We start from the raw sequence: 112,020 nt of genomic DNA, 5'->3' as shown, positions 1-112,020 counted from the left end.
GGTATATGCCTGTCAAAGTCGGCGAGTTGATGATGTTTTATGCAGCTTTGCTGCAGGTGTGAATTATTTCTGCAACGTGATCTTTGCGGGCGCTTTTCCAGGCGGTGTAAGTAGCCTGGCTGCGTGCTGCTGTGTCTTGTTTCCGAATCACTCCTTGGCGATGAGGTGATGACACACAGTACGTAAACCTCAAGATTATCAAGCTCAATTTATTTTATTTTGTTTTCCTTTTTAAGACTATTTGTTGTCATGAAGAACTGGTAAGTTTCACGGCTTCCCTGATAAAAGTTTTTTTCGAGTTTGGTATAGATGGGTAGGAAGGAGGAGAAGCATTATAGGACTTGCCGCTGTTTTGAAATTGACACAACTGCAAGCTTCGACTGTGACTTTCATAAGTCTTGTGTAGGTTTAGGTGTCTTTGCAAAACTATTTTAGCAGTTCCTTTTTTGGAAAGCTTCAGGCAAAGCACAGGTTTGTTTATCCATGTTGTGTTGCCTTCTTCCTTATTAATTTCCATTTTACTGCTGCCAAAGTTTCACCTAATTATTCATAGCAAGTTATACGTTTCCATGTGTTGAATGTATTTGCTTGTAATACCACCCTTAGATTAGCATGGAGGGTTCCCATCTACAAGATGCTTATCTTTACATGTGAAGGTTTCCCAGCCAGCCCACACCCTATGTTCCTGTTCCACCTTGGCTTGGGGGCAGTGACCAAGAAGACCTGTTTCTTGTATAGAAGTTGGTACCTCAGCTTCTCAACTGCTAAACTGCCGTTCTTGCACAATGTTCTTGCAGTTACTTAACCAGAGGCTCTGGCTTACTTTGGGGCAGATTCAAAGAACTTTGTGAAATCTTTTTTTTCATGTGTTCTGTTTGTCTTTTGAAAAATAAAATATGGGGTCTTTGGGGATTTGTTTTTTAAATGTTGCTTCCTCTGTATATTTTGGCACCCCTGCAAACTTCCCACCAGGAGCATTAGTTTGTCTCTGCCTGGCCTTCACTCTGTTTTGAATTTCACTTCTGGTAACTCCTGAAAATATTTCTTTTCCTATTGAGTCTTTTTTGAGTACAGAAACCTTGAAACCCTGGGGATGCATTTCAGTTAACAGAAGATAAACACTGTATAGTGTCCCTGTCTAAACAGTTTTCTGTTAGCATGCAGAAGTAACTGCAGACTTGGATTCTCAGTGAACATTTGCAAGGGAAAGTTTGATCTTTTATTTGCATCTTTATTCGTGTGGATCAAATAGTGCTTTTCATGTTGGAGGACCTATCTGCATGGGAAGGGTTTTTTCTTGTTATGGTATATATGATGTGAACTTATACCAGGCTGTTTTAATTTCAGTTTATAATTGTAACTGATAACTGATCAGAAAGAGGCTATGGATCAGGAGTTTTAGCCTCTGTTCCCTGCACAGGAGCTCCCTGATTATCTTGCTTTCCTCTTCTAGTCCCCACCTCATTTCAAGTCTCATCAAGCTCTTGGGTAGTGCACACACCAAGCACACCCAGTTTCTTTCATCTCTCCGTACTCTTGCCAGTATAAGCAGGTCAGGCTGAGCTCTGATTCCCTCCTGCTGCCCTGTACAAGTCATAGTGTGCCCCTGTTTCCAGCGATTTACTTTGGCTCAGTGTCAGCCCAGGAGTTCCTGGATGTAGGTTAGATCCTGCAAGAATTCCCATTACCAGCTCAGACTGTAACAACTTTTTCTGGTTAAATTAATGTAGAAGAAGGTCTGTTAGTTAGAATAGAGACATCTATGTTTATCTTTTTCTACTGTTTGTATGAGATAATACAAGCTGATGTGCACACAGTTATACTGAATTTTGGAAAGGATTGTTTCAAAGAATGGAAAGTACATTTTAGCTGAAAAAATGATAAAATGTAAATGGTCCCTAAAAAATGAGCTCTGTTTTGAACATAAATTTTGGGTTTTTTTTCTTCAACCTGTATGTCATCCATTAAGGACAGAAGTGATGGCAGGAGTCATAAGCACTTAGGTAAATTAGCGACTTTTGAAAGTATGATTACAAAGTGAGTGGAAAAGGGAGATTATGGTTTTTTTCCTGACAATTACAAATCTTCATCTTTTAACTGTGAAATAGGTTTTAAAGTGTCAGTCTTCAACTGACTGGAGAATCAAAATGCAGTGCATAACTGGAATTCCTGAGTATCATCTCAAGTTGTCACAGTTCAGCGTAAGGACCTTTCTGATGCATAAGTCATATAAATAATGTATATATAATACCTGTTAAAATATACTCAGCTTGCTCTGTATTAGGAGGAGGCTTCAGTGTCTTGTTCCCTCCAGTCTTTTGGTTTAATAGAATCAGGACCCTATTTCACAGACAGCATAAACATGCAGGGCCACACAAGTACTTTCATCACATTTTGCAACTACATCTCAAAAGTTTGGAAAAAACCAGAACACCCCTGAAATCAAGCAGGGGTAGGAGCTACTTGAAGCATCATGTTACCACATCAATCTGCATTGTGTAATATCTGCCACCTTAAAACTTCCACATAGTAGTGAAGAAATAGCCATTATTTCCTATCGTGAGTCTTCATTTGTGCTGACATTCAGAGGTATTACTATGAGTAGCATACCTCTTTGCTGAAAAGAAATGTACTCATGGGAGGAGTATTCAGTACCGCTGAGTACTGTACTCTACTGCTGTATAAGCAAAGACCAAGAAAACCACTCTCTACTTGGATACTTGGGTCTGTACTGTGTATTCAGTAGATCTGTTTTGTATTTTTGAGGCAATCCTCTTAAAAACTCTTAAACTGACTGTAGTCTTCATAACTAGTGTTTGTCTCTCTCGGCACACAAACCAGCTGTGGATGCGTGCAGCCTGTCAGTGTGTGAGAGATGGACAAGGATTCGTGTAGTTGGCAAGTCACGAGAATTCCAACTTGGAAAAGTAATAGGATAAATAGATGCTAAACTACAAACAATGGATATTTGCTGAAGATATAAGTCTGACAGTGGTCATGATGAGAGAAGCCAGGAAGTACTAACTTCAACGCAAAGCTCCACATGCGTGCTGAGGAAAAGGTGGGATTTCTCACAGGAGCCAGCGCCCACGGACAAGGTCTCTTGAATCAGTTCCTGGTTATTGGAAGTTTGATGTTTGAGGCTGTTGTCAGACTTTGCTCTTGCAAGTACAGTTTTTATACAGGGTCTAAAGTAAGCAGAGGATGATTTTGGGGGGATTTTGAATAATGTCAGGGAAAGTGATGTGTCCTTGGCTAGACTTAAGTAGATTCCTGTTCTCCTTGGATGTGGGGAGTTGCAGGGCTCAGGAGCTTCTAGCCATCCCATCACTTGGGATCATTCTGCCACAACAGGAGTCTACAGTTGCCAAGTTGTCAGGGTGGAAGCATATTTGCATTGTTGCAGTCACATGTTGTGATAGGAGGTGGATATCATTAACTAGAAAACACATAGTAAAAATGCACCTTTTGTACAAATGTGACATAAATTTGTGCAAGTCAGTCTGCCATACCAGATACATTTTGAGACCAGCAAGCTCCATACCTCTGATGCAGAAATTACCTGGTGATACTATAATATTTTTTTTGTGACCACAGGAACCTGCATCCTACTTTGATTTGTATGCCAGTTATCTACCAGGTGAGGAATAAAATGGCTCTCTTTGCTTAAATCTGGTAGAATTGTAACAGGGTGATGATGGTTTGTTAGGCAGCAGTGATGAAATGAGCTGTGGTTCAAGCATCTCTGTGTTTCAGGGCAGTAGTGTAGGAAGGCCTAATACAAAATTAATTTTTCACCCGGAGACGTAATTTTTTTCGGAGTTTTCGTTTTTATTTTTTACTTTTAATTTATTTTTCCAAACTGGTAAATTTTACCCGAATAGTTTCTGTGATATATCCTGTTCTGTGGTAACTCTGTCTAAGCAGAAATGCACTAATGGAATAGACCTGAAAAATCTGTAGCATGAGATCTGTTGTGATGGTAGCAGTGCTCTCCATTTCAGTATCTTGTGCACTGTGGAAGTCGATGAGTTTTATTAATTGGTAGGAAGCCTTGGAGGCTGTTCAGTTGTCTTACCTGCTGCAGACTGAAGCTAGGGGTGCCTTTGTAGAAGGCACTCTGTTATAAGTATTTCAGCTGCTATTTTCAAGGTCTGTACTTGAAAACAGTTTCATTATCAGCTGGGTTTTGAAAATGAGGAAGGAGAAAGATCTTTGGTCTCAGTAGTTGGGTTTTGGTGTTTTTGAATTTTCAAGTATTAAAGCAGAACTCTTCTGCTCTGGGAGGATCTCATAATGGGCTATGCTAAGATGCAGAATGGAATATTTCAAGTAAAACCAGTTTTAATGATGTATTTTAAGGTATCTCTCAAGTGAAACATTGAGTAGAATGCCCTTTACCTGAAATGTAAATAGATCATAGCTGGAGATAATTGTATAGTCAGCTATTAGTATAATTAGTTTGTCATAGATTTACTGACTGCTGTAGAATTTTTGAAGGAGAGCACATATATATTAAAAAAAACCCAAACCCACAACAAAGATTAAAATTTACTAAATAGCTTAAGAAAAAGCAAACAAAAAAAGACGTTGACAGACACCCCTGCAGAAGTCATTTAACTAAATTAGTTATCTCTGATAATGAAATGAAACTTCTGACTTGTATGATCAATGGGGTTTTGCATTTGCATGGACTGAGTGTGTGTCCAGATACTTGCTTTTTGACATGTAGAAACTTGCAAGCTGCAGTAGTTTGATCACGTGTTTAGTTTTTTTCATGCAACCTCTTGAGCTGTCAGACTAAAAGGCATTTTAGGCCAACTTTACATTGCGTGCAGTGTTGTATATCAGGACAGAAAAGTCCTTTTAAGGGAGAAGATGGTGTAATGCTAGTTGGTTTTGGTGTGTGTGTTCGTGTTTTAATTTGCACAGGGGAAATGCTGAGGCAGTGACATTTCTAAATGGAACCATTGGTCTCTGCTTTTTGTTGTTCTCAGCTGCTTATGCAGATACCCACTTACTCATTTTTTGGTTGCAAAGGAACTTATGGAATCAGATACTTTATTTAGTTACAGCTTACAGAAATATGTCCTCTTTGAAAGTTTGAGAGAGATAATAGGTAGGTTCTCTTAGTGTGAAAAATGTGTTGAAAGACTGGGGAACCATGTGGATGGACAATCAAAAGGGCCTAGATGAAAATGAAAATGGAAGCAAGTTGTGAGAGGTTATCTGGTGATAACTTTTCCCTCTGTGATCCTTAAGCCTTCTTCCTGCGATGGGCTGGACAGCTGTGAACTTGTCACAATTAAAACATATCAAGCAAAGCTGCTCTTTGTGTATGTGTAAATGGTTGAGTAAGTTCCTCTGTCACAGTATGTGACATGTCACAGTGAACAAAGAGCTGAGGTAATGAATGGAAGGTGGTGATGTGGCTGTGAAACTCTGCTAAAATATGGGATGGTTTAGGATTGGGCACTGATGAACTCACAGGAGATCTGGGGAGGTCTTGGTACTGTGTCCTCTTAGCCAGGAGGTTTCAATTTTAAAATGGGTTTAGTATCTCTGGGGGGCCTGTGAGGCTTAATTTATTAAAGATTGGGAAGTGTATAAGCTGAACATGGTTGAAGCGTGCTGTTGTGTTATGAAATAGTTTGTTTCAATAAGGTCAAAAATACAGTTTTTCAGGTTTTAGTGCTATTTCTTTTCCTTTAGTAGGGATCCTGATTAGTTTTTTTCTTTTACATTAAAGAAAATCCCTAAGTGTCACACCTTGCAACGGACCCTTGGTGTTGTGTTGTTACCTTTCATCTGCTTAGACAGATTCCAGTTGGCTCCCAGGGAATGTAATGAGGGAGATTCCTGATTCAGGGTTCTCTTATTGAAGATTTCAGATGGATTTTAGATGGAAACCAAGTACATCAGATGAGGTGGCATATGTTGGTCTATTTTGAAACAGCTGGGTTTGTTGGATGAAAAGTTCGATTTTAAGTAACGTTTTCCTATGAGGATTTATCTCTGATAAAATGCAGTAATGTTACTGCAGCAAGTAGGTTGAGGTTCCATTAAAAATTAAGATGTGAATTCTGGCTACTAAGTATCACTTTGTGCTCAGATTCCTTAATTCCTTGGAGTCCTTTCTCTTGCTTTATATATTTTGGATGAATTTATTACTTCAGTTGTTAACGAGTCAGATGATGCTTATGGCTCCAGACAGAACACAGTTGCCAGCCATATATATGTGTCAGCTGAAGACTTGTATTCTTCTGGGCAGAGCTGTTCAGAGTCTTAGTGCTGCAGGACCTACTCCAGGTTGTATTACTGAACAACAGTATGACTTTGGGCAAGATTTCTTTCTTTCCTCAGTGTACTCACTTCCCTTTTACTTGTTTAAGCAATTTTTTGGACACAAACTCTATTCCCATCTTGCTTTGATGCTGTTAGTGCTACCCTAGTTTTAGTCTAGAGCTATATGCTACAAATACGAGGCATATCTTTTTACATTTTAAAACATTGCACTTAGCCTTTATAGGCTCCTCGCCTTGCCTGGTATGGATTTGATGTGAGATAAGTAGATTTTTCTTGATATGATGATTTTTACTCAAGTATTCTTGGTTTTCCTTTCTTTTTGTTGTTGTTAGTGTAAAGTCATTAAGATTCCTCAGAGGAGTTTTAGGTTTACAAAGATGTGAAGCATGATCAAGACACACAAATTGATATTATTGTGAAAATTCATGTATTTGTCAATTTGCACTTTCTCTCCCTTTTTTAAGGCAGGGCAAGAGTTGGCAACTTGTAGTACTGCTGCTTGTGCTGAAGTGCATGTATTTAGTCTTGAGGAGAACGGCTGAGGAGAACCAGGGGAATTTGAGGCTCTGATGCTGATCTTGGATGGGTAATCTTTGGGATGCCGAACGAAATCTGCCATGATCTGATCAACAGTAAGAAACATGTATTTTCAAGGCCTTAGCATCATGGAAAACCTGAACATCTTGGTTTTTTCAGATAACTGGAAAGGCACAGTGCAGATCCTGAGATCGAGGTGCACTCAGGCTGGCAGAAAGCAGACTGCACTTGGGAAATGCTGAAGTCTGGAAAAACTGTGCTTACTGCTCAATTACTTTTAAAACACTAAGTCATTAAATTAATTAGGCATAATTAAGAATTGGCTAGCGAGGAACAACAGTGTGTTTGTGGTGATTGCTGTCTTTCAAACTCAAAAAAGGCTTCTTTTAGCTTTCTGCAAGTTTTTGAAAGGTGGAAAGAAGGCAGAGAGGGAGGAAAACAATCCATGTGGCTCATGTTAGTCACGTCTTAATAAAGTGCTAGCTGAATTTCGATACCTGATTGTGAGTGAAATGAAAGCATGAATGGAGTTACAGGTAGAATTGTAAAAAAAAAAAAAACCACCACACTGTGAACTTGTAAAGGATCAGATTATTCACTTCACAAGGTAACCAGGGTTCTGCAGGTTAAACTTACTCTTCATTAAATTAAATCCTGTTGGAATTCTGATTTACATTCTCTAAGAAATGTTTGTTTGGTAGTCCTTTCTTTAAAAGGTGAGATCTACCTCCACTTGCTAAGCATTTTCAATCTTGTGGATATGCTGGCTGAATATCAGCAAGGGTGAAGGTAAGAGAATAGTGAATCCTTGTAATATTTCAGCTTATGTGTTCTCAGTCAAACCACAAACATCTGTCCTTTTGCAGTCGGATGGAGGACCTCCCTCTGTTATCTGCAAGCAGTAAGTTTCAGGAACCAATTCTTTTTTCCTCCTTTGAAAAAAGAGCTATGATGTGCGATGAACAAATCAGGAGTGTACTTCTGACCAAGGTTCTAAGTGATCTATCTGGAACATTAACAGAGTACAGAGAAGGTAAAGAGGACGATGATTTATAAACAATACAAATTGGCAGTACCAGTTGTACCCTGAAAGTCTTCTATGAGGAGTGTTGTCTTCTAAATTGCAAGCTTGAGGTAGGTAGTGTTCAGGGGGTTTTTTGCCTTTAAAGATTGGTTACAGCATCACATTTTTTTGAAAATTTTTTTTCATGGCAACATTTCTTTTTCAAAAAAGAGCCAAAACAGCTTCAATGACCTTATTTCATACTTGAATTATATGTCCATTAAGGTTTAGAGCACAATAGCCATTTTTCTTCCTCCTTCAGGTTTTCATAAAATGAGAAACAAAATGTTTTACGGTGTAATTTCCTATTTGCACTGCAATTTCAAGTGATTGAAATGCCTGTCCTTTTCAACAGTTTAGGTATTAGTAGACATTTCATGAAGTATTTCTGATTCAGAGGTCCTGGATGTAGGCTCTTTTGAGGTAGCATATAAAAGTGTGTCTTAGTTACATCAACAGAGTTCACCCAAAAGTAGTGGATACTCGCTGACACTGGTTTGCACAGCTATACCTTTTCATTAGTCTCCCTTCTCAATACACTATAGAAAGCTTTTGTCATTCTTAGGCAAAACTGTAAGTGGTCAATAAAACTACACCATCCCAGGTTGGGGGTAGAAACTGGAATATTTATTGAACTCGTGAAATGCAATATAAGGGTCTTGGGGGCAGGACATGTTAATGAAGAGGACAGGTTATGCTAACTAGGGGATGGATCGTGCTAACTAGAGGATTACACAATTTTCTGCTGCAGTTACAAAAGTGGTTAATATTTTCCCTTAGCTAGGACCACATGGAGGGAAGAGAACAAAGGGGTTTCTACGTGGTCTGATAACATCATCACAAAGTCTTTCCATATCTTGCTGGAAGAGACAGGACAATCAAACCTAGTTGAATGTTAACAAGTCTTGCAATGAGGCTCCTCAGAGTAAGGAGTTTCTCCCAGCTCCTGCTGTCCATGGCCTGCTACATAATCTCATCAGCTCCTTCTCTGCTGATAACAAAGTTTCGGATTCCAACACAAAACTGTGCATATTAGTTATAGGGTAAATGCCCAGTTCCTCTTCCTGCTGCAGCTTTGGTAACTTTCAGGCTTTCAAAGTTAAAGGCTCTTTACTTATTTATGACTTCTGCATGAGTTAGATTTCGGTGTCTAATCAGATTGAACATCCTTAAAATTTCTAATGGGATTCTTGAAAATCTGCCAATGGACTATATAGGTTTTCTGATGAATTGTTTTAATTGAGCTCTGCCTCGCTGTTTGGTTAACAGTCTTCAGGGTAGCCTCAGGCTGCTTACTTTCCAATTTCCTTGTGTTATCTGTAGATAAATGTCCACTGTATTGAAGCTTAATGGCCAATTAGCTGAGTCAAATAAAACCTGAAAACTCAAAAAGCAGTTCTGATCATTGGCAGGATATTCTTGTCCTAACTGAGGTTGAATCCAGAGTTTCTGACCTGCTGACTGCCACTGCTCCTTGTGAGTAGTCTCACGGGCAAACTGTTCAGCCTGTAAAGCATGGTTTAGCTAATTTTTCCCTGCAGCGTTGGCGCCTCATTTGTTTGCTCATCGGTAGTTGCAAAATTAGGCAGACCTCTGTTGTGAACAAACTTTCCAATTGAAGAAGTGAACAACATAACTTCCTTTAGGCCTGTGTCCCAGCGACCTGTGTAAGGCCTGTCACATCCTGTTAAAATTAAACCGACGTGGAATCGTCGAATCATCAAAGTTGAGGAAGGTCTGCAAGATCTAGTCCAACCTTTGACTGAACAGCACCATGTCAATTAAACCATAGCACTGTCACGTGCAGTTGTTTCTTGAGTACTTCCAGGGATGGTGACTCTACCACCTCCATGGACAGCCTGTTCCAATGCTCAACCACCCTTTCACTTAAAAAATTCTTCCTGGCATCCAACCTGAACCTCTTCTGGCACAGCTTGAGGCTGTGTCCTCTCCTGTCACCAGTTGCATTGGAGAAGAGAATGACCCCCACCTTGCTACAATCTCTTTTCAGGTAGTTGTGGAGAACAGTAAGGTTCTCCCCCTCAGCCTCCTTTTCTCCAGACCAAACAACCCCAGCTTCCTCAGGACCCTCACATAATTAGCTTTGGTCCATGGATCCAGCCTGTCCAGATCTCTCTGCAGAGCCCTTCTACCCTCCAGCAGATCAACACTCCTGCCCAACTCGGTGTTGTCTGCAAACTGAATAAGGGGACATTTGATTCCCTCATCAAGATCATTAATAAAGATGGCCTCAGAACTGAACCATGGAGAACACCACTTGGGACCATCTGCCAGCTGGATGTATCTCCATTCCCCCCTGGGCCAGCCATCCAGCCACTTTTTTTTACCCAATGAAGAATCTATGATTTAGACTTCTAAATGATCTTGACTTCTAAAGAAATGTCTGGTGCTTATCTCTGTTTTGGACGGGAAGTGTGTCTGATATGGGATATCTCAAAGGAGCAGTGACCTTGAGGAAATAGAGCAGTCTTTGCACCTTTGCTAATCTGGCCCTTGAAAGCGGGTGTTTGCAAACACAAGCCTTCCAAGCTACTGCACATCCCTACAAGAAAACGAACTTGGCATAGATTTAGTAACTGTTCCAGTGTTGTTTACTTCAGTTTGGAAGGACTATGTTGGCCTCTTGTGTTGGAAAAAATGTGTTATTGGAATGTTGTTGTAAATGTTTTGGTTAGAGAACAGTTTGAGTGAACGTCAAAATTAAATCCTAGGTGTAGGCAGGTGTACCAAGAGCTAGTCATTGCATGTTTCCAGGGCATGGTAATTTTTGGATACTTTGTAGTGTACAGATTCATAACCTGTTTTTAAACAAGCTTCCCAAGTTGTTTCCTTCTCCTCCCACAAATCTCACCCCAGCATTAAACTAAAGGATAGGTGCAAAAGGAAAACAGAAATGAACACCGTACCAGGTGTTCTTATTGAGACTCTCTGAGTGTAAATAAGAGGGCAGTTAATTCTGTATCTAAAATGACTAAGTCCAGGGGATCAGATAGTCACTGTGAGTGAACTGAGTCTAGCTGGTAGTTGAGCAGACAGGAGTTTGGTAAACTGGAGTTTCATCTGTTACAGGGTGGGTCTACCTATATTTTAATTGGAATCCCTGAACTGTATTAGCTGCATACCTGCTCAAAGATTTTTGGTTATAACTTTGCCTTTATACTGTTGAGGAGTAATTTAAGTTTGCAGATGACACCAAGTCAGATGGGAGTGTTGATCTGCTGGAGGGTAGGAGGGCTCTGCAGAGGGATCTGGACAGGCTGGATCAATGGGCCAAGGCCCATGTTTTTAAGTTAACAAGGTGGAGTGCTGGATCCTGCCCTTGGGTAAGAACAAACCCTTGCAACACTGCAGGCTTGGGGAAAAGTGGTTACCCACTGGAAAAGGACCTGGGGGTGCTATTTGACAGCTGGCTGGACATGAGCCAACAGTATGCCCAGGTGGCCAAGAAGGCCAATGGTATCCTGGCTTGTATCAGCCATGGTGTGGCCAGCAGGACCAGGGCAGTGATTGTCCCCCTGTATTCAGCACTGGTGAGCCCACACCTCAAATCCTCTGTTCTGTTTTGGGCCCCTCATCACAAGAAAGACACTGAGGTGCTGGAACATGTTCAGAGAAGGGCAATAGAGCTGGTGAAGGGTCTGGAGCACAAGTCCTGTGAGGAGCAGCTGAGGGAACTGGGGTTGTTTAGCCTGGAGAAAAGGAGGCTCCTTGGGAAATCTTACTTCTCTCTACCTGAAAAAAGGTTGTAGCAAGGGTGAGTAGACAGGTAACAAGTAGTAGGACAAGAGGAAATGGCCCCAAGTTGTGCCAGGGAAGGTTTCGATTGGAAATTAAGAAAAATTTCTTCACTGAAAGGGTTGTCAAGCATTGGAACAGGTTGCCCAGGGAAGAAGTGGAATTGCCATTCCTGGAAGTGTTCAGAAAATGTGTAGATATGGTGCTTAGAGACATGATTTCATAGTGGACTTGTCAGTGCTGGGTTAATGTTTGGACTCAATGATCATAGAGGTGTTTCCCCACCTTAATGATCGGATGATTCAAGATACATGGATGGGCTTTAATATTAATACTTTGCATTTTTTATGATGCTTCTTAAAAAACAGTTTATATATTTGGCAAAGTACTGATCAGTACATATCTTCAGGTACCCATCTCCCCAGCATCTGAATAGCATGGAAACATAAATTATGGATGCTTGCAGTTTTCCCATGGGATAGGAGAGCATTAGTAGTCATTAACAGATAAGGAAAACTGAAGCCAAGGAAAGCAGAGTAATATGATCATATAAGATGTCTGTGGTAGGGCTGAACCCTGTCTCCAGTCTTCTCAAATTCCACACAGAAAGCTGCCCTTTCCTGAAAGGCATCCTGTCTGCAAGGCTGGACTATGTTGCAAGTATTGACATTAATCTTCTCCTCCTGGAGCTTATGTCACCAATATTCCTGTCGGAGAGCTGACTAGGAGGCAGCACACTGGCATTTAACCATTGTGGTGTTTGAAGTGGCATTGTGGTGTTTAATGCCAGTTGGGTGACATATGGCTGGCTGCTAATTTGTAAAGCTGAATCTGTGTCTGCCTCAACTCTGGCAACAGCTGTTGAGGATGAAAGCTCTAGAAGCATGAGACTTACCTTTCAGTGCATGTAGACAATATGTAGGGCTGTCTGCTTGGTAAACTTGATGAAAAATTGGGAAGGGGCAGGATAGAGAATAATGTGCGATAAATGCTCGTGTCCTCTTGTATCTGTTTGTTTTTTAATGGTACAAATAGATAATGGCATCAGTTGGAAAGCTCAGGTGTGAAGTGTAGTAGGAGTAGAGTTCTCTTTCCTAGATTAGTTTTATATGTTAGTGATAGGAAATGTTCCTGTGTGGTATTACTGACAGCCTTGAGTGGCTGGCGACAGTCTTTGAAATCCAAGACTGAATTCCTTGGCTTTCTGCTGAGTTTCTAGTTGAATATATTTGCATTAGCAAAAAAGTTGGCTGACTCAAAGACATGCTATACACAGACTTAAAGTATCTTGAAATAGTAGGACTTGAATACCTTCTTTGCTTTCTCAAGGGCAAATTCTGCCACTGAACATATGTTGTAGATCACATTTTAAAGTGGTTTTTCCCTGGCTCCAATTTTACTGTCCTTTACTTTGAGCAGCTTTTTTTTCCCCCCTCTGAAAAGGTAGTAGGATGTGGTTACTGAAATTACTGAATTTTGTGCCTCTCTGAAGTAGAGTGGGTAGAGTGGAACAGAAATCATGATGATGTGTGATCATGTACAAACAGAACTAAGATAACATCCTAGAGATAATGGTGATCCTTGGCAACGTATAAGGTCGGGGAAATTGTTTGCTGTCTGTCTGTGCCCTACACAGAATGACCACTTATCCACCCCAGTTTCTTTAGTTTCATAAATGCTGGTAAGTGCTCAGTTCCCCAAAGTGAGTGTCATCAATAATTCATTGCCACTTAATTGCTGGAGCTGATTTCTGATTGATTTGGTAAGTAGGACACAAGGAAATGGTATTTTCCCCTGTCAGCTCCACTTCACTACTTTTGCCAGTGTTTCATTGGGGTGTTGTCCATGTGCCTTTTCCCTGTTCCTCCATGGATGCTTTGCCTTCGGACCACAATAAAATTGGAGTAGCTTGCGAAAAGAATGGGGTTTCCTTTTGCATCAGCAGTGTGTCTGGGAAAGGCTGAACTACAGACAGCCCTCCACGTATGACACACTGGCAACTGTCACTTCTGCTTATCTTATTTGTTCAAATAGAGAGGCTACTCCTACACTGCTGTCATTTCTTCTTGCTGGTACTTAAAGATCTACTGCTTTTCTCTGATGCTGTTGTCTATAAGCTTGTCTGAGAAGGCTGTTTCTGTTGTCCCTTTTATATCCCTACTTTGAATTACATGTGAGTTATTTCTGATAATTTTCCATCATAGTGGGAATACATAGTTTTGGAGTGGATGACAGTTGTATATGTTTTGCTTTTTAATGTGAGAAATGATACCAACAGACTTTCAGTCATATCAGCAGAGGTAAGGATTTGGAATTATTAGGTTATTCTTCCAGTGTTTCCTGATTGCAAAAAAGTAAGTGCTGCCAGTCTCCCAGGGTGGAGTAGGACATATTTCTTTTCTGGACATTAGAGAGGGGAACTTTAAAATAGATGTCCTGGAAAATATGTGATGCTTATTTTTATTAGCATAGGGTAATCTCTGTTCTGTGTTAGATACAAACTAAAATAGAAGTTAGAAAGCAGTGCATTATTACAGTCTCATATATCTAGAAATGAAAGGTGGGGAAAGGCTAATCATTTGTCCATATAGCATGTCCCCTAGGGCTGCTGCAAGCATCTTTCATCTGCTTTCTTAGGTTAAGGTCCAAAGGTAAGTAGCTACAACAGAACTTTAATCATAGTATCTTCTGATCAGGGAAATGGGAAAAGGGAAATGTATAGTTTGTTTTTTTGGGGTGGTGTGGATGTGGATGGTTTTTGGATTTTTTTGGTCTGAACCTACATAACTTCCAAATGGATTCAGTTCTATCTTAAACACATATCAAGAATTATTTGGTTACTATTTTTGTACATTTTTGGGGCTTTGTGTCCCAATTCTTTGAAGAACTTATATGGATATGTTTCAGCGTGTTAACTTTTTGTTTAAAACCGCTATGAGTATAAAAATGAATTGACAGCTTGGTTCTCAGAGATAACAGAATATCCTGAGTTGAAAGGCCCCCACAAGCATCAAGTCCAGCTCCTGGCTCTGCACAGGACAACCCCAAGAATCACACCATGTGCCTGAGAGCGTTGTCCAAATGCTTCTTGAACTCTGTCAGGCTTGGAGCTGTGACCACTTCCCTGGGAAACCTGCTCCAGTGCTCAGCCACCCTTTGTTGGTTTTGTTTTAAGGTGTTCTGATGTCTTTAAACTTCATTAAAGGGACTGGACTAGAAGGAATGTTAATGTCCATCAGCTTCTTTGTGGGATTCCCTAAAAACTACTGCATTGTTCTTTCAGTTAGCAAACTTCCTTTAAAAAATGTTGGTTTCAAAATGAAATTTCAAATTATGAAATTTCATTAAAACTGAAAGAAGTTAATCTTTTCAGCATGCTGCACTTTGTTCTATCCATAGTCACTCTGCCTCATTTTGGGGGAAGAGGAGGGCACAAAAGATGCTATTACTTTGAGTGAATGGTTTTCCATGGAGGAGTTGTTAAACTGAGAGTTTTGACTTGAAGGAGTTACAGCTAGGATGCTTTGCACAGTAATGTACCTGCACACTGTGTTCTTAAATCGTATCTTTAATGTCTCAGGGAAATACTTATTGTAGACCTTTCTAGGCAGCAAATTGAGAAAGAGAAAACAGTGTTTTTAAGGTCTGAGTGCTGTGGCTTAAACCTTCCTTTCCACAAAAAAAAAAATGCTCGATTCTATGCTTTTCTCTAGGGAGATTCTAAGAGCTTCAGTGGAGCAGCTCTGATATAAAACTGGTGCAAGAGAAGGAAGAATTAAGACTTGGACAGACCTATGGAGAAGGAATAATTGGGTTTCAGTTTCCACTGTCACAATGAGTTTTGTGTTCTGGTTGGGGGATACTTGGGGTAAGGAAGCTTATTCTGTCTCTACATTTGAAGTTTTACTGTGGTTTTGATCTTGCCATGCAAAATTTTTTTGTGCTAAATAAGTGTTTGATCTCAAAGCATCTCTGTTAGCATGTGCTTCTTGCTGCCAGGGTGCTTCTGAAGGTATGTTGACATCTGGAAAAGTTGTGGTGTCACCCGTCTCTGGCAGTTGCTGTGATCGATGTGACAATCTGCTGTGTCTGAGCGTGATGAAGAATGTCATCCAGGGACAGAGTTATCTGCAATACACTGAACAATTCTTAATGGCTCCTCAAATTATGACAATAATGAAGCTGCAAAATTACCTTGCTGGTAGCAGTCTCTGTGGAAAGTCTTCCTGCCTTTGGGATGGAGCTTCCAGGCTGCTGAAGGATACTCTGTACCATTGCTGATCGTATGAGTAATCTTGGTGATCGTGTAAGGCAAAAGGAAGCAAGAACTTTCATCATCAGCTTAAGGATGTCTGTGTTTGGGATATTGCATCGAAGACATTTTCACGTGACCTTTAGAGTTCACGCATGGAATGAGCGAGTGTTATTTGGTGGTGGTAACACTTCAGTTGAGTTTGTTTGTGCAGTCAGCTGTAATGCTGTCAATACTTAAGGATATTCCTTTTAAATTTATTTATTGGAAAATCTGGAGAAAATACAGCCATAGTGCAAAGACCTAATGGATAATTAAGTGCTTCTGGCTGAGCCACATTATCTGCTTTGAGTATGAAACAGGAATATGGTTTAGGACACTTTAACAGCTTGTGTTTACAAAGAACAAAGTTGCTTGGTGCTAGGCTCCTGGGCAAGTTTTAGCATTACATTGTGTTTTCTGTGTCTTAATTTTCCCTTTATACTTTCAGCTAATTCACAAAATATGGCTCAGTGTACATGGTCAAAAGTAATACTATTTTTGTGTTAGCTGCCTGAATCAGAAATATCTGTATGCAAAACTTGCAGTGAAGCAACAAGGGCATAAATATGTCTTTGCTATGTTATAAACTGTATTGTGATGGAATATGTGAAATTGAATTGCATAGGAGCTGACCAAAGTGGAAAAGACATATAGTAATCATGTTCAGCCTTTTTTGAGTGATTAAAAAGGAAGTTAAAGCAAGTATATTTATTAGTTGAGTTTCATACCTTTTTTCTTTTCCAAAGGGACTAACCCTTGAAGAAAAGCCCTGTTGCTTAAGTATAAAGCAAACACAATTAAAGATAAGTGCTTTCACTATAACAGTTAATTTTTCCTGCAGCCACTCCAGTTACATGGTTGTTAACAGCTAAATTATGGATGAAATATTCTGAAGGAAGTCTCTCCTGACTGTCAGCTATCCTCTTTCGTCTGGGCTAGTCCGTAGGGTCACAGGAGTCTTGTTCCACATGAAGCAGTTTGAGGTTTTCTTCCAGACTTGAAGAGGAGAATGTGACTGAGTTGTCGATATCTTTCACGAAACTCAGTTCTTCTAGTTCTTGAATGCAAGGAGTTTACTTTTATGTTACAATGAATGATGAGCATCCTCTTACATACTGATAAACAAAGGCCTGGCTGCAATGATTCGGTCTGGGAGGCACTTGCATGGAGGTCTCTGAAAACAGAACAGCTTGATGTATTGTATAATATATGAGGTCACAGGTTATCCAGTGACATCACCGGTCTCATGATGGTGCTTATCCTGGGTCCCAGACAGTATGGCTTATTGTTTTCTGCTAATATGTAATGTCTCCTGCTAACAGGACAGTATAGCTATCCTGTTAAATTGCTGTGACAGGGTGGCACTAAGCATTAGTGCTAATAAAGACAAAAGCACCCTTTTTTTTTTTTTGAAAACATCTTGAAGCATAGTGACATTTCTTTTTGTTTGTAATAAAAAGATTAAAAGTGGTTCCAAGTTCGTGGTCTGTATGATGTAAGCACAGGATTTGTCTTGACCAAATATTTTTTGCTTTTGTGAGAGTGATTTTTGTGCATAAGTACAGATCTCCACATACTGCAGTAACTTGCCAGTATTGGGAAATAAAACTGAAGGGAAAAATTAGGGAAGATAATTGTGTTAAATACAAGCCCCCTCCTACTTGTTTTGTAGAAGGAAAGTCTTTGCTCTCTTTTAATTTATTTTTTCCCGTTTACTTTGCATCTTTTCTGATGCAAAGTACATAAGATCTTTCTGAAGTGTTTAATTAATTTTCCAAAGTTATAACTCTGTTACCTCAGAGCTTTGTACCTTACCTGTGAGGCCTGTTTCTCTGATCCTACTGAAATAGGTTCAGAGAATAGGCAAAACCTCACTGTATGGATGATTGCAGTTTACTGGGCTTTCCAACTGGGAAGGTGGGAGCTGTGACTGCAGCTCTTTGACAGAAGATCTGAACAAAATGTGTCAGCTTGACTTTTAAGAAAGGTAGAAATCATTGCAGTAACTGGGAATCAAAATTAGAGAAATGAGTCTGTTAAGAATCTTGGGTGCCTTTTTAAGATCTTCATTGTTCCCAAGTGTTTTCAATTCAGATTTCTCCAGGAGAAAACGAGTTTTGAATGTTCAGCAAGATTCCTATTCTTTAAAATATGGGCCTCTTTATTTAAAGAGAGGGTATATGTGGCAGCGGCTCTGGTGCTGAAAGATTGGACATCTTAGTAAGTCTGGAGTAAGTCTGCTTAGGTATTTGGTTACAAAATCTAAACCCAAATGAGCAGCAGCCAGTATGGACTGCGAGTGGGTTGAGACATTGTTCTGCCAAGGAATATTAGAGTTGTCATAACATCAGATGCACTGACACACTGGCTCATGGAAATGTGAAGGCTGGAGGCTGCTTTGCATGGCTGCTCGTTGCGCACTTCAGTGAAGTAGGAGAAACCTTGACTAAGTGCCTGTCTGCCTTACACTACTGGTCTCTTGATGGCAGTGGCTGTCAGTCTAGCACTCTCTTTTACCTACCAAAGTGTCCTTAAAAATATCTGTTACATAGAGTTTTCACTGTCTTATGAACTTACTGGCACGTGTGGGAAGGACAGAAAGGAAGGTGCAAATGTGTATGTGAGTAGTAGTGGAGAGTCAGTTAGAGCCAGCCAGTTGAACATGGTTGTTACAGAGAAAATATGTTCAAGTTGTCCTTGTATTCCAAAGATGTCCCTTCCTGCTTTTTTGTCTTACCTAGATTTGATAGCTGCTTGGCAGAAGGCTTGGCATTGCTTGGCACTAGCAATTCTCTACTCACCAACTTGAAAAAAATTGCTGTTGGAGCACAGAAATGCATAGTTTTGAGCTGCACTGTCTTTGTCATTATCAAGTCAATACAGTTTGATTTTTCTTATTTCTTTCCAGAGATTTGGGGAAAAAATAGACAAGCTTTCATAAAGTGTGATATCTTTCTTTTAATTCTGATTAATCAAATACAGTCTCCACCTGTAAAAACATAATGTGTGAGACCCACTATGCTAAATTTACACCCTGCAATTTTCAAACGTTAGTTGCTGCTAAATTGGAAGAGTGACTGGAGCCAAATATACCTGCTTTGCAATTATATCTGCTGGGTTAGTATTTATGGGAATAGCCAACTAGGCCAACAAGACTCAAAATTAAAATTAACCCTTAATGGCAGCATGCTGGAACTGCTGTTTCATTACTGCTTATGAAGGCACTGAAGAACCTCGTGTCCAGTCTCAGGTGCCACTGCAGTAGTAATATTTGCTTTTCAAGAAGCTTGGAAAAAAGATTGGCAAATTTATGAACTTAGTGCATCCTAAGTTTTGGTTTGGGTTTTGTGTGAAAACAAATGTATCCTGCCTTGGAACCAAGGAATATGGACTTTGAGAATCAAAAAATTATTACTGAATAGGTAAAATACATGTCTTTTACCTGGGCATCTTGAGTTCTCTGGTTTACTGAGATATTATGATTTTTGTTTTGTTAAGAAAGTTTTCATGCATTTCCTGAGATGATCTCTGTTTCTTCTGATCCCCATCTGTGCCACTGTAGGTGATTGCCCGGCCCTTGTTTGCTCTGCAGCCCTCCCACCATTTGTCAGTTTGGAGCTCTCTGTCTGGACATGTCTTTGCCCCATCTTCTTTGGAAAGTACACTTTGTAGTATACATGAATATGATGGATGCCAGGAGGAATGTGGAGTTTTCCATTTGTTTTACCACAAAAGTGATGCATAGGGTTACAGCAAGGTTTTAGAGATCTCCTGAGTTTTGATTTGGCTCAGTGGAAGAATACCTGATGCAAAAAATGTTGAATGAAGCTTTAAAAGGCAAGAATGGTTTTGTACTTAACCAGAAACTTACTAATTTTTGTTAGCTCAGAGTTAGTTCCTGGGATTGACTCATCTGAGTAAAACACATCCAGGTTTGGAAGCTTGCAGGAGGCTTAAGTAAAACACCCAAAATATTTGGATTAGGGGCTGAAGTATATAAATGCTTATTCTTTCTTAACTGGAGTGTACTGGGAAGCTTCTTGTTGAGACTTATTGTCTCTCGGGCACTTTGAGTAGGGTGACGTAACTTACTTTTTTCTTTTGAGACAGGATAGATTTCTAAAAAGCAGGTGCTACTTTTTTTTTTTTTTTAGAAACTGTTCAGACGATTTTAAGATGTAAAGGAAACAGAATATCAGAAATTGAAAGAGAAGCAAAAATTGGGAAAAGGAAGAAAGCTGGTACACCACTTAGACTAAATTCTGGACTGTTCCTTGTGTGGCCCTTTCAGACACACTGACCAGAGGTGCCTCCACAGCTCCTGGGGAAACTTCATTTTTCTCATGCACACATGAAAAGTTTTTCTGCCTTTTGCTAAATCTTCCTCTGTCTATCTTCGTTCCAGTATTCTTCACTCTTCACTGTGCTGTTAAATGAAGCAACTGTTGAAAAAACTGAAAATCCAAGATTACCTATATTGCAATCAAACCCCTGATTTTACCAGTAGCTTGAAAGCAGTTTGGAATATGTGGTATGTGGATGGTATCTTGCTGTGGTAGTATTTGCTGGAAAGAATCTGTCACCAGTGCTTTGCAGTAAGATTGCACACCCACACTGTGCACCCTGCATTAATGTCCTCTCTGTGTGGAGGCACTGTATTCATTCTGTGCAATGGAACAACATCACTGCTCTTGGCTATGCCTTCTGGTACAATGAGTAAGTGCAGATAAGGTGAAACTAAACTCCTGTGAAAAGAATGAGCCCCTCACTTCAATATAATCCCTGCCACATATCTTCCTAACAGCATGTTTCCTATTGACAAAATGCAAATGCCACTTATTTTTCTGGTTTTGCTTTGCTTACAGAAAGCCGCAGCAATCTAATCCGTGCAGTAAACACTGAGTCACTTTATCTTCTGTATAAATTTTTATTATAACTGTATGAAGCACATCAAAGAGCTCAGTTTGAATGGGAGAAAATCACACTTTAAGTAAGTGGTTATAAAAGCTGTTATTTTTCACTTGAAGTGATTATTTTTTAGGTCTCTGGTTGTGATTATGGGAAATTTCCAACTTCAAATAAATAACCATTACTTGTATACATCTGTCATTTCTGAGCCCCATCCGCTGCCCCCACGTAACTCTCTTTGAGGCTTGCCTAGTGGAGTATGTGTGACCAGAGCTACAGGAAAAGGGCTAATATGCAGTCTTCTATAAAAAGAAAATTCTCAACTCCAAAGTAATGGCAAAATCTCTCCAAATAGACCTAGGGCATTACATTTGAAGAGGTGTGTGTGCTGGTCACTGTTGAATTGGACCGGTATGTTAGCAGTGATCTACAAAATACTGGGAGAGTGGTGTGAGGTCCTGAACAGTTTAAAGGGTGTTGCCGTGGCTGCCCCATGGCTTGTCATGTTTTCATATATAAAGGGCGGATGAAAATTGTCTGATTGTAACCCAACCTGGCGATCTTCTGAAATCAAGGCTCTGTTTTAGCTTGTTATGTTGAAATTGTTTTTTCTATCAGTGTCCAGTTCTGCATTAAGATTGCAGCTGCTGAGGAATGAGTTGCCTTTCCTCTTAAAAGATTGAGTTCTATAAGTTTTCTTTGGATCATGTTTTGTCACTCAACTCACATGGTCTTCATTTATGCCCTCTTTTCAGTCTTATCTCTTTGTTGGATTTGCATTCCAATTTGAAGAGGTTATCATCTATTGCCAGGTAATGTTTCTGTTTAAGAATAGTAGTCCCATCTTCACTGGCTATGTGCTGTCACTAGCACCTAGTACAGTCACTTTCCTTTTCTTGAGCTGTTGCCTTTCCTTGACTCTGATTGTCTTCTGGTAACTCTTCTCCTAATTTTAACTGTTGCTGCAGTGTATTGTTTGGAAAAACATTCTTGTTCCTCTTCCAGATTTTTTTAGGAGCCTCATGAGGGAGGTTTCTGGTCTCCTTGTTTTCTGTTCTTAGGGCAGGACTTCAAAGCAGGAACTGAGTTGCCTTCCTAGGGTAGGGAAGTCTTCAGATCTGTATCTTGTTTAGATTAAAATCATGGTTATCTGTCATCAATCTCCTCACGCTTGGAAATTAGCTCAGTGTTGTTGAGTGAGAGGTTATGAGTTTTTTTCTTTATTGTTAAGGACATTGTTGATGTTTTGTTTTGTTACTCTGTCTTATATCCTGGCCTTTCTTGGACTTGATTCCTCTGTGGAGCCTCACATCACAGCTGTGTCTTGCATGCTTTTTTCAAGGTGTGACCTTTTCATGTAGTCACAAAGTCGAAGTTCTACCCTTGTTACCACTACCACAGCTTACTTTCCCCTCCTGATGTGCTGTACTGACATGCAGTCAGATCCTAAATGCAAACTCTCCAGATGGGAAGATATCTCTACCATCTCTGTCATTGGGAAGATATCATTACCATAACTTCATCTTGGTTTGCTTTCTTCACCATGCCTACAGTGAGTTTGCTTTCAGAGCCCTGCACATTGTGTCTGTAGCACACCTGTGAAATAGTCATTTGCCAGTGTTGAGGAATACATTTAGAGCAGGTAGCTGAGTGTGCAGATGCAGTGGGAGCTGCAGGTTGTGCCCTGGGTAGGGGGAGATGGTGGGAGCCCCAGGCAAGGGACTGTGACCTGGCACTGAACCCTTTACACATCAAAGGGCACAAGGACCTGACTGGACACTGGGAGACAGTAGGAGATGAGGACTCAGCAGGAAGACCCCAGACTATCAGGGAGTACAGACTGTGAGGAATAGAAGCCCAGGGATTCCTCTGCTCGGGGTACCTCCCCGGAGGCACCAGCTCAAGCTAGTTTTGTGTTATGCACCATGATTAAATTACTTAAAGGAACCAGGGGTTTAGGACTCTGGGGGAAATCCTGGGTCAATCCAGTAAGGAAACCTTGTCTGACTGTGTGAGTGGGACGTGTAGGGAGACAAGTGGGTTACTGGAGCCACCTGTGTCCCAACAGTAAAAGTGTCTGGTGGTGGGAGTGTGACTCCCAGAGTGATTCCTGGGTGATCAGGCAGGAACATTTCTTTAACAGCAGTAAGATGTTGGCATGGGATACCAGCCTTCACTATTTACATGTTTGCTGGGACACAGCATGGCATGTCTGGTTCTGACATGCGGCTTTCCTTACTGGAAAGGGGGAAAACTTTGATATACAGTTATCAAGACAAATTAGTGCTCTTAAAAACTTTGCTGCTTAAAGAAGCAATTGTGGCATAGTTGTTAAGGACAAGCAACTTTATGAGACTAAGTGATGTCTGCTGGAGTTGGAAATGGCAGGAGTGTTTTAGGTTATGTGGTTTAGCCCGAGAAAAGACTACAGTCCTTGTCTTGTTCTTAATCTGGGGGGGCATGTATGTTCCTTTCTCTCTCTTCTGTGATGGCAGGTGCTCTTGAAACTTTGTGGTGGGTTGATTCAGACAGCACTGAGAACTACAGGCTCTTAGGTTAACTTTTTTCAAAGCTTGCTGCTCACCTATGGTGGAGTTTATGCAATAAGATAGTAGTGAGGGAAGACAAGAATTTATAGCCATGGTTGAAGAAAGATGGGGTTGATTTGTATCAGCTTCAGCTGTTGCGGACATGCACCTTTAGCTAATCAAAGCTATGTACAAAAAGCAGCAGCTGGTTTGACGTAGTGCTTCTGTCCCTGATCTGTCATCATTATATGGATTTGGACTCTAAGGTCTCTGGAGGAGCAGAGTTTGTCTCTTTATTTGGTTGGGCTTTTTTTTCCTCACTGGCGGAAACGTTCTTTTGCTTATCAGTTAAAAATTTCTGTTTATAGTTTGTTTGGGGGCTTTTTGTTTTTCTCTTTCTGTAACATGTAGCTCTTGCTTAAACTGCATTCGCTTGCAGAGGTTGATTCTAGGTGTGTGGTGGGACATAAGACTACAGAAATACTAAATATTCCTATAAGTGCTGAGTGACTACTTACTGGAAAAGGGGCAAAATGATAACTCCTTAACATCCTGCTGAGGAATGAGATTAGCATTCTTCCTTTTTGAGGTGCTCCCCTTCCATGTTTTTGTGCAGCTGCATATTTGGGCGTTGTTGTTTCTGTATGCTGGGCTGTAAAGAGGGGCAATGTGTCCAGTATCAGCTACCAACTCCAAAGGACTTTCGTGTTTTTTATGCCTATAAGTTACGGCATACTGTAACCGCTACCATAGTGAAATGCTCCTAGAGCAACTGACAGTATAGAATTATTTTTTTTCAGAGAATTAACACTGACTTTCACAGCCTCACAGCTGACTGCTTTGACTGCTGTCAGTCCTTGTGATTACTTCTCATTTGAGCAGCGCTTTAAGTCATCGTTGTATGACACAACAGCTTGAAGTACCACTTGCATGCGGAGAAATAAACTAATACTGAAATCAGTTGTTTTCTCCAGACAGAACAACTGTGGGATTTTTCTTACATTGTGTTTAAGACCTTAAAAGAATTTGCCCAGCTAGTGAGGCTGAACATCCCAGAGTTTGCTAACCCACTGTCTCTGAAGGCCTTTAAGTGCAGGTAATTCAGTACATGTTTTTAAGCAAGAAAATGTGGTTAAAGGCAGCCTTTTATGACCTTTTGCATCTGCACAGAGCAAAAAAAAGTCCTTGCAGAAACAAGTCTCAAAGAGCAATTAAAAACCTTTGATCTTTGAAAGCAAATATTCTGATTTTGTGATTAGAAAACTTAAACTTAATAATGGTAGGTAAGTTTTTTATTGACATGGAGTATCATGTGAGAAAATTTAAACCTAGCCCCTCCCAATTGTTTGAAATACAAAACCACCCCACAGCGCTTGTTAAATGGATTTTTTTTTATCACTTCGGTTGTTGTATGGTATTCCTTTAAATTTGATACTGAATGAATCAGAGTCAGTCTTGCTGCTGCCACAGTTCAGGCATGATCTCAGTATTTTCCAGGCAGAATGTCAGCTTGGCCTGGTTTTCAGGAGAGAAGTGTGATGGGGCACATGAACTTGTTATCTCCTCCTTTACCCCTACTCCCCATTTAATTTTTCTTAGGTACAGCTGTTTGATGCAAACATTCCTGTTTGACTCCTCATTACAAGTGTATTGCTAAAGCAGATACCGGGATAATGAAATCTAAATTCTGCCCCAAGACGTTGTAGGTCTTCTGTGTTTTTGTGTAAAAATCCTTTTGTCTTTTAGTGAAGACAGAAATAATGTTTTCCTCAGGGTGATGTCATAGCAGCATGTCATAGAATCATAGAACATGCTGAGTTGGAAGGGACCTACAAGGATCATTGAGTTCAACTCCTGGCCCTGCACAGGACATCCCAAGAATCCCACCATGTGCCTGAGAGCATTGTCCAAACACGTCTTGAACTGTGTCAGGCTTGGTGCTGTGACCACTTCCCCGAGGAGCCTGTTCCAGTGCTCAGCCACCTTTTGAGTGAAGAACCTTTTCCTCATATCTGACCTAAACTTCCTCTGACTCAGCTTCATGAAGTTTCCTTGACTCCTGTGACTGTTCACGACAGTGAAGAGATTGGTATCTGTCCCTCTGCTTCTTCTTGTGAGGAAGTTGTAACTGCAGTGAGGTCTCCCCTCAGTCTCCTTCTCCAGGCTGAACAGACCAAGTGACCTCAGCTGCTCCTCATACAGCTTCCCCTCCAGGCCCTTCACCATCTTAATTGCCCTCCTTTGGACACTATCCACTCTTTCTTATATTGAGGTGCCTAAAACTGCACACAGTGACGCAACACCAGTGCAGAGCAGAGCGGGACAATCACCTCCCTCTCCTGGCTGGAGATGCTTTGCCTGATGCCCCCCAGGACATGGTTGACCCTCCTGGCTGTCAGGGCACTGCTGACTCATATTCAACTTGCCATCGACCAGGATTCCCATGTCCCTTTCAGCAGTGTTGCCCTCCAGTGTCTTGTTCCCAGGTCTGTCTCTACATCCAGGGTTGCCCTGTCCCAGGTGCAGAATTCAGCACTTGCCCTTGTTAAACTTGGTATGGTCGGTATCCTTCAAAGGTATTAAAAATAGATGTTTTTATCTTTCCTGTTTCTTTAAGGAAGCAATCTAGGTAGTTTTAGCTTGGATAAGAACAGCATATAATCTCCATTTGATGTTCTTGCTGAGGAATGCTTCTCTTTCAAGATGCACCCACTTCAGTAATCTAAACTATTCCTTCCTCCTCCCCTCTGCCTCCTTTTTCTGTTTAAACCTGTAGTTTAGAGCTGTGTTCACTCTGCACTGTTAATGGCCCATAGCCTGTTTCTCTTCCACCACACTAACTGTGCTGAGCCCACAGGCCTAGGGGGGATGTATTTTTGGTGTGTACTCAAGCAGCTGCACTGCTGCTGAGACAAGCAAATGTGAAAGCTTTAGTGAAATGCCCAGTTCCCCAAATATAGAATCCAACCATGGAGGCTGCAGGATTAAAGTAAGCCTGTTCACCTCGGCTCACTTCTGCACATGTTGTTGCAAGGAAAAAGCAAATGGTTGTTTATTAGGGAATGGTTTAGAAGATTATGTTTAATTAAGGCACTTGCATGGCTAAGTGCTGTAATGCAGCCATCTACTATAGGGAATGTGCCAATTACTTCAACTAAGGCTGTAAGATAGTGAGAAAAAGATATTTATTCGGTGCGTATTGTGTTATTTATAGTGGGGACCATGATGTATTAATTGATCTCCAGTTCAATAAAGGCAGCTTTTGCTGTGAGGAATTAATAGGTGAATGATGGGCATGAGACAGTAGTCAGTGTCCCCTGCCACAATAGTTTTTCTGTCTTAATTGAAAGAAGCTATACTTTTTAGTGCTTTAAAAAAAGGGTTTTCCCATTGACTTTGACTTGCCTCAGTAATATTTAGTATTTAATTTGAAGTAAGCACAGGAGTTTCTGATCTTTTGGCTAGGACTGATCCATTTTAAATCTTGAAAATACTGGATGCGAATATATTGCATCTCATGGATAGTGGTTGAAAAACTGAGGGAGGGGAAGTCAAACCTAATCAGTGAGCAGTTCTGTGAACAATCACTAATTTATCTGCTGCTTCAGTGAAGAAACATTTTTGAGCCGTTATATTGCAGTGGGACTATCAGTCTGCCTTTACAAACAGCCCTCATAACTTCTGATATAGCATAAGCAATGTAATCATCAGGCAGTTTAAATGAGGATGGGGAGGATAGGGATTAAAACTGTTCAAGAGGATTTAAGTTGTCAGATAATCACTGGCAGGTGTCCTTTACTTGTGGCAGATGGCTTAGGTGTTGTCGAGTCTTCACAGCAGAGCAAGAGAGAGCTTGTCTTATTCTTTGCTTCCCAAAGCCAGCCTGAATGTGCACTGGCATGCTTGTCTTCTGTTCTGGCAAGATACCTTTGCAGCAGTGCATAGGAAAGCAAAGCAAGCTGAAGACAAACATTTATGGGAACTGACATGATATGCTTACAAACATGCAGCTGCAAACAACTTTTTGGGTAATATGAAAGGTGTTTATTTAAGATATGGAAAGTACACTTTGTCCTCATTGGTGTATTTTCCTTACCTTTTTGGTGCTGTTAATGAGTGGTCTTCGTATGCCCTACATGTTTGAATTCAGTACGGACACCTTCCTCTTTCCTGAAAACTAGTGGGTGTGTATTAGTGTAGAAAAGAGGTTGAGCAAGTTTGTTGCCAGTCTCTTTGGGTGGCTGCACAAGAACTGACTTTGATGTTTCCTATAAGCACAAATCGTCTCTGCCTTCTGTTTCAGTGTAGTGAGTGTTAAGCCAAGTCTACCTTAATTCCGCTGGTGTTATCTTGCTGACAGTGTACTTCTTTTGCCAGTGAAGTTTGTGCATGCACATGTTAAACTGAAGTTTATAGGCAAGGCATAATGTTTCGAGTTTCTTCATGCTCAGCTTTTGAATTCCTCTTCTGGGTGCATCACCTGCGTTAGTAGATCTCTACAGAGTAGATGTGGAGTGAGTCAGATGCTTCACGTCAACGTAAAGAAGTATGATAAGAAACATCTGTCCTTAGTGGCTAAATTTACAGAAGCAACTGGACCTGAATGTAAGCATTTGGAAATAGTTTTGCATTCTCTGAGGAATCAAATCCTGAAATAGCCTACCAGTCACTTAGTGCCACTTATTTGCAGTCTTTTAAGATGATGGAGGAAGATCAAAAAGTGTTTGTTCAAGTCTGCTGATATTGCTCGCTTTTCTTTAGTTATGATGTGTATTGAAAATATATCGTTTTGATGCCATCTTATTGCAAATTCCAGCTACTGACTTGCTCTAGTCTCTCTCCTTTTGTTTTCACAACATGGTGCAGATTTCAGTAGAGATAGAACGGATTTCTGATATGCTTAAGTCAAACCTGGCAAGGGTTTAAGCAGAAAGAAAAAATGAATTCAGGTATGAAGTGTAATGCATACATCATGTGACAGGAAAGTATCATGAGTAACCCTTCAGACTAACAGCTACGTACCAGCCTGGATCAAAATAATTCTCCTCACATGTGAAAAACTTTAAGCAGTGATCCATTGAAAGTATCCAGTGAAGATCCCATGATTCCTGCAAAATACATGCCAAAAGTTTGGCAGTGAAGAGCTCGTGGTTCATCCTTAGTGATAGATCCTTTTTGCCAAGAGGCTGAAGTTACGTTGTTCATGAGGGTGTTGAACACATAAGTGTCTTGTATTTCTTCCTCAAAACCTTCTTGGCCAGGGTGACTGCCTGTTCTTACTGATTATAGTTTCTGATATAGAGGCAGCTGTGTTATCAGTAGTGATCTGTTCTGTAATGTGCACAATTCTCTGGAGTGCTTTCAGGTAAAATATGGTTTTATGAAAGATATCCTTGACTTGCTTTCTTAATACAGTGTAAAGTGCTTGCTCAGTATGACTTGTCCTTTTATTTATTTTTCTCTGATTCTTTTTCAGGGAATATTAAATATTTAAATGGTAACATTTTTGAAAGTGGCTGCTAAACCAGATTGATTTTCCTTACTCGGTCCCCTTCACGGTGAAACATGAGTTCTTTTTTTTTAATTCACCCAGATGGTATGCTGCTTAAAGTGAGCAATGTGTTGCAGTGAAAATGGACTACTTTCCTCTTCTTTCCTTCCTCCTTTACTTAACTGAACACATCCGTGTAGCTCATATTTGGGTTGAATTCAAAATTAGTCAAAGAGGCTGCAGGGTAAATATGTCAGCTATTGGAAAGCCAGCTCTGCCAGATTGAAGGAATTTCTGCCCCTGCCAACAGGCAGTGCAGCAAGTTGGCTACACAAAACCTGACATCTTTATGGACCTTGTTATAAAACTGAACAAGATGATCTGGTTTGGTCCTTTTCATGTCTGTCTTGTGTGTGTCTGTAACAGCGCTCCTCCTTGTGTGTGCACAAATCCCAGAGTCGTGCAATGGGCTGTGTGCTGAGTGGGCAGGGTTGGGAGATGATGATTGCACAGAGGATTTCTTTGAGGATCATTTTAAATCCATTAGAAGAGACCTGCAAAGTGAGGGAAGCAAAAGGAGCAGTACAATTTAAAACAGTTCCACATGTGCTGTTGTTTTGACAGTTCTTTATCCACCAGTGGATTTTTTGGGCATGGAGTAATACATGAAACAAGTTTCTAGATGTGTTGACTGTGACTCTCAAGTTGCTGTCTGTAACGTGCAACTCTCCTAGCAGCTGATGAAGGTCATGTTTTAAGAGAAATATCTGTTACTTTAAAACTGGATTGAGTCAGAGTTCCTGTGTTCCCATTCTGCAGCAAAGCTTGTGTAGGGCTGTCTGCAAGTAACTTGATCTGCCTCTATCTTTTGTTTCCTGTTTGGTGAAAGAGTTAGTAATACATCCTTGCTTTAAAAGAACATTGAGGATAAATTTATTTGTATGACAAAGGAAATCCTATAAACAAACAACTTACTGGGTAACAGATAAAATTTTTACGTGCTCCTGGATTGTTGCTTCAAGTTAATAGGATAGAAGTATGGCATTTATTTAAAGGAGTTGTTAAAAGTAACAGAGACTTGATAGCGCTTTTTAGGGGGGATAGTTTCTTGTTTGTGGTTTTTTTACTTTTTCAAACTCTAGAAATTTCCAAAATTACATAGGTTGGTCTAAATTTTTTCATAAAAGGAGTGTGGACATCATGGCTAAAGCTTCTAAGGCAAGATAACATCAGTAGATCTGACAAGGAAGTGTTAAAGTGCTTGAGATGCATCCAGTTGTTTTCTCTCAGGAAGGTCATGATACTTGGTGGGAGAAGACAGTTCTGTGCTTGGAGCAGGTAGCTGTGGGACCTGGTGTCGGTTCTTATCTAGCAACTTGCCCAAGTCATGAAGAAGTCACACTTAAGTGTTCACAGCAGGATTTCTCATTTTGGGTAACTGCTGCTTCTGTGTGGAAGTGGAGCGGGTTGGTTGAGAGGTATAAGTATCAGGTCAGACAAGAAGGTAGTGCAAAGCAACAGAGAGAGATACCATGAGATTGGCATCTTTTTGATGTTGCTGCCAAAATGTACTGCCTGGTTGCTTAGATTCTGAGAGGGCAAAAGCCTTGGTAATTTCCAGTTCTCTTGTCAAGCTTGGAAAAGCTGTTTTATATCAGAGATTTATTCTTAGGACATTTCAGTTTTGTAGTATCTCAGAACTTGTAAATTCTAATAAAAGTTATGACTGTTATCAGGAAAGTCTTGCAGTGGTACCATACTGACCTGAAAGCTATTTATCGCAGGGACGATAGAGAAGGGAGTTATATTCTGCTCTTGAAGCTCTTACAGGCTTTATAACTAATTTGATATATGGTATATTGACTGAACCTTTACATTGCAAAGAATACCCAGGTATCTCACCTCTGTCATATCTTGCCATATTTCACCCTGTAGCTGTTTGAGTGTGGTGATTTTTGTTTGGTCATTACTTACCAGGTACACATCAATGATACAAAGACTGATCTGAATGTGTTCCATTACTGGTGTAAGGGGGAAAACACCATAAACAACAAAAAAGCCCTTGCTGATTGAACACAGAACTGCAGAACTTAGTTAACAGTGGTGGCTGTAAGGCAGCAGTAGCCTGGCAGTGGTTATTGATAGTGCAGTATCTGTTCAGTGTTTCATGGTAGGAGTATCCAAGGACAAACTGTTGCCATTGCTGATTTAAATTTAGGGTCTAGGGCATGAGGCAGAGTTGGGTATAGCATTTCTCCGGGAGCTGCTGGGAGCAGTGAAGGCCCTGCCTGACTGGGCTGGAGCTGAGCTTGTTCCAGAGTGCTGTAGGTTATAACAGTGTGGAGAGCAAAGCTGTTGCTTCTCCAGTGATGCAGGGAATGAAACTGAGGTTTGAGTGAGGCTGCTAAAAGACATCTTATTTCCAGCTGCATACCTGGGCATGCTTTTTGGTAGCTTTCACTCTTTCTTTAAGCAGGAGACTTATGAGTGGCTCCGGATGTGTGGCCACTGGCTCGGATTGCCCACCTGCCTCAAAAGACCTTATTTCCAACTTTTTGTTCTTTTCCAGGCTACCTTGTCTTTTAACAGCTTAGGGCAGATTTCCACTAAGGCATCTGCACTGTTCTGGCAGATTCTTGAAACATCCCCAGGAGAATCAGCCATTTGCAAGAAATAACATTTGGGAGGAAATACATTGTTTGGGGCAGACATAGGCTTAAAGAAACTACCTCCCTGAAGCATTCCTATCGTGTCTTTTGAAATAGTGATGTGAAACTTAGCAGTTTTGCCTGTGTCAGGGATGGAGCATTTTGAAACGCTCTGGGGAAGGAAGGGAATCATTTGGCTGATTCAAGAGTTTCTAGAAAGCCTCATGCTCTAATCATGCTATAAAGCTTGTTATTTTGGCAGATGAGTTCTCCAAAGATGCCTGTACAAAGCAAATTCCTCCTTGGGAGTGCAGGAATGAGCTAGGAAGGGGTCTTCCCTAAACTGCTGATCCTGGCAGTTGTGATCTGCTCTGTGCCCTGTGCAGGACTGAAGAGTGGGGCACTCACGATGCTGTGTTAGTAATGTTTTCCTTGCCCTTGGTGTTCAGGCCTTCCTGGGGAGAGGAAGGAGTTGGACTCCAAGAGCAATAGGAAGCAAGCTGGTGTAGGGTGGGCAGTGGAGGGAACTGCAGCTCTGCCACTCCCCCTGAGTTCCAAAAGTAATGTGATTATCCTCAAAATAGGTAAATGAGAAGTAAATGGTTAAGCTTTGTGTCATCTTAATGTGTTCTTTCTGGTTTTGAACTATGAAGATAGGTAGGCTGGCTGGGGGGGATGGGGGACATATTTTTGTGACAACTCCACCTTACCTGGGAAAGGTTTGTATTTCTGATTTTTCGCTTGATCAAGTGCATGTTGCCTGGGACAAGTCTGGAATATGACTGGAAGATAAGGGAAAAGATATTCTTTCTCCCATTCTCTGCCTTGTCTTGTAGCTTTCCCTCCTCTTAGCAACAGGTGATGCCATTTTGGTGCTTATTAAAACCACTGTCATTGTCTTCCTTCATTGAAGTTTGTGTTTCTGTGATATCTGCATTCCAGAAAAAATGCACTAAGTGAGAAAAACAGTAGATTAAAATGACTGATTAGAGCTGTGTTTAACCTTGAAGGCAGATCTCTAGATTTCTCTCTTTCACTGTTCTCTTTTCTCCAGTATCCTGCTACTGACCCCCCACTAGTTGGCCAAATGCCTTACTTGCCTGTGGACAGATGTATGTCAGGGGACTGTATTAACACTGAGAAGCTCAATTCTAACTTTGATCAGCAACGCTATGTTTAAAACTTAATTGAAAACCTGTCATGAATTACGCAGTGTGTTACCTAGTGCATAGCCCTTGGGTAGCAACAGCAACAACAAAGTATTCTGCCATTTAAGTACTAATCTGACAAAAGCAAGGGACTATAGAGCTGAGTTCGTGTGGCCTCATCTGTTTTATTTTTCTTTAGACTGACCATGTGTAGAAGAGATTTTTTTTTTTAAACAAATTTTGCTTTGACCTGAGTATACATAGGAGGCTGCATGTGCGTTCCTAGAAAGAAAATAGCAGGAGGGAAATCTGCAAAATGGAGTGTGAGAATGAAGAAAAGTAAAATGATAATTTGGGAAAAAGAAAGTGCTACCAAAGTACCATGCTCAGGATGCTGATAGGATAATGACAAAATTACCAGGATCAAGATCCATGTTTCATCTCCATTCAACTGCTGAAACAGCTTGCTCAGTGACTGCTTTTGTTGCCTTTGTTAAAATCCTCTGTAAACTTACCTCTCTTTCATTTGTCGCAGACAGCCAACTGTTGCCTGGGAATAACTTCACAAATGAATGCAACATTCCTGGAAACTTCATGTGCAGTAATGGACGCTGTATCCCAGGGTCCTGGCAGTGTGATGGGCTGCCAGACTGCTTTGATGACAGCGATGAGAAGGAATGCCGTAAGTGACCATTGCTGTGACCTTAACGTGCTTTATATCACAAGGCTTGGCTAAGTAGTGTTACTGGTGTGTTCTGTAGTGTGTGTTAGGGAAGTAACAACTGATGCCAGTTTAATTTAGATCTTGTTAGAAAAAAATGCACAGACTTCATTATTTCAGGTCTTTAAGGTTCTTTGGTATCCAGTGTAGTTTCTTTATGTGTATGCTTTACGGAGGTTTTCATTACACTTCAAATGAATTTATAGGAAGCTTACCTTTCCCAGGACGCTTCCAAGATATCATTAGCTTTCCTTATGGAGGGAAAGGAAAAAAGAATAGTTTCTTTCAAATTACCTGAATAGAAATACCATGTGTTTTTAAATGCTCTTGCTTTTTTAACTTGATTGCCTCTACTTTAACCCCAGTTATCCATCCCTTTTAAGTAAGGGGGCTTTAATAACTGTGCTGTGAAAATCTCCATATATAGTTCTGCTTTAAGCCAGTGAGCTTTGCTCACTTTCTAAAGCGTTAAAAGTATCTCTATGAAATATCTAATGTTTTGCAGTCCTTATAAGGCATCAGGCTCGTGTAACAACATTGAAGACAGGTTAATTTAACTGGTTTTTTTTTTTATTTAAATGTTAACATCTTAGGAAAGAATGAGTCTGTTATTAGGATTGATCTTTGTCATGCATATCTGTTTTAACCCTAGCAGGATTTATATCGGTGGGAGCTTTGGCAAGAATAAAAATATCCAAAGCTCAACCTGTACCTTTCAGTGAGATGTTCCTGATGACAACAACTGTGTGACTCGGGTTCCTTATTACTTGGCTCCTGAATAGACTGCTGGCATGACTTTGGGTGTGCTGTTTCTACTTCTTAAAACAAGCTGAATGATGGCACATCTTGGTGTTTAAAGGATGCAAACCAGGAGTTTCTCTGTCTCTAAGAGTGTTGTCATCATCTGCCTTGCATAAATTTTTTTTTCACCTGATACAATTAGATGACTTTTGTGAAGATTTTCATTAGTCTTAATGAAGGTTTTCTTAATGAAGGCTGTACTGGGTATTTATCCAAGAATCAGTAACAGGAAAATATGCTTTGTGACTCTGTTCAAAAATTTCCTTACCAAAATCAGTTGAATTACAGTCAGTAATAAACAGGGTAACTGACAATAAAATATAAATAGCTGTAAAATGACAGTTCATAAGAGCTGTTCTTGTCATGACAGACTGAAATAAACCTCACTGATCTAGGCTATGCTGCAACCATGAATTTTAAGTTTCTGCAGAATTGTCCTTTGTTGGGTTTTATATTTAAATACTTTTAGCCAGCTTTCTGGATGAGCATCCTTTTGTTCCTACACAAGTCGATGGAGATAATTAGACTCTTCTTTCCTCTTGCTATACATCTATCTGCTATCTGATGACCCTCACAAATGGAAAGTTAGCACAGAAAAGAGACTTGCAGGGAGAGCAGTGCTATCCTATGCTAGCCTGCTGTTGACAGGTCAGATAAGCCAGAACAGAATGCAGATAGTGCTCATTTGAGTCTCCAAATCTATAGTGTTACCAACCAGTCTTTTCCATCATAAAGTAATCAAAAGTTGGATGGGCTTATACAGCCCAAATCTGTTGTTAGATTTGTTCCTAGCTCAGAGATAAGGCATTGAAAAGCAGCTGTATAGGTATAAAACTTTTTTTTTTTAATCATTTTAGGCTAGGCTTTGTTACCTTTCTTCTGTCTAAAGGCTCTACTTTCTAAAACTTACCTTGCAGCAAAATTAGTCCTTTGTTTTTTGCTGTGATTTTTGCTTTGCAGTAGCTGAGCAAAGTGGAGACAAAGCCATAGGAGTTGCATTAGCAGCATGAGATGGCTGAGTTCCCAGTGTGTTCTACTCTCAGCTGTACTCTTAAGTTGCTTTGCCTGTGATTCCTCATTGAGTAACTATTTCACACTGAAAGGTGTTAGACTTGCTAAGAAGTGTTTGTGTGTGAACAGGAGCTTGGTTACAGGGTTCGTTTGGTACTGTAGATTGGTATTGTTGCAAAGACGAGTATGCTGTATTTTGGCATGCTCACTGAGGAAGTTTCATGCACACGTGTGTGGTTATGTGGAAAGTCTTTCTCTTTTGGTTTGTCTTATAGTTGAATGTGGATGTACAGCAATATTTTATCAATTCCATTGCTGTAGGATCTCATCCTGTCTGTCCCCCTTCAAACAGGAGAATTTTAAACTTGTGGTCTGGTTCTCATTTTTTGTGACCGTGAGTGGAAAAGTGATAGTCTGTGTGTGAGGAGGAAATAAGATGCAAAACAGAATTACCTGCAAGTTGTCCATTCATGTCTTGTCTCTTCCCTCTCTTCCTTTTGTCCCTTTTTTGTCTCCTGCTTTGCAGGAGCATTGTTTTTAACCATGTCCCTTTGCCTGTGGGCTTTCTCTCCATCTCCCCTTCATCTCCCACACTTGCCAGAATCCATACCGTCTGTCATCTTCCGTGCTTCCTCTATGCCCTGACCTGTGATCAGTTTAACACTTCCCACACTGGCTGGCTGTATGCTGTTATTGCACAGAACATTTCTCATACTCTTGCCTTCTGTCATGGGGATGTGAAGACTGAAGAATTTTATCTGGTTTTATCTAGGGAGGAGGGTTAAGGAAAGGCATAGGAGGAAGGGAATAAGCTGAAACAGTGACTCCACATTGTTGTAAAGAAGAACTACTGCTTGAAGCAGAATCTCTCTTTTGTTTTTCCTCTAAACCACTTATTGAGCTTGAAAAAGAATTAATTGACCATAGCAATATGAATGTTTTGTGAGTACTTCCATTTGTCTATAGTTTGAGTAATCTGCCATCATCAATGTATCTGCCAGTGCAGAACCCTTTTGTAGTTCATTGCCCCCCTTCTCTTCTGGTTCTCATCTGTTGGGTTGCTCATCAGCTTGTGTAGTCCAGTATCTGTCATGCACATTTTTTTCAAGTGTTACTACTATTACTACTTTTTAGCCGTGTAGATGATTTATAATGGAAGCAAGCTCTTCTTGACAAATGCAGAATCTTTACCAACAGGACTTTCATGGGGAGCTTATAGGTATTGATTGCATAAATCCTAAATCCTGCACTGGTTGCATACCACTAGGCATTATATATACCTGGGGTTAGTGCTTGCCCTGGTCAGGTTGGGAGCTGCATGCTGTGAGCCACTCAGTTCTTACTGTTATCCAATATGGAAGAGCCAAAATGTAACAAAATAGAGAACCTGAATGGAAAGAGCCTAGAAATGGGTGCTTGCATGTTTCAAAACATTTTGAGGGAAATGCATTATCTTTAGTGCTGACCTTTATACCTACCTGTTGACCTATTCCTTTGGGGCCAAGAACCGCATCTTGCTGTTGGAAGGATTCACTTCTTGAGATCTAAGAGTGCGCTAATGTTCTTAGTTAAGCTTATAATTTACTCTGTCATCTCTGTTTCCTTTTTCCTTTGCTCTTTGTGCGTCTTCATATTAGATTATTACAGAGAGAACATTGTGAACACAGAATGGCTGTTGTCAGTAATGAGCAGCAGCTAGTGGGGAGGTGGCATGTGCTGCCTTTGTCAGCTAACGAGCAGCAGATGGTGGGGATTCAGAGCATGGCACATCATCCGCGCTAAGTGCCTGGCATGACAGTGGCCAGAATTAGAGACGTACCAAATACCCAGGAGCCTGGATTTTCCTTCATTGCTCTTCTGAGAGCCATCTCTTATGTGCCAGATTTGTACGTTCAGCTATGAGCAGATAGTGGCACGCAGTGAATGCAGTGTGACTAGCTGTGTTAATTGAAGGGCTAAAGAGTGTAGGCTGTGGCTAGAAAAAAATGTTATGCAAGGATAGCCTTGGGGCAGTGTGTTCTCATGTTAGAAACTTCTCTTTCCCATGTGTTTCTGTTTCCAGTTGTCATGGTTGCTCATTCAACACAAACATAAAGGTAAACCAGGTTTTTGAATCAATGTTAAAAGCTGTGATTGGAGTGTATAGATGTCTGAGCAAGAGGGCATCATCCGTGCTTGTAGGAATGTGCTACCAACACATTTCTGCACTGGCTAGCAAGAGCCGGTCTGTAGGAACATCTGGAACTGTGGTAATAAAAAGCTCGTTTCATCACCAGCAATCCATCGTCATCAGATCTTTCTCTGATTGTTCTTTGGACAGAGTCTTTATGAGCAAGTCTCCTCCATGGGGGAGAATGTCTTCATTAAATGAAGTGCTGCATGAAAACGGTCCATTTTAATAAGGATTCCCCAGGCAGGTATTGAAGCTGCCTGCCAAGCAGGCTTCCACTAAAGGTCAGCTTTGTCTCTTTTCCTGAGACACATGTACTTGCAGGAAACCCAATGCAATTAGAACTGAAGATTTTATAATGTCTGCGTTATACACATGTATGATGCTGAGTTGCACTCAACATGGTGGGGTGAGCCAAGCTTTTCTGCAATCTCACACCAACACACTCTCATGGTCCTGAGCACTGTGACTCATATTTGGGCAGACTGAGAAACCAATTTAATCCAGGTGTCTAGCAGATCTGGTAAGACCATTTCTGTTTCTATATCAGGGAACTGGAGCCCCTGAGGCCCTATCCTGGTGACAAATACCCTAGCAACTCCTACGTCTGGTCGGCTGCATGCTGTAGTGCAAGGATGAAGGTGTGTGGTGGGAACGCTTTCTGATCGGTGTTGTTACGGTTGTAACCATGATGGTTTTGCAAACATTTTTAACTGTCTTTGCCGGGTTAGTAGAATAATATTTGAGATAGTGTTGCAATTACTTGTTCATTGCTGATATGTTGGCATATTAATCTTGGATTTCATCTTCTCTTATGTGTCTCTTAACTTTGTTCTTGGTTTTACCCTGCAGAGTTTGAGCTGTGTGTTTATATATAATAAACATGATCTGTTTTTTCAGATTCCGTTCCGTGTCTTATCTTTTCTACGTTGGGTATGTTTGCCTTTCCATTTAATCCATCTAAATGCACACAGCATTTTGTATAAATGCTTTATAATCTCAGAAGACTTCGTAAATCTTCTGGTGTCGTCGGGATGTGAAGTGACGGGGTGGGAGACGTGGCACAGCTGAGTTTCCCTCATTCAAAGTGTTTGTATCTGCACACTTTCTCTAACTCTTTGTTGACCCTACACTGGTGGGGAGTTAGGCTGGATTAGCAGTATATTGTAGTTTGAAATTACAGCCCACAGTAATAATTTTTACGTTTCTCCAGGGTTTGCTGTGCCACGCTTTCCTTATTTTTTCCATCTCCAATATAAAAATTTCCTACCAGACAAATGTTTACTGCTCCCTCTGGTGTTCACTTGCAACAGGTGTCACAGCTTGACACGTTCAGTGATGGAGAGTTCTCAGGAAAGGGTTCATAATGACCAGTTACACACAGACACAGATGAAATATAAAGAATCTTTTCACATGAATGCTAAATGAAACCCACGCTCTGCAATTAGTAGCCTGGGTTTCCTAGATTATGTGAAGAATATTTTCCTGTGCTCTAAAGCCTTTCATTTGGGAAACTGAAACTCTTGGAGAACAAAGGTGGATTAGCTAGGTTTTCTTCTTTGGGTGCATTTTGACTGACAATGGCATCCAGTTTCTACAAAAGAAGTAGTTTTTAAGAACTGCATGTGTTAAAAGCTTCACAGCATCAGAGGGCTGGAAATTATTTAAAAAAGAAAAAAATCCCACTGAAACTGAAGTTATATCTGGGGAAGTTGGGCTGTCATTGGAGAAGCTTCTGAGTGCAAGAACTCCTACACTGCCTGGTGTGGGCTTCAGTAGGAAGGAGGTGGATTGAGCGGAGACTGCACCAGCTTCAAAGCCGTGTCATAAATCTGGAAGCCTCAGATAAGGACTGTCAGACTACCTTGTCCTGCCCTCTTTGATGCAGGGTAGATTTTAGAAGGAGTTCTTTAGATTTGTTGCTGTGTGTTGCTTTAAAAAAATAATCATGGGGTTTGCCCTGAATCAAGAGCGCACTTTGAGTCTGCTCTACACGAAGCTCACAAGCTGATATTATATTAAAGGCACATTATGTACCCATGTTTTTCTCTTTGTAAGTGCCAAAATTACAATGGAGGCAAAGACAAAATTTATTCATAAATGGTCATTACTGACAATCCAAATTGTTCTGGTCACAGTCTGAATTTAGATGTGTCCTCACCTTGCGTTAGATTTTGCTGCAAGAGCAGTCAAATTCATGACTTCCACACTGCTAAGAATAAGTAACCAGGTCTAGAAGCCACTTTAAAAGAGAGAGAGAAAAGGTCTTGTAGAGACAATGAGTTCTGCAATCTCTATAAGCTATTTAATGACTGCTTATTATGATAGTACAGTTATTACAGCTGAAGATATTTTGCTTGGGTTTAACCTCTCAGCAGGGTCAGTCTAATGAATGGCTTTCATGTACAGGAACAAAGGGCACAGGAACTCTGGCTCTTATCCTTTTAAATACTAGGCTTTCCGTTCAACAAGCAGAGCTCAGTGCAATGAAGAATGAGATGCAGTGTTTTGTTAAAAAGAAATGTCTGCTTAATTCAGAAGAGATTGTCTAAACCAGCTGAGGTCTAGAAATACAGCAGTGGGCCAAGACCTGGGCAGGACTAATCCATCAGTAAAGATTACTGACTTTCAATTGTTTAGTATATTGTGGCCCCAGAAAATTATTCTTAAAGCATCAGTCAAAGCGTGATGTTGACTAAGGCTAATGTTACAGAAGATGAGGGGAGGGTGATATTTTCAAGAGATGCTTTCAGATTCCTGGGATTAAGGTCCTGCAACAAGTGTAAAGGTGGAGGCATCTCACCTGCTGCAGTCTGTTGCTGCTAGCCAGGTGCACTTTTAGCTTTGGGAAATTTACATTCCTGGTGTCTGGTAAGTTGTATTCTTTCTTGCTAGCTAAAAGATGATAGTAGTGCAAACTTAATAGCTGTGAAGTGGTGGTGTATCAAAGCTCACCACATTTTGGAGAAGATAAATAAGCAAGTAAGGAATACTTGCAAGTAAGTGATTTAGCAACCTGCCACTTAAAAAATTATTTAAAAAACCTCCAAAAAATCACATCAAAATAACTTTTTCACATTTGAGGATTTTACCTTATGATTGTAACACAATTTGAAAGTACTAGAGCTGGATCTCTAGTCTTTAGTTCATCAAATCTGTATCTGCTGCTTTGGAATTGTAGAGTGGCTGTGATAAGGCTCACAGTACTCACGAGAGGCTTGGGTGGCAGTGAACTTTGGTCATTGTCTGCATGTAGTTTTGGAGATGATGACAAGCCTCTGCTGCAAATGGATGTGTTCAAAGACAGGTGAATGGTTGATGGAAATAACCAAGCTAGCCCCCATGAGCATGAAGGAGAGTGATACAGGCATAACAAACAAGATAAAGACACAGAGATAAATATAAAAGCAGTATGTTAAAGTAGTATAATTACAGCAACTTGAATGCTTCATAACTCTGAGTCCCTGCTAAAATCTATGTGAAATGGTGGAAGTGTGAGGCTTGTGGCATTTTTTTGAGAGTATGATCTGGGAATGATCTGCTTGTAAATAGGACTAACAGCCTACCTTTGTGGTGCCCTACCTTACACTACCTCTCTATCTAGTGCATTTTAAATGCCTGCAGAGAAAGTACAGGACTGTAAGAAATCACAGAATCTCAGTAACACAGTTGGATGTGATGTAGTGAGCACTGCCACTTTGGACCTCACACCCTGAGTCCTTCAGTTTAAAGCCTGCTCACTGAGTTGCCCAACCTCTGCCAAAGATTCCCTTGCCTCTTCTAGACAGGTGGATCCCTTACAAGAAACTTATAAATAGGGATTATTTTTTATATTGACTGCTCGGGGGGTGGTGTTAATATATGGAATGAGAAAATCTGACAGCAGGGCCAGAATTTAGGAAGAGAGAAGCATTGTACAGAGCTCACATCCTGGAAGGATCATGGCTATGAAAATCTGCAGTCAAAATAGATTTTGTGTATTAATGTTAATGGAGTAAGCATCATCATGTGCTAGGATTCCAGGCTGTCAGGTGTTGTGTAAGGAGCAATCTTACACTCTACAAAATCAGTCTTTAGTTGTGTCATTTATAATCCACTATAATTTGTGTAAAAAGCTAATGAAATTAACACCTCTTTTATTTTCCTAAATAACTAGAATATATAACAGAAAGCTAGGAATTTCTCAGTAAAGGTAGTTGTACATTTTGTAGTTGTACAAAAATACATGGAATACCTCTGGACTTCTGTTCTTCTATTCACATCTTAAAATCACTGAGTACTTCTAAGTCTCCTTTTGTGTTTCTTGCTGCCTCCTGTCATTTCCTGGTTGACCTGGAATATTTCTTGAAGGTGGGTAACAAACATCAGAATTCTTAAGCTAAGCTGAATATTAAACAACACCTGAAACGAGCGTCTGCATTAATTGGGAAGATGCTGTAAGCCAGCTGCTGATCTTTTTGTCACTTACTCAGATGACTCTTAAACTTGGAATATCAGACTGGAATTAGCTCTTGTTTTCACTCATGATTAAGCAACCAAATACTTAGTAGTTAAAATAAGTAATTTGTAATTAAGTGACCATGGTGAATGTTTCATTTGAAGCTCAATTACACATGAGTAAGGGGAAGAGTAATAACTGCTTATGTTTGATAGCTTTTTATGCAAGGAGATCAAGAGGGTTTGTGGTGCTAATTATTTAATCCTCTTGATGGGGGTCAGTAAATAGCCCAGTTGGAGAGCTGGGAATCAGACAGGTTTAACAGTTGGATGGAATTAGTGGCAGAACTGAAAGAAAAAGATCAGGTAGGTAGTATCCCAGGATGGAGTGAGGGACTGTAGCCCATCAGGCATGCAGATGTCCTCTGAAGAGGGCTGCCTCTGCTACTGAAATCCCTTAAGGGTGGTGTTCTGTCCTGCCTGTATTCATCCTGAGTAACTTAACAACTCTGAAGTTGTACTTAATTTGTGTGGTGCAACAGCTGATTTCGAATTCGTCCTTTTGTATGATATTATTGTTTGGGTTGTTTAGGGAGTAGCAACTTCTAAAACACTCCTTTTAGTGAGAAATTGCTTTACTGAATGTCTGAAAAATAAGATTTTTGTCTATGCTCTCTTCTGATATCTCATCTGCTTTGTGATGATTTTGAAGGACTGAAACATAGACTCCTAGATCATGAAAGATTACTTTAAGGCCTTAGTGTTTGTCAAGAGGTAAAGGCCACTGACTCATAATTCAGCTCCAAAGTGAAGTAATTCAGTTTTCCCCTTTTCTTTTGAAGAAAGCAGTTTTCTCTTCAAGGCAGTAGAATCCATTGGCTTTTTTACTTTAGCGTTGTCCTTTCTCTCTTATTGTTAACTGTAGTGTAAATACTACCCGCATAAGTGGGTGATAGTTTTATGTATTGGAGGCAACCTCTGATGTTTCCTACAGGGCTAATTTCACTAATTTAAAAAAAATTAAATTGGTCCCTTTTAAATAAATTTTAGGATCGTTTTTTCTGAGTTTACATTAGCAGTTTATGACTAGCAGCTGTTTCAGCTGCCTGGTTAAACAGGGAGTAAAGGAAAGAGTGACCCAAGGGCTTTCTGTAGGTGCAGTGAATGCCCTGCAGTTGTCTGTGTTTTGTATCAAAACTCCTTACATTAAATAACTGTCTTGTTTTGAATTGGAGAAGTTCTGGCATAATAGACTGTTGGGTGGATTTTATACTGGGAATGCAACTCGAAGTGCTAAGCTTTTTTCGAGATAGGAAAAAGCAAGCAGAGGATGTAAGGGCGATCTGGCTGTGACATCTGTCACCCCACTGATCGCCAGGGTTGATTTGGCTGATCTGGCTGGCTAGGCAGGTGTCCCATTCCTCCCTCAACGCTCCATGTGTGTCCCTCCCGAAGCTGTGTGCTTGGTCAAAGAGGACAACCTTTTTTTTTCTTTTTTCCTACCACTCTGGAGAGGGACCTGGACAGGCTAGAGAGTTGGGCTGATTCCAGTGAGATGAGGTTCAACCAGGCCAAGTGCCAGGTCCTGCACTTTGGCCACAACAACCCCATACAGTGCTACAGGCTGGGCACAGAGTGGCTGGAGAGCAGCCAGGCAGAAAGGGACCTGGGAGTTGGGATTGACAGGAAGCTAAACATGAGCCAGCAGTGTGCCCAGGTGGCCAAGGAGGCCAATGGCATCCTGGCCTGGATCAGGAACAGTGTGGCCAGCAGGACCAAGGAAGTGATTCTTCCCCTGTACTCAGTGCTGGTGAGGCCACACCTGGAGTGCTGTGTCCAGTTCTGGGCCCCTCAGCTCAGGAAGGATATTGAGGTGCTGGAGCAGGTCCAGAGAAGAGCAATGAGGCTGGTGAAGGGACTTGAGCACAAGTCCTGTGAGGAGAGGCTGAGGGAGCTGGGGCTGTTTAGCCTGGAGAAGAGGAGGCTCAGGGGAGATCTTATCACTCTCTACAACTCCCTGAAAGGAGGTTGTAGCCAGGTGGGGGTTGGTCTCTTCTCCCAGGCAGCCATCAGTAAGATAAGAGGGTACGGTCTTAAGTTCTGCCAGGGGAGGTTTAGATTAGATATTAGGAAGAAATTCTTTACAGACAGGGTAATCAGGCATTGGAATGGGCTGCCCAGGGAAGTGGTGGATTCTCCATCCCTGGAGATTTTTCAGATGAGACTGGATGTGGCACTTAGTGCCATGGTCTAGTAACCATGGTGGTAGTGGATCAAGGGCTGGACTTGATGATCTTGGAAGTCCCTTCCAACCCGTCTGATTGTATGATTCTGTGATTCTCTGTGTCGTTCTGCAAGACAGCCCTGTTCCAGAGCTCTGTGAGCCAGCAAGTGGTGCATTTGCCATCTGTGCTGAGGCAGCTGAGTGACTGCAGGTAGCAGTGGCTTCCCCACTGGGAACTAAACTGAAAATACTGTAGGGTCCAAACAGCAATTAACTAACCCAAAATAACTGTAAGTGTTAACAGTTAGGGTTTATAGCAGTTCTTAGGGTGAAAGGCATCATATCCTGGTGCCATCCTGCTTGTGTTATAAAGTGTTGTAAAATCATTCCTTATTTTGTAAATTAAAGTTAAAACCTTTAACTCTTTCATGTAAAGCCATCACTGAAATGCTGCACCTTACCACACATACATAAAAAGAGTCTGTCTGATGCGGCTGTGGCATCTCTCAAACTAAACAACAGCAGAGAACTTTAAGGTGGTTCATTATCAAAGTCAGGAAAATGCTTGTGGCTCTGCAGTAATGCAGCATCTGCACACAACAGTTTCTGTCAGGAGAACTGCTCTTGTCACATGCAGGTAATCAAGTTTTGATTACTTGAATAAATCATCATCAGTTCAGTTGAGACGTGTTGCTGTGAAGCAGCTTAAAGTTATTTTGCTTGATTGCTACTTGGAGAGGTTCAAAGGCAACAATTTGAGTTCAAAGATGCTGAAGTTCTGTGCAGTTTACTCCTAGCTGTAGGTTGTCTAAAAATGTGAGCTCTTGTGTCTGATACATCCTGTCTACTCAGTCCAGGTTGCAAAATAATTGAGAAATATTTCAAAACAGAAATGTTTGTAAAGTTAAAAGAAGGGAATAGGCTTGTCCTACTGGCCACATCATGTTGAGTGCTTGTTGTGTGCTGTCTTTGCATGTTGCATGCAGTAAAAAGTACCCAGTTCACTATAACTAGGTGTGAAATACTGGGGTTGTGGACTAGCTGGTTCAACAGTAACACAGTCATAGAATCATAGAATGGTTTGGGTTGGAAGGCACCTTAAAGAGTATCTAGTTCCAACTCCCCTGACATGGGCAGGGACACCTTTCAGTAGACCAGGTTGCTCAGAGTCCCATCCAGCCTGGCCTTGAACACCTTCAGGGATGGGGCATCCGCAAATTCTGCAGACAACCTATTCCACTGCCTCACTACCCTCACAGTAAATAATTTCTTCCTTATATCCAATCTAAATCTACTCTCAGCTTAAAGCTGGTTTTTTCTTGTCCTGTCACTATATCCCCTTGTAAACAGTTCCTCTCCAGCTTTCTGGTAGGTCCCCTTCAGCTACTGAAGGGCCACAATAAGGTCACCCCAGAGCCTTCTCTTCTCCAGGTTGAACAACCCCAACTCTTTCAACCTTTCCTTATGGGAGAAGTGCTCCAGCCCTCTGATTATTCTGGTACCCCTCCTCTGTACTCACTCTAACAGGTCAATTCCCTCCTGTGCTGAGAACCCCAGACTCAGACGCAGCACTCCAGGTGGGATCTCACCAGAGTAAAGGGCAGAATCACCTCCCTCAACCTGCTGGCCACTATGCTTTTGATGCAGCCCAGGATGTGTTTGGCTTTCTGGGCTGCAAGTGCACATTGCTGGCTCATGTCCAGCCTCTCGTTCACCAGCAACCCCACGTCCTTGGCAGGACTGCTCTTGGTCCATTCATCCCCCAGGCAGTATTGATACCGGGTGTTGTCTTGACCCAGGTCAAGTGCAGCACCTTACACTTGGCCTTGTTGAACCTCATGAGGTTCCCATGGGCCCACTTCTCGAGCTTGTCCAGGTCCCTTAAATGGCACCCCGTCCCTTAGGTGTGTCAGCTGCACCACACAGCTTAGTGTCATCTGCAAACTTGCTGAGAGTGCACTCAATCTCTTTGTCTGTGTCATTGATGAAGACATTTAATAGCACTGGTCCCAGTAAGGACCCCTGCAGGACACCATTTGTCACAGTTGTCCGTTGGAGCATTGAACTGTTGACCACTACCCTCTGAATCTGACCATCTAACTAATTTCTTATCCACAGAATAATTCACCCATCAAATCTGTCTCTCTCCGGTTTAGAGAGAAGGATCCTATGGGGGACTGTGTCAAAGGCCTTACAGAAGTCCAGAGAGATGATATCCATAGCCCTTCCCTTGTCCACTGATGCAATCACTCCATCACAGAAGACCACTGGGTTGGTCAGGCAGGACTTGCCCCTGGTGAAACCATGTTGGCTGTCCCAAATCACCTCCCTGTATGCCAGCTGCCTTAGCACAGCTTCTCGGAGGATCTGTTCCATGATCTTCCCAGCACAGAGGTGAGGCTGAAGGGTCAGTAACAATTCAGTCAGAAATTTTTTTCCCTAAAGGTTCATTAACAACACTGTGTCTTGGCTTCTGTAAGAAAAAAACCTGTTCTAAATGTATAATGCTTCTGTTTAAGCATTGTGGCACTACAGTGGATCACAGCTTAAAATTTTACTGTGATATCTAAACTAATGGTTAGTATCTACTTAGAGTTACATATGACAAATTTTTTTCCAAGAAGTTGGGCCACAGCATCTGTCCTGGCTATATTCCTCAAATATATAGGCCACAACTGCAATTTACTTGTAATTGTTACTGATAATTATAGAACACATTTGATGTCTTTGCTGCTCCATCCAGGGAAAGTAAATCACCTGCCCATCGCAGAAGATCAGTTGTAACCTGTTACTCAGATTTGAAGTTGTTGTAGCCAAGAGCGTCAAAGATGCTTTTATTTAGGGGGGTATCTGTATACAATATAAAGCTATACACAGTATATGCCAAATCTGGTTTCTTTTCCCTTACTATTGTTCATCTCTGCTGAGAAATAATGTATTACACTTTTCTAAAAATAGTACTGGATCACACTTAGTACCCTAAAGATAGCAAAATGTTTTTCTGTTAGTGCCATAGAGCTGTGCCTGCAAACTGTCACATCTTCAGTGGAGTGTACTACTGGTCCTGATGGGAAGTTACTATTTTTTTAGACACTTTGAAGGAAGAGGGTTGAGAGGATCGGTTTCTGTGTAGCATAAGGAGTGACTTCACACACTCACACCTACAACTGCCAAAATAGTTTCCTTGAACTTAAAGCAACCTGGAGGAAACATTTGGCAAGCTTGTACTGTGGCCAGCAGTTCTCTGCCACCATCTTCACCATTTGCTTCCTGCTTGAATTTTAGAAGATGAGAAGAATATCTTATTGAAGAGCAATTTCTTCCCATGGGTAATGGAGTCAGAGGGGGTTTCTCAAGTGCATGGTAGTTCACTGACACTTATACTTTAAATACCATAATTTTAAATACCATGACAGTTCCCTTTTGTGAAATGTAAATACAGATTCATCTTAATCTCCCAGTCTTGGATTGCTTCTGCCATGACTAGGTAACAAATGAAGAGCGAAACTGGATGGAATTGATCCTTTCTGCCATAGGTTCAGAAACGACTCGGATGGCAGTTTTTTGGGATGTTTTTTGTACTTGCTGTATTGAATCCAGGCTGGATCTGCTATTTGTGTAGCCTTTCTTTAGACACAGTTTTGTAAGTTGCTGTGTGATTTCTTGATGTATTTCAAATATGTTCATCAGCCCTTACTCCTGCCCCTCCAGTGTGTGGTCTCTTAGTTTCTTAGTTTCTGGAAACCTGGGTTCAGGAGGGCTTACCAGTTCCTTTAAAAACAACCAAATTCTCCCTTCCCTTTGCTTTAGCTGGTTATAATACTGTAAGGTCAGATGATCCACGTGTGCCTGTGTCCTTTTTCACTTCTCTTCTGTCATTTCCTGATATCCCAGTAATTTTTATTATCCTGAGCCCATTTCAACCAAGCGTAACAGAGAAGAACACAGATTGCAGAGGTAATGCTGTCCTTGAAAGTTTCTCAAGGCTGACATCACTGAAGGAGCTGAATAGATGGCTGCTTTTGGGTAAACGTAAATCTTACCACATGCAGATTTGCCTGAAAACTTGAAACTTGTGCGGTAGGAGACACAGTGATGATCAAAGGAGAAGAAAACTCTTTTTGTAACAGTCATGCAATGGGAGGAGGAATTGCAGAGGAATGCTGGAATAGTGCAGCAGATGCCTTGAATGTCCTATAGGCAGTCATGGTCCTGGTATATCTATATCTGTTACCTATGAGGTGCTGAAGACCTGAAGAAGATGGATAGCCCCTTCATGTTCAGGGTATCTCCAGAGATCACTGCAGAATGGAAAGGTACGTTTCTGCTCTGGAAGAAACGATTGTGCTTTCCATAGGAACCTTATGAGCAATAACCAAACAGTGCTTGAAAACCTCAGGAAAACTCTATCAGAGAACAAAAAGAATGTAAAATTGAAAATCAGGAATTCCTCAGTGGAGTTCTCCAGAGTCAAAGGATGTGACTTGGACTAAGCTGTTACTGTTTTCTCATTTTTCCTGCATTTATGGGCAGCATATGAGAAATGCATTTTGTGTGTGGAATTGGAACTTGGAAAACTAAGTTCTGTTTGGGAGCAAGACTTGTGTGTAGTAAATGGCTAGCTGTGTGACTAGTCACTATGGTGTTTGAAATGCTCTTTTATATTTGCAGGGTCTCCTAGGTAAGTATAGGTTTGAATTTGGATTGGATTGTGTATATATGAGGCCTATTGCAAATAGGAAGAATTGCATTTGGGTTTTGTTTGTTATTTTTTCCTTCCCTTGTTAAAAAACAATAAGATCAGTGGACTATATAAAAAGGAAACAGACATGAGTTGAAGGTGTTTAGTTTCTTGTTTGTTTTTGGTCTCTGGTTACTAGTATGTGTTCTTTTGTTAAACAGTTATTTGAAAACAGAATTCGCTTCTTCTCTGGCTGCTCACTCAGGAGGAGGAGATAGGAAAAGGTCTGGGGAGAAAATATGGAACTAAAAATTATATAGCTATCTAAGTAATACTTACATTAAATAATTGTCCTGAATGGATTCTCCCTCTTGATGGGGTATCAGTATGCTTTGGACAGAAGAAAGAGTTCATTTTCCAGAAACTTGACTTTGTTCCGGATCATTCCAGCATCTTTTTCTTCCAGGTGTGGTCAAACATTAAATATTGCTTATGGCTTTACTGTGGTAGGTCAGTGTAATGCACAAGATGTGCTTTGGGCCTTCTCACCTTTCAGGGCCAGGATAGCTGAGAGTGTGAAATGGAGCTCTTGCAGCATTCACCGCCTCTAGCTCTGATCAGGAAAGTGCAGGCACATGACTTCTGCTCTTCCAGAGCCAGAGGCTCAGATTTTGACAATTCACAGTCTGAAGTCTGCCAGGAGGAGTAAGGCTGCAAGAGTAAGAGATGGTCCATGTTAGAAATTTTAGAAGTAAATAATTTTGAAGCCTTAATTTGGCAGGGTTTTCAGAGTGGATAAAGGATAGCCTCTGAATTCAGACCTCAAATGACTGAAGTAAGCCTGCTTGAAGAAGTGGGATCCAGTAAATGTTAACAGAGGCAGAAGCACAGTCACTTTCCACTTTCTTAGTTCTTCTTCCTCTTGAAACTCTTGGAACTTCTCCCTTTTCTCCCTTCCTGGAATTGTTCTGGCTCAAAATACACCTATAAAATAAGATGATGTCCAGAAGCAGTCATTGGGTCTGGGAAATGTAAATTCACTATATGGTTTCAAAAAGATGTTAGCTTTTATAGAAAGAAAAACAACAGCAAATGAAAAAAAAAACAACACATGAAGCATTGGGCAACTCTTCACATACATGCTACTACCACACGCTCCCAGCAGCAGTCTGGCTTCTTAGTGTGTTAGTACAGACTGCTTGCTCTGATAACACTGAATCTGTTGCTGAGGTTGTTTTGCTGCTTTTTGTTTAAAGACTGGGAGTATGATGATACCTCAGTCCTTGTGGTTACTGAATTATTTAGCTAAGACCAGTCTACCTCAGAACTCTTGACACAGAAGTTGCTCTTTGAAGTTGTGTGGAGAATTGCCGGGGCTCAGATGTCTTGGCTGAGGGATTTCTGTTGCTAGTAGTGTGAAGCACAGCAGCTACTTCAGGGTAATTTATCACCTGTTTTCCTACAAAGTAATGGCTCACTTTCTTTTCCCCATGTGGACCTTGGATACTCTTCAGAAAAAGTGCTAGTTGAATATGTGAAATTCAGTGATACATCCTATTTTACACTTCATAATTCTAACTAAAAACTACTGGTATAATAACAAAAAACATATAAGAGAGGAACTGCAGGAACTTGCTTTTGGTGGACACTAAATCAAGTGAGAATTACTGTAGTTGTGGTTTAAAACAGTTTATATGCACTCTGTTGAGTGATGGAAGAAGGCTTTACTACAGCTGCACTTAGTGTTTAACCTTGGAAGAGAGGATTCCTTACAAAGTAATGCTAAAACTGTTTATCCCTATTGGATACACTTCCTTTCTTAATGTACTCTGGTTGCCTCTGACCTTGTCCTGGCCTTATAAAACTGCACAGATTGGTGTGTTGATGTGCCAAAGAGCCACATAAAATACTTGCATGTTGCTGTTATCCCCAGATATGTCACATTTCAAAACCTGTGAGTTGTAAACACATCTTGTAGATTTGAGGAAGGAGTAGGAAACATTTACTCAAAGGCCTGCGAGCTATGGATCTGGCTTCTTTTCTGGTGTTCTGTCATCATTGGTCTGTGCATGGTGTTACCACGTGACACCATACGCACCTTCCCGCAGTTACCAGCATACTCTTTCTTCAGAGACTGCCTTTGCTTTAGAGTGTACTTTCTGAACAGTTCAATGTCTTGTGATGTGGTCCATTGTGTCATGGGATAATTTGAAAAAGAAATAGGGAGAAAAAAATGTAACCACATCTCTTGTTGTAAAATTGTTTTTTTTTGCTTTAGGAGTTGTTTTCTTCTAGGCTGATGGTACCACAAGACTTAGCTGGTGCTTGCCCTGAGCATCATGGTGGAAGCATCTGCATCACTGTAGCTAAGGGCAGTGTTCTCTTCTTGCTGTAAAGAGTTGCTGTGCAGTGAAGTAAAAAATGCGTAGTACTTGAGACCATAATGAGATTCATTTGTTAAACACATTTTGATGCTATTGTTAGTATTTAGTGTTTCATGAACAGCTGTGCTGGTCCTGTGAAATAGATGTAGTTTCTGTCCCCAAGAACTGCAGCAAGAGATGTGTTTTTTGTATATCTCATGTTCCCTTTGCACTCAGTTTTATATAAATTATACTGAATAAAGGCAGTATTAATTATAGCATTGTCTTTTTTGAGTTTGGCTTTTTCAGCCTGAAAAATACTTCTATGAGCGTCTCTTGTCTTTCTTATTCTCACAAAGACACTAATTCGCTTGATATCTCTGTATTCTTCATTTTCTTCTTCAGATATTTCCTTACTCTTTCTATAACTGTCATTGTCCAAATTTGCCTACAGATCCCAAATTCTTAGAAGTTTCTGCAGTGTTCATTATCTCTGTCTTCCTTGGGCACTTCAGTGCTTGGCTTCTCTGAGCAAGCAAGAGAAGCTTGATGGTGTACAAGATCTAGACTTCTGGTGCTGTTTAGTGGTTGTGGACTAGCATGACATAGAGCTATAGGTTGTGGTGGGGGGTTATGACTAGTCCAGATAGACCTTTGCCTCTGAGGGTTGTTGTCTTCTACCTGAGGATTGGCTTACCTCTCTGTCTCCTGGACTTATGCCTGGGCCAGTGACATTTACCACAGACGTTCATGCAAAGAGGTCAAGTTGGTCTTGTTTTCTGGGAAGTGCGACCCTCTGTGTTAACAGTTTTACTCCAGTGTAGAATGTTGGTTAAATTCATGTGGGTCTTTAGGGGACTGTTAGGAGTACCTGCTTGGCAAATTTAGAAATTGGTACTCCAAAGCATTGAGCAATTTAAATTTGTTTTGAGAGGCCATTTGACTGGCCATTTAAGTTTGAATGTTTCAATCATTCTGGAAATTACACAAATTGGAAAAAATTCAGCCCAAGCAGGTGAAATCTCACAAATATACTTAAAGTACTTGAAAGCAGGCCGTAGGGAACTTGGAAGGCACCTAACGTGTACCAGCAGTGCTGCATAGAGCACTCTAAACTGTACTGCTACAAAAGCATCTCTGACCTTTGTAAATTGTTACCCTCACCTCTGCCCACTTCTGTCTCTTATCTTCTCCCAGCAAAAGCCAAATCCAAATGTGGCGCCACATTCTTCCCCTGTGCCAGTGGGATCCACTGCATCATTGGCCGCTTCCGCTGCAACGGCTTCGAGGACTGTCCTGACGGCAGCGATGAGGAGAACTGCAGTAAGTGTGGGTCTGTGTGTGAGTGAGGGCACTGCTGCTTCTTTCGACTAATTAACACCACTTAGAATTCGGTAGCCTTTAGTTTCTGAGTCAAATATTCTCCCTGTCGTTTACAACCCACATAATTCTTGTATTTTCACTTTATATCAGGCCGTTTTTGGTTTTTTTTTTTTTAAGGTCCAGCTCACTCTTGCTTTGCATACAATGCCTGTATGATACTTCAAGCCTCTTTGTGACTTTGAAATGAATTTGTGACTTTTGAATGAGTTTTAAGCTTCATGTTTGCTTTGAACATGTTCCCTGTACTCAAATGTAACTCAAATTGGGCAAACATTAAGTATCACTTTGAATTGTTCCATTTTTATTTGCCTGTTTCTTGTCACTGAAGAATATGATGTATTTGTTAATCAGTACGTTTAGGTGTCTCTGTTTATACATGTTCTCAAACAACAAAAAAGCAAATAATGGCATATTTTGAGAAACAGGTTCTTGAAAGAAGGAGGTTTTTGGAGGTAGGCATACCTGCCAATGTGCTAACTTCACAGAATATTCTGAGTTGAAAGGGACTCACAAAGATCATCAAGTCCAGCTCTTATGTGAATGGCCCATATGGGGATTGAACCCACAACCTTGGTGTTATTAACACCATGCTCCAACCAGCTAAGCTAATCTCAGACTGAGCTGCTGTTCAGCAACTTGCAGGGAAGTTGCAGCACAGAGTTCATCTGAAGTACTGCTTGACTTGGGCTAAACTCTGTGCATGTGGCTGTGTAGATCCTTTTGTGTCTGTAAGTCTAGCAGGGATATATCACAGCAGTAAGGAAAAGTTATGTTCAAGCCAGCAGCTCTGTTGTTATTATCAAGAGCTGGTAAAAGCATGGGTCTCTAGGTAAAAGCTTGCAGGAAAATACTTGCTCGCTATCTTGTTGGAGCTTGCTGAGTATTTCTTTTTAATAACCTTTAAAGGTCAGGAGGAGGACAACAGACACCAGCTTTCAAAGATAACAAAAGGGGCGATCTTTACAGTAATCTATCACTGTTTGCTTCTTGCCTTTCTTGTTCATGTGCTTTCCCCCACAGCATGAATATCTCTTAAGGTGCCATCTGTTGTTGGCTTAGAGAGTCTGGTTTGAGCCCTGGGAAGACTGTGGCAGTGATATAGCACTTCTGCAGAGCAAGTGAAGCTAGAGGAAGATTGAAGGCTCAGGAAATTCCTCTGGGTTATGCTTAAACAAATGGACTAGAAAAAAGTTTTGACAAAAGTGCTTTGAGTACCCTTGAGGTGGTGGACTGACAAGCAGCAGGTCTCAGCTGGAGGTGCACAAGCTCCTGAAGTTTGTTATGAATGAAACAATCTCCCGTGAGCTTGTAGTGTGTAGCTCCAACGCTGCCGATCTCCCCGTTTCTTATGCCATTTAAGCACACTCTTGGTATTTTCTAGCATGTCTAAATGTCAGTCACTGCTTATGAAGAGGAACAACAATGTAGGCCCTAAGGTGACCTCGAAAATCAATGGGGTGCAAGTGTGCAGCAGTTTTAAAGCAAAGGAGCTTTAGCACATTCACGATAAACATACTTTTGGGAAGCTGGAGAAATTGGGAGTGTTTGTTACATATACTGCAGGTTATATGTAGAGAAGACTTTAAAGTTTTATATTTTTTTAAAGACTCTTTAAATCCAGCTCTTACTTTAAAGAATAAAAAATAGGAAACCGGTTAGTATTTGGAAACTGAAATACCCTTTGTTATTGTGGCAGAGAAGCAGTTTGAAGCAGACAGGGTGTCTAAACAGCTTTTTTAAGGTTTTCAATTGGAAAGTTGCATTCAGTTTGTCACCTCATTACCAAAAACTGTTGGGAGTCAGAGAAGAGTGCCAACAATGATTAAGGGAGAGAGGTTGGTTTATGAATAGATATTAAAAATGGCTAAGTTATGCATATCTTGACTAAGCAATGACTGTGCTGGAGATTAAGGCTATATATGATTTATATGAAGGGTGCAAACGCTGTTCAAGGAGGGAACGTGTAGTTATATGTGCTGGGCTATAGCTAAGAGTAGAGGGTTGAAATGAGAAAAGAGAAATATGTATCAAGAAAACCTCCTTGACAGTGAGATGCATTGAAGCTGTGATGTAATCTGCTAGAAGTGTTGAAAACTGCACTGCTTGAAGCTTTAGATGAAAATAGGTGTAGCATCTTAGAGCATCTTACTGCTTGGGTTTGGCATGGGTGAGAAGACTGCTCTACCTAAATGAGTCTGCTTAAATACTATTCTGATTTTGCTCTCTGTGCAACAGTGGGTCTTATGTGAAAGGATTTTCTGGGTGCTACTGTAATGTGCATATTACCCTTAAAAAGGAGTTGAAATTCAAACAAGGAGAAGTTGAGAGATCTCAGCAGTGCCATTGTATCAATTCAAAATAGCGAGGAGAATGGGGAAGGAGGAAAAAAACAGAAGCAAGGTAAATAAACCACTGCCTGGCAGTTCTCAGCCAGGATCATTGTCTGATAATAAGAAAATTAAACTAAACTGAGTTTGTTGAAGAAGGAATCAACAGGAGGTGTTTATGGTAGGCAGTTCAAGTCCATATGTCTTCAGTGTGAGCAAATGTGGAAGAGTGATCATGATCGGGGCTCTCATGAAAATGAACAGAAGGCTTATCACAACTGTGGTTGGAGTAAATCTCTGCTAATTGTAATGAATCTTGCACGAATTAGAAGTTTCAGCTTTCCCTGTTTAGAGGGAAGGTTGTTTGATTGCCAAGTTACTCTCACATATTCAGCAGATTGACCAACTGTTGAGTTGTGACCTGTTGTCATTGATTGCTTGTGGGCTATTTAACTGCCTGGGTAAGAGAATTTCTAATGAAAGATCTCACTTTCTCTTTTTGCAGCAGCAAATCCCTTGCTTTGCTCTACTGCCCGATTCCACTGTAAAAATGGTCTTTGCATTGATAAAAGCTTCGTGTGTGACAGTCAAAATAACTGCCAAGACAACAGTGATGAAGAAAGCTGCGAAAGCCCTCAAGGTAGGCACAGAGTTTTTATTCTATTCTGCAATGGTATTCCAACTCAAATTAATGCGGAACAGGCTCAGCAGAAAATACGATTCTGTTGGCTTGCTCTGAGTTGGCTGGAGCTGCGGTTTCCTCATTCTGCAAATAATGAAGTGTGTAGAGTGTGTGTGTGTGTGCATGCATACATTTCATTTCCAGTGCTCAGAAGACTGGTATCTTTTTCAGATTAGTAAAAACACATTTTTGCAGGAAGTGCTTGTAATCTGTGATCCAGTGCTCACTGAAGTTGCTGGGAATCCATTTAGTAACTTCTGCGGGATGGATTGGACCCAGGAGGATTGATAGTAAAAGTACAGTTGAAAGTGAATCTGTCTATTTACCAGATGAGTAAATCTTGTGTAGTCTTAAAACTTTAGATCCTCACTGCTCAGTTACTTTTTGGAAGGCATGTTTCACTGCAGGACAAGTCTACAGTGAAAGCATTTATTCCTACCCTTCCTTGTTTCTGTATTTAGAGTAAAGGATGAAGGCGGAAGAAAATTTTTGCTTGAAACTTGTTTTGTATTGAATCTTGTGAGAATCTCAAAACACAGTCTTTGATTTATTTTTTTTTCTTTTTTGACCTATGCTAAAGTCTATATCTAGTGCTGGATATCATCAGGGGAGGTGTGATATGCTTCTGCCTAAAGAAAGCAGAGCATGTGAAGAGGAGATAGAGCAGGGTATGAAGGAAGAAGTAATGAGAGAAATTGAAAGAGAATGACTTTAATATATAGCTGCACTGATCATTTAGTCTTTTGTGGAAAAGAAAACAATCCTGAGCTTAACATGGTGATAAATATTCTTGACAACTCACAGAGGAAGAGGGAAGACATGCAACAGCAATGCCAACAAAACAAGGTTTATAGCAATGGTGTGTGACAATCTTTTCTGTGTCATTCCTCCGCCTAACCTGTGAGCTCTTTCCTGTGGCTCCACATGGAAGGGCTGAAGGGGTCATCCTGGTAAGGCATCTGTGTGCTGAGCTACATCACAGCCTGGGAACTGGCCTTGGATCAGAGCCTCAGAGAGGGGGTCTGGCCTGCCCCTACTCTCTGTCTGTAGGGAGGAGGAAAGGGCTGATGAGGGACTAGCACGTGCCGAGGGACAAATTGTTCTTCACTACAGGTCTAAGGCAGCATAATAAGATTAATGTGGGTGGTAAGATTTTTGTGTTGGGTTTCTTTTTCTTTCTTTCTTTTTTAGCTTCTGAAGCTTAAAGCAGCAGTGCTGTTTTCCAAGATTGGGATGACTGCTTCCTTTGCAGATTAATTGGCTGGATTGTCTCCAGGTTATTTGTTGTCATGACAATCTGCTTTTGAAAGTGACTGTGAGGCACAGGAGAAGAAGAGAGCTGTATTTCATGAAGTACTTACTCTTGTCTCTATATTTGGTCCTCCTGGAAATGTCAGAATAGAAAGAGGGTTAAGCAGAGTAATTCTGATTATATATGAAAGAGACCCAAACAAGGAAGAAAGAACTCTTTCTTATTAAGACAAGAGCATCCATGGATTGGGGGCTCTTTTATTTAAAGAAAAAAAGAAGTCTGAGTATGAGGTTGGGAATGAGGAGTTCCCAAAGTGTAATGCTGGTTGTGGGATGTGATTGGTTTTGCCCTTTGGCATCTCAGAGCCTCCCTGAATTGCAGTTTCACCATCTGGAAGTGGATGATGCTTGCATACCTGTCTTTCAAAGCAATGATTAAACAGTGTTCAACTGTTCAACTTCCCATCCCAATTTAAATGACAGTTCCTTCTGGAGTTTTCAGCTATGGGTATGTCTGTCCTGGCTTCCAAACACACCAACTACTTTGTGTTAATTGGGAGTTAGAGGCTACTGTGGACAGTCTTTAATTTCTCACAATTCTTTCTAGAGCAGATCTAATTACTGTAATTACAGTGTTAACATAGTACCCAAGAATCCTGGTCATTAAGTAGAACTCAAGTGCTCTGGGTACTTGGGGACAGAGCAAAGCAAATCTATAATGTGTTATAAAATGAAGATAGAGGGTTTTCTTCCCACTGGCTATGTTATCACGTCAAATGTGGTAGCTTTAGTTCAGTGTAATTGAGTGTAGTCTGACATGTGAGACTGCCCTTGTGTGCTATTTTTCTATCTATAAATGTGTTGATTTAGAAGTCACTAAGCTTCTGAACCACTGTATGATACTGTCATTATCACCATTTAACAGATGGGGAAAAGAGGGCATAGATCAGCTAAACAAAATGCTCCCGGAGTGCCATCCTGGCTGGTAGGAGCAGAGCTTCATCCATGCTTGTCTGCTTCAGGGGCACGTCATTAAACTTAATCAATGTTTGCAAACTGGTTTGAGATACTGTGATAACATGGGAAATAGAAGTGTTAATTATTAATTGATGCTTTGCTCTCCTTCTGCTCTTGGGTATACTGACAAGCTTTTTAAATTACCACCTCTTCCTACTCTTCCATGAACTTCAAAGGTGTCCTTTATCCTGCTGTCATTACTGGAAAGCTCCAGTAGCATATCAGTTTGGTTTGTGTCAGATACTCCTCCATGCATAAAGATCCTTTCATTCAAGAAGGGTCACTCTGCGGGCTAGGAAAACAGGAATGTGACCTCCTATTGAAAAACATACTGACCCGGCTTTGACATGGAACACTTAAAAACGTGCCATTCTTGGTGAATAATAGCTTTACTAGCATGCTGCAGTTTGGGATGAGCATGAAGAACTGCATTTATAAGCATTAATTTCAGTCATAAGTGCTAGCAGACTCATTTGAGAGGAGGGAGACAGAGTCCCCAAGATTTAGTTGTGAAAATGAGAGGAAGATCAAATTTTGCAGGATGTGTTCCTGCCCTCCTTTCTCCTTACCGCTTGTGACTGAGTGTTGCATGTCTTACAAAGGTTTGTATGTCATGGAGAAAGTGCCAGATTAAACAGTGACAATTTAGCAGCAAGTCAAAGAATTCTGCTCTTAATTCCTGACAGAAATTATTTGTAGCTCTTGTCACTGCCATGATAAACTTCAGGGCTGTTCCTTTAATCCTACCCCAGCTAAACTTTGGTCATCTCAGTTTTCCAGCATTGAAGTAGTATGGCCAAATACTTCCCTTTGTCTGGAATGTGGTGTATTCATCAAAGCATGTGCTTGAGTTTTTGGGATTGGATGGAGGATATAATTGCTTGGATTATCCATGAGTCGAATATATGAATTACTCTTTCTAGGGCGTTATTCCAGTTTTAACACCAGCAGTGACTGGAAATTTCTGCTCCTGGTCTGTACTTAATGGATCTTAATTCAGTAAAGTTCCTCTCCCGAGGACCCCTGGTGGTCTAGTGGTTAGGATGTGGCGTTCTCATGGCCGTGACCCAGGTTCGATTCCCGGTCAGGGAACTCCTCCGGGCGGATGGAGCTCGTCAGCCCTGTAAGGCCATCCATCTAAGAGAAGATCACTCTAAACAAATCTACATCCTGAGGACCTCGCTGCCACCGTCCAAGCTCGCTCGGCCCCGGCAGATGAACCTCAGGATTAAAGGGTGGGCTCAGTTCAGCACACACTGTGTCTCACCTAAAAAATCCACTGCGCAGGCTCAAAGGGTAATGACCTTTCCCAAATCTTTGCTCGCGAAGACTGGCCATGATGATGATGAAAGTTCCTCTCCCCCACACACTTCTTTCTCTTACCACTCTAAGATCTTTCCATATGCCTCGAATTAGCGGACAGTGCTAATCATTCATAGCATCTGCTCTGGGTGTACTCCGCGGGCCTGCTTGTTGTTGGGGGGATTTCCTGTTCTGTGACAGGCATCCACTCAATTGGAAAGGAATTTCTCCTTCTTAATATTTTCCAACAACTGTGTAAATTTGTTCAACTCTAGGACTGTATTTAATTTATTCTCTCAGTTGTGGAGTTTTATCTAAATGTGTCCTCATAGTGCTTCTTTCATTAGTTTCTCCTCCATTTTGTACTTAGAATTTAGAAGGCTTTAACACCAACAAAAGCGCACTGGATATTTTGATTCAAACTTGTTTTCCTTTTGTGGCCCTTCTTTTCTTTCCGTCTAAGTTTGCTTAATACCTTCACTAGCTTTAACCCTGTTGCCTAGGAAAGGGAGTTTTATTGCTGCTAGTCTGTATTCACTCTGACAGCTGCTGGAGAGAGAGGCTCTTGACTTCAGTAGTGTTTCTGAAATTCTAGCTCTGCAGTTGTTTGTAAACAGTACCGTTGCAGTCAGGTTATAAACTAAATGCTTTAGAAGTGTTCAGAAGTTAATTCTTGCCATATGTTTCTACAGTGTATTTGATAAGGTCCACTGTTGCACATGTGGGTACCTCCTTCTTTTATTTTTTGCATATCTTTTCATTGAATTTGCATTAGGATTTTGGTATACCCCAGTATTCTAAAACAGGTTTAGAAGCATACAGAGTTTAAAAGTCTCTGCCCTTTTCTCTGTAGTATATATAAATTGCTGGTATAAAAATTGTCAGCATATGAAAAAAAAATTCTGACCCTGTGTCAAATAAGTGGAAAACCCTTCAAAATGTTAACTTACTAAAATTAATTTTTAGGTGATAATATTAATTCCGTAATGGTAATTTCTGTGGATTAAGGTATAGAAAAAGTTGGAAGCATACTGGCTGTAGAGGTAAGCACTATGGCCATTGCTACCGTTTGCATGATGGTGTTGCAATGCATATTGGATTTTAGAATGGACAGCCAAGTGGAACAGACGTACTCTAAATTTCAGTGAAATACCACAAAACCTAAATTTTGAAACAAAAATAGCTCCCAGAACATCTGACTCCATAATGATCTTCTGACTAGCCCTTTGGAGGTGGTAAATTAAAATTCTGAAATTCCCAAATGCTGTGGTATCACTTAAACATCCCAAAGCTTTGTAGTGTGATCCTGGCAGCGTACGTTTCCTTTTATTGAGTCTCTCTTTGGCTCATTATTGACTCAGCTTGTACACTGAAGCTTGACTCACAATTATTGTGCATAATCTTAGCCCAGATTCAGCCTGCAGCAGGAATTTAATACTCGGAGGCAGACTGGATAGAAGCAGAAACTTAAGGATGCAAATAGAATGTCACTGAATGTTTTGTTAACTGAAGGTTTTGCCTGAGCATATTTAGCTCTCTAATATCCCATTTTTATAACACTAGCTAGATGGAAATGTTTTTGTCTGCGGTAAATTCTTTCATTCCTGTGTTCCTCTAGTCCCTGAATCCAGGCTTCCTCTTCTTTCCTTTTTTCTCTCCTCATAAGATTATTTATTTGAGAGAGTACTTGTCAAGAAAAAAATGGATCCGTCTGCATGGAGACTAATAGGCAAGGTGAGCTACAGGAGGCAGATGTTTGTGTTGTTGGTACTGGTAATTCAAGTGACTGGTAAGTCAACCTGTGCATTGATTTCGACAGCACGTGGACTCTGCTGTCTGTGCTGCCCCCCCAGGCCAGTCCATCGTTTGTGAAATGGATTGTTCATCACTGGATAGGAACAGCAGATGATAACCCAGGCATTATTGGACACGGGCCCAGACTCATTCAGAAGCATGGTAAGTTCTGAGTGAGACTGAGAGAGGAACTCTTACTTCACTCTGCATGGAGGCTTTGGAATTAAAGCAGTTTAAAATAGATATCAGGGAATATCAGGGAGAGTTCCAGCCAGCTGGTACAAGTGGATTTGAGTTGTGACATCTCTCAGCTCCCCGAGCTTGTGAATATGACAAGGTTTTGTTGCAGAACAGGCATATATACCTGAGGAATAGTCTTCTTTTAGACCAGCATGTTGCTCCTGCAGACACTTTGGCAGAATAATAAAAGACATGCTGCCAAAATGTTACGCTACCCCTGTTTGGAGAGCAGCTGTTCTATTTAGAACAGTATAATGTGGCAATAGACAAGCAATGACTTCAGGTCTTCAGTGGACAACAAACTTACTTAAAAGGGTATTTGTAGATCTGGGAGGTGTCCCTACTCTTCACCTGATCTCCTACTCAGCCCACCTTTGATGACTTGAAGCTCCAAATTACCAGCAGGTGATGACTTGGCTACTGTAAAAATCAAGTCTTAGATGAGGTATTGCCACTGGGAGTCGCTATGTTTGCCAACAGCTTTATCAAGGATAAAAACGTCTTGCCTGCACCTTCTGTTAAGCCTGTTCTGTACACAGACATATTTCAGGATGCTGATGGTAGCCTTCCCTCAAGGCACAACTCACTCTCATGATGGAAGTGCTGGTCTGACTGCAGCACCTCATTGGATTCTTACTGTAATACCATGATTTTTAAATTTTGTTGTTGTTGCTGGGAATGAAATTGCAATTTTCAGGCTAATTACAAAAAGAGTAGGTGCAGGGAGTAACTATGTATCAGGTACTTTTCTTTCAGCCAGTGGCTGATCAGAAGAGCTGGGAATTGAGCCTGTAAAGGCATGGCATTTTCTCACCTGTGCAGAGATGAAATATGAGCTCTTAGCAATTGTGTCCAGATATTTTTACCTTCACTTTGTGACATTTATGCCTAATTAACAGTTCCAGAAAGGGGTGATGACTTGAATATCCAGTTTCATTGCCTGTGCTTCAAAACTTCAAAAACAGGTGATAAAATGTCATGCTAGAGGAAGACAAGTATAAGATAAAGGACATTCTTTTTTCCCATTGATCTTGAGGCTCATTAAGTTATCTCTTGAATTGTCATTAGTGAAAATCAGTTACTTTCAGACACATATTCCAAAAGTTTATGTTGCCATGTAGGTGTTTGAAGTACACTGTATGTATTGGCATGTCAGACACATCCTGGCTGCTGAATTGCATTAACTTTTCATGGATGTCAGTGTGATTTAATTGTGCAGAAGGCTTCTGTTGCTGGACTGTAGGTGCCAGCCCTCAGTCTCTCTGGTGTCAATGGAGAGAATCCAAATAAAAGGCCCAGATGTTAATCTTTGACTTGCTGTAAAACAAAATCAGCTCCAGGTAAGGTGACCAAGTGCATTTTCTACAGTTATTGTAGAAAATTATTATAGCATTTAAAATGAAACTTTAACTTCTGTTAGTATAGTTTTAGTACTGAGACAACCTTTTTTTTGTTGGAAAATGGTAGTTGTCATAACAAACACGTCAGGGAAGAGCCATATTATTTCCTTCATTAGGTACTGAAGAGCCGCTCTTGCTAGCAGAGTGGGAGTTAGCTTGGCTGTCTCTTCTGTTGGGAGTTCTAGCCCTCATTTATCAGACTAGCCTGCTGCAACCTGTAATTCTACTTTCAAGCCCGGCTGGGAGCTGGTCTGTACGACTCTCCCACCAGGTCTGGCCCCATCAACCCTGCAGTTTCAGTCAAATGGCAAACCTTGTTGTTTAGCCTGATTATTGACATTAATCTTAGGTAAGTGATACTGCTTTAGCCTAGATCTAGCTTTGAGACCTGTGTGCATTAACTGGAGCAGCAAAAAGTCTGAGGTTAATTTATGCTTCAGTGCCTTTGCAAATCTTGGTCTGACATTGTTGTGTCAGTAACCTCTAGTTAGAAATGATTTCCCAAGATGGACTATTGAGGAAGGTGGCTGCGTTCAGCAGCTTGCACTGGGACTTGGGCAGAGAGCACCAATGTCCCTTTCTTTCTCTTTAGGAGTCAGTCTGGGTCTTTTGTGCAGCAGTGGAATTTACTAGAAGACCAATTTTGCTGCTCAGACCCGTGTGCATGGGAAAAACAGATCCCAGCAACGCATGTGTCAGACTTTGGGGTAGGTTTTTTATTTGTTTTCTGGTGGTTTTTTGCTCCTGCAGCTGCCAACAGTAGAGTTGGAAGATGTGGTTCCTAAAATGTCAGGCTGCAACTCTGTCCCCAGCCGAAACTAGTTTTGCACATGGTTAAAATCTGTATCTTTTCACAACTTCAGTTATATCTGGGAATAATTTGTTATATGTGAGCTCTGTCAAAGGTTGTATGAGTGTTCTTACCCAAATGTAAAGCCATGAGCAAAGCCAGCGTCACTAGGTGTAAAAGTGTCTCTGTTCAGATGTAGCAGTTTAGTAAACGTGACTGACCTAAAGTGGCATGTTTTCAGTGTAGACAGTCCCCTAGAGCAGGGCTTCTGAGCTCACCTGAAAAGTTTTACTGACATTTGCTCAACGAGAATAAATGCAGCAACTCCAGGTCAGCCAGATGTCCCTGTGGCTAGAATCTGTGCTGGTGCGATGCACTTGGTTTGTAGGAAGGAGAGCAGCTAGAAATGCAGAATTGCCTTCAGAAACGTTGGTGATTCCAGGAGTACAGGACCTCAATAGGCCTCAGCAGTTTGTGTCTGTTATTTTGAGAAATCCTTGCTTAGAGTAATTCTGGTTTTATTTCACTGTGCTAGCATAGCTACAATTTCACTCTGTCTTACGGAAAATAGGATTCTATATCATCCCATAGGACAAATAAGGGTATGGAAAACTGAATTGTGGGGGATACCTCACAACTGAGGTGGTATTAATATAAAGTGTATCTACCAGACCTTACTATATCTTCCTGCCCACTCCTTCCAAATGCTGGTCCCAGCCAGGTCAACTTTCTGCAGCTGAAGCTAAAGGTATTTGTTTATTGTAGATCGCACTTATGTTGGTATACCATATATGTGCTGTATTCACTGTGGAGCATAAATTACTTCAGGGTGATTTTTAAAACCCAAGCAAGTTGCCAGCCAAAGTTCCAGAGAATGGTATTTCACAGTGCCTAATCTAAAACTAGCAAATGAAACTTGATAAGAAAGTGGGTTATTACAAAAAAGAAAGTTTCTTGCCAGGCTTTAGATTAAGCCGAGATTCATCCTCAGCCAAGCATTTCAGTACCTGTAGATGTGTGAAGGATGAGGCTGTTGAATTCTAGCTTTTCCTTCTTTGCTGCTCTTGCATGAAAACTCGTGTCCCAGAGTCTGATCAGACTTTCTGGAAAAGATGGGTACTGCAGTGGATTTTCTTCTGCCTGCTGAAAATTGTGAAGTGAGGAGAGACATCACACCCGTCTTTAGTCTGTGTGCTGTTCCCTGAGCTTGCCAAAGTAACTTATGCTCCCATCTCACATTACCAGATTTTTGGTGCTAATTTGCTGTAAAGGATTATGTTAAAAATCCATATTTATGAGGGATGCTAAAAACATAAAGCAATTATGTGGTTTTCAATTACATAAACATCAACATGCAATGGGAATTAAAAGATGAATAATTAATTTTATGTTTATTTGTAATATAGAGTCTATGCAAACAGTAAAACCCGGAAAACAAGCAGGGGGAGGAGTGTGGAGGGTGTGGTGCCATAAAGTGCATTTAGCATCTCTATTCCATTTCAGTTCAGATCTCCAGGTGGGTCTGGGCTGTTAAGGGAGGTCACAACCTGCTGAGTGGGAAGCATTGGGTGCAGAAGTCCTGTTTGTACCTATGCCCTACTGGGTAAGTACTGTTTCCACTAACATGGCTGAAGGTGGGGACAGGGACACTGGGAGTGCCCACTGACATACCCTGAGCACAGAGGTGGAGCTGCCTGATGCTCACGGCCACTGGCCTAGTAAATGACCTTGGGCATTTTGGGTTGTATGCCTGATCTCTATTTTACATATGAAAAATACCAAACTTTTAACTTTTGAAAGCTTTATGTAAGATTATAAAGTCATTTGAAGAAAATAAATGTAATGAATCATTTCTGAATATTATCTGTCACCTGAAGTGCACCAGCTAGTCACTGTGGGATCAGGTCATTGGTGCTGAATTACATCCTCTGAAGTTTCAAAGAAGCAGCTTTCAAGGCTTCATTTATTTTAAGTGTTATTGCACTACAGTAAATGCAGAGATTACCAACTAGTTCTTAAGTGGAAGTAATTTTGAGGATCTGGTGTTTTTGTTAAGAGGTTAGGAAATGTGTTACGCTGCACTAAAACCTATGGGAATTAAAACCTAACTTGTTCCATTTGTTCAACTGTTTTTTCTTAGATCATCATTTCCCTCTGCCTCCTACATGCTGAATAGCAAGCAAACACCAGCCTTGATTTTGATGGCTGTGGGGAAAATGCTTTTAGACTTTTTGAGGCAGATTTTTCCATGGCAAATGGTGCTCATGATTTACCCTTATAGGAAAAGACTTAGGACTGCCCTTCTGCAGCACAAGTTCTAGAGCTCAGAGGTTTTCTGAACCAAAACTTGAACTGTTGTGTCAGCTCACACTTTGAAGTCCATGGTGGCTGGAGCCTTGCTGACTTTTGCAAGGAGGTGACTTGGTCTTGGTTTGACAGGAAGGGAACATTATGTGCAATTAAATGGAAACTCTGCAAAGTGGTTTGCACTGATACTTGTGAGAACCCATAGTTGTAGGAATATTGTATGGGAAAGAGAGTGTCCTTACAGTAAGTGACTGTCAAATTTAATTTTCTTTTTTCACACTCTAGAATTAAAAAACAAAAAGCATGTGACTTCAGGAAAACAGTGCTGTGAAGGAAGTTATATCCTTGCTTGGTAACTGGATGACTGTGATCAACCAGGAAAAGGTGGATGAGAAGACCATATGTTCCATTCAAAAGTGAACAAATTTCAGGCTGATTTTTTTATCTTGTTTTTACTTACTGTTAAAGCCAAATTTGTCTGACCAGATTGGAACAAGTGTATTGGTGATAGGTTAGATAGGGAGGTTCTTCAGAGATGGGCTCAGACAGCATGGTGGCTACATGGCTACAGCATGTATGAGAGGAGGAAAGCAACTGTTGTGATAAAAAATGAGACCCGGTGGCAGTGAGCAGAGCTTGGCATGCAAATAGGGGATGGACATTGTAAGTAGGGGCATAACCCATGCTCCTCTTTTTTTTTTTTTAAATTTTCAATTTCATTTTATGAAAGGGTCACTTGGCCATAGTGTTGTCAATTGCTATTGTGTGGGAGCCAGCTCATATAATTAAGACTGAGATGGTGGTAACTGGCTGTTCATGTGCACACATGATCAGTTTTATGATTAATTATCTGCCAAGGTTTTCATTCCTAAGCCCAAATTCTTGCTTTTTTCATTGATCACACAGCACAAGTGTGATTGAATCACTCAGTGTTTGCAGAAGCTGCTTCTGGTCTCTCCCTTGTTTTCCAGACTACCTTTTCCACCCCTTGATATGTAAATCCCAGAGAGCTGATGATTAGTTGGCAGCCATATGAGATTAAATTCTAGGCATGACTGATAATTGCAAGAAAATATTGAGAGTACCTTCCTGGCCATGGTGGATGTAATTCAAGACTCTGTATGTGAAGGAGTGCTGGCTGGAGGTGCCTGAGGAAACGTGCAGACGTGATATTGTGAGCCTGCATTTTGGAGAGATGTCACAACAGATGCCTTTGCAAGCTATATGGCCCATCTGAGGTGGAAACCAAGCAACATGGAAAAACACTGTGCAATGAGTTAACCTTCAAATAATGAATTTCCCAGGAAGGTACAGGAATGCTTTTGGTCTGAGTCTTTCTTATCTGTACATCAGAAATATGGTCAATCTTTCCAGAAAGTCTGGTGTAAATACAGAGTAAAGGAAACATACTGAACCTGTTTCTCCTGTTTCTGTGCTCTTTCAATTATCATTTCACCCTCACCATATTCTCTACTTTACCTTGTTGTAAAATCTTTTCAAGTAAAGAAATTTGTACTTCCCCCTCTTTTTTTATTCTTTCCCCTTTTTCTTTTTTTTTTATTTGCCTTCTTTCCCGTAAGCTGCTGGGGGCTTTTTCTCACTTGTTTCTGTTGTTTGTTCTTTCTGGCTTCTTTCTGTCTTCAGTGTTTGTATCATGCTCTTTCTTTATGTGTTGGTTTTTGGCTTTTCTGGAGGTATCAAATAAGAGGAACTGTGCATTAAGCCATACCAAGATTTCACTTTTCTACCTACAGTTAAAACACTACAAAGCTTTATTGCCCTATTCTGGTAAATCTCTGCTACTCAAACATTGTTCTAGTGTCACCCTGGAGGGGTAGAAGATCATCTAGGCTTGAAATACAAAAGAACCTTCAAAACCCATATGCAGGAGAAATCATACATCTCCCTGAGAAGACTGGGTATACATTCCTTTGTGTTCCATCTATGGAGCACATCTCTCCAATACGATTGCCAGACAGAGGCCCTCTACAACAACATTGCCAGCTGTTAGTATTCATAGCAATTGTGTGTTTCTTGATGGTAATTTCAACAGAGATTTAATATAAGTTTAGAGGTGTCTGTAATTCACAATCAGGTGAGAAAAGGAGTCAGTTTCTACTCCGGTTGTGCTAAAGCTGTTAGAGCAGGAATTTCCTTTCTGCCTATTTTACCATACGATTTGTACTGCCTATATTTTATGGCCTTGATTTACAGTGTGTCACGAGTTTCTCTGATGCTGCTAGCAGTTCCCTGCCTGTGGTTTGCTAGGTGGGAGCAGTGTCCTGATGCTTTTGACATAAGGTGCGTGTGTTGGCTGCAGGACTCCCCTTGGACACCGGAACCAAGCCCTTGCAGTCGGAGGTGGGGGGATTGGTCTTGAAAGAAGTTACTGCATTAAACATCTGCTAGAGGAGGAAGTTTCCACAAGAACCGGGTGAATAGTCCATTTCTGGAGTGCAAACTGGGGGCAACCCTTTGCCCAGCCCCCTGCCAAGCACAGCACATAGCAGCAAACACGGCATTGCAGAGGTTGGCGTGCAGAGCAGGAACTGTTGTCCACTCACATGATAAAGGGGAGGAGGGAGAGGAAGCCTTTGCAGCTGGGTTGATTGCAGGCTGCTGACAGCAGTTGTCTGGAACTATTCCTCGCTGTTGTGAGATCTGTGAGTGGTGCTTTAGAGAAAAATCTCCCCTGTGTCTTAGATGCTTTTCAGCCACAAGTCTTTGTCCATGTGCAACAGGGTGGAGTTCTCTGCTGCGTTCTTTGCTGCAATTTTTGGTTCTGGGAGTTCATTGAAGAGAGGGGAGGGAAAAAAATTAATCAGACTTTTTCAATTCCTTCATTTCCAGGGGCTACAGGACTGCCTCTCCAAAACCACTATATTACTCTTTTGGCAGTTGCCTCTGCAATTGCGATTACAACATATTCTGTCTTCTCTTGGTAGTTAGGAGGGGCTTCTTTAGCTTTTTCCTTTTTCTTTCTTTTCTTTGCTATACCCTTTTCTCTTCTACTTTTACTACGCAGTGAAAGAGCCAGGGAAATGAAGAGGGTGCTGTGCACCTCTGCCCTTTTCACAGTGAGAAAGGAATGTGTTTCTCTGAAGTATGCTATGGCTATGGCCCAACAAGAAAACCAAAAGCTATGAAGTGGATTTTTTTTCCCAAAGCATCTGTTCAGATAGATGCACAAGTAAAGTCGACTTTTAGTAGGTTCTGTGCTCTTAGGCAAATTTGAAAAGATCACTCTTTTTATGTAAAGTCAATGTGTTTTTTTTCAAAGAGGGAAATAATGAAGCACCACAGATAACTTTATGCAAGCAAAACTTCTCCCAGCTGGAAAGAACTCTGACTTTAGAAGATATCACACAGTCTTTATTTATTTTCATTTATTTCCTTGTTAGAGGCTTCAAAGAGGATTTCCATGGCTTGACAATTCAGTTTGCCCTATTGTGCACCACTCTGCCATGTTTTCTTCAGTCTAAGTTTCAAGGCCTCGGGCTGTGAGGATTTAATTACTGTTTCCGGGCGATTATTGTACCTGCAACTCTCACAAAAAGTTTTCCTGTTCTAACTTCACCTCTGCTCTAAAGACAAGTAAAACTCTTCTATGAAGAGTTATAGGTACATAACTCTTCATTATGTATCTATGTACATAATACATAGGTATTATGTAGCCTATGTGGTTTCTGGGCCTCTACACAAACCTGTAATTTATTACAGGTACAGAGTGACTCTAACCTTTACCTTTCCTTTCTCTTTTGCAAGCAGAACAAACTTTCTAGGTCTTTGATTTCTTTTGATAGGGTAGTGAAATTGTCTGAGCTGTTGTGGGTTGTCTCACTTTGAGACAATTTGGAAGGGGCAGGGATGTTGGACATAAGTCTCCTCCCTCAGATTCAATACCCCTGGTTTCTCCAATACTGAGAGAGAGACCAAATATGCCCTGATGTAAGTGAAAAAAATAACTCTTTATCAGGAAGAATGCTAAGAACAATACTGATAAAACTGGGTTAAACCAACTGATGAGGAGAAACTTCCCAAGCCCTGCCCACTGGACCAAATTGAGATAGCAGCCAGCCTTCCCCACCCGGCAAAACACACGTGGCCACAGCACAGAGACCAGATGTCCACCCTTCCACATGGTTCACCTCCCCCATGCACAGAAAAATTTGGCAGGAACAGTTGGAGAGTCAGCACTGGCAGGAAACAACGGATAGCTGGGATTCAGTACCGGCTGGTGCTTGTGGGGTGCTGGAGCGAGGCTGCAGTGCTGGAACAAGCAGTTTGAGCAGGGCTGCGGACCCCCCAGGTGACTGGAAGGACCCACAAGACACACGTTGGATCCAGAGACAAGACTTGGTTGTTGCGATTTCAGTGTTCGTTGGTCAAAGTGGTGGTTGTAGTCCTTTATGGATCATCAACAAGACATGAATTCCTTCAGGGAATGATGAGTTATCACAGCTGAGTTATCTAGAAAAAGAAGGAAAAAGAAACATTACCCCACCTCGAAGGGTTTGCTTCCTTCCTTATCTTGTTTAATACTCAGCCTGTAGCCTGAGGTTGTGGGATGTGCCCACCTTCAGCTCCTGGCTGGGATGGCCACTCTGCACGTTGTTAGCAAAGCACACATCAGCAAAGCACAAAGCTGATTGAGCCATCAGCACCAATAGTCCGGTCTGTTACAGCACCTGGGCGGTCACTGCAGGTGGTCGAATGTTTGAATCATTAATCATTAGCAGTTCAGTCTCTTTAAAGAAGGCAAAACACCAAAAAGCCATATTTGGAGAAAAGGTGGATACTAAAATTTTTGTGTAACGTAGGACGTGGGTGAACACCGTAGGACGTGGGTGAACACTGATGCTGAGATTAGAGAACTCTGCCCTACACTGGGCTGCTTCCACTCTCTGTGATGTGTGGTAAAACTGCTGTTTGGCTGATGTGGTACAGTAAATGTGCTCCCAGCTTTTAATGAACACTCCATCCCATCTGCATTTTTTAATGAAGATCTCATGGACCAGTTCTTGCTGAGTCTTGTTAAATAACTCTTGAAAGAAGAGTCTCATTGTCCAGAGGTAGGATCATGTAGCTCTGAGCTTGTCTTTTGGCTCGTTACTTTTCCAGTGATTAGATCAAGCTGCATTCAGACCCATTTTGTCATTAGGAAGTTATTAAACTACTGCTCTCTGGCTTCATCTTCAAACATCAACCTTTTTTTATTGACATTTTGTGTGTGGTTCAACCTGTCCTGATCTCATTCTGTCCTCTGCATTCTATCTGTTTTGAGTTTCCCCCCTGCCACAAGTCTCATGTGTTTGCATAGGTGCTTCATTTCAGAGGAGTACAGGAGGTATGCAGATGTTATGACTTCATTTTTTATTAATTATTATACTGTTTGGGCGTTTTTGATCTCTGGAACTCCAAACAATGATCAAATAAGGATTCTCTTTCATTTTTCTTGGCATTAGTTTCTCTCTCCATGGATGAAAATGACTGAGGTTGATTTTCACATAGTCAGTGACTGGCAAATCATATGAATCCATCCTCAATCCAGCTGGATCGATTACCTGTTTCTGGTTTTGCTGGATCTCAATTTATAAACCATTCTTTTGCCCTTTATAGTTTACCTTAGGTTTCAGGCTGAAAGTGTATTTTGTAGTCCTGGGTGTAAATGTTTGGGGGTTTCCCCCTTCCTATTTTGCTTGTTCTTTGGGTAAGATCCAATTACTAGTGGTCAGCATGGAGATGCCCTGATGAGCAGGGAGGGGAGGGGGGTCCTGGCACAGGGAATGGCCTAGGCCCGCTGCAGGAGGGGAGTTATGCCTGGCGTCCAGCTGCTATGCAGCTCTGCTGCACCCTCAGCAAGTGCTCAACAGTATTTGTTTTCTGAGGCGCTTTCAAGCTGCATGAAGATGATTTCAGGCAGCAGCAAAGCATTTTATTTGCCAAGTACTGTGTGAAACATCCAGAAAACAGATCTGGTTAGGAGTCCTTACATGGGAAGGTAGAAGAAGAGGAAGAAGACAGTTGTGCTTTGAAATAGCATCTCTCACAGCTTACTATGTACTTAAATCTCTCTGCTTACTGACTTGTTTCCATTTAATACCTGGATATAATTAATATAGTTTTATAAACATGTATAGAAAAATGGTAATATAACTTGAGGGATCTTGTTCTTCAGAGCATTATGTATACTGCTTTCTCTGGCAGTTCCTTCTGCAGAGATGTTTATATGCAGCTTCAAAGTACTTACCTTGCTTAAGAACATTGTTAAGTATCTTAATTAGCTTAGAAAGTGTTCTGGGCTCTTTTGTGCTTAATTATATTTTAAAGATATTTTCTGTGGTGAGGCTTCAAAGTGACATTTCTAGAATTCTTTTGACTGTACAAGTGGGCTGTTATATTCTCCAGAACTATGCAAGCTACTGTTCATATTTTTTTGTTTACAGAACATCCCATCAGATGAGATGAGGTTTTTGCATACTGCCACATGACCAAGCCTATTATAGGAAGAGGGAGGGAGAAGGCTTGAGGGAAGATGTATCTTCTGTACTGATGTGGAACATCTTGCTGTGCTGCATATGTCCCCATTGTACATGGCCATAAGAGAAAAGATAACCTGCCCAGAGCCAGGATCCCAGCCAGGGATGCTGTGCAGGCCCCATTCAGTCCTCAGTTCTCTGCACCACTTTGTTTTATTTCTATGCAGCTGGCATGTTCCTCTTCATTAAAATCCATTGCTGGAAGAATCTGCTGGAGTGTCACACAGAAACTTCTACATCTATAAGTGTGTAGACATCAGAAGCTGTCTGAGGGAGTTCAGCAATGTAGAAAGGGGGATCTCTTTGGCCACAGTAGTGAAGTCCATAAGAGTCCCCCTTTTTATTTCTTCCACTCCACCAGTATCTCTTAAAACTTCCAGTTGTTGCTGCTGCTTGTTAAAAGGTGTTTTCATTCTATCATTTGTTGCTCCAGCTCACATTAATTGTCTGGTAGTGCTGCACCAGTCCTGTCTCACTTCTGGTGAAAAACCTTTCCTTTGCCCTTCGAGCAGAGGGCCTGGACGTGCAGGCAGTTGTTCAGGGGTCTTCATTTGCTGAGACAGGGGTGCTCTGCTGAAATGTGGGAGTACATTAGCTATTGTACAACATGAAAAGGAAAGGTTTTTGCTTGCAGTGGTTATTCTGAAGGCTTTTCTCTCTCTGGCGAAAGTGCTGTGCTGTCCCCACACCAGCTTATTTGGCAGTTTCTGGTCAATCTGAAAGGGATGCAGCCTGTTAAACAGTGTCTCTTAGTGGCATGAGAAGTTCATTTTTTTGCTGGACCCTGTGAGCTTGACAGTTTGGCGTCACCCTTCCCCTGGTCAGTTTTCCCACCTCTGGTGGTAAATAGTGTGTGGTAAAACTGCTGTTTGGCTGATGTGGTTTTAGTTCTGTGGCGGAGAAGTGGTAGTGGGAAAAGTGGAAAAGAAGTATATGTGGGTGATGAGGTCCTTTACCACTGTGCAGTCTAAGAAAGGAGAGGAAGAGGTCTGTTCTATGACAATAAAGTGTGAACAGGAATGTCTGCAATCTTCAAGGGAATGCATTTTTAGAAGAGTGTCAACCTGTCTTTTCCCTCTTGATTTCATGTTGCACCTTAGCCATATGTTCTGTCAGCCCTGGAGAAAGCTGCTGCTTTTTCTTGTTTCACTTGCTTAGCTAAGGTTGTGAGCGTTCATTCCTTGCAAGGACAAAACTCCTGTCGTCATTTAAAAGCATTTACTGTTAAGAATTATGATGCCACCTCTGCTCTGCCCAAGTGGGCTTTAAATGAAGCACGGGTTTGGTTCACTGAGGGAGAACTGTCACTGCAGCAGGAGACCTTGGTGTTAATGTAGCGCTTGCTCCTACGCGACAGAGTGAATTTCCCGCTCTGCAGACTCACTATCATTTCATACAACCTACCACTGCATCTTGTGCTGTGTTGCTTAAAATATACATTCTTAAAATGCTTCATACAGGCTTCCAAAGTTCAGGTTGTTCAGTCTGTCTTCTGTTTGGTACATCCTACTTTCAGTTTTTCCTTGCAAACTAGCAAGAACTTAATTCAGTACAATGACTTTCTCAGGAAAGTCCAGAAGGCAAAATGGGAGTCCTAAGAGCTTGCACAGAGAAACTGCTTTGCTCTCTGTGAATGCTTAGTGCTGTGGGATTGGCACTTCTTCTGTTTCCAGAGGAACTGCATTGAGGACAATAGGGCACAGACTAAGATAAATTGCAGTCTGAGTGCTGTGAAAAATGCCAACAAACTGCAAATCAAATATCGACATTTAAAATACAGGACTGTATTTCAGTGAGGACCTTGTGATTTCATATTAGATAAAGCCTTGAATATTGTGAATCTTCTAGCATGGTGGTGTGGCAGTGTTCCTGTTAAAAGTGAGCACTTGGCTGCATTCATATTTCTGCTGTTGGCAGTAGCATTGTTCTTCCCCTTCTTCCTCTCTTGCACTGTCACAAGCATCTTGGGAAACTCATTTTCCCTAATCCTGTGTTTGACTCATGAGACCCAATGAGCTAATAGCTTGAGAATAAATTGCTGTAGCAATTGTGTTCATAAATATCATAAACAGCCTCCTTAAAGTGATGTTTGATTACTTAAGACAAAGCTTTCAAAACATTGAAACAGTGCAAAATAACCATTTGGCTAAAGCAATAAAGTTTTGTGGATACATTTCATTTTCTATAACCATGTATTTATTTCCCTTTTCAGACAAGAACCCTGTATTAAAAAGTAATTAAATCTGCAACCCAAGCAAGATACAGAAAAAAATTAATGCTAATGCAGTTTTTTCATTTTGCAGATGATTGTTGCCCACTCACATGCACACAAGTATGCACATCATTAACGCTGACAAAGAGCTGACTGTTAACTTCGAAATTCTTGGTTTCCGGGAGTTTATTTCACAATCTTGTTATGTAAATGTGGTTTTGTTAACTTGCACAGTTGCCATGAGGATCGGTGTCTGTCTATTGAACTGCATGAGATGCATCCACAAAAGCTAGGTATAACTGTCTGTTCTGTTGAAAAAGAGTCAAGTTGCTTTGATTTATAATTAATCTTTAAGACTTTAAAGCAACTTGACAATATAAAACAAACAAATCTTAACAATCTGATGGTGGTGTCTGCCAAATGAGACAAAGTGTGCTGCATGGCATTGTTTGCATGGCACAAAGGCTTGGTGGATTGCTGCTGTGTAATTGCTGGCTTTCCTAAAGAATAGGTGAGTGTCGTGAGGCCATTTAAAAATACACAGAACAAAAGTTTCTATTTGGTTAAAAAAAAATAAATATTAGTGTTGGTTCCCTAATTTTTTCTAGCACAACACTGGAAAAGTTTGTTGGGAGAGTGATATTTTACAGAGTCTTGTTCCTGTTACATCTGGAGGCCTTATGTACTTGTTGATTGCATGTCCCCAACATCAGGGGAAAGAGAACATCCCATGAAACACCCCATTGCCTGGAGCTGTCCTGGCTGGGGGACAGCAGTGGGGGTTCCCATGTCAGGTAGTTCACCTACCAGAAAAGGCTCATTAAAGTCTACTTGTGGGTGGTAGTCTTGTACAGGCAGGAGCTTGTAGGAACAGGGGATATACATGGGAGAATTTATTTGCACTGGGAGAACAGTGTACTTCTCTGAAGCTGCAATGTGTAGTACAAAATGTTGTGAGTGCTGTCAAATGCTGTTGGAAACAGAGTACACGAACTTGTCCCATGCTTACATGAAAATACATTCCTTCTAGCTTTTAGTGGTGGGGAAGGGGATTGAGTAGGCAGATGGTTCAAGATCATACTTCAAGGCACATTAGTTAACATGTCATTAACCTTAAAAGGTTGCCAGTCCACAAATTCTAAGTTGGAAGCTTGCAATGAAGTGTGGTTTTACCAATATTGTCCCTTAGTTGGGGTTGCTACTTAGGATGGGAAGTGAATTTCACCTGCTAAATAAAGAATTTTACATTTGGCAAAGAACTTTCCTCTACAGGTCTGTGTTATACTGAAGACATGGAGAACAAACATGTTTGCACTACTAGACTTGTAGTTTGATTGTTGCACAATATTGAATAAATTATGTATGTAGCTAGAGGTGAGTGTCAGTTTTTAAATATGGAAATCTGTTCACTTTTATGTGACTTTAAGCTTAGGGTGAAATGCAGTAACTTGATTATTACTCAATCTCTGCAACGTCTTTACAGCACAGTCTGGTTTGAACACTTCTCTTCATCCTCACACCAGCAATGTAAATGAGTTGCATTTTGTTGGCTTGGCCTTTGCAGCCAGATAGTGATAAGAAAAAGGCTTCATTCTGAAAAAGTGAACCATCACAGGCATCTCTCCAGCTGCCATCTCACTGTCAGGAGAGTGGTAAAGTCTCCTGTCAGTAGTAAAGTCTCCTGTCATCTGCAACTGAGCACAATCATGCATTCCAAGGATCAGCAGATCCAGAGTGTCTCTTCTACTGGTGGTTTCATTTTCCATGATCTGGTTCATTCATATTCAACTCAAAACTGTGAGTTTTAACATGCAAAACATTTTTTTGCTTCTTGTCCACTACAGAAGTTGCTTTGAAAGCTGAAATAATGTTTGGAATACTTCCCATATTTTGCCCCAGATATTTTGCTGTCAATATTCCTGTTTCATCATATTTTCATGACTTGAAAATAGGCCACGTCAGACACTTTGCTGTATAAAAATTGAGCTAGACCTTTCTCAAGATAAACCTTTCAAATTAGAAACTTCCCACTTGAATGTCAGAGTTGTGTATAATTTTCTATGTTGACAACTACATGGCCTCTGTCACAGAAGAGTGAAGTGTCTTCAGCTGTTGCTAAGTAAGTTTGTGCCTGTTTCAACAGCTTCTGTGTTCCTGTAGTACAGATAAAGAAGTCAGCTCTGGGTTGTGTTGTGGCTGAGCTTTTCTGGTGCGTTACAGTGACTCTGCGGGAATTATCAGCCTTCCATATAATTGTCCCATGCCACACTTATGCTAGTTATATTTCAGTTTTTGTTTTGCTACTTATGGTATCACGTAAGTGCTGAGTTTGTTTTTTGTTTAAAATTATTAGAGCAAAGGGAAGATCATTCTTCTGTGGGCAACACATAGAAAACTCTGGAATAATATGTTTGATTTTTTTTTATTAGAATAACTTGCCATTGCCTCTGTCACTCCAGTGGATAATGTTTTCCCTTCTGGTTCCCATTACTAATAGATGCATTCAGATTGTTCTGTTTCTGTCTATTAACACGTAATCATGTGATTGATTCTTGTATGCCAAGTAGATATTTTTTCCAACGGAAATAGTTATTTACATGATTTTTCAGGCCAGCTGTGTGAATGAAGTTCTTTTGAGAAGCACTTTGACATGCAGCTTGAACAGAAGTATTTCAGACTTCTGCACACTGCATTTCCCCCTCATGTACCTCCATAGCTTTCTGCCACTTTAATTGTTAGTTTGCCTACTACGATGCTTAGTGAGATGTTCAAAGCACTGGCTATTTAACTTGCCAAGAGATGATGTTACTTATCATGTGGATTTTTTTATTGATTGGAATTTAGTGGGAGGCTGACTTGCCTTACAGAATGGATCACTTATGTCAAGGAAAGCTGCTGACCAGGGATAGTTTTAGACATTGTTAATGATCCGGAGAATGTACTGTCAGATACGTTCTTTTCAGTCAATTTTATTTCTTTGGCATCACATCGGGTTAACATTCACCTTTTTGTGTCTGCATCCTTGCGTACTATAAATTCTTTGCATTCTCTGTGATAGCTGTCTGTGCAAATCCTGTGACTCTGATTGTTTCTGTACCCTCCATTTCTTTTGTTCCCTGATCCATGGGAATAATATTGCTCTGAACTATAGTAGAATTTCTAAAAGTAGCCAGTAGCTGTAAAAACAAACCTAAACCACCCATACAAACAAACCCCCTGTTTCTCAACCCCAAAGAATTAAAATGCCCGTGGATAGGGCATTGATCAATACTGTCTTCTTTCAAGCAGCCTTGTGCCTGTGGATAGGATCAGTCGGAGACCATCATTCCAGAATAGTAATCCTGGGGATGTGTGTTGCTCTATCAGTCAGAGATACAGATTTGACGAGTATTTTTGTTGTTAGCTGCAACACTGAGTTTAAGTCAGCTGAAGAAAGACTGATGATACCTATCCAGCATAAAGTCTTCAGACATAGGCACTTGTTTTTAATAAACTTCTTATCCCAAAGAAGCACTTTGCATTATGTGGCCCAGGTATTTTTTATTTCAGGCTGCAGTGGCTCAATGGAATGTCACTAATCTGGGAAGGATATTGAAGCCCCATATGTGAGCAGATACTCACTGCATGCTTCATTTACTACTATCCTGAGCTGAGATAGACCTCACCTGAAAGCAGGAGCTGTCTTAATCTTCAGAGATGTGAAGAAGGATGTTTAATGTCATTCCCTTATCTTGAATCTTCCAGTCCATTATGTCTTCATTATGTGGTATAGGCCAATTGCAAAAGTAAAAGAGAACATCCCAGCTGCTTGTGGTAGTGTAGCCCTTTGCTGCATCAACAGACTCAGGAGTGCCATGTCTTGTGATCTTAATCTGCTGTTTATGGATATTGTAATGATTCCAATGATTCCTCTATGGTAGAGCGTCTTCCTAGGGAATAAGCATTTTCTAGGAGTATTTGTGGAGCTTGGCTTTATGAGTGTCCTCCAGAGAAGAAAGAGAGCTGCTGGAGGGGGTTTGACATTTAGTCACTCATTTAACAGTGTGATTCAGAGTGATTACTCTGTGGAGGTATTCCTTCTGTTGAACTCCTCAGTGTTAATAAGAGGATCTGCATTTTTGGCAACTGATTTTGCAAATCAAGAAAGATACTATTTTTATTTTTAAAAATACTTTTCTGCTATTGTAGACAGAGTGCAAATATGGGAATGATCTGTCTAAAGGTTTCCTCACACATTATAATTGTCACCAGAGATCATAAAGGTAAAGATCAAAGAAAGCATCCTTACCACTCGAGCCATCTAATCAAAGAATTGGGAGATTGAATTTAGTTCCTTGGTTATCTGTGATCCTACTGTCTCAATAATTTTTTTCCAAAAACTTTAAAATAGCAGCAGTGCTTCCTTTATCTTCAAAGGGTACAGATGGAGATTTATATAAACTATTCATTGATCACTTGCTTAATCATAGAATCGTAGACTGGTTTGTGTTGGAAGGGACCTTACAGATCATGTAGTTTCAACCCCCATGCCAGGGGCAGGGACACCCTCCAGTAGACCAGGTTGCTCAGAGCCCCATCCAACCTGGCCTTGAACACTTCCAGGGATGGGGCATCCACGACTTCTCTGGACAACCTTTGCAAGTGTCTCACCACCCTCACCATAAATTTCTTCCTAATATCTAATCTCAATGTACTCTCAGTTTAAAGCTGTTCCCCCTTGTCCTGTCACTACATGCCCTTGTAAAAAGATATTAAAAAGACACTAACCATTAATGTCTTGTCTTTTAGTATCCAGCAGGGCAGAAACATAATGTCACAAGTTCACTTGAAACACTGTTGGGGAAGAAGCTGGGAATCCATTTCTCCTTTGGATGTACTCTTGAAAAGATTAAGAGTTAATTCATGCAGTTCCCTACAGCACGTACAACAAAGTGTTTTGGAAGAGGGTGGTCTTGAGTGGATCCTGATGTATGTTTGCAGTTCAAGTCAAAGTGTCTTTCTCCTAAAAGATTATTTCGGTAGCAATGTGGAGCTTGTGTGTGTGGAGCTTCCCAAAAAACTTTAATAATTCATTACCCAGACAGCTATCAGAACTGCTGTGTGATCTCTGCACAGATGAAATGGGCATTTTTCTGTGTGTGGAAAATACTTGTAACAGTCAGCAATTTGAAGTGCAGGAGAAAAAATGTGGTTCCCCTTCTGATCAATACAGTTTGATTACTGGCATTTGTCTTTGTTTTTAGCATGACTCTTTTTATGCCTTGTTAATCCAAGAAGACAGCTTAATACTGAAAACCCATTTCACCTATGAATTCCTGGAAGCTAACACTTTAGAGTTATAAAAAAAATAATGTGGTGATAAGAGGACATTTGCAAAATGAGCATTTACATTCTGATATCAAAATACTCACTTCGATCTCTAAATCTCTCTATCAAATGTTTTTATCCCTTTTTATATTTTTACATTTTCATTTTAAATTAGTCCAGTAATTAAATATAGGTATCAGAATATCAGAACATGATTAAATCACTCTATTACCTTGGCTGTGCCGGTAAATAATGATGAATGGAAGTTTATCATTTGTCTCTTATTCTTTGTTTCCCATTGTTTTGATTTAGGGGTTTTTTTGTTATTTTTTTTTGCTTACATGGATAATTTTTGTCTCTTGAGAGGATAAAGGGCTTAGGTATCCTTTTTGTAGTCTTGACATACAATTCTAATGACTCTAGGTATGTTATCCCCTGCTTCCCATGAAGCCTTTCTGATTTTATGTGGGGTTTTGTTTGTTTGGGTTTTTTTTTAATTAAGCTTGGTGTGCATTAGAAAGGCAGATTTTAGTTCTTTGAAAGACTGTCTTTATTAATTAAATCCACCTATTATCAGGAAGAGAATGGTACTGCTCACTAAAACAATGCAATTAAAAGTGTTTCCAGAGTGTTCTTCCTCAAAAGCTGACTTCATGATCATTCAGGGCAGCTCTTTTTGGAAATAGATGTAGAAAGAGAGGAATTTTTGTTATAGATTGGTGATGAAGGCCAAAACATGAACTAAACAAGGCATAGCACAGAGAAGGTAATGAGGCTCTTGCATTTGGTGAAGTGGCTTTTGTTTTATTACAGAGGTGGGGGAGGATTTTTACTGTTACTAATTAACATCAGGAAGAAGCATCTGGTGTTCTACCAAGAGTCTTTACTTGGAAAGCAATCTCTTTGTTAGCATCTTCATAATGATTGTGTTTGCAGAGTCTTTGTACATGCCAGCCTCTGTTCCCCCGAAGTTACAACATATAAGCCTCCTGGAGTTTGGGGAATGATGAAAATGCTGGGGAGGTACTAGGGATAGGAGGCTTATTGCTTCTTGATTTTTTGACAATCTGAAGCTGATGCATGTATGAATATGCTCCTGTCCCCCTTCAATTTGACAAATTACAGCTCTTGTTTATTGTTTATAATCTATAATGTGAGAAGGCACCATTTTGTTTTGGCATTTCTGAAGGTTGTTTGAGTCTGAAAGGATACTTCTAAACCATAAAAATTTAAACCCATTTACCATTCTGAAGACAATTCTGAATTTTACATGTTTCTGTACATACTGAAAAGAACTGATATAAATCCCGCATCACATAAATATTATGTGGGATATACAGTTCACTGGTGTGAATTCTGTATTCAGTGCTGCTCAGTCAGCTACTTCTGTTCAGTTTCAGTTCTGTGGATAACCAAGAGAAACAGTCCTCAGGTTACCCAAATTTAAAAGGTATCAATAATTCTTTCATTAATAAATGTGATGTAAATACAGTGTCTGCTACTTAAATTCATCAGTTCAAAGAAGAGACCAGTCAAGCTGAAAATCCAGAAAATGGGGTCAGAATGTTGTGTGAGGTGAAAACATTCCCTTAAAGAGTATGATTTTCTAAATAGGAAGGGCCAAGTTAGGAGAACAGCGTCTGAAACAGTTGTTAAAATTTATAGTAGTCAGTGAACAATAAAGCAGTTATTTATCATTGCATTTTTTCATGGTGGTCACACTTTCAAATGAGTATGATGTATATATCTTATACACAGCTCTGTAATACTGAGCTAAGCAAAAATTAGAGCAATGTGATAATCAACTGTGAGAAGAAGATCTGGTGCTGGTGGTGACAGCACTTATTCACTTACCTAATTGGGTGCTAGTGGATGCCATCTTGACCTCCTCTGGGTTGTGTGGTCTTAGAATTGTCCTTTTGCTTGAAAAATAGTATTGTACCTAGAGAAATTTTGGGACATGGATAAATTAGATTTGTTTCATATCTGTAGGGGCATGAGGGGAGGGAAGAAGAAGAAACAGTGCAGGAAAAAAAATTAGTTTATTTAAAACTTAATTAATGACAGATTTCGAGTCATCTGCTTTCTAAGTGGATCTGCAGTGCATGTCATTACCCACCCATTTCCTTTTAACCCAGTTAGAAGAAATGCATACACTAGCAGTCCCTGTGTTTTGAGGGGAAGTGGGCTAAGAGGAAAGTTCTTGATGTTACCCCTCTTGCAATCACTCTTCTCACGGCCTGGTGAATTTTATATATAGCGTAGAGAAGACCTGGTTGAATTTTTTCCTGATTTTTCAAAATAAAGTATCGATAGTTTAAAGATAGAAACAGGTGTTGGTCATAAATGAAGCCCAGAGATGAAGGAAAGTGAAGCTGTGCAGGCTTGTGTGTGAAGACATGCCCAGTAATACATTGGTACCGACCTGGTAAGTTAAACTCAGCCATACATACATGCCTTAATTTAAATATTCAGTTGACAGCTCTTGGATCACTTGGTCTCAGCACAAGAGGAAAGGACTGTGTCCCTACGAATATCTAGATAGCTTTCTACCTAAGGATAACTGTTCTTATCCATGTGCCCTACCTGGAAACTATTAGCTAACCTATAGTCCACAAGATTGGTTTCTCATTCAGATGGAGGCTGTCCTATTTCAGCAGCACAGCATGTTAATAAATTTACATTTGCGTCAGTGCAAAAAATGAAACGTCTCTGTCATTTCAAGCTTCAGCAAGTGCTTGGAAGCTCCATGCTAATATTGGAGCATAAAAAAACTGATAGATGTGACGGTATTTGTTATGAGTAGACAGCCAATCTTGACAGTTTTTGTTGTTGTTTAAAAAAAAAAAGTAATTAAAAAATAATGGCTTTGTAGATGTTACTGAGATGAATTCTCCAAGACAAGTTGCCCTGGGGGAATCAATATTAAGATTGTCAAAATGTTAAGGACCTGATCTCAATATAATATATTCCATTTTAAATGGGTAGTAAGTCATCTAGTATTATAGTAATTAATTTTGTGTAAAGGAGATTAAAATCAATATCAGATTAGTGGCTAATGGGAGGCCACTGATTGGTGTGGGAGTGTCTTCAGGGACTGGGGAGAAATTCCAATGGCCTATGCTGCTGTGTAAACTCTTTTCTTTATTCTTTCCCATGTTTTTACTGTGCTTTTCGTCCATGCTTGAATTTGCAAGCTCTCATAATTTATAGTACAATTGAAGAGCTCTCCTTGGGGGAGAGCATTTCAAAATTGTCTGCTAATCTCTGCGGCAAAAGATAACCCTGAAACCAGAGCAGATGGTGAAAATTTATATTTATTAAATAGATGTAGCAAAACTCAAATCTTCCTGCCTAATATTAGTGCAATTGGTTAAAACTCTTACTGTTCTTTGTCGAGCCCCAATTCTGTCTGGTTTTCTCACAGGCTTGCTTTATTGTTCTGTGTTCCTTGCACTCAGGTTGCAGTACAGCTGGCTGACAGATGAGGGGGAATTGCATTTGTTTTTCTTTGAATAAACTGTATTAATTATAATGCCTCCCACTGGGTTTGCAGTTTGCTTTAAGTAGCACATATCATTAGCTTTTAAAAACCGACATGATCATAAGCTTAACGTTATTTTAACTTAAATGGTGTATGATTTAAGATGCACAGTAGAACCACAAGGCAGAAGAGCAAAGCTGCACTCACAACTCTGGGTGTCCTACAGAAAAACGTATTTTTTTGTGAGGGAAAAGCATCTGTATTAACTGCAAGGGGGAGAAAGTTAATTTTTTTAGTCAGCAAAGCAGATTAATTGTTTGACCAGAGCAACCAAAAGTAAACATTAATACAGTCCCAACAGATATGTTCTTTTTTTTTATACATGTACATATATTACTGGAGAACAGGGAACCTGGCATGTTTTCTTGGTACAAAAAGGCTTTCAGTAATGAACAGCAGACTTTATCCATGGACATGTTGTGGCTTGAAAAGTGTAGGTCTTTATCTTCTGTTTCCTGCTTTTCAGCCTAGGTTGGAATATCATTTGTTTGTGTCTTTTTGACATTTTAATGATCAGGAATTTGTCGGGGGGAAAGGAGAATTCCAGAATACCTGATTTACAATAAGGTACCAAGAAAAATAGTAAAACACATGTACGCTGTGTTTTAGAAGAGTGTCATTGGTTACAGGGGAAAGTCAGAGCCTCGGATTATTTCTATACAATTCAGTCTGAGTTAGGGTTTATTTAAGTGACCTTGTGAACTGTTAAAAATGCACAGTATAGGATGACTGAATAAAGCTTTCCTGTGCTGGAAAAGAAGGAATTTACATAACGTATTTAAAATGTTTATCACACACCAGAAGCCCTAGAACTGAGTGCATTGCCATGGCAAATGCTTATGCTTTGTGGCATGCATTCACTAAGTATAAGTAAATAGAACAGATGAAGTTGATCTGTGGGGCTTCAGATTAAGGGAAATTTCCCTTACTTGAGAAAGTATTGGCCTTGTGTGATGTACTGCAGTATATTTTTTTCACTCAGAACATTATTAAAAATGCATTGCAGTATAAAGGATTGTTAGGTAAGGATGTGCAGTTCATTAAATGAAATGCTCTGTATCCAGTTAGAAGTGAAACAGCAAGCAAATGAATAGTAAGCAAATGAATAATTATGTTTAGAGTTTCAGCAAAGAAACTATGCCAAAGATAAAGTTAGAAAGGAATTTTTTTTCTAATCTATCCCTCATAATTTAGAACTACACTGATGATAATGGTGGAGACAACAGAATGAGTGTTTTTGAAAGATCTGTGCCACTGAGGTGTAGCAAACAGTTAATAAAAGACCTAGATTAATGCAGCTGAAGTGTTCTGTCTCTGCTTCCATTTGGGCAGGACAAGGCAGTTTGGCTTTGGTTTCACATCTATACCTGAATGGGATGCTCTAAGCAGCAGTTCATTTCCCAAAGACTCCCAAGGTGGAGGACTCACATGCACAAACAGGATTAAGTTCCACCAAAAATGTAGCATTTGCATCCACTTAGCTCAGAAAGACCCAGGATAGGCTGATTTTCCCTCTCATCTGCTGTCATAGTTAGTTAAATCTTGTCTGAGAGTATGGAACACTGTGCTGCCTTCATCCTGAGGTGATCAAGAGCAAAACACCTTGAGAGAACCTTTAACTGTATAGCTTCAGGCTATTTGGGTGGAAACACTCTTTTCTTTATGTTTTATTGCTTTGCAGGAGAGAATTGGAGAGTCCTTGGGCTGGTAAGGTGGAGAAAGAGGAAGGATGCTACAAAAGAGGGATGGGAGGAGACAGCTCTATATTTCATTCTTCTCCTTAAATATGATTCATGTATTTATATGTTGCACTGTATACAGAAAACCATAAGCAGTCCTTGGACAAGAGATCAGAATTGGCATCTCCTGTATCCCAGGTAAACTCTGTTAGGCCACAACCTACAGCCTAGGAAGGTTCAGTAACTCTGGGGAGATGAAAGAATATGGATTTGAACTCCTTTGACCAGGTAAGATCACACAACCCCAATTTCCTTTGCTATCAGATGCTAGTGAAGAGGAGGATAGAAGAATACTGATTTTGTGTTAAATGTCATAATGCTGCATTTCTGTTACAGAATTAGCATGCAATGAAGACCACGCATAATATTTGTTCTGTACAATGAGTGTCAAGTTTGGAGTCTTTGTGTAAGATGCAGCATTAAAAAGAGGGTGTGCAGCACAGAATATGTCATTGTTTACTCCTTGATCTCTACAGATTCTGTTACTTCAAAACTGGTTTAATTATTTTCCTGGATATAGTCTCTTGATACTCATTCCTAAAGCAGCATGGGTTTATTCCCAAAGGCAGAAAACCTTTCCTTTACTGAAATTTGGCAACTCACTTTCACAGGAATGCAATTTTTCTGAGTCTGAAAACCTGATTTATTACTTAATCCCCACAGAGGATGTAGAAAGTGTCATATGTTATACACTCTATGGGGTTTTTGTCTAGACAGAGTATTAGAGTAGGGTTACAAAGATACTCAGGAACATCTGCAATTTTTAAATGCAAGATGACTGTATTACTAAGTACCTTCTCAGCTGCCAGTTGCTTTTCACTGAATACTTGATTTTTTTTTAATAAATACAAATGCCTGTAGTTGCTTCCCACTAAGCAGCTTTGTCCTGTTTTCAGCTAATTAGATATTGCTAAGCAAGCAATTGCTTTCATTGATTGGGTTTTGCCCAGAACCAGAATCACTGTCTGCATCTGACATATAGGCTGTTTGAGATTCTTGGTCCAAAATCTTTGTGCAGGAAAAGAATGAAGATGTACACAGGTTTTCCTTCACAGTGGTCTGGAAATCAGTGAGGTGGGTTTCAGATTGCCAACAGCTAACCTAGAAGTCCCTTTAGGATGTAATTCAGGAGGGAACAGAACTTCTTACCATCGTCATGGTGGGTGTGTTCTTGGTCTCTTCCAAACCCCTGGTGTGAACCAAAAACTGTGCAGAGACTCTGCTCAGGGTGACAATCCTCACTCCCTTGTCTGATGGGGAACACTTTGAACTGATGCTGTGTGGCCTTAAAGACTCTTCTGTCCCTCATTCACTTCCACTCTTGCTTCTGTCCCAAAGTTGTTTCCTAAGTTTCCTCTTTCCCTTTTTCTTTCCCCTTTCCTGTACCATCCATCATCCTCTGTGAGAGCTCTGACCACTTCACTTCAAGTGACCAGACCCCTGGCTCCTGTACTAGGGTGGCTGAATGAAATGGTTAGTGACAATGATGAGTCAGAGGAGAAAAATATCAATCAAACATGAAGATCTTTGTGGACTTCTACGTCAGGTCCACTCTCACTGAGCTGACAAAGTTGAGGCTGAATAGGCTATTTCCCTAAAACAGGTTGATTTATTTCCATCAAATATTCTGTTGCCATAGACCTCAGGTATGTTTGGGTTAAACTTGTTAAACCAGTACTTCTTTGTGAGCATTGTATTAGTGAGAATGATATTTAAACTTTCCCATAAGAGACAAATTCTTGTCCAGCATCTTGCAGGCTGAGGATTTTCCATTACACTGAGGTCATCCTGCTAACCTTCACTGGTTTCAAGTGGAAATAAGCTAATTTTAAACCCCAGCAGTAATTAAATCTGTATGCCTACTTGACTGATTTGATGTTTAATTAAAGCAGAAATATTGTGGTGGGGTAGTTCAGATAAATGACTGTCAACATTCGCAAGACTGACAGAATCTGATTTTTCTTCTTTTTTTTTTTTGTTGGGTTTTTTTTTAGATTTTAGAAATGTTTCTTTGTGTACTATGTAGGTATGCATAGAGAGATCCATAGGATGTCTGTGGTAGCATGACATTTTTGTAGCATGTGTTTTCTGAGTTATGAATTAGAGCATAGAAGACTTCCATCAGATAAAGATACAGAGTACGAAAAAATTCATGAATTTCACACCAAACCATTCCTTGTATTTTTGTGTATACATCTGTGTAACACTACTGCTAGCCATTAGCAGAATGAAGGAAAAAATTTGTTTGGTTTAGAAAATTTTAGACTTGTTTACAAAAGCTTTGCAATTTTTTGTAAAGGTAGAAGTATTTAACTATAGTCAGTCTATAAAAGTATGCATCTGAATTTATTTTTTGCTTCACTTTCAAATTGGACATGATAAACAAGTAGGGATTTTCCCCATTGAGTTGCAAATTATCTGTAAAACAGAAGTCATTGCTCTCTGCCAATGTACCAGTCTAGTTTGTTCAGAACCTCCTAGTTAATAATATACACGTGGCTTCCAGGTTCAGCAGCTCTTAGTCTACTGAGACAGAACAAATACTGTATTCATTTGCTTTGCTGGCAAGGGATCACTACTCATAGGTCTTTAGAACACTCGCTGAAAGAGCTTTTTTGGCATTCTTGAGTTCTTGATTTTCAATGCTTTTTCTTTTTGATTACCTTTTTAATTACTCCCCATCCACCTTGGGAACTCATCATGTGCTCTTCACTCAGTGGTTTTGGCTATTAAGTTCACACTTTCCTTATAATACCTACTCTCGTGACTTCCTCCTGATTTGATGATCGGAAGTCCCTTTCTGTCTCTTTCTGTAGCTGTGGTCCAAGACAGCTTTAACCCTGTGCCCTGCTTTGTATTGCTCAAGCCTTTAGCACTATTGTCATGTGCTCTAATAAGCACTTTCCAACACGAATGACAAGATTAAGTATCTGGGATCTGATTTTTGCTGCAATAAGATTTTGAAATACTCTGTAGATATTCCAGATGTAGCTGCTCCTACCAGTCTTTTGGAAGGTCTCATTTGTTGACATGCCTGAGGTGTTCCTTTTCAGGCTATTGCTCTTTGAGGACATCAGTGTTCACTCTAGATAAGTGGAAGGCAAGGTAGCAGTAATGATCCCTTCCTGACAGAATAGCCTGCACTGGGGATCTTTGTGACAGATTTATTGTGGACAGATCTTTTGACCTGTTGAAGCAAAAGGAATTTTTGCAGAATTTATAAACTTGGTTTGTTCCCTTTATGTAGTGATGTTTTGCTCATGGAGAGGTTGCTAAGTAAAAGACATACTTTTGAGAGGAACTTGCTTTCTGAATGAGTCAGGCTTTAAACTGTCCACCTTGCATTGTTTCTACTCACTCTCTCTGGTTCTTGTGGTGAAGCCTCGAAAGATTATAAGAGAAAATTTACCTTTTGAGTTAGGTAAGTGACTTATAGAGCCTGGAGGAGTAAAGAACAACTGCCCTGTTACCAAACTACTCTTGTCCTTCCAAAACTCTACTAGCTGCTTAGATTTCTTGACAGATTAAAACAATAAAATTTCATTAAACCCAACAAGATTGAACCTTTGAAGTTAAGATAGAAAAGGTATTTGAAATACAGACTTTGTTTTGTTTGAAACAGTAATGAATTATTTTAATAGGTCGAAAAGCTAATATTGCCACTATTATAAGGTACTAAGGACATAAGTTTAAATGAAAATAACCTTAATAGTGGATTGATTTACATGGAGCTATATGGTGTCGGCCTCTGAAATGTCCTCTGGTTTGCTGAGGTGTGTTACTGGTCCTGTTTGAGTACCAGTTGTGTTCTGGAAATTGCTGGGACCCCCATCTAGGGGTTCTACATCTTGCATCTACTGTCACAGCATGGAATTTAGCTGGTTTGTAGTAGATAGCAAGATTTTGCTTTGTACAGTGTCTTTTATTAAAGGCACCTCCAAATCAATAAATCACCATGTGCACCATTGACTACAGGGACTGCCCTAGAAAATGAGGAGACTGTGTGCTCCTGGGCTAAATCAAATATTTTCAGGCAATTATTTTTCTAGACCAAGTCAGACTTTGGCTTTCCTATTTGATTCTTCCTCTTTCCCTGCCTCTCAAGGGAGGAAATGTTTGTTACTTTTTTCAAAATCCGTTGTAGGACTGGACACCCAAAATCATTAGCTACCCTTGAAATATTAGGCACAATGCTTGAATCACAGTCAGAGAAAATTCCCAGTTTGAGTTTGACCGAAGCCAACTGGGACTGATAGAGTAACCTGTGTCTCAGTGGGCAGGTTGAATATTCTTTGAAGAGTGTACAACTAACAAGCATGTAGTAAATATGTATTAGGGCAGTGCTCTTGTTTTAAATTATAAAATTTACAGTACTCCTCTATGCTCTATTACTAAAAGCCATTAAATGAACATTTTGGTTATGGCACCATCTGAGGTAAAAGCACCATGCTTTCAAGAATGACTTGGTTGGAAAAATTTTAATTTTCAATTAAGCTTAAAAGGACAAAGTGCAAAATTAACTAACTTGCAATTAATTTCAGCAGTAATTATGTAAAAAATTCCAGGCATATAGAAGATGAGAAGCATGGCATAATTAGTCACGGAGGTTTCTACTGCTGTAATTACAGTGATGAATATGCATGAGACTGTTTGGGGAAGGGAAGCATGGCAAGCAATTGTATTTAATGACACTTTTAGCTGGCTCAGTTATGGAGACTGCTCTTTGTTTTAATCCCTTCAAAAGTGCTGTGACACTCCCAAGGCAGGGTAGTTACACCCCAGAGTGAGAAAATTGCATTTTAGAATCTGTTTTTCCTAGGTAAAGGTCTCCTAGGTCATCTGTCACTTTATGAGTCACAGGTAACCATTATGTTCCAATTTTACAGCTTGTGAAACTTCTGTGAAAAGCCCAATGACAGCAAATTGCACCATTTATTGTTTGTGTATTTAAAATGTTCAAAGAGAAAGATGTAGAGTTGCACAGGTGAGCATGAGGCAGAGAAGACATCAAGCACAAGGCGAGAGTGACGGCTGTATACAGTGATGTTAAGATCAGAGTCAGGCCTTTAGAATCCAAAGGTCTTTTTTTATGGGGTCTTTATCTATGGAAACAAAATTAGCTGAAAAATTAAAGAAAAATAGTTTGTAAAGGGAACAAAGAGACATGAGGATCGAGTGTGTGTCTGTGGTTTGGTTTGGGTTTTATTTGATATGTTCTAGATATTTGCAATGTTCCATTTAGTCTAGAATCCAGTGTGTCCTCCTGGGGAGGACAGTACTGAGTTGCTCAAAGATAATTAAGTGCACCTTAAGAGTAAAACAATAAAGCTACCACCTCTTTGATAGTAAAGAAAAAGTAAATAATTCATTAAAGTGTGTGTGTGTGTGTGCACATGTGGAGAGCTGATGGAGGGTCTGGCTGATGGAAGCTGAGAACTCCCAATTTCTGAGCCTAGATGACAGTTTTTAGCTCTGCAAATTTAGGTGAATTGTTTTATTAATGTAAACCTTGCTTTTTTAGTTATGGAAGAGATTTACCTATCTTGTTGAATTACTGTAACATTTATGTGATTTGTCTGTAAATACTTGAAGGAATAACACTATGAAAGAATTAGTATATTTAGTCATTTGCATTTGTACTATGAAGGAGTAGTAGTATACGGTTTTGTTTCTTCCTTCAATTTGTTTCAAATTGGGTAAACTATTGACCTCTTTAGCTTTAAGAATGATTTCTAAAATTGTTGCAGATGGTCTTGGGTGTGTGAATGGAAACGTGTCTCAGCTATTACAAATGATGCTCCCTAGAAGCTTTTCTCCACCACATACTCTATATGGTCACCCATTTTTTGTTTAAATATACTCATGGATCATCATTTTACCTATTTTCTCTTCTTACTGAGAAGTGTTTCAGTAAATTTGTCCTGCATCTATTCCCTTTTACCCTTATTGCCTTTAGCCTTTAGTTTCTGATCTGCCCGGTAATCTAAAAATTAGTCACTGAGCTTATTTTTTATAACCCATGGCTATTATAAATACTTCAATCATATCTCCTCTTAATAATCTTTTCTCAGGACTGAACAAATCATACTTTTTTTTCCATTGATATTTAAGCCCTGTTTCCCCCGTACATCATCTTTGTTTCTTATGCTGTTCTCTCATCAACCTAATTCTGTCTTCAAATAAGCTGGACAGAATAGAATGCCAGTGTTCAAACATGGTTTCGTTGGGGTTTTGTAGAATCATGCAATGATACGATTAATATACTTTGCTTATGATAAGCCAGTTTTCTATTAACCTTCTTTACCACTGCTATACATTAGATGAAGCTTCTGTCAATAAAGGTTCATTTTCATGTGACACATTAGCTAATTCAGTGCCTTTTAAACTATGCTAAGCTGTACTAATCATTATTATTTGCCTCAAGTCTTTTCGTGCAGAATGAGAACTATAAGTATGCCAGCAAAAATCTCTTCATTTGTCCTTGCATACAATAATTATTTTGACATAGTGATTAATAGTTATGTTTCTTGCCTCTTAATAAAAATTTTAAAATACGTTTTTCTTTCTTTCATTGTACACATGCTTTTCATGTCAAGAATTGCACAATTCAGTATGACTAGTTCAGTCAGTCAGCCAGGGTCAAAGGGAAAATAAATGTTTCCACAATCTCTCTGGAAACAAAAAACAAGACTCCGTCTTCAACAAGAAGAAAATCTGGCACTCTCACATTCATTAGGCTGCGTTTGTCATTGCTGAATAAACAACCTTTCATCAAGTGCAACAATTTTCTTCATTCTGTAATTAAAGATATTTTTTGCTTAATTTATTTATATGAAAACTTGCTGAAGTTAAACCAAAATTTTTATAATGCCTATTTCAAAAAGAGGAATGAAGGTTCTGGATAAAGTCCCAAGTACTATAACATCTTGATTTATGTCTGAAATGTTATGCGGAGTCCATCCACAGAGGAAAGCTATCCAAGTGTCCTCTACACATTAGAGCAGATGAACTCCTTCTTCCTATATGAATGCACGGTTAGCTTCTAATGCTTATAGAATTTATAGATTTGTCAATGAAGTATGAACTCCTACTGAACTTAGCAGTAGAATGGGATCATACTAAATGTAAGATAAGATTCTTTAAAGGAGGAGCTCCATTCTCGTTATTAGAGAGTGTTTTTGGCCTTTTTTCCTGTTTATCTGAAGACAGGCTTGGTGAAGCCAAATTTGGGTTTTATGTGGTGTTTTGGGTTATTTGACTAGTAGGGATTAAAGTAGTGTTATTTCTTTCTGACTATAGGGCAGTATATACATTCAGGACTATCAGATGTCTCGGGGTACTTCCAAAGAGTCGTCTAGACCATTGTTAGCTCAAGAGGATTTGTTCCAGTGCTTCATTCTCCTTGCCACTTAGCAAGTTGCATCTGATACCACAGCTACAAGTGGGGATAGCAAGTTGTTGTGGTCCTTTGCCTTTAAGGGGTAAGAACTTCAGACTTAACCTGGATTGTAGATACTTAAAATTTGTAGGATTTTTTATATTCTTCGGAAAAACTTTGGGAAACTCTCCTGAGGACATAAAGGGTCCCTATGATAAAACCATCAGGGTGGTCAGGGTGACTGGAAATCTGAGGGCATGGAGGGATGTGGTGCTACTACTGTTTATTCACAGACAAAGGTAGCAACTCTAATTAATTAGACGTACGAAGTGAAGCTGTGATCTTCATGTTAGTAATTTGGGACACTTTCCTGCAGTGCTCAAAAGCCCTGTGTTTCTATTGTTAGAGCAGGTCTTGTTTTGATTGTCATTTCAAACTTCTGTATTTAAAAATATTAAAAGCTTCCTTGCAATGTTTTCTTCAGCCTAAACAAACCTCATACTTAAACCCCTTCTTGGTAGTTAGTGTCTTATGGACATCTGATAATTCATGTTGTTCTCCACCAAGCTCTGATTCATATTTGCTTTTTTTTCTAAGTGTGATGTCCCAGGCTGGATAAATACTTGAGCAGACACCTTGCTATAGCTGGATACTGTTGGGGTTGTATTTTTTACTGCCAGTTATTGGCTGACAATGTCTGCTGACACCAGAATACCTGTGATCCTGACCATCTCTGCTATTTTCAAGTGATTTTTAATTTTGATCCTGTCTAGCAGGGTTCATATGTTGCCTAACAGCGAGCTGAATAAGCATTCTCTGTCATTCAGATAGTTACTGAATAGTATCAGATTCAGACCAGAATCTTTTGGACTCCCCTGAAAAGCTTTCCATTTTCTAATGAGCCACTGGCAGCCACAGCCTTTGAATCTTTCCCACCCACTTAATATTTTCAGTGTCATATTTTCTGATCAAGTGAGATTTTTATCAGAGGATGAAAAGCACAAGTTTATCTTTTTCCTGGTGTTAATGCCTTCCAGATGCTTGTTAGTGTCCTGCTTATGTACACTAGCTTTCAAATGCAGCTTTTTTAATTTTTCTTCTCTTGACTTCATTTACTTTTCTGTTTTTCCTTCCCCTTCTCTTTCTCTGGCATTAGACAGTCTGTGTCTTGTGAACAGGAAGGCCAAATGGGGCTGTGCAATAGTTACTTTCACAACCAAGTGCTGTCTTCTCTGCTTTTGTGTTTTACGCTTTATATATATATATATATACACACATATATATATATAACGTTAAAGATTTAGAGTTTGATTTACAACCAAGTACAGTGTCTGTTAAGACCTCCCTGAAGGTATAACCTGAACACAGTGAAGCTGCTGAGGCCACTGTTTGGCAAGACTTTCTTGCTGTTTACTCTGAGTTTTTACAGCTTGCAGCTGGAAGGAAACATTAGTTTATATGTCAAACAATGGTACTGCAAAGTCAGAATAATAAGCAAAGCATCTCATGATGTAACTGCACAGATGCTTTCTCTGGTGCAACCAAGTATTGTGCTCCATCTTGGTTTGGACTGAACGTCTACCCAAATCCACTCAAATCCACTCCCATCTCCTTTTGCTTCCTAGAGCCAGGGGGTAGCCTACAGGCTCTTGCTGGAGTGGAGTTGCTACTGGTTTCTTCTATTTCTTCTCCTAAAAGCCATCATTGAAGGGGCACTGAGTAGGTATGAATGGATGATGTGAAATGTGACCCTAGGAAGGGGATTATGTGACCCGACAGGTCTTGTCTGTCTCTGCTGTTTTGATTCTTTTTTTTATTCAAGATCAGAACCTGCTCATGGTTTCTAAATTGTTAGTACACTATCTTGAACAAATAAGGCTATGTGTACTGTGTATCAGACAACATCTCTTCTTCACAATTCTAGAAAAAAAGTAGGATTGGTAATAGTAATATACTACAGGGCAAGGACTTTGTACTAGCACTTTTTTGAAAAATCAGAGCCATTAAAATACACTTGAATGATTAGACTAAATTTATAAACTAATTATAAACTTACACTATAGTATATCTCAATCACAGTTAAACAGTATTTCTTGCCAAGTATACCTGACTCTGCAGGCTCCATAAACCCTGCACTGCATCTCTTCAAGCCTTATTATTATTCTTGTGCACAAGCTGTCCATAGCACTAATCGGCATCCAGTAAAAAGTAATGTGCACGTTCTAGCTGAGTATGTGTCTCTTCTTACCAGCCTCCAGAATAATGCTATAAAAATGAAATTCGTCTGTCTGTCCTGTACAGCATCCCACATTCAGCTTTTTCCATTGAAATAACATGCATTTTTTTCAGGCATGTAGATCACTCAAGATAAACTGGTAACAGTTTTGCAATGTGTAACTTAGTTTCAGGGTTGATAGATGATAAAAACACAAGCATTTCATCTGCTGATTTTCATTTTAATTAGTTTACTTTTTGGTTTGATTTGTTGGGTTTCTCTGCCTCCTAGATATTCAAATGATTCTAAGGAATGTTAGTGGAGTATGCCATGGAAACTTGGATTCCAAACGCTCAGACTGGAATAGGAAAGGCAAAGGCACTCATGGCCTTTGAAAATTCTGTTTTCCTTCATACTTTTGACTTGAAGGTAGAGCATGCTTCTATGCTGGCAGGGAGCAGATACAACGTCCAGGCTCTTACCTACCTCAGAGCTCCAATTAACCTTTGCAGAAGACAGGACAGTGCATTTGCACAGAAATGTGCCAGTGCAGAAAATATACTTGGTATGCCATTAGTTAAAGAAGTGAAGATAAAGCTGATATTACAGAGTCACAGAATTGTTAGGGTTGGAAGGGACCTCTGGAGATCATCTAGTCCAAGGCAGGGTCACCTAGAGCAGGTGACAAAGAAATGTGTTCAGATGGATTTTGAATGTCTCCAGAGAGGGAGACTGCACAAACTCCCTGGGCAGCCTGTTCCAGTGCTCTGCCACCCTCAACATAAAGAAGGTTTTCCTCATGTTGAGGTCAAACTTCTTGTGCTTTAGTTTATGGCCATTACTATTTAAATATTGGAGACTGAGTATGTTTGAGTCTTGCTGGTTGAATTTCACAGTTTGGTTAACTTTTCCATTAAAACATTATTTTGTTCTAACTTTCAAGAGTATCCTATACTAGTCACTAATGGCATGCAGTGGATCACACAACCACCAAAGACACAAAGCCTGGACGTTTTATGCAGTTTATACTGTTTATGACTGGAACAAGGTGAGACTGCAATTTCTCTTGGGTGTTTAGGGGGAAGGAGTAGGCTATGGTACAAGATCAGCGGCTGTTATCTCCAGCTTAGGCACCTTGCTTGAACTGGGACTAGAGTCTGGGAGGTGTGTAGTTGTCATATGTCTTGGCAAGAGCACCAAGAGCATGTTAATGCTGTGAAGGTAATACTGTTGTTCTTTCTTTGAAGCACATTCTTGATTTATTTTATAAGCTTGGTCTACCAAAGAGCCTTTTAGTGGCTGCAACTTGAGATTTTCATTCTGCAGAGCAGGTTTGATGTAGTGGCTGGGAAGAGGCCAATAGTAGTGGAAGCCCCAGAGCTTTCAGGGCACCAGGCTCTTCCTGAGTGGCATCTTCCTGTCATAAAATGTTACGAGAAGTGTATAGTAACTAACTTCATGGCGGGGTCCTTGATGGTGGCTCTCCATTTACAAAGGAGAAAGGGGAGAAAAAAAGAAGTAACCGAACCTCTCTATTTAGAGAAGAAGACTTTATTATGAGAAGGTCTTTATTATGTTCTGCCTCTGCTCTGGGGCCTAGTGTTTGGCTGTGAATTAATTGAAGTACACCACTGTTCTTTTGGGCTATCACATGTCCAGTAAATGCTGCACAGATCAATGCTGGAGTGGTCCTGAATTACATTTGAGTAATACTTTAATTTCCTCCTTGGGCTCCATCCAGCTGCCAAACCTGGACCTTTTGTTTCTGTGCTTTATGGCAGATTTTGGCTTTGCAGGTTTTTACATTGCTGCCAAGTTAATTTAAGAACTTTAGTTGCCATGACTACTGCTAAGTATTTCTTAGTTCTCTGCTTATTTGCTCAGTTTGCTGCTTTCCTTTTCTTTGTGTGTGTGTGTGTGTGAAGTGCATGGAGTAATTATCCTACCCTGCAGAAGATAAAAAAGGATGGCATGTGAGAGGTGAGGCTCTTGATCTTCAGGCTGACTCAGCTGCTCTTTTGGAGCAGCTGCAAAGACTTGAAAGCGCAGCTCTTGTGGCGCATGGTCAGGATGAGGGGTTTAAGTGTGGGGAGGAAGGCACGGGTAATGCACTCGTTCTGATGCGCTGAATGAGACATGCTAGCACTGCTTCTAATTCTGCTGACTAATACTGTCCTGAGTTTTATCTTACTGGCTACTTGTATAGACTTATAACTATATATAGTTCCAAGTCTTAGCTTAGCTTTGCATTCTTGGGAACAATGGTCACCATCTTGCTGAGAGCCTCTAAAAGTGCATTATACAGAGAAATCCTGTTTCATTGCTTAAAGCTCAAGTTGTTACATTAATACCAATTGTGATTTTTTAAAAAATTATATACATGTGTGGGTAACAAGTTCTCCATATGAAGATGTCCTACTCTATTTATGCAGGCAAGGTCATGACTATATTTTCAGTCATCTGAAAGAATAGGCAAAGACAGAGCACCCACTGGTATTTAGAATTCTGATTAAGATTTGAAACACTTAGATTTTTGAGGAAAATGTAGTTCTTGTCAGTACAAAAGAGCTTGGGAGAATATCCTGAGAATCCAGGAACATCACTGTCTAGTTTTCAGGTGGGGATAGCAGGGCAAAGAGCCAGGCAGATGTGGAGAAAATGACCTGAGGGGTGACTTCAAAAACTGGCAATAGATCCATGCTTTGCTTCAACTTCTTAGATCAAAGACTGTTCTGATTGCTGTGGTTCTGGTCTGTGGGTATTAGGGGCACTCATAATTAGCAGAGAGTTAAACAGGGTATTTCAAGACAGGACATCTGTGCAGATACACATTGTCCAGATGTGAAGCCACTGCCATTATAGGCATACTTGGAAAGAACTTCATCCTGCTGCTTTCCCGGAAATTTTATCCATTTACCAAGTACCTGGTAAGCAAAGATGAATTCATATTGTATTCCTTTGGCCAATTCCCATAGATAAGGTCTCTTCAGTATGTGTAACACCTCTGTTAGTGAATCTCTCTTCCGTGCCTGAAACAGAGAAAGCCAAAGCAGAGCAAAACCACACTTGGAATGCGGTTGAAAACAAATCCTTGTCTGTGGTGTCTAAAGGAACTGTGAAACTTCTTTTGGAGGGGAACAATGGTAACCTAGCATGAAACTTCATGAAGTCAAGGTTCTGTGTTGTCTGAGATGGATCTTGTTTGTAATTGAGAAGGGCAATGGGGAAAAAACATAACTGGATTAGAAAGGACATCACTAGAATAAAGAGCATTCTGAGAGTTCAGGGCACAAAATCTGTGTAAGACTTGTTTTAGTGGGACATAAAATCATCAATGATGAGAAATATGAATTTTGGGAGACCGAGGATGCCCTAGGAACCTCAAGCACAAAAAGTAAATAATGTGCGGAGGCTCTGCCTGGTCTGTATTTGATTTTTGTTGTCTTTACCCTTCCAAGCTGCAGCTCTGCACTTTACCGGTTGGAATTTAAATGTGTTGTTACAGTAGCATCTTTGTTGGAGATGGACCGTGACTCGTGCTCATTAAGGCTACAGATGTCTGCTCAGATTATGTATTTCAAAAGCTTTTTCTCCAATGAACTGTGAAAAGCCAGGCTTGAGCAGAGGATTGTGAAAGATAAAATAATAGCCTCTCATCCCTGTGTCTGGCAGACTTAATGCAGTTATTCTCAGGTCTTTTATTAAACTTTGAGACAGCAGATTTGTTCACAGTCAATAAAATAGCACTCTGAGCACAACCCGTTACATTTCCTTTATCAGTCTTTTCTTAAATTATTCACAAAGCTTTTTACACTCCAAAAATCTCTAATCTGTGAATTCAGCATTTCCTGGATACTAGGATTTAATAGGCATAAGTGGCATTGATAAACTGTTTATATGTGGCACAATTAGAAAACAGATCTTCTTAAGGGGGGGAGGGAAGCATGAAAGAATAAATATTCCATGAATTTAAATTAAATTCGCTTGCCCACTCGCCTTTTTTGTGAATTTTGCACTTAGTAGCACAGCAGATGGAACTTTTTAAACCTGCCTGGATAATACCTGCTTCTCCTAGGAGAGGATAGCTGAATTATCAAGAAATTCAGTTCAGTTACTTCTGTAAACATTTGCTGAAAGTTACTAGAGCAGAGCTAAAGAGTCATGGCTTTTGTTTCCTTTAGTCGTGCATGTCCAGCTGAAAGTTTTAAGGTGTTTTCTGTGTCTCACTTTCTCCCTATACAGTGTGCATAAAATGGATAGAGGTTCCTCAGGCAGTCTCAGCTCAGTACCCCTCATTCCCTTACACACGTCTGTATATTTACCAGGCTCTACAAAAAACCAGAACGTTACCATGGAGCTGTAAGAAGTTATTTATTTCAACATGATCAGATCTTTAGTAAGATGAAGCAAAAACGTGATGTAAAAGCCTCTTGTATGCAAAACTGCCTCATAGTTCTGCTACTTCTGTTTTAGCTGTGCCACAGAGCAGTTTTCTTGTGAGAGCATTCCTTTGGAAGACTGTTAAGGGCAGTTCATTTCTTTGCCTCTGAGTGGACAGTGCCCTCTCCAGGGCTACAAGCCAAGCAGTGCTGATAGGCTCAGGTAATTTTACTTTCATCTTTTGCAGGTTTGGATTTACTGACTTTGCTAGAAAAGAGGTTGGTCTTTTGTAGTATAAACTATACCAGAGCAGAAGCTTGCAAGTATGCTTAAAATACTTGTAAGCATAGTTTGCTAAGGGAGCATAAGATTATGTCTTCTTGGACCAGAAGTCCCACCTATCATAAGGTCGTTATTGTGGTGGAATAAGACTGTTTCAATGATAGCTGAATCTCTCTAGGTAGAACTCCATCTTTGATATGGTCTATTCCTGTAAAGTTACAGATACTATCCATGTTTAGGGAACTGGATTCTTTGAATGGGGAGAGTTTCTCTGTGCAAATACTCAACACTGCCTGGGGCACAAGAAGGAGCACTTAGCAGATAAACTAGATTCTTCACAGGAAGAATCTCAGTACTCCTTGGTGCAACTTCATGTTAAAATCGCATGGGATAGAATTGGCTGGACTGGTAGAGATACTAATTCCAATCCCAAATGCATTTTTGCTGTTGGTCGGTTCAAAGAGCACCAGGCAGCACTATTCAAAACAGCACCTTCATGGCTCTGCTTCTGGTTCATCGATTTCCACACAGATCCGTAGGCATGCCCTTAGGTTGTTCTTGTTTTCAGAGAGACAGTGAACTAAATGGGAATACAAGGAATGGATCTAAAAACCTGAACAATAATAGTTACTGGTAAATAAATGATGTTTCATTAGCCACGGTAATCCCAATCTCCAAAACAGCATGTTAACTGCAAATTTACCCCAGATCTCTGCACAATATATGTGTGGTTGTTTTATGAAAAAGACTATAAAACCAGATAAAAGAGATGTCTTTCACACTGTCCTAAAGCTGGTCATCAGATCCCATCTGACTTTTGACAAAGTACTTCTTCAGCAGTCTGGTTAATCCATTTGGATTTATGGAATTGTTTGGTGCAGGACCTAGAAGATACTATCCCAAACAGGTAGATAACCTTTAAAGTTTAGAAAAGAAGTTTACATACTTCTCTCATTTTTCTTCCCTTTTAATAAGATGGAGATTATAAAGGGAAGGAACTGTGCTGCAGAATGATCCCATGGTAACTAATTAGATCTCATCAAGTCTGCAAAGGCATACTGGTTTCAGTCTTATGTCAGTGCACTGTAAACAGTGAGCCAAGGTGAATGGGAGTCTTGTGGTGTTTTACTGGGATGTCATAATATATTTACCTTCCTTGCACTAAAGACTGCAGGTAGTGGTATTCATCCATGGATCAGCCCTTGCAAATAAACTTGTTGATGTTTGCATAAAAATGATCTGCTTGTCATTATACTCCCTGTGCTGGCCCTTGTCTGTGATACGTGACCTGAATTCGTTTCTCAGCTGTTGAATTTAAGGGTGTATTAAAAGAGGCACACTAATATGTGATGAGCTGTAATTAAAATTACTAATGCATGTCAATTCCCTTCCTCCTTTCTGCTTTGATTTACATTCTTCATGCAGACTTTGTTCACTTTGCTGAGTGAGCCAGAGACCTACTGTTGACTGGTAACAGTGATTTCTGCTTTCTCTCCAGTACAGTTGCATGGAGAAATAAATTTAGTAAGGATCCTCCCTGAGGTGTTACACTAGGTATCAATCAAAGTCTGTGGCTTGCAGCTGTCCTGCAGAGCTTTGGTCTATGGTTATAGTGACATCATCAGTAAAACACATCTATTTGAGTGCTAGTTTTCAAAGTTGGTAGCAGGATTAATAATCACAGAATCATAGAATGGTTTGAATTGGAACGGACCTTAAGATCATCCTGTTCCAACCCTCTGTCATGAGCAGGGACACCTTCCACTGAACTAAGTTGCTCAAAGCCCCATCTAAACTGGCTTTGGATGAACCCTTCCAGGGATGGGCCATCCATAGCTTCTCTGGGCAACCTGTTCCAGTGTCTAAATATCTATGCTTTAAAATAGATATGTTTAAAGAATTTGCCATTTTATGTTGTATTATCTTGTTAACTAATGTGGAAGTTATTTTTAGTGATGCTGGAAATTGTGATTTGTTTAACCATGGAAGTGAACTACCAAAATCAAATATTGAGAGAGATAACTCTGAACAATGGGTGCTTGAGGAAAGCTCTTCTATTATGCTGGACACAGTCAATATTTATTTCATTATTCTGTTGCTAGAGAAATGGTTTAGTGACTCTTTTGCAATTCTGAATGACGAAAAAGCAGTTTTGGTTGATAGAGAAAAGAAAGGAAAATCAAGATTTACTGTCCCAGCCTTCTGCAGTAGGAAATTAAGAATTTGGATGGATCGTGCTCTTGTAATTGTGTGGATTTTGTGTTGGGTTGGTTTGGTTTGCTTTTTACTCAGCCTCTTGTTTTTCTTGAGGTCGAGGAATGTCAGAATAGCCTGTTTGAGTCCATAAGGAATTACAGCCTGCACAGAAATGGAAATTTTTGCCCAAAAAAGAAAATCTTACTCGAAGGCTGCATGACCTTGTGAACATGGGGCTGAAATGGTGTCAGGGGAATGTAAAGTAAAAAAAGTGGATATCAGTCCTTCTGCATCTCTGGTTCTAATGTGGTTTGTCAGGTGCAGCTGAGGTACTGTGGTTATGGCTTGAACAGGGTTTCTCACCTCTGGAAACAAAAGTTAATGACTGATAGGTAGGGATGGGGAGATGCTCCCACAATAGTGCACATACTTCCTGCTATGGTGTGTGCATTTTTTTCTTTCTCAGTTTGTCTCTGCCTAATAGTTTATGTGCTGGCACTTACTGTGAATGAGGATGGACTGAGGGACAGCCAGCCAGTCTCCTATTTGCATGCGTGTACTTTTAATAATCCAATCTTTCACAATCCAGACAAAAGAGGAAAACCTGCTTTTGTTGCACAGTGTGTTAGCAGGAAACACAACACAGGTCAAAAGCAGTTTTATATTGAAACAAATCTCAGGCTTCCTTTTCCTTTTGTCTTACAGAGGCAGGCAGCGGCCAAGACTACGTGACCTCAGAAAACCAGCTGCTTTACTACCCCAGTATTACCTATGCCATCATTGGTAGCTCTGTCATTTTTGTACTCGTGGTGGCCTTTCTTGCCTTGGTCCTGCACCACCAGCGGAAGCGCAACAATCTCATGACGCTGCCGGTGCATCGCCTGCAGCACCCTGTGCTTCTGTCCCGGCTGGTGGTCCTGGATCACCCACACCACTGCAGCGTCACCTACAACGTCAACAACGGGATACAGTACATGTCCAACCAGGCCTACCACAGGCCTGTGGACCTGGACTCCCCGCCATCCTACTCGGAGGCTGTGCTCGACCAAAGGTATGTACAGGAGGTAACTCTGTTTCACACTGGTGGTTACAGCTCTGTTAAGCTGTGCTGCTGCTCCCCACTTGTTCTTATTACTGCTTTTGACAGAATTCTGGTGTTGCACTTCTGTTGCATGCATAGGGTGAAATTTCAGGGTGAATTTGAGCTCCTCCTGCATCTGAAAAATTCGTGGTCCTCAGGTCCTTTTACTGTTACTGATATTGAAGGGATTTGAGGCAAACTTTAAATCAGGTTCTCTTAGCACATGTTGTTGGTAGTAGAGATTTTGAGAATGGTAGGAAAATGCAAAAGAATGTATCACTTGTCTAGTATTGATATCCTGTGCTAGTCTGGAGTCAAAACATGAAAACTGAATTTGGAGTTTTGCTAAAAAACCAGCTATGTTACAGGTCATAGCATTAAAAAAAACCCAATCCTGTTCATATACAGTAAGTATATGAGTGAGAGAGTTCTTCAATTCCTCTATAAAGAAATTGTATCATTCTTCTGCTCTGCACTACTTTACCAACAGAAGAAAAGAACGGGACTCTGAAATGTAAAGCACTGTTCTTATTTTAAATAGCTGAAAGTGCTTTGGAGTTTGGTGGGTGGGTGTGGTTTGGCTTATGACGTTTTTGGTTTTTTTGTAGTTATGACACTGGTTTTATTTGTAGGGAATTAACCCTCATTTTAATCTCTGTCTGTAAAGTCTTTCCCAACAAAAATCCTAGACTGACATCCTCCCTACATAAAAAGGGTATGGTACAAACTTTAATGATCCAGATTGTTCACTATCACCACATTGGTGTTTTTTAGTATGAACTGTGAGATCTAAGAATAATAAATTTACATTCCTATTCTCTGTTTCCTTTGGCTGCAGAACTCTTGTCTTAATGTTGACTTTCATAATAATTATTTCTTTTCATTAGTAAGGACAACTAAATGAGCAGCTGTCCAGCCTGTAATCATTTCTCACCTGAGCTGATACAAACCATCAGCAATTTCAGAGCTAATTGCTCCCAGGACCTGTTATCAATCTGCTCAACCCTTCAGTCCCTTTATTTGTTTGCTATCAGAACCACAGAACAGTTTTCCTGAATGCAGTACTCATCTTGTCTGTGGCTACTTAGCAGTCGCTCTGTATGTGGTCTCACGACAGCAAAAGTGATTTGTCAGTGTGGAGAATTCAGTTTGTTATTTATTCATAGTCTCTAAGCCATTAATCTCTGTCACTTAATGGAGGTTTCCTGGGAGCTTAAGTCTTGTGTTCACATCATTATCTGTAGGTGTAAATCCACCACTTACGATATTTCTTTCAAAGTGCTTTCTCTGGTGTAAATATTATACAGAAAAATTTTTTACCTCTTGCAGCTGTCTTTGAGCCAGCTTTGTTGGAGGTCCTAACTCAGAGTGTGGATTGTTAAGCAGGATGTAATTAGTTATGTTGCACCTTGACCAGAAATCTGGGTTCCCAGGGACGATGTGGATATTTTGAAATTACCTACAGGCAGGTCTGAGATCTCCTCATATGTGTCATAATTAAAAAACTAAGAAATACTGTTTGGTTTTTTCATAATTGGAATACTATGTGCTGTCTTCTGTACCACTGTTTTCAGTAACTTCTTACTCTGTTGTGTATCTTACAGCAGACCACCTTGGTTTGACCTTCCTCCACCACCTTATTGTTCTGAATCTGAATCCCCTAATCAACCAGATCTTCCTCCTTACCGATCTCGGACAGGAAGCTTGGCCAGCACAGACACCCCCAGGGCAGAAAGTCCTCTGGGCACATCCAACAGTGGATGGACAAGAGACATCCATGGCAGCATGGATGGCCACAGAACTCTTCTTGGGAGGACAGTAGATCAGAGCGATTCTCTGGTCAACCACGTCGCTGAAAGAGAAGTGTAACTGCTCCAGTATTTGGGACGGGCAGGAAGGCTTTTACTGTGTCTGTATGAGTTAGTCTGCAGTGGCTAATAGGTTTCAGGGGGACATGTGCCTGAATGATGACTTGATTTGAATTCACACTAAGTTAGTATTTGAATTCAGCATTTTGGACTCATCAAGTATAGAGGGCTAAACCTGGAGTCACATCAACTCTCCATAATATTTCTGTGAGCAGGTTCTGGTTCAGACAAATAAGAGAAACATCAGTACTGTGTCAAAAGAACTGATGTGATGTATTTATTGGACTGCTTACTGTATATGAATGTATATATGTATGTGTATAATATATACAGAAGTTCCACACAAGAACTGTGCCAGAAGGACTCTTGTTTTCAAACTGCCTCCCATCTTGTCAGCATGTGAGCTGTTTCTTCTTACTGCCTGGTGCCAACTGGTGGTCAATGAAGCACGAGAAGCAGTCGTTCTGCTTGGAGATCTGATGCCCAATGCCAGCCCCCTGGCAGTGCTCAAATTGCAGATGTCCTACTTGACCCCTCTCTTCATGGCCTGGAACATTCTCACCATGAAGGAGTTTTAAGCTTGTAAGGATGCAACAACTGTATCTGAGCAAAACAAGGTTTTTTTCACAGATGCTAATATCTAGGCCAGATTTGCATGGGTTGTCTCAGCAACACCACAAAGGTTTATCTGTCAGACTTCAAGGCTGAGTACAGAGGCACTGAAGCTTCTCAAAAATGCAGCTCAAGACTTCTTTTTCTGTGTGGAAAAACAACATTACTCCATGTATTCCCTCTTAAAAAAAAACCCAACCCACAACTAAATAACAAAACAAAGAAAACATCCGAATTATTAAAGCTAAATCTTCAACACCAAAACCAGTCTGAGGCAAACACCCAGCACAGAAAGCTTTAAGTTCAATGGCTAGTTTGTTATATCGGTAAAATATCTGAAAGTAGGTCACATGGTGGAAGGTGTTAGGCTTGTTGTCCCTGTCTTTAGTGTGTGTAAGTACATGCATGGATATACATGTGTAATACTATGTGTAGGTATGTATGTAGTGCATCACATAGGTTTAGTTCTGCTGCTCCACAAGAACTCTAGATGTCAAAGTTTCATTTTTGATGATCTCATTTTTTATGGAGATTGCATTATTCATGTTCGTTTGGTTGAAATTCTAACTTCTGCAGAAAACGAGGATTATTTATGTCTTTTTGTCCTAACTCTTGAATGATCTCCTGTCGAGTGTGTTTCAGTGCACCTTATTGAAATCACCCATGTGAAAGCATCTCAGAGGTAAGGGTATTCAGAGTGGTAAGAGGGAAGAAGCCATGAGTTTAAATGCCACTGCAGTGCTGTGCTTGTGCTCCATATACAGAAAACAATGCAGTGTCTTCCTCTTGTCCAGGCGGAAATTTGCCATGAAAAATTATTTGTGTTTGTCTATCCTGCATTTCCCACTCCTTCTATGCAAAAGAACCGTGCCATTAAGCAGCCTTTGCTGTTCCAAGGAAATGAAGGAAGCAGACTGCCCACACCTCTTGCTTTCTTCTTCCCATCTTTCTAAGGTAACTTCTTTCACCCAAAAGTTACATGTTCAGAACCCAAGAATTTTTGAGCTGGAGTGTAGTACATAACTACTGCCATGTTATGTAAGAGGCAGGGGCTGGGTAGATTTACAAGCACAGGTACCAGGACTGAGATGATGTGAAGGGAAGTATTGGAGAATTGTAATGGTGATGGGCTTGGCTGACTTTGGAAGCAGATTAATGGCAGCCTGTCTTGATGTCTTGTTGAAGTTGTTGCTCCTAGGTTCTTGTAATGTAATGTACAAGGTTGGGTAAGATTTCATCCTTGCTGGGAACTCAAGCATTTAATTATGCTGCTCTTCACCAAGCAAGATTTGGCTTATTAATGACTCCATCCAACATTGTAGGCAGACTGTTGTCATTGTCACATAGCAGACAGTTATTCTTTATTTTACAGGTACATCAAACTCAGGTACATGAATAGTTAATAGTACAGGCAGGTGTAGGGATGTCTCCTGTGACTACTGGGCCCTGCTGTCCCTCTTGCCTTTCATTAAGATTATGTTTGGCCTTTGTAAGACAGATATATCAGAATGAGGTATCAGAATTAACCTTGGATGTTCTTCAATTGCAATTTTAAAAACTTTATATTGGACTTGAAAACATGCCATTGAAGAGTTTGCAGTAGTTTCATTGGAATTAGATATCTTTTTTATTTTAAAGGTGCCTAAGGCTGTATTAATGAAACTAAATCATTGTGTCCAGTATCCCTCAAACAAGCCTTCCATGGGGAATTACATTTCACCATGTGTATTCTAAGACACCACTGTGTGTTCAAACCAAATATTTTGTGCCTATGGCATCTGAAAAACATTGCCTTGCATTGCTAAGAAGTGGGAAAAGAGTGAATATAGCTTGCTTCTCTGCCTTCTGTGTCAGTCACTTTTATATATGTACAAATATATATATTAAAAATACTCTTTCAGGTTGTATATATTCATGTAACTTTTGCATTAAGATAGTCCATTTGGACTTTACAGAGAAAAAAGAAAAGAAAAAAACATTCTAAATGGTGTGACATTTTCCCTTCTAGCTAAGGGAGTATTTATCTTTGTATAGGAATCTTCTAGTTTTTGAGAACACAAGTTATAAAAGGAGATCGTGCCTTTCTGTTTGAATGTTGATTTGGGAGGCTGTTATCTACATTTCTGGGTGTTGTTACATATCATTGTCTAGAGATCCAAAAAGAGCAACAAATCTTGTCTTCCTCTTCATTATTATTCATGGGGACCACTGAACTTTGAGGATGACAGAAGTTCAGTACCTTGCTCCAAAAAGACATGCTAAAACTTGGGGTGCTTGGTCTTACTCCAGTTTTCTGGTTTGCAGAACAGGTTTGCTAGCTGGTTGCTCTGGAAATTGCTGTAGTATTATACAGGAGTTGTTTATGATATGTCACTTTTAGTAGTGTTAATACAGCATTACGCTGCACTAATCAGTGGAATCTTTGGGAAATCTGCTGATTAAATTAAATATTTCATTGACAATCAGTAGCTTTTCAGCATTTAGGCTGAAGTTAAATGTTCATCCAATACCACATGGTAGGATTTCTTTTCAATAGTGGGTAAAATTGGAATTGATCATCCTATTGTTTGCAGTTGCTCTTAACCTTTTAGTTTGAGGTTAGTTGTCCAACAGCTTTCTTTTCTACTTAATATTTAAACAAGTGGATGTTGTTTCAAAGACCCATTCTTACAAAAGTAAAATCAATTAAAGTTTTCTTCCAGAACCAAATTCTGTTTCCACATCTGTACTGAATGGTGTCCAGTATTGAGTAGTCCTTCTCAGCACAGCTGTTAATGTATTTGAACAAAAGTATTTGAAGAAATGACTACTTGAGGTAAATAAAGAAATGTGGATTAGCCTGTTGGAAATAAGGTTATTTAAAACAAACAAGTAAATAAATTTCAGGAGTTTTGAGTGTCTGTAACCTCTGCTGAAATCAGTGCTGTGTATTTAAAATTAGGCCATTAATGTTTCTGCTTGATAGTAATCTGAAATTCCTTGTTAGGCAAATTACTATTTACCTCTGGTATTGGAAATGGAAAACTGACAGTAATGCTCTTAAAAGAGAGCCTGTGAATAATTTCCTTGGCTCTTCTCTGCAGTGACATACACAACAATACTGACTGCATTGCAATTTTTAAATAACTCTGCATTCATTCTTACTTTCTTTTTAAGTCAAATCAGTTTTATTTACACCACTTCACTTTGATACAGCTAATAGGGCCCTTGTGATAGATTTAGAAACTGAGTGGAGGAAAGAGATGACTCTTATTTTAATTAATGCTGCAGCTTGTTAATCTTGTGCTCTTTACTTTTTAGACATCTTAGGAAAGACAAGTGGTTTTAGCAGATAAGAAAAACTATTAATGATGAAAAGGATGGAGGGACACTGATTCTGATTTTTAATGAATATTTAAAAATGTATAAATGAAGGAAAAATTTAATGCTGTATTTTTAATGTGGTGATCAGATGACAAGTACTGTCTTTAACTGTTGCTTATTGGAAGTTACTTTGCATATAATGTCTGTAATTAAAACTGTAAGACAAGGGCTTTTCTTGCAGTTCCTAATAGATCTGAAGTATTTTTTTATTAACACAAGGTTATATTACACCCATGGACTAAAATATGGACTGCAGGAAGAATTTGAATACTGTGCTGGATTCTGCCTTAATGTATCCCAGTACAGGACAGTGGCCTTCATTTGTCCTTTTTTTTTTTTCTTTCTGATTTGAGGGGCTTTGTCAACTTGAAATGGAGAAGTTATCTAAACTCTTTAAGGGAAGTTGTATGTTGAAACATAACCTTGTCTTAAACTTTTGTAAACTGGAAATCTTCAAAAATGTATTCTGTATTCCTGAATAAAATTGGTGTTTTAATACTGTTCACAAGTGAGCATGTCCCCTCATGAAGCCTCAGTTGTTTTAGTTTATAGCCTCCTACGTGAGGCTTCTTACAACTTCTTTTGCATTCCATTTTAAGTTTTGCTAAATCTTTGTGGGTTTTAAATATGTTCTTAAAACGAAAGTATGTGGGAAACCCACATGTACCTGCGTGTATAAAAATATATTATACAAATGAAAATCGCTTAATTTCATAATTTCTCATTTTGCTGTTCTGTTTGTACTACCAATGATAAGGCATCTGAACCAGTTGTGCTTTGTTGTCTGCTTTGTTGCAAAGCTCTAGAGGCTTCAGCAGAGATTTGTGCTCTGTGCTGTGTACAGATTTACTAACACAGCCAAAGGGCCTTCAGCATTCACTTCTGCCTGCCACTTTCCCACCACTTACGTTCCCAGCACAGCGTCTCTGTTTGTCTCCAGGTCCGTGATCCACGTGTCAGACGTGTGAGCCAGATTCAAGTTGAGATGCTCTGTGGAGGCAGCGTGTCTGGCTGCAGTCCCATGTCAGGACTCTTTCCCTGGCAGGTGCTGGTGCAGGCACCACCACTATCATGGGAACTGTCCAGCCTCATGAAGTCCAGGCCCACTTGACATCTGGATCGTAGCCACTCTTTTTATCAAAGTCACTCAAAGGACTATTGTTAACAAGTACCCCTTATGTTATGAAGTTACTTTAACAGACTAAGGAGAACAGATTCAAATGTTACATCTAAATATTTGCATCTATATGAGAGGTTGGGTTGACATATTTTTCTTCCATGACTATTCTCCACTTGCTACCTTTGTAAAGGCACGCCAGTGTTACCATTATCCTCACTAATTAAATCACATGCCTTCGCCCAGATTCTCAGATGGTAACCTTTGATGCTGGCAAACTGCCCCAAAATAGCTGTGGATCCAGAATTCACACCAGCAGCACAGGGGAGATGGAGCTGTTGAGGCTGTCATAATGGGCTCTTTGCAGGGGAGGGAATGCTGGGGTCTCAGAGCTGGCTCATTCAGTCACATCCCAGCAAGAGCTATGCTTGAGAAATGTTGATTCAGAAGACAGCTGCTTATAAAAATAAATACCATACTCTCCAGCTAAGCTCCCTGATTAATCTTTTTTATTCTCTCTTCTTTGATTTGTTTAAAGATCTTAATTTTTATACCTTAAAAATTAAATAGGCAGCAGTGGTTTCTGAGTGCGGCTTCTTTTCTTGCTGGTTCGTAAGCAGTCTCTTGATCAGTCAGCCTCAGTTATCTGTTGGAGAGAGAAATAAGCAGCTTTTTACTGTTTGGAGAGCTGTAGTCCAAAATGATGTGCTGTTATTAATTGAAAACAAGACATCTTCATGTGGAAATTCACAGTTCTGCTTTTCAAAGTGAAGTTGATGGTATGCATATTGCATAAAGCACTTTGGAAAAGTACTGGATTGATCTCTCTAGGGAATTAACTTTTCTGTTTATCTGCCAAACAGACTGTGAATAGATAAACTGAAACATGATTCTCTGCTTCCCAAAATCCCAGTGGTATTCCTTACAGCCTTATTGAGGGGACCACTGGAGAAGAGGTAGAGCAGTTTTGGGGCTGGTCACACCCTTAGCATTTCTGAAGGAATGGGTACTAAGTGTTTCAGCAGTGCAGTTGCTTTGGTGCTGTATACCATGCAGAAGACCCCTATTCACTGAGAACTGATTTGGGACCATCACTTCCTGTATGCTTCCAACAGCCACTCTACAGGTGGCTTTGTTTTTTGTTTTCCTAGTAGCTCTTACCTAAGGTTAATTCCTATCAGTTACCCTGAAGTAAAACCTTTCATATCTTGTTATTTGATACCACAACCTGTAACTCCTTCAGATTTAAACCACTATCATTTCTTAGCACAAAAGTACAAGAACCTTCACCTGTGTAAGAACAACAGGAGTAACAGCTCAGCTTCACCCAAACCCACTCACTTCTGGAGGAACACCCTGGCCACATCAGTTTGACTGAATGAATCTTAGTTACATTTATTTGGAATACCTGCCATTTCCTTGACAGATGGGAGTCATGTTTGCAGCACAGTGATGAAGTATGATGTTGTGTTTGACAGAGTAGATTTTTCTTCTCATTTGTTTGTGACAGAGTTACCTTAGTAAACACTCTTTGCCCAACACTGCATCCAAGGTAGCACTAGCTTGCAGAGTGTATGGGATACAGGGAGGACAGCAAGGTTGGCTGTTTGAGATATATATATGTGGGGGGGGGGGGGTGTATATGTGTGTATATATATATGTATATAAAAAACTCCTTTGGAGATTTCTTAAGTGTTCCAGCTCTTTTACCTGAATAAGAAGTATTTAAATGCTGCACAATGAGTGCCTTTGCAGACTAAGGAAATATGGTTGATATTTGGCTGCTCTTTTGCTAATTTCTGTTTACTGAGATATTGTGCAAAGTCAAGACCAAAAATTCTCCATGCATCTGTTGCTGTATTTATTGTTCTCCCTTGGCAGCCTGTGCAGAGCAGAGGAGTTAGCAGAAGCAAGGAATTACCCCAAGTGAATTTGGAGAGTGCTTTGCTTCAGGAGTAAAGGAGCTGGCTTACATATCCGTTTTCAAGGTGTCGTGTTAGATATGCTGGTTGAGCATGGATTACATAAAATAAAATCATACCTGAGCTTCTACAGTGGAAAAAAAAAAAAAGCCACAAAAAGATGCAGCAGATCTTCATCAGCAAAGCCAATCTCTGGAGCTGACTGCAGGTCAGGGTTAGAAATTCACATAGAAATGCACCGTAAGCCCAAGTGAAGCTGGAAGTGCAGCACTCACAGTAGAAGGGGTTTGGTAAAATGAATTGGTCTGTCTGGTATCTGTTACCTGAAATATGTGAAAATCATTCTAGACCAATTGTCAGCTTCCTTCAGGAAGCTAAATAGAAATCCTTTGGCTGCTTTGTTGAAGTCATGTTTCTCAAGTACTTTTTCTTTTTTCTTTTTACTGTTACTCTTGTTACTCTTTCTTCTTTCTTTTTATCTGTTATTAAGGTTGGGAGGACGATTTGCAGTGTTTTTTAAGTAGGGGGTACCTGAGACAGGGAGAAACATAAAGATGAGTTTCAGGAATAACAGAACCTGCATCTTCCAAGATCCAGCTTCCTGACCACTGAGTAGTGCTGTCTTATCTATACATTTGTGATCTTTCAAATCCATTCAATTTAAAAGAAGATTTTTTGCAGATT

At 40.2% G+C, this 112,020-nt stretch overlaps 1 protein-coding gene and 1 long non-coding RNA gene across 2 annotated transcripts; one reads left to right on the top strand and one right to left on the bottom strand.

Annotated features, from left to right (window-relative positions):
* Positions 1-33,239: 33,239 nt before the first annotated feature.
* Positions 33,240-108,800, top strand: LDLRAD3 (low density lipoprotein receptor class A domain containing 3). The gene is made up of 5 exons (XM_018082087.3): positions 33,240-33,361; positions 52,286-52,411; positions 55,304-55,438; positions 102,079-102,424; positions 104,059-108,800. The coding sequence occupies exons 1-5, from the start codon at positions 33,274-33,276 to the stop codon at positions 104,321-104,323; spliced, it is 960 nt and encodes a 319-aa protein (XP_017937576.1). The 5' UTR covers positions 33,240-33,273; the 3' UTR covers positions 104,324-108,800.
* LOC108641273 lies at positions 104,911-110,876 on the bottom strand. The gene is made up of 3 exons (XR_001921887.2): positions 110,823-110,876; positions 109,969-110,060; positions 104,911-105,079 (listed from the first exon to the last, which is right to left on the bottom strand). It is a non-coding gene; the product is annotated as an uncharacterized LOC108641273 (long non-coding RNA).
* Positions 110,877-112,020: the final 1,144 nt, after the last annotated feature.

The sequence above is a fragment of the Manacus vitellinus genome, unplaced genomic scaffold, assembly GCF_001715985.3.
Source record: "Manacus vitellinus isolate BGI_N305 unplaced genomic scaffold, ASM171598v3 scaffold_59_pilon, whole genome shotgun sequence".
Lineage (NCBI taxonomy): Eukaryota > Metazoa > Chordata > Aves > Passeriformes > Pipridae > Manacus > Manacus vitellinus.
Note: the sequence above shows the minus strand (reverse complement) of the source record. Positions and strands in the feature narration are given on the sequence as shown.

Excerpts from the sequence above, each read along its gene's own strand:
- LDLRAD3 (XM_018082087.3), top strand. The coding sequence starts at position 33,274 with ATGTGCAGTAATGGACGCTGTATCCCAGGGTCCTGGCAGTGTGATGGG. Across the intron at positions 33,362-52,285 it reads CAGCGATGAGAAGGAATGCC|CAAAAGCCAAATCCAAATGT; the intron begins GTAAGTGACCAT and ends ATCTTCTCCCAG. Across the intron at positions 52,412-55,303 it reads CAGCGATGAGGAGAACTGCA|CAGCAAATCCCTTGCTTTGC; the intron begins GTAAGTGTGGGT and ends CTCTTTTTGCAG.